At 46.3% G+C, this 141,844-nt stretch overlaps 3 protein-coding genes, 1 long non-coding RNA gene and 10 other non-coding genes across 16 annotated transcripts in view; 8 read left to right on the top strand and 6 right to left on the bottom strand.

Annotated features, from left to right (window-relative positions):
- Positions 1–9,530, bottom strand: part of LOC129549543 (NBPF family member NBPF4-like) — a 119,123-nt gene extending 109,593 nt beyond the window's left edge. Inside the window, exons 1-2 of the mRNA XM_088835654.1 lie at positions 9,491–9,530; positions 2,548–2,684 (exon numbers count right to left, since the gene is read on the bottom strand). The gene's annotated coding sequence lies outside the window, so the exon portion shown is untranslated. The remainder of the gene's footprint in view (positions 1–2,547; positions 2,685–9,490) is intronic.
- Positions 9,531–26,416: 16,886 nt separating this feature from the next.
- Positions 26,417–26,580, top strand: LOC148778113 (U1 spliceosomal RNA). Its single transcript, XR_016037356.1, has one exon. It is a non-coding gene; the product is annotated as a U1 spliceosomal RNA (small nuclear RNA).
- A 3,686-nt stretch (positions 26,581–30,266) lies between these two features.
- LOC148778110 (uncharacterized) lies at positions 30,267–37,261 on the bottom strand. Its single transcript, XR_016037282.1, has 2 exons — positions 37,171–37,261; positions 30,267–31,397 (listed from the first exon to the last, which is right to left on the bottom strand). It is a non-coding gene; the product is annotated as an uncharacterized LOC148778110 (long non-coding RNA).
- Positions 35,295–36,213, bottom strand: LOC148778112 (NBPF family member NBPF6-like). Its single transcript, XM_088836011.1, has 3 exons — positions 36,153–36,213; positions 35,976–36,085; positions 35,295–35,378 (listed from the first exon to the last, which is right to left on the bottom strand). Exons 1-3 carry the CDS (start codon positions 36,211–36,213, stop codon positions 35,295–35,297), a joined length of 255 nt encoding a protein of 84 aa, XP_088692137.1.
- LOC148778111 (U1 spliceosomal RNA) lies at positions 36,889–37,052 on the bottom strand. The gene has a single exon (XR_016037359.1). It is a non-coding gene; the product is annotated as a U1 spliceosomal RNA (small nuclear RNA).
- Positions 37,262–43,825: 6,564 nt separating the features above from the next.
- Positions 43,826–70,813, top strand: LOC129537458 (uncharacterized). Of its 3 annotated transcripts, XM_088835650.1 has the most exons (6): positions 43,826–44,110; positions 45,725–45,788; positions 46,316–46,514; positions 46,744–50,806; positions 64,742–65,797; positions 69,682–70,813. In XM_088835650.1, the coding sequence occupies exons 2-4, from the start codon at positions 45,756–45,758 to the stop codon at positions 47,205–47,207; spliced, it is 696 nt and encodes a 231-aa protein (XP_088691776.1). In that variant the 5' UTR covers positions 43,826–44,110; positions 45,725–45,755; the 3' UTR covers positions 47,208–50,806; positions 64,742–65,797; positions 69,682–70,813. The 3 variants fall into 3 exon arrangements, 2 of the variants coding, with proteins under 2 accessions (XP_088691776.1, XP_088691775.1); XM_088835649.1 differs by lacking the exon at positions 43,826–44,110 and having other exon boundaries at positions 44,118–45,788; XR_008682026.2 differs by lacking the exons at positions 43,826–44,110; positions 45,725–45,788; positions 46,316–46,514; positions 46,744–50,806 and adding an exon at positions 63,659–63,901.
- LOC129537462 (U1 spliceosomal RNA) lies at positions 44,187–44,350 on the top strand. The gene has a single exon (XR_008682028.1). It is a non-coding gene; the product is annotated as a U1 spliceosomal RNA (small nuclear RNA).
- On the bottom strand, positions 47,719–47,790 carry TRNAQ-CUG (transfer RNA glutamine (anticodon CUG)). Its single transcript has one exon. It is a non-coding gene; the product is annotated as a tRNA-Gln (tRNA).
- TRNAN-GUU (transfer RNA asparagine (anticodon GUU)) lies at positions 51,206–51,279 on the top strand. The gene has a single exon. It is a non-coding gene; the product is annotated as a tRNA-Asn (tRNA).
- TRNAV-CAC (transfer RNA valine (anticodon CAC)) lies at positions 51,888–51,960 on the top strand. The gene has a single exon. It is a non-coding gene; the product is annotated as a tRNA-Val (tRNA).
- On the top strand, positions 52,902–52,973 carry TRNAE-UUC (transfer RNA glutamic acid (anticodon UUC)). The gene has a single exon. It is a non-coding gene; the product is annotated as a tRNA-Glu (tRNA).
- Positions 53,971–54,044, top strand: TRNAN-GUU (transfer RNA asparagine (anticodon GUU)). The gene has a single exon. It is a non-coding gene; the product is annotated as a tRNA-Asn (tRNA).
- On the top strand, positions 64,020–64,183 carry LOC129541909 (U1 spliceosomal RNA). The gene has a single exon (XR_016037349.1). It is a non-coding gene; the product is annotated as a U1 spliceosomal RNA (small nuclear RNA).
- A 3,685-nt stretch (positions 70,814–74,498) lies between the features above and the next one.
- LOC148778104 (U1 spliceosomal RNA) lies at positions 74,499–74,662 on the bottom strand. Its single transcript, XR_016037353.1, has one exon. It is a non-coding gene; the product is annotated as a U1 spliceosomal RNA (small nuclear RNA).
- Between the last annotated feature and the right edge of the window lie 67,182 nt (positions 74,663–141,844).

Genomic DNA, 141,844 nt, shown 5'->3' with positions numbered 1-141,844 from the left:
TCACCAGGATGACTGAACTCTAAGAACTGTCATCACCAAGCATGAGGGCACAACAGCACAAACTCGCCTGCACTCCTGGTAAAAACGCAAAAACGGGAGACTGGGGAAAGTGCTGGCAACTTCTTAGAAGGTCACACATCCATTTGCCATGCGATCCAACCGTGCAATTCACACATAGGAATCCACTCAAGAGAAATGAAAACATCTGTCCGTAAAGAGGCTTGAACAAGAATACTCTTAGTAGTTTCATTCACGGTAGCCCCAAACCGAACAATTCAGCTGTCCAGCAACTCAAGAATGAATAAACAAGCTGTGTAATATTCATACAACAACTGCTTCTTCTTAAAAAAGAGTGAACTACTTACCGACGCACAGAGCAACATGGGTGAACTCTGACAACGTCACTGAATCAAATGCAAACACAGTATATACTGTACGGCCCATGCATGTAAATTTCAAGACCTGGCAAAACTAACCTAACATGACAGAAATCAGAACACTGGATACCAACAGGAGGGGCTGACTGAAAGCGGGCAGGAGGGAACTTTCTAGAGTGTTTTATATCTTGCTTTGGGTTGGGGTTTGCACGGCTTTACATATCTGCAAAAACGCAATGCATTTTATGACTTAAAAATCTATGGATTTTACAATATTATGCAATTTTTGCCTTGGTTTTGTAAATAAAAGTGTTAATTCTGAGGATTCAGAGATAATCTTTATGCTATTCTAGTTCTGAACTCTCCCTCCCTCGAAATTAACCACATGTAACAGACCCCTTGGAGAAGGAAACGGTAACCCACTCCAGTATTCTTGCCTGGAGAATCCCATGGACGGAAAAGCCTGGTAGGCTACAGTCCACGGGGTCGCAAAGAGTCGGACACAACTGAGCAACGGAACGGAACGGAACAGACCCCTGCTTTGCCCCACCCCCCCACACACACACACCAATCGCCTCCATGCAGAAGCCTTAACTTCAGCCAGCACCCAAGCACCTCCATGCTCCAGCCTGGCGTGGCCAGTGAGGTAAGGCAGGAGCCAGGGCTGCTCTGGAACAGGAGGGCCTGCCCTCCTCTCCCGCCTCTGCTCGGGAGCGGGCTGTGGCACCTCGCACCCAGAGCCCAGCCTGCAGATGCTCAGGGGAAAGCTAGGGGCCGGACTCCAGGGACCAGCCTCCAGCAGACCCAGCTGACTGCCCACCTCCCATGCTTCTCCCCCGAGAAATGGGCCACATCTCACTAAGCCCTTCTGGAGGAGCTTGCTTTCTGCAGCCCAGCCTAATCCTGACTCGATGCAGCAAGCACAGAGGGCAGAAGCAGAGCTAGGCCGCGTCCTCCCCCTGCTCTCACACTTCGGAATGGGCACTTAGGGCACTTGAAGAGGGGCTTTTCCTCCTACCTATCTCCCCCAAATTCACTGTGTCTTTAAAAAAAAAAAAAAAGAACTCAACACATAATTTCTGTGATTTACTATGCAACTGAACACGCTAAAAGACAAAATGACATTTTCTCTACAAAGTATTTGGTGCCTGTGATTTTCTGAGCACTACAGCCAGGTGGTTCTCATAGAAATAGAGAAGAGTGTATTCATATAGTTCAAAGCTTTGCTTACTTTTGGTCTTAAAAAAAGACTACTGATTGTAACATGCAACTCTACAGGAAAGATCTGGACAGAGGCAGCAAAAACTGGTATTTATTACTGCACTTGTGCTCATTATGGCCGTCTCTGACAGGGGTCCATTAAAATCAATTTTTATGTTTCTTATGTATTTTCTTTATCTAACGTTCCTGGCACTGTGTTTATTAGCCAGTTAAGACAAACACAGCGCAGGGGAGTGGGTGCTTTTCCCCCCTCTTCTGTCAGAAATAACAAGAACTGCAATTTTAATACAACTGCTATTCACAATCAGTGAATGAAGGAAATGGAATGTTACATTTCAGAAGGAAACATTAAAAAGTGCTTTATGTTTTTACAATTAGAGAAAATACCAGAGATCCTTCAAAAAAAGGGAGAAGTGAGTTCCATCAGAAACAGTAACATGGCAAACTTCCTCTGAATAGGGGATTTCCACCCTTCCCCTCAGCCACACACAGGCCAACGTCAGACACTGTTTCCAGGAGGCCCAGTGGGGCTCCCGATTAAGTGATTCCAGGATTCTGGAGTAAAACTCACCTGGCAAGCTGATGAACAGTGAAGGCTGGTCCTGATTTAAAAATCAAGACTCGGCAAGCAGCTCCCTGTCACCAAATTTCCAGAGGGATCCCCACAGCCCAGGGTACCTCTGTAAGCATATACATTAACACGTCTTGGGCTCCTGATTACAAGTTATGCTGCTATGGTTACTCAGAGGTGGAAGGTTCCTGGGCAACAAACACAGGGGCTGAAAATGAACAATCATGGCCCTACCCTTTCCAGCGAGATGCTGGTTTCTGTGATTTGCAGCGTGTGGCTCGTGTTACCCTGAGGTCAGCGGCGAACAAGCAATAACCATGTTCTCACTGTTGCTCTAAACACACCAGGTAGTGGCTGTCACACAGGACGTTCACTCACCCAGTGTCTGGGGTCTTCCCGCCACGTGGCTTTATCCCATGCAGACCCTGCTCACAACCAGAGATCTCCACCTTCCCCAGAGGGCTGTCCATCACTTTGTATTTCATTTCACAGGTCTCGTCCATTCTCCCAAGGACCTAAAGAGAACAATTACTACAGTTAAGCCTATGTGAAAGAGTTCGGTCACTTCGAAAGCATAACAGAAGCCCCAGTCACATAAGACACAAAACATCTTCTGAAGCTTTTTTCCCCATTGTTTGAATTTAATCATAATGTGTCATTTTTATAACACAGTTACTTTGGAGACAGAAAATTCCTGTAATTACACAGAACAGCAGTACATTCTCCTTTCATTTCCTTAAATTACTATCTCCCTTTCTTCTCATTTATCTCTAACCAATGCATAGTCAAAGATGAAATTAAAGCTCTTAAATAGTCCCTAAAACTATTTAAAACAGCAATTACCAACAACTTTTTCAATGACAACTGAAAACAAACCATTTGATATTTTGAATAAAGTACATTTAACAACAGAGCATTATGGAGTAAATTTATAGAAACGGTGCAATTCAACTCCGCTCTTAACACAATGGCCCCTGTGCTAACAGATGACCGGCCAGGTAGATGCAAGCTGGAACACAACTCTTTCACTCTGGAAAGCACACAAATTTACGTACAAAGTGTTCAAAGCTATCCTAGGATGTATCATCCATGTGAATTTTGAGGGATGTTAACTGTGGTCAACTCAGCAAAGGTTTACAAGAAAGAAAAGCTGTACTAAGAGCAGCGAGAAGCCAGAACCAAGGTCCAGGCCAACTGTATTTAAAAAGAAAAAAAAAACCAAAAAACTCTCTCGACTCCAGAGGCAAGGGCTGAGGGAAGCCCACCTAGCCCGGAGGGGTGCAGGGCCACTTCCTCCCCGCAGGGACTCCTGCCCTGCCTCCACTAACATGCCTCTCTCCACAACTCCAACCTCAGCCACAGCGGCCTAGGGTACACGGAACCCCGGGGCAAGGCCTCCCTCTGAGCTCGCCTGCTTACCTGCTCTCTCAACCTCTGTGTCCCGCAAACACTCCACATGAACTTGACCAAAACTGTAACCTTGCACCAATTCTCCTGTACACAGCACCCTGCCCTCACCCAAACCCAGATTTACCCCGGACGATGCATTCTGCACCTCCACAGGCACTCATCTCTCACTGTCAGCTCTTTCATTTCCACCGCATCCTCCAGGACTCCCCCACCAACTCTCACCTCCCTGAGGAAGGGCTCCTGGCCCTCATTACACTTGGCTCTTCCCACACCAACCACCCTTCAGCTAAAACACTAATGACGTGAAGGGGCCACAGCAGGGCCAGCAAACTGCAGCTCATGGGCCAAACCCAGCCCAGCACCTAAATAAAGCTTTATTGGGATACACCCATGCTCGCCATGTGCAGGCTGCTGGCCGTGGCTGCCTTCACGCTCCAGGGGCCGAGCCAACTGGCTGTCCTGCAGCCTTAAGCCACAGGCACTCCTCACACGCATCGAGGGCTCCAGTCTCCGGGCGTGGACACCAGAGACTGCCCGCTCCCTGGCCGTCCAGCCTGCACCACGCGGCCTGCTGTCTGCTTTACGTGAAATTCAACACACCTCCACCACTCTCGCCCCAAGGTCTCCTCCCTTCTCTGTGCTCCCACCTGCTCCCAATGTGTCTTCCTGTATCTCACTGTTTGCTGAACGCGGGGTAGGCCAGACGAGAGCAAGGAAACTGGAAGAAAACTTGAAGAGCCGCAGGAGCTGCAGACATGGTTACTCTCTGCAGACTGGCACAGCGGCCGCAGCGGCAGCAGACATGCCGGAGCCTCTCCTCCCGAGGCTGCCCCAGCAGCCGAAGCGGAAGCAGACATGCGGGAGCATCTCCCCTCGAGGCTGCCCCAACAGCTGCAGCGGCAGCAGAAACGTTGGAGCCTTTCCTCCCAAGGCCGCCCAGCAGCCACAGCGGGAGCAGACACGCTGGAGCCTCTCCTCTCGAGGCCGCCCCAGCAGCCGCACCCATAACGCAGCCGCGAGAGCATCTTGGGTGGTGCTTACACAAGGTGCTGAGCGTGCGCAGGGCTGAAAGTGACCTCAGCTGTTACATAACCACGTGCTCACAAAACGTGGGGCAGGAGCCACCGGCCACGGGGCGAGAGAGAGCCTGACCACTGCCACCTGGCCAGCTGTTCTTTCCCTATGTAAGGCCACGCTGATCGCCGCCTCTGCCTCCCAAGAGCCCAGGACACAAGAACGAGCCATGCCTTGAAGAGGTCAAGTGGCGTTCCCCAAGCCCCACAGGGCGCCAGCATCACTCCCAAGGCTCAAGGGCGCGTTAGCGGGATAAGAAGAAAGCAGCTTTGTTTCTCTACCAAGTAAGGACTCGCCAATTGTTCCCTGCCCCCTGCCCCCTACCCAGTCTCGCTCAGAAGCACTGGCCTCCGTCAGGCTGTTCTGCAGGCAGGACTCCTGCTTACAGGCATGAGAAACCGGCACTGGCTAATTTAAGCACAAAAGCAACTTACTGAAAGACTCACGGACGTTCAGGGAAGAAGCTCAAAAAACTGTAGGAATCAAGACTGGCCACCGTCCAACCACAGACAGTCCAAGCCTCAGGACACACCTGCGGGAGCGCCCGGGACTGCAGGCACGCGGCAGGCCCCGCCGCCCCCTGGGAACAGGATGCTGCAGCCACTGTCGGTGCCTGACTGCCTGGGCTCCCCCGCACGTGTCCCGGGACTCAAGGCCCAAGCAGGAGCTCAGAGCTGGCACGGGGCCCAGGCCCGTGGGCACCTGTGTTGAGTGTCCAGGAAGAAGGACAGCTGCCAGGAGGGCTTTGTCAGTGTTGCCCCCCTCAAGGACACGGACCACCACTGCCACAGAAAGCAAGACTGGCACACAGCCCACCAAGAGAAAGGGTGAATGGCAGAGTCCACTCCTCTTCCAGGCCTCACTCTGCTCAACGATAACACAGGACTAGTAACACGGTTTTCACCAGCCTCCCTGGGCTAGTCTGTGGGCCCAGCTGGAGAAGATGGGAAAAGCCATGAATGGGGTGGGCCAGGTACTCCTGCATTTGGAAAGGACCACGGTCCTGCTCGGTACACATCCAACCCTCACCCTTACTCCAAGGAAAGGTTGGAGAGATACATCCAGGTGTGCAAGGCAAGCCAGGGCAGGACAATGAAGGTGACTCTGGGCGCAGGGGCACGAGGGATTCCCCCACTTGCGAGGATGAGCAAGCTCAGGCCCCTCGCTCCTCTGGGAGAAGGGCCTTGCATGTAACCAAGTCATGCCAGGTTCTTGAGCACAGCCCAGACTGGCTGCACGTCAGAGGCCACTGGCCTGGAATGCAGGGAAAGGGCAGCCAGCCAGCTTCCTGAGCTGGAAGGGCTGCCTCTGGACCGAGTAACAGCCACACACTCCAGCTCCTCCACCGCTGAGGGACCACGAGGACTCCGAAGCTCGGCCTGAAGCCACTGTGCTCCCTGGTGATCAGAAGCAGCGCACACCTGGCAACACAGCACTGGCCCCGGACACCACCTGGGGCTCGGCTCACAGCACGCAGGCGGCTGCCTCAGCACTCTCAGAACCAGCTCCACCGGCCTGCACAGAGCGTGGGGGCCAACCACAAACCATGCCAAGGATCGACAAAGGGCAGTTCGTTCCTAACAGGAATAAAATGGCAAGCTCAAAATCTCAGTTCTGAACAAGTGGCACCTTTGTCCTTGCTACTCAAGATCAGCCCACCTAACAATCAGGTGTGAGGGGTTATTTTAACTAGGAAAAACACATGTGTCAAACCCCTAGAAGAGAAAATACTCCTACCGATCACCTCTTAATAAACCTGGCCAAAGAGGGTGGAAAAGAAAGTGGACAGGATTGGTCCCCACCAGGTGTGTGAGTCAAGAAGGAAAACACCAGGGAAAAACCCAGGTCAGTGGCTAAGACCCAGCTCACAGTGCCACCAGGCCGGGGTCTCCATCGTGGAATTTCACCAGGTCACTTTCCACCAAAAGAGTCAAAATACGGCTCAGTCAATTATGCCCTAACAACCAAGAAGGCTTCAATTTGGCTGAAATGATTTTACCAAACAAAATACTGGCACTGCTACCTGGTTCATCAAATTTAGAACAGATCCAAAAGCTGTGCAAAAACATCACTTCACGTCTATACAAAAGCCTGCAAAATGGATGTTTATGGCCACTTTATTCACAATGCTAAAACTAGGAAGCAATCAACACGTTCTTCGCTTAGTGAGCGGCTGAAGTGCTGCACAAGACAATGGACTATTAGTCACTGCTAAAAAGAAATGTGGCACCAAGCCGTGAAGACACACGGAAGAAACTTAAATAAATATTACTATGTGAAAGAAGACTGAAAAGGCTTCTGAAAAGACTATGTACTCTGTGATTCCAATTATGTGGAGATACTAAAAAAAAAAAAAAAAAAAAAACAGTGTTTGCAGGGTAGGGGGGAGAGAGGGAGGAACAGTAGAACACAGAAGATCTTCGGGGTGGGGAAGCCGTTCTGGAGGCTGTGGTAGTGGTGGAAGCAGGACAGCATACTGAACACAGCTGTCAAAACCCGTGGAGAGCACAAGACCAAGAGTAAACCCTGACGTAAACAACGAACAAATGTATGAGTGTGTTTGTGGAGAGTGATGGTGGGGAGGGGATGGGGGTGCATGGGAGCTCCCTGTACCTTTTGCGCAACCTTGCTGTGAACCTAAAACTGCTCTACAAAGTAAAGTTTATCTTCATAATTAAAAATAATAATAATCACCACAAAGCCTTCTGCTGTGGCCCTGACATGTCAGGTTCTGCATTAGAGAGACACGGCTAGGCTTTCAAATGAAACCTGCTGGTGTGGGGGGGTCCCATAAATACTGTGCTCTGCCTGCTCCCAGCTTATACAGACTTTCAGAACATGCGATCCGTGCTTTTTTTCATTCTCACCACTGGAGCCGGCCCTGCACGGCAAAGCACCGTCCTGATTAACCACACTTTGGTCTTGAAGAATACTTGTCACAAGAAGGGTTGGGGAGTCAGGACCAGGGCGGAGCTCAGCTCTGCAGCATCACATACACGTGCGTCTTGTTAAATAAGCGTTCACCAGTCATCTAAACAACCCGCTACAAGCAGCATGTTATAAAAACAGCTGAGAAAATGCCTGCCTGTCAGAGCTGCCGTGTTAGAGCAACATTTAGGAAATTTGTTTACTGGTCTTTAAAACCACCATTTCTAGAAAAAAAAGAGGCACCATCTACATTTTAAAACTATACTTAAAACTCAGTTTTCCTTTCTAAAGTTTTCATTTTTGTTCTCGTTAGCAAACTAAGGTATACGTCATGCAGGAAGGTAACTGCTTTTCTGTTCTGTAGCTCAAAGGCTGCTGTGAATTTGTGCAAAAACACAGGAATTAGGAAGCAGTTGGAATACAAACTCGTGTGTGTGTGAGTAAAAGAAACAGACCACAGAGAAAGTGCATAAAACTAACACATGAGCAGCTTAACAAACTACCCCAGAAATTTCTTGGAGCTTCAAGCATTCTTGAAAACTATTTCCAGGTACAATACCAAAGTGACAACTACTGCACACATATCCATTCTAACAGTTTCGCTAAAATACCTCTGCCTCTTGCCAAAAATTGGTACATGATACCAGAACAATCTACAGTGAGACCAATAAAGGTCTTTTTAGAAGTGCATTAGTGACGACATCAAAAATGTTCCCTACAAAGCTTTCTGACTAACCAAAGCACTGCAGACCAGACTCAAATCGACACAGACTTGCAGTGAAGTCAGAGGCTGGGGTCACAGCATGCTCACAGCTGAGTGTACACACGCTCAGGGTACACAGGGGAGCCTACGCACACGAAACTACAAGTGAAACACTGTACACCTGCCTAGCTGATTAATTTCAGGGAAGAAAAATTTAACACCAAAATGAGAATGATACACGAAAACCACATTTTTATTAACATGGAAAAGGAGACTTCAAAGATGTTTCCCACTTGCTGGGTTCCCAGACCCGGGAAGCACCAGCCACTGCCCCCAGGCCCCCTCCTCTCAGGGCACTTTGGGAGAAAGATGCGAGAAGCTCCATTCCAAGGCGTTAGTTTGAGCAGGTTATGCTGCTTACCCCTCTTCTGAAAATTCACAGAACGTCTGACTATTTGGTGAAGGAAGAGCTATTCTTTAACAACCAACGTACCAGGGGTCAGAAGGCCAGATGCACCAATGATCAGAGAAAGCAGGTTACAAAGAGTAAGGAGGCCCAGACCTCCCGCGAGGAGCCCAGAGTCAGAGGCAAGATGAGAACTCTGCATCCACAGCCACCGGAGCAGGATTTGGAAAAGCAGCCAGGAAGTCTTAATTCTGCAGGATGACCCCTCCTTCCAGCTCCTCTGCTCTAACAGGCCCGGGGCCTCTGGGCTCGGCTGGGCGGACACAACGCGCCAGCAGGGCAGCACACGCACCGCAGGTCTCCTCCGCCCTGCCGAGCCTGCCGCCTGGTCCTCCGGGTCCCAGGCGTCCTAAAAGAGTCTGGCCAGCTCGGCACCCGGGCCAGGGCCCAGGCCCCAAGAAGGGGGAGGGAGGCTGTGGGTGACCCTGAGCGGCCGCTCACGCCCGGCTCCAGGTCCCCTCGCCACTCCGGAAGCGGCATGACACCCCTGGGGGCTCCTGAGGTGGGAGCAACGGCCATGGCGGGGAGGCCCCCCGGGGCTGTGGGCCGCACAGGAGCCGGCTCCCCGCGCAGCATTGCAGGCACACTGCGCTGCTGACCGCAGCCGACCCAGGGGAGGCGCGCGCGCACAGCGGACACTGCCGCCCAACACCCCCTCCACAGCTCCTTGCACTCAAGACTGACTGGCCTCTCCCGCCCCTTGAAACTAGAAGGCGCCCCTCGGGCTTCCACCCACTCACCTCCGGGAGAGCAGCCGACTCCACAACGCCGCGAACCCTGAGTCTGGCGGGAACCCCAGTCTCGTGAGAACCCCAATTCTCACGGGAACCTGAGTCCCGTGGGAACTCCACATCTCGCGTGAACTCTGCGTCCCCCGGGACCCAGAATCTCGCGCGAACTCTAAGTCCCACGGGAACCCTGAGTCCCAAAGGAATCCCGGGTCCCCTGTGTAACCCGAAATCTGACGGGAAGCCTGAGTCCTGGGGAAACCCCCAACTCTCACAGGTACCTCAAGTCCCCGTGAGGACTCAAGAGACTCATGTGAACCCCGAGTCCCACGAGGACCCGGAGTCATGGTGCCCTGTGCTCAGAATGTGACCCCGTGAGCAGGGATCCACATCATCCACAGGATCCCAGCAACAGGCCGACACCTGAGCCCCTGACTCCCCAACTCTCACAGCGTCCCCACGGCAGTCGTGGCATCCTGAACATCAGTAAAGACAGGGAATGAGCTGCTTATAATCTACTCTGAAGAAAAAAAATGAAAAAATGCCGCCTTTTCCCTACCTTTTAACTACCCTTCGGACTGCTTGTGTGAACATCCGCGAGGAAAGTAGTCGTGTGGAGGTCTGGCGGCGGGGGCTCTGGCCCGGGTCACCCCTGGGGGTTTGGGGGCCTCCCATGGGTCCTCAGCCCACCCTGCCGACAGCTCCCGCCTCACAACCTGAAGACGTTCCACGACTTGAGGCACCAACTCAGTCCCGGGCTCTACAGTGACAGTCTGTCACAGAGCAGGAGAGAGGGTGGCAGGCTGGTGCTCACAATGAAGTGTCAGGTCTTGAAAGAACTGTGATGTCTTGGGAAGCTTCAGCTTAAATATGTCATGGCAGAAAATAACCTCATTCTTTATCCACCCCTACAGCTGGGCAAAGTTTAACTGACTTAAGAGAATAAGAAACACGTGAGAACAGGCGGGAAGATCGCAGAGAAACACTTTTCAATCTGGCAAAGCAGCCAAACCCAAGAGATGCCTGCTGCAGAGTGAGACAGGACAGGCCACTGGCTGCAGCCACCGCGGAGCTGGGCCAGCAGGGCTGGTGGGGAAGTGCAAAGCTCTCACACTTGTCTTCCTGACAGCAAGATGTGATTCAGAATCGTCCTCACCCCCAAAGAGCCCCAGAGTAGCAAAGTATCAGAGGTTTGTCTGCAGTCAAGCCAGGAGAAAGACGTTCTAGTCAATAAAGTTTCCCACCTGTGTGTGGCTAGAACCTCTATGTTATAAACACGTGCTTTTTGTGTCGCCGATGTAATTAGCCTCCTCAGGGGACTCACTATAATCTGTCCCCTGGTTCAATAACCCAATCCCTGTTTGCACTGATTCATACAGCGCGGTGAGTACAGTTAGATAAAGACTCCATAACAGGCGCCGCCGAAATCCTCAAGAGATGGCTCCAGCAAACAGCCAGGAAGCACATCCCCACAGCTGGAAGGTGAATCAACGGTGACTTTTGGGGAGGCCTATAGAAATATCCCCGCCCAAAGCGAGGGTCCCTGCTAGAACCCACTGACCAGATGCAGACAATTACTCCCCAACTCCACCCTCCAACTCCTGTGATTCAACCCCAGAAGGAAAGCAGGCAGATGAAGAAGAGACACACCTGAATCAGTGCGTTGAGAGTAACAGATACCAACCCCGCGATTCAAGAAGCTCAGCAAACTCCAAACAGGGTTCAGTATGAAGACAACTCACAACTAACCACACAGTTAACTAGTTTCAAACCACAAAGAAACAGAGAGAAAAATCTTAAAAGCAACCAAAGTAAAAAGTTCCCACTACCGTCAAAGGGGCAACAACAAGGCTGACAGCTGACGTCTCCACAGAAGCCTCAGAAACCAGAAGAAAATGAAATGAAATGTTTAAACTGATGAAACAAAATCCTGAGCAACTGAGTGCGCGCATTGCTCGGGGCTGGGGAAGGAGAGGAGGGCCCAGACAAACACCACTTGGTGCAGAGGTGACAGGGGTCCTGTTCGTGACTTTCCCTCCATGGCTTACACGTGCGTCTCATACACTCCTCAGTGGGCTTCAAACAACGCAAAATTTTAGAAAGTAAAAAAGGGGAGGACCAAAGAGGGAAGGAAAGAAAGAAGGAAAGAAAACATCTGCATCAGAAGAACAGGAAAGATCAAATTAATCTACCAAAGAACCCTGAAGTCAAAATTCCACAAAATGGAAAACTGACAACCCTGGAAATGTGTACCTGGTGATGGGAAAGAGCAAGGAATACTTTTTCCAGAAGCTGAATATTATGCTGAGAAACTTCCAAAACTCAATCATCTGAGACTGAAAACAAAAACAGATCAGTCTCCCGCTGGAAAACAGCACACTATGGATATCTGTATGTGCAGACTAAAATTTATACGTAACTGCAAACTTCGTGAGTGAACGCACTTCGACTTTAGTTCCGCAGGAACTGCAGACACGCGGCGTCACTGGGGTGCTGTGAGCACTCACACGCGACAGGAGGCACTGGCCAGCGGGGGACGCCCCGGGCAGCGTCAGCACAGTCTCGGCCACGCGCTCCGTATGCTCGTGTGACACACGTGCGGGCGCGGGCACACCCCCGACGAAACCCCCACGTCCGCACACGCTTGAACACAGTTAAGCGGGAGCGCAGCTGATAGACAGTGCCGTACTGGGTCCAAGCGCACAGCACAGGGACACGCTCGCGTTTGCTGACCTTCCCAGGTGTGTACACTGCCCGGAGACAAGCCCAGCAGAGACAGCCCGGCCCGCTGCGCCACGTGAGAGCGGCTCACACGCGCCCCCAGACAGCGGTTCAGCTCTCATGTGCAGAGCTCTCTGCATGGCTGGACAGATGGCAACATGGCGGGTAATGCAGTCTTCAGCTCTGTTAAACATCAGAGACGAAGGTCCAGGCTGGCCGGACATACACCTGCAGTGGCTGTACATTCAGCTGGGAGAAATGCACTCTTCCACAGTCTGGTCTCCTCTTTGACAGCATGAAACACCAACGTCAGAGCCCTCAGCAAACTACCTTTCTGTTGACGCCACACATTTAAAACCACAGCGGTGACAAGAACTGAAAATGGCCTTAATTTCCTCTGACTTCCCAATTCTGTCCTTTCCATATGGAGCTGGCTAGAATCATCCTCCTTTGGAGGTGGTGGTGGTTTAGTCACTAAGTTCAGTTCAGTTTAGTCGCTCAGTCGTGTCTGACTCTCTGCGACCCCATGAATCACAGCACGCCAGGCCTCCCTGTCCATCACCAACTCCCGGAGTTCACCCAAACTCATGTTCACCCAAACTCATGTCCACAGAGTCGGTGATGCCATCCAGCCATCTCATTCTCTGTCGTCCCCTTCTCCTCCCGCCCGCAACCTTTCCTAGCATCAGAGTCTTTTCCAGTGAGTCAACTCGTCCCATGAGGTGGCCAAAGTATTGCAGTTTCAGCTTTAGCATCAGTCCTCCCAATGAACACCCAGGATTGATCTCCTTTAGAATGGACTGGTTGGATCTCCTTGCAGTACAAGGGACTCTCAAGTCTTCTCCAACACCACAGTTCAAAAGCATCCATTCTTTGGCGATCAGCTTTCTTCGCAGTCCAACTCTCACATCCATACATGACCACGGGAAAAACCATAGCCTTGACTAGACGGACCTTTGTTGGCAAAGTAATGTCTCTGCTTTTTAATATACTATCAAGGTTGGTCATAACTTTCCTTCCAAGGAGTAAGCGTCTTTTAATTTCATGGCTGCAATCAGCATCTGCAGTGATTTTGGAGCCCAAAAAAATAAAGTCTGACACTGTTTCCACTGTTTATCCATCTATTTCCCATGAAGTGATGGGACCAGATGCCATGATCTTTGTTTTCTGAATGTTGAGCTTCAAGCCAACCTTCTCACTCTCCTCTTTCACTTTCATCAAGAGGCTTTTGAGTTCCTCTTCACTTTCTGCCAAGTCATTAAACAGATTTAAATTTACCACAGGTTAAGCCGTGTGTCCCCTGGAACACTACATATAATGGAAGCCTGATATAGGATGACTAGATTATAACACAGTGTTCATCTGTCTCCTGGTTTTATTGTTGGGTCAGCGTGAAGGTGGGGAGAGCCACAGCTACTTAGTGGGACTTAGAAAAGCCTCTTGGTGTTTCCTATACTTTATGAAGCTGCTTTTGTCCTTGTCTGGGTGTGTGGCAGTGTCTTTGTTGAGTTTTCCCCCTTTGAGCTTTCCTACTGTCTTCTTTGTTTTAGTTTTCCTGGAGAATGAGTTTGTGCTCTCATGTTTTTCCATGCTTATTATGTGCCCCACGCTGCCCTGAGCCCTCAACGTGAATTATGTGATTTATCTTTCATAAAAACCTCAAGGGGGAGTTATTTTTGTCCCCACCCAGTAGCCCAGGAACCTGAAGCTCAGACACACTCGGACACTTTCCCAGAGTCGCACGGCCAGTAGACTGCAGAGCCAGGACTCCAGCAAACAGAAGCATCCTCCGTGCCTGGCTCCTGCGGTCTTAAATGTTGTCAGAATCTCTGTTTACATCACGAATATGTCTTAAGATTTTAATGAGACACAGATCTTTAATGAGATCACAGAAATCTTCCTTTGGAAGTTCTGTTTAGGTTTGGGTATATAAGTCCTTATGTTTTCTAATTATACAAAAAGCACTTTATCATCAAGACCCTCTCTTGAGTCCATAAACATTTATTGAGCATCTACTGTGGAACCTTCATTAGCTGCCAAAATGAAGATGCTCTAACCCCAATGGGCAAAGACAAGGATGGAGAGACCACCAATGGAAGACAAGAATGTTTACATCTGTGAAGGGATTTCTTGAAGGGTTTCAGAGGAGGGCAACAATCTAATTCCCCAGAGGGCTGGGGGAAGCCAGATCTGGCTGACACTTTATGAATAAGGAAAAAGTCTTGCTCTCACGAGCTGGGTTTTCATTAGCCAATGTTAATAACAGAGCTGGAACTTGAAGCCAAAGGCAGGGGCGAGGTCGTGTAGGGAGAGAGAACAAGGTGAGGGTGGAGTGGGTCTTGAGAGACTTTGATATTTAAGAGAGAAAAAGGAGAGACCGAGTTGGGTGAAAAGCCAGGGAGGTAGGCAGAAAATCAGGAAGCGTGGAGTCACAGGAGGAAGGAGAGGAAGGGGAAGGGAGCTTGGTAGCTGGATGCAGCCAAGGGGTCTCGGAGGCGGAGGCTCGGCAGAGCGCATCTGACATGGCAGTGGGCGGTCGTCAGCCTTCATTCAGAGAGGTGGGGGGAGACCAGGCAGAGGGCACGGGAGGCTGGGAGGTCGAGACGGTCCAGGAGGGTGACTCGGGGAGGAGTTTGGTTCTAAGGTGAAGGGCATGATTGGGAGGCACCTGGAAGGGGTGTGGGGTCCAGGGGAGTTTTTGGTTGGGGGTTTTTGAAGACTCGTGGAAGGAAGAGTCTAGTAGGGATGTTAAAGATGCAGGGGGAAGAAGGAAGAATGTCTGTGTAGGGCTTTTAAGAGTCTCATGTTCTACTGGCTGAGATAGCTGGGCACTTTGCACAGGGATTTGTAAAAAAAAATAATAATTGGAGGATAATTGCTTTACGACGCTGTGGTGGTTTAGCACATCAGTGTGCATCGGCCGCGGGCCTACGTGTGTCCCCACCCTGCACCCCCTCCCCACCCTATCCCTCCAGATTGTCCCAGAGCACTGGCTTTGGTTGCCCTGCTTCATACACCAAATTCCCCGACTCTCTATTTGCATATGGGGATGTATGTTTCAGTGCTGTTCTCTCAAATCATCCCACCCTCTCCTTCTCCCACTGAGTCCGCGAGTCTGTTCTTTTTGTCTGCACCTCCTTCGCTGCCCCATGCAGGGCTTTTAAAGGCAGGGAGGCTTGAACATCCTGATGGATGACTCAACTTAGAAAATTTCAGTTTAATATTTTGAAGCCTTGTCCCTTGCCCAGAGTTTGGCCTGTCGTTAAAATACAGAGCCATTATGGACGAGGCTGTCTTCCTCTGCAAAAATCAGTGATCACAAAGCATTATGTGTCTGTGTAAGCGGATCCGCAAAGCTAGATCGAGTCTCTGCCAAGATCTTGTGCCAGACTGTGGTGTGGAGTGAGTGGAGCCAGGGCATTGACCCCTTTGGATTGGGAAATACAGCAGGGAGGCTGCTCACAGTGCACGACTCTCCACCATGATTGTCAGCAACCCAGGATGTGCTTCTGATGAGTAGAGTCTAGACTTCTCAGGAGGCAAGGGGGCTGGGCCACTCCTTGCAGGACCCCGGGACTGGGATGCCCAAGTTGTGACTTGACCTGCTCACTCCAGGGCCGGGGTCTACCCTTGTGGACCTTCTCTTTGCGGATCCCTCCCAGGGGCCCAGGGCCCGACCTGATTCTTTTCTTTCCCATCCTACCGAGTTATGTGTAGATCCTTCTTGCAGCTTTGGTTTTCAGGAGTTATGCTAGTTTCCAGTTCGTTTCCATTAAGAAGTGTCCCACATGTGAATTTATTTTTGATGTGTTAGTGGGGGTGGGGATCTCCATACCAGCTACTACAGCATCTTGATTCTGCTTCAGATGCTGAGCTTTTTAGTGACAGTTTGTCTTTCCTATTCTTACACACTCACCCTGCAGGCTGGTATAGAAATTGGAAACTAAGCAGGCAAAGAAAACTAATTTTTTAATACATACTGATCCTTGTCTCCTGTACAATGCCATGAACCTCCATCCATAGTCCATCAGGCACTCTATCAGATCATTTTTAAGTGACGTGCAAGAGGCCCCCAGTTGTGCTTGTGCTGAAGCCTAGTCTGTGTCTTCACAAAAGTGCTTTCGAAAGTGTGTATGTGTGTATAAATGTATGATATCTATTTATGTATCTTGCCAGAGTGACATGTGGAAGGCTAACATAACTGGTGGACAGGGTCAGTGAGAGGAAATGACACCGTCTTTTTGGTGGCTGTTAAAGCAAAGTATTGAACCATTGCTTCTCTTCTTTTCACAGCAATTTATAATACCTCCTCAGACCATTTTGCTTTCTTTGCATTTCTTTTTCTCGGGGATAGTATTTTGCGGATATTCTGCCCTGGTAAGTGGTCAGAGATGTGTCTTATCAACCTGTCCCCCTGCAAAGCTCCATCAGCTTCAACAAAGGCTGTTTCTCAGCATCTTCACTTGTGCCCCTGGGGAGCATCTGTAAGAATCCAAAGCTCGGTCCTCCAGCAGCGGCCCGCCTCCCTCTCCAGGCACTTGCTACATTATGTGATAGTTCTGTTTTCATATTGGCCAGCTTTTCCTGGAAAGGGTCAGACGGTAAATCCTTTTGTCTTTGCAGGCAAAGGAAAAATGTCCTGAAGCTCCAGACCACCCTTTGCCTCAGTGAAGAAAAATCAATTTACATTCTACATCTCAGCAGACCACACAAAGTAAGACATTATTTAAAAAAAAAAAATCAATAGAACTCATTGTGGACAAGTTCTTTATATTTAGCCAAGGTGTCTGTACTGTATCAAAGCAACAGAAAACAAGATTAAACATATCAAACTTAAGGAGTCCTCAGTCCATCATGAGAAATCTTTAAAGACGAACTCTGATCATCAAGAATTGACAGGAAGCTATGAATTATGTACATCTAGTCATCACTGAATATATGTGATTGTAGATTTAAACCACTGTGTCCTGGGCCCTGCTCTGGGGGCAGCCTAGGAACACCCTCAAACTTCTGCAGGGAGGCTGCTAGTACTCCCAGAGTAGGACAGCCATCCTGTGCCACCAGGGGGTCGAAAGGACCCAGTGGGCCCTCCTCCAGCTCCTACCTCTACCCTACCAATTAGTACATTAACAAAAAAAGGTAGGAAAAATATAGTATATAAAGGGTATACATTTGATTGGGTTGAAATAATACAATAAGATAATAATACTATAAGGTAGGTAAAGACAGAAGAAAAAGTAGGGAGAAGAGAAAAGCAAAGGAGAAAAGGAAAGATACACCCATTTGAATGCACTGAGACAATTAACTGATATGCTGAGGTTTGTGGGAGTTAACAGGCCAACCCAGGATTCAGAGAAGTTTTGATTTGCCGTGTTCCTTCTCCCTCATTTGGAGGGACATCACCAGATGGTCGACACCACTGTAAATAATCATCAGAGCTGGTGCAGGATTTACCATCTCTGTATTTCACATGAGAAAATATAGGCATTTCCTCAGGACACCTTCTGCTTGAAACTGGGCAAACATTTGAATTGTCTTTTCTTCCTTATATCACTTCACATTGTCCACCTTCCATCTCCACTCCCGCAAATGTATCGTCCATCCTGCCACAAATTCCGCCAAAGACACAGCCTCTATAAACCTTCTCAGGTCTCACAAGATGCCCTCCTTTCTCTAAGCAGAACAACCACGTCCCACATCCCTCCATCTGGGAACATCCTGGCTCTTCAAGGGGGCTTTTGTGTATTCTCTGGGAAAGTCTCTCCATGGAAAGTGAGTGCTCCAGTTTAAATCATTTTCCCAGCACCAAGTCCAACTCCATCAAGTACCTAACCAAAGTGAACAGTTTTCATTTTTCTGCAGTATATTTGTAAATATTCCCAAATTTAATCATTATAGCTACCATCAACAGATTATTCATCCATTTTACAGATGAGAAAACAGTTACTAACATAAGAAAAATCAATCATTCTCACATAGTTAAACACACAGCACTCAGCCTGGAACCTGGGACGTCCAAGCTTCGTCTAGGGCTCTGTTCACTCTAACAAACTGCCTCCTGTCAACTCCTCCTTTCTGGGCTTTAATGCTGGCTGGATGTTGCCTCCTGCCCCAGTGGCCATGGTCCATCAGGGAGGAAGCAGACCATTGGGATACAGTGACCTCCACCCTGTGCGTTTCTCCTCTGTCCTCTTAGACAATCCTGCTCCTACATAGCCCCACATAGGACATGAAACAGGAAAGCTGATAAACATTCCTAATGGAGGTGTTCATCTTACCTACTGGGGACCTAGGAGAGGATCAGTGCTATCAGGGCCTGTGGCCCCCTCACCTGGACTGAACTTGCAGGCAAGGTGCTCTGCCAGTCGGTATCCCTCAGATAGGCTCTCTCGGAAGTCCTGCCCCTGGTGGTTGTGACTCAGGTCATTGTGGGTGAGGAGATTCTTGAGGTGCTCTTTTTTGCCTAGGCCTCTCTAGAGCTAGCCACAGATTCCTCACCAGCACCCAAACCCTGGTCTGTGGCTCTGGAGAGTCCAAACCACAGAAATCTCCCAAGAGACGAGGAAATGCAGGCCACATGGGCTCATGGGGTCCCTCTGCAAAAATCTCAATCCGGCTGCTCAAGACATGCCAGGTTGATATTTGGGAAGATGTAAAAACTGTTTACCCCCCCCCCAAAAATCCAACTCCTTTGTGCAGGTTATTGTTACACGGAATAATTTACACTATAACATCCTAAACCAGGTGATCAATTCTCATTCTAAAGTCACAGATAAGCCTTAACAAGAGAAAGCAGGCTGTGAGTACTAATTACAGGAAATGAACAAAACTGGGGCAGATCCCACAAAGGCCCAGGTAGGAGAAGATGCTTAGGCCAATGGCTAAGTAACCTCCTATATTAGTCAGCTCAGGCAAGCCATACAAAATCACCATAGATTGGGAGGCTTAACCATCAGTCTGTTTTCACACATTCTGGAGGCTGATTGTCCAAGATAAAGATAGTTAAACATAGTTTTCTTTACCCATGTCTAACTAGAATAAAATAATTATAGAGGACTTGTGAAAAAAATGAAGTGCTGTATAATTGGTGCTTATAATTATGACAGATCTATGAAATTAGTTTTAGAAACATAGAACAAGAGATATTCAAGAAAGATCCATAATGTTTATTGAGAACTTGCTAGATGTTATGCACTGCACTGGGCATTTAAATTAGCACTCATACTTACAGCTCTGCAGAGCAGGTTAATGTTGGCCCTACTTTATAGAAGGAAAAGCTGAAACACTGTTTTAAAAGGTGAAGGAGGGGAATTGTTATGTGACTATAAAATACGAAAGCTACGATTTAAGCTCAGGTCTTCTGTGACTCAGCATGCTTCCTCAGAAGTCCTTTCCTGGAGCAGATAATGTTTCCCATCCATATGCTCTATTTCTAGTGACAGTTTTCATCATTTTCTTAGATGAGGCCTCTCAGCCTTACAGAATCCCTTCCCCTTCTGCCTCCCTATACAACTAGTTGTTTGTCCAACTTAGATGCAGAGAGAGGAAGCTTTCGGACCACAGTATAGGGTTACAGGCTAAAACAAAAAACCTTTATGTCACCATCGCCTCTACTTTGGAAGATCAGGGTCATGGGTTCCTAAACTGAGTTTCGTTGGCCAGTCCATATAGCGCTCCTCAGTTTTTGTTCCACCTCTTTCCCATAGTTAGATCTATAATGTAAAACCTGTGTTTATATCTGTGAGGAAATTATCTTATTGGATTTCTTTTCATTACCACATCTCTCCTTACAAACAGAATCATGTTATATGACTCAAGTTTTGAGGATGTGAAATTGTGTGGCATTTTAAAAATACAAGTTTAAAAAAAATCCCCTCGTTTACCTCCTTTGCTAAAATTTCGGTTCTACCCTAGCCATTATGTTGTTCCTGTTTCTCTCACATATACTCAATTAAGACTAATGTTACTGGACTTCCCTGAGATCCCACATGCCATGCAGTACAGCCAAAAAGAAATCAAAAAAACAAACCAATTTGGTATGTTTTGTATTGCTCACAAAAAGTAGAGGACATCATTAAAACCACATTACAACTTCCTATGAAACAGCCTTTGATATCACACGGTGTGGTTTATGGATCTGATCCAGTAGCTCACTGTTCATGTTCTAGTTTTTATTTGCACTACTGGTTGATAATAATATGATATGGAAAAGCACCTGCTTCAGTGTCAGAATGTAACCATGACACCCACTGTTTCCTCTGCCCACTGACTTCAGGATTTCTTTCTCCGCAGATGGAACTCTCTGCGCTCCAGTCCATGGTGGCTGTGCGGGAGCAAGAGCTGCAGGGTCAGGCTGCCGACATGGAGTCCCTGATCAGGACCACACAGATTAAGGAAGACCTCATAAAGGTCGTTCAAAGCTTCTGAAACACTCTTGGAAATGATTACAGCTCGGAATACCTTCACCTCCAAACAGCACCTGGATTCACGGAGTCCCTCTGCCCATGCCTGTCTTCCAGATGCTCTGCTCGTTTGAGCCTCTTAGTGTCGCCATAATCTCTCTGATATCAGAGGTGCTCAGATTTCATGAAGAAGCTATTGTTACTATCATGGCTTGTTAATATCCCATGTAATGCATAGTAGATGATTTCAAGAGCATTTGTTCCTCTGCTGAATAGCATTTTTTGTTCATTGCTATTTTTATTACTAGTTTTTTGACTTTTAGGACCTGCAGATGCAGCTGGTTGATCCTGAAGACATCCCAGCTATGGAATACCTGACCCAGGAAGTCTTACTTCTTTGGGAAAAAGTTGCTTCGGTAGAATCACAAGGACAGGAAACGTCTGGAAACCGAAGACAACAAGTAAGCTACTGAAATACAGGCCTTATTTTTACTGCAAAATAAACAGTCAACAAGATGTCAGTTACTTATGATGGTGGCTGTTACTGGAATTTCATCGAGAATCTGTGCTCCCAAGTTCCCCACCGTGGCCAGTAGCAGCCACAGGTGCTGTTTTCTAGCCTGTGTGGTTCCGTTGTAACTGCTGCCCCAGATCTGACCTTTCTTGAATGCCAAACTTGTTATTAATCAGAAGACCGGTTTACCTGTACTCCTCCGTGTCTCTGTTACCATGTCTCTAGAAACTAACTACTCATCTCACTCGAAACTGGCTTTAACTCTACCAGTTCCCTTAAACAGATTTCCAGTCATGCATTATCATAGGTCATCTTCTTTAGAGCGCTTTACTATAGCTCGCAGTGACACCTGTCTGTGACTGATGGATGTCTTCCCCAACTCGATAGTAAGTTTATCCTCAGAACCTGGCACAGAGAAGGGCCCAGTCAATAGTTCCTCAGTGAATGAAGAGCACTTGTGAGTCCTGCTGTCTGCGTCCCTCTTGCTCTATCCTTGCTTTGTCTCCCACTCCTCCCTCTTAGCTTGTCTCCTGTGTTTCTGGCTTTGTTTATTTCTCTCTTCTTCCTGCCATACTTGAATTCTGCCTTATAGAGTTTTAAAGATAAAAAACTTTATGACAAACATGACATTGACTTGAAAGCTGTAGCGTACTATATAGAAAGGTTAAGTCAGTAATGAGATAGTGAGCTGTTTGAGTCACAGTCCATGCTGATACGTTCTTTTGATCTCTTTCTCAGAATTAACGTGTCTTCATGTTTCTGTTTGAGTGTTGCTTCACTTCTTTTTCCCCTCAGTTGCTGCTGATGCTCGAAGGACTGGTAGATGAGCGGAGTCGGCTCAAGGAGGCCTTACAGGCAGAGAGACAGCTCTGTAGCAGCCTGGTGAAGTTCCATGCCCATCCAGAGAGGTGAGAGGGTGACCGCACTGTCTTTCCTTTTCTTCCTCATTACGTGAAGATGCCTACAGCTTACAAAGTGGGAAGAAAAAGAAAGTGGACCATTACTGGGGTCCAATTTGTCATTTGTTTTATGGAGTCCTCTGAGCCTCAGTGTCTAAATTAAGTCAGGAATACTGCCTGTTTCATGTAGTTATTGCAAAGATCAAATGAGAATACATGTCAGGTGTCTCAATTAGTACCTTGCAAGTAGTAAGAACTTGTATATTTCTTTCATTTGTCTGCTCCTTGTCCTATTAAAGGCAGCTTCATTATGTTATAATAATAAGAGTAAGACTATAAAGGCCCTTATATTCACTGACTGTCACTGAAGAAAATATATTTGTTGTTATGGCTACTATTACTGCAGGATTATACTTTGGCCACCTCATGCGACGAGTTGACTCCCTGGAAAAGACTCTGATGCTGGGAAAGGTTGGGGGCGCGAGGAGAAGGGGACGACCGAGAATGAGATGGCTGGATGGCATCACCGACTCAATGGACATGAGTTTGGGTGAACTCCGGGAGTTGGCGATGGACAGGGAGGCCTGGCGTGCTGTGATTCATGGGGCTGCGGAGAGTCGGACACGACTGAGCGACTGAATTGAACTGAACTGAACTGCAGGATTACCAATAGCCATCATGATGAATATGTTTTCCTGTACCTCTTAATTTTTGGTCATATATATTATTATCTTTCTGGTACATTTTCTGTTCCCTTGATTTTTTTTCTTGTTTTGCCTTCCCTCCTAGCCCCTTTCTTTCTTTCCTAATTTTTATTTTTGTTGCTATTCAGCTTTCTCTAATTTTTTGCTGAGTTAAATTTGTTTTCTTTCTCTTTCAAGAAAATGAAGGCAGAGGATGGGAATGATAGGACCACTTGTGTTACTTGTTAAAGAATCTCTGGCTCTTTGCTGGATTCCTTCTCAGAGTACTGTAAAGTTTGGTTAACAAATGACAAAACATATACCTTCAGTAGCAACCAACCCTACTTGGCTCACTATCAATTCAATTTACAGTTAGTTTTTCCTGGGTTTTGGTTTTTCAGAAACTAACGCGTTTAGTTAGAAAATAAAATGTCTCCTAGTAACCTTAGAGTGGTGTTAGCTAAATATTAGGAACTATAATTTTATGTCAGATTGGCCCAGTATCTCGGATAAAGGGACAAACTTTACAGAAAGCAGACCTTGCTAGTCTACCAGCAGTGAACACAGGGGCCACAACAAAGACCACATTCATTGACTGTGTTCTAGAGACACGAGAAAATGTGTCTCCTAGAGTCTCATGGCTCAGAGTGGCACCGTTGGCTCTTTGGAAGCGTCTGTGGACTCATTATGGGCTTCCTTGGTAGCTCAGTGGTAAAGAATCTGCCTACAATGCAGGGGACACAGGTTCGATCCCTGGGTCCGGAAGATCCCCTGGAGGAGGAAATGGCAACCCACTCCAGTATCCTTCCCTGGAAAATCCCACGGACAGACGAGCCTGGGGGGCTAGAGTCTATGCGGTCGCAAAAGAGTCGGACACGACTTAGCAGCCAAACAACAACAACGGTGGACTCATTACATTGATGGCTAATTCATTTTCCTTCCACGTGTGGCATGTTGAATCAGCTCTGAGAGAGGCCGACCTCTGCAGGTGGAACTAGAAGGGGCCCAGGTGATACGCAATCGGCTAGAAGAAGTTCTTGGAAGAAGCCTGGAGCGCTTAAGCAGGCTGGAGACCCTGGCCGCCATTGGAGGTGGGGAACTGGAAAGTGTGCGAGCTCATCACGAGCATGGCTTCTGAGCACTGGCGGGTCAGACTGCAGCCCAGGATGGAGACCCTTGTGTGCGCTAACCAGAGAGCCCTGTCTGAACTAAACGGTGACTTACTAATGATAGAAGTGGTACAAGTAGCATCGCCTGCAAAGTGAAACTCACTTTCAGTTCAGTTCAGTTCAGTCGCTCAGTCGTGTCCGACTCTTTGCGACCCCATGAATCACAGCACGCCAGGCCTCCCTGTCCGACACCAACTCCCGGAGTTCACTCAAACTCATGTCCATCAAGTCGGTGATGCCATCCCGTCATCTCATTCTCTGTCGTCCCCTTCTCCTCCCGCCCCCAATCTTTCCCAGCATCAGAGTCTTTTCCAGGGAGTCAACTCGTCGCATGAGGTGGCCAGAGTATTGGAGTTTCAGCTTTAGCATCACTCTTTCCAATGAACACCCAGGATTGATCTCCTCTAGAATGGACTGGTTGGATCTCCTTGCAGTCCAAGGGACTCTCAAGAGTCTTCTCCAGCACCACAGTTCAAAAGCATCAATTCTTCGGCAATCAGCTTTCTTCACAGTCCAACTCTCACATCCATATATGACCCTTTTAGTCTACCTCTATTTCACGGTTCGTAACTCTCTAAGTTGAATGGTGGAGGTTACAAGGTATATTTGCACACTATAAATCATGCCACTTTAGTTTCCTCACCCCCCCTTCCTTCTTTTCCCTCATCCCTTCTATGGGCCAATAAAGTTTATTCCTCCCCCACTTTCACAATCCATTTCATATATTCCATATCATGTCATAAATGCATGTGTGTGTATTTTTTTTTTGCCATTCGATCAACTTCTGCTCTTTGAGTGAGAACGATTTTTTAATCAAAGGTTCAAGATGAGAGAGAGAGAAAATGAGAGTCTGTAAGAATGACTGCAGAAATGGCATAATCCTTAGAAGGTAGTCAAAGCTAAGACTTGCAGTGGTAGACTGAAAGTATTGGGAAGGCCAAGTTAAAGAGCAGAGGCAAAGACTGTTTAGAGCAAAGACTGTTACCATTTAGAGTAAACCTTTACCTCTAATATTGTTTCAGAGTTGATTATTGAATGACAGGGAAAAGAGATTAGATGCAGATTAAAGTACATTAATTTTTTTTTGTTTAAACCAAGCATATACTATTTAGTCAGAACATAACTTTAAGAAAGCTCCCAGGTCTTTCGGGGTCAGAATTCTCCACATAAAAGGATAATTTCAAATGTAGTGTCCCCTTTCAAGTTCAGTATTTCACCAAATAACTCATTATGGTCAGAATAGCCTACTTCTTGTATGTTTTTCATTTGGTAGTGGCACTAGTTGGAGTGCTATAGTTTTCACTTTTTAGTGCTTTTGCATTTCTCCATATTAAAACAACTCATAGGCTTCTGGCTTTGATGTGTTTGAATAGTTTAGAAAGAAATGTCACACATCTTTCTAGGTTTTGGTCATTGTCTCAATGTTTTGTTATCACAACATGATGGAGGTAAGAAAGGGGGCCCTTCAGATTATACTTCTGGGATCTTAAATATCAATGTAATTGATATCTTAAATATCAATAAAAAATAACAGTAACCAAGGTTACTCTGGAACTTTGCAAGCTCATGAGATTTGTTATTTCTGCTGGGTATAATTTTCCTAGCTTAGAAGCTGAGGTTTCAGATTTTAAACATGGAATTTGGAAGTAGGGATTGGGGCTCCTTAGCACCATAAATGTAACTGAGTACCTTTTCTAAGCTAGGCGGAGCACAATGGTTTGTCTTTTTTCCCTCCCGTTTGTTTACATGACATTTTACTTCTTTCACATTCATCAGCTGACATGGCTTGTTTACATTCTAAATTCTGGCCAAGTTTCTGTAACCTCAGCAACACCTGTAACAGAGCATCAGTCACTCTAACATGGACAGGGAAGAAAATATGAGAAACACCCTGGAATTCTCTAATGAAGTAATTTGCAAAAGGTTGGTAGCCATAAGCTTCCTCTTAAGTGGAAATGCTTTCCAGTTTTAATGGGCTTGCTTTGAGGGGAAAAGGCATCATTTCATAAAGGAGATAGGAAGTATAAGCCAAATCTTCCATTTTTTCTTAGTCTTCCAATTTTTAGTGACCCTTTCCTACACAAAGCTTTTTGTAACATTCTAGAAGTAAAGAAACAGATAATCAAGCTGTAGAAATATCAACCCCCACAAAGACTAGCCTGTCATATGATTACAAGGCATTTAGGAAATGTTTTTTCTTATTTTTACTAATAGACTAGTGGTGCTAAGTTTCCTGGTAAGATTCAACCATGGGTGATATTTGGCTTCTAATGGCTCATAGTGATTACAGTAGTTTAGGTAAGCTACCACATCTGTTTCTGTCATCCTACAAGAGTAGGACTTTCCCTTGTCATCTTGAACAGTGGCGAAATGTTAGAAATGTTAAGGTAGTGGAATGAATAATGAGAAACCCAACTTCCTACCAAAAAATTAACAAAATATGTAGATTAGGGGGAGAAAGTAAGTGAACTCTAGTCCTGATTTGGATCCTGAAAAGATGGAGTAGCTTGTGCTGTAGTTACTTACCTTTGATATTGGGCCTTAGGAAACATACTTACCTGGCAGGGGAGATACCGTGATCACGAAGGGGGTTCTCTCAAGGCGAGGCTCATCTGTTGCGCTGCGGGTGTGTTGACCTCTGCGATGTCCCCAAGTGCGGGAAACTCGACTGCATAATTTGTGGTAGTCGGGAGCTGCGTGCGTGCTTTCCCCTGGTAACTATAATCTCAATGATAGAACTACCACAGTGTGGAGGTTCTCTGACGGCTCAGGCTATATGATTTCCTGGAGAAAGAAATAGCAGCCCACTGCGGTACTCGTTACGCTACAGCACTGCTGTATATTCTACCACCAAAAAGGAAGTATGAAGGACAGAAACACTATTAAAGTACCCCCTAGTATACAGTTTAGACTGTGGGAATGCTACCGAAAAACCAACTCAGTTTCTCCAACAAGTAAATGATTTAAAGGGAAAAAGAAGGACAGCAATAGACCAAGAGAGATGGAGAGCGAGGGAGAGAGAAAGCAAGGAAGGAAGGAAGAAATTGAAGGCAAGCATGCATGTAAGAGATTTAAAGGTAGTATCTTAGTGATTACAGTTCGTGGATTCTATTTGCATCCAAAAGAGAATACTAACTTAGAAACGATAATGGCGGAGGGGAGGGGGCTTCCCTGGTTAGGAATTTGCCTAGCAATGCAGAGGACACAGGTTTGATCCCTGGTCCAGGAAGGTCCCACGTGCTGTGCGGCAACTAAGCCCACAGGCCGCAACCACTGAGTACATGGGCAGCAACTACTGACGCCGAGAAACCAGCAGACCACAGGAGAGGAGCTCCCGGTCTCCACAACTGGAGAAGCCCCGTGCGAAGCTGCGAAGGCCCAGGGCAGCCATCAATCAGTCAATCAATTAAAAAAAAAAAACCCTATGTGATCAAATAAGCTGAAAAAAATGCTGCATTTTTAAAAATGGAAAATTTGAATAGTCTTTTATGATATTAAAGATTTTGAATTAATTTATGATTATAATGCTGTGATGATAATATTTTCAAAAAGAGTTCTCATTGAGGGGAAACATGCTGACATAATTAGAAATGAAACATGATGTCTGAGATTTCATTTAAAAAAAATAGGAAAAGGTAAGTGCATGGATTGTAGTAAGACAAGTTCAACCATAAGCTGGTAATTGTAGACCATGCCTGACAAGATGGGAGTGTTCTGTTATGTCTACTTTTGTGTACTATTGAAATCTCGGATTTGAAAAAAAATGATAGGAGAACACAGGTCCACCTAGAATAAGAGCAGCTGAACCTCTCATACAATTCTGAGGGCTAGGAGAACAGAGAGAGTCAAGGACACCATTCAAAACCCAAACAACCAGGGACCCGAGAACACTGTGGACATGACTTGGTTTGTATTCAGTTAGGTCTGGGAGCCACACAGCAGCAGAGGGATCAACAAAGGCCCTGCATATAGAGGAGCGCACAGCAGGGAGGGAGTACTCCAGACAGAACTCAGGTAGAATAACTCACGGAAAGAGCGTGTGGATAAACTCAGAGGATGTCTGAGACATGGTTGGCTCTAGCTCTGGTGACTGGGGAATTGACAGGAAGGGGATCAGTGCAGAGCACCGAGGGGGACAATCTTGAGGAGGCATTTACTGGGATCAGCTGAGACCGAGCTGAAGGGAGCATCCTTTGGACACTTGTGGTGATGAAAAAGAATGGTGCAACTGGCAGAAATTAAAGGTCCTACTGGAAGAAAGAGAATCCCCAACTCAAGAGACACACCATGCCTTTCTCCCAAGTCTTAGCTCGGCTAGAGTAATTGCACAAGACAGACCTAGAATAAAGAAATCAACTAAGCCACTCAAAGCACGAATCCCTTCTGACCTAGAACAACTGACTCTCATTCAGGTAAACCTAGTCATGTGAAAATGAAAACTATATAGCAGACATTTCTTCCAAGGTGACAGAAGAAAAAAGTGTAAATTGAGAGTCAACAATTTCAACAAATGAAAAGACTGCCTCAAAATTAATCAAAAAACATTGGGGAATGTAAAATGGCATCCATATTTTGAATTGTTCTGAACAAAGCATTTGTAGATACATACACATGGAAAAAACTTCAATATTTTACATAAGAAATACACAACACGAGACAGAAGTAGACAGGAAAGAAGAAATGAGAAATTGGAATTGACAGAGATAAAAAAAAAAATTGAGGGTAAAGAAAATTCTCTGGAAAAGAAAATGCTAAATGACAAGGTACATAGAGAACATATTTATCCAAACTTATAAGGGACGCTGCATTAAAAATGAAAGCATCAAACAGAATAGAAATGAACAAAAGATAGTGAGAAAAGATCAGAAAGTCATAGAGACCTAGGGGAAGTAGACGTGGAATGGTCAGCTCTAAGACCTATTCAAGTCGAGCCGAAAGCCTTATTTTAAAAAAGAAAAAATGTCCTGAAGCTCCAGACCACCCTTTGCCTCAGTGAAGAAAAATCAATTTACATTCTACATCTCAGCAGAACACACAAAGTAAGACATTATTAAAAAAAAAAAAAATCAATAGAACTCATTGTGGACAAGTTCTTTATATTTAGCCAAGGTGTCTGTACTGTATCAAAGCAACAGAAAACAAGATTAAATATATCAAACTTAAGGAGTCCTCAGTCCATCATGAGAAATCTTTAAAGACGAACTCTGCTCAAGAATTGACAGGAAACTATGAGTTATATACATCTGGTCATCACTGAATATATGTGATTGTAGATTTAAACCACTGTGTCGTAGGCCCTGCTCTGGGGGCGGCCTAGGAACACCCTCAAACTTCTGCAGGGAGGCTGCTAGTACTCCCAGAGTGGGACAGCCATCCTGTGCCACCAGGGGGTCGAAAGGACCCAGTGGGCCCCTCCTCCAGCTCTTACCTCTACCCTCCAACTAGCACATTAACAAAAAAAGGTAGGAAAAATATAGTATATAAAGGGTATACATTTGATTGGATTGAAATAATACTATAAGGTAGGTAAAGACAGAAGAAAAAGCAGAATAATGTCCTTCAGCATCACAGTAGTAAAAAGTTGAAGTTGATAGATAACATTTGAAACATACACTTCAAATATTAGAAATGTGACAAAATACTAAAGGACTAAACGTGTCAAAAATTCTAGTGCACTAACTAGCTATCCAGGCCTTCCAAAATACCAAGCAAAAGACACACAGACACAAATACGCATACACAAAGAAAATAAAATAACAGAGAAAGAAACCCAGAAGATACAACCTCTGCAAATGGGAAACATAGATGAAAAGATGTGAGAGGAGTTTAAGATACAAACTGAACAGGAGAAACAAAGGGGCTTCCCTGGTAGCTCCGCTGGTAAAGAATCTGCCCGCGATTCAGGAGATACCGGATCGATTCCTGGTTTTGTAGGATTCCCCGGAGAAGGGATCGGATACCCACTCCAGTATTCTTGGGCTTCCCTGGTGGAATCCCCCTGCAATGGTGACACCTGGGTTGGAAAGATCCCCTGAAGTAGAGAATGGCAACCCACGCCAGTATTCTTGCCTGGAGAATCCCCATGGACACAGGAGCCTGCTGGGCTGCAGTCCATGGGGTTGCAAAGAGTCGGACACAACTGGCAACTAAGCACAGCACGGCACATGAGAAACAAGAGTATTTAGGTTATAAAAAATCATGTTAATAATGGATTGTGGATGGGGGAGGGGTGGGAAGGAGGTTCAAGAAGGAGGGGACATAGTTACACTTATGGTTTGATTCCCATTGTGGTGTGGCAGAAACCAGCACTACACTGGAAAACAGTTATCCTCCAATTAAAAATAAATGCAAGAAAATCATGGATTATAACACTGAATTTTAAAAAAGCACGAGTCCGCAGTGAAACACAAAAATATTTTTAATCATATGTTAGGGGTATGGATTGTCTTTTCCACAGCACAAAGCTGGCAATACCACAGATGTGATAATTGACACACATCAGGGATCAATAAAGGGTGGTAAAATTTTTACAGAAAGAGCACCATAGAATACAGTATTGATACACCCTCAAAATACCACTAATCAAATTGCTCATTACACACACAAAAGCCTGTCTTTTCAAGAACAGATCTTATAAGCCTCTGCATAACAGTGTTCAAAGCTGAAATAATAATAGTGGGGACAGGTGAAGTGGACACTCTTAGCCTCCAACCAGGCTGCACTCGGAAGCACACAGCATGCACTAGATGGTGTTCTTGGCAAAAAGGGTTCACCGGAATTTAATCATGAGGCAGTGATCAGACAGCTGCAAAATGGAGACCTTTCAGTAGACAACTGACCTGTCCTCTGCAAAGAAGTCAATGTCACGACCGTCAAAGACAACTACAAGAAGGTGAGGAGATGTTTGAGGTTCTGAAGGACTAAAGAGATAAAGCAACACGATCTTTTTAGTCCTTTGGGACCTAAAACTTCTCTTCTCCTTTTGTTGTCTTTTTGGTGCAAACATCGACCGTTTGAAGAAAGACAGGCCAGCTGTCTAGTTCAAAGGTCTCAATTCGGCAGTTATCTGATATCTACCTCAGTATTAAACACAGGATAAACACTTTCAGCAAGAACAATGCGCAGTAAATGCTGTCTGCTTTGAGCACAGTCCATCTGGTGGCAAAGAATGACCGGGTTGATATGTTGTCTTCTTCCAATTGTTCCCATGCTGGTGTGTGGAGGACGACTATTTAGAGGAGCAGCATTAAGGTCTTTCCAAACTGTGTGTCCATCAAAGCACTGATCACCTTACTGAGGATTACATTCGGAGGCCGAGGACTGGGATTACTCGCATCAATTCTGTCCCTTGGAGTGTGGACAGTGGTTGTTGGTTGGGATGTTCATTCTCAGGAAAGGATCCCTCCAGTGTTGCTGAGGTTGAAATCGAGTTGCTGTTGTAGATTCTTTTTCATCAAATGGAAAAGGTAATTTTATAGTGTGGTTTCTCAAATCAACAATATCTTGTCTTAGTTCCTAAAGTAATTGATATCTGTGAAAGACAGAGAGAGAGAGAAGAAACGTGAGTCTTCGTTAGGCCCTGCTGAGCCTGAAGGGATGGCCACATGGTGACTGGGGCCAGGGGCAGACAGAGCTCCTGTTGACAGGACGAGCTGAAGGGAGAGCCACAGGCTGGCTGGAGAGGGAAGTGAGATCCATGATTGAGAAGGAATACCTCCTTAAACTTTCATCTAGCCTGTGGTGCAGCATCTAAGGAACCCTGTCCTCACCCCACCTGTGCTTGGTGATATCTCAGCTCAGAGCTGCTTCAGAGTCTTAACTGGATCCCCGCCACTCAATCCTCAACAGTCATTGGACTCTTGAATCCCCTCCATCTGTATGCTTTCCCACACGTTCAGGGATGGACGTGCTGAGCATCCCTCATACACACTTAGAAACAGACAGCTATGGGAGCAGAGGATCCTCAACTGAGAAAGACACCCTCTTCTACCTCTTCATCCCTGCCTTCTCAGGAGAAGCAGGGTCCTGGAAAGTCCTGGATGTGAGCACCAATAGGGACCTCAGAATGTATCCAAGTCTACTTCCATAATTTACAGAGGAGCTATGGTTTCAAGGGTCCAAGGACTATCCAAAACCACATGACTTGTTACTGACAGCTCAGGCCATAGGCCCTTCCTATATATTTGCGGGAAGGGAGAGGAGGAGAGGAAAGCTCCAATCTGGAGGAGTCAACAGTTAACAGAGGCTGTTTGGTCATCCTCCTGGACAGGAGTAAGGCGTTCCAGGGAAATCCTGCTCCAAAGAGACAGGGATGAATGCAAAGAGGGGAAACTCAAAATAAAATTCACAAAAAGAGAGCAGGGAGTGTAACTTTGTGTCAAGCCATTTGCATCCCATGGACACCAAAATGTTAGGAAGGTGGTTTCATGCTGGATCTACCTTAAAGCATTTCTAGGAATATCCTTGACATCTACACAAATAAAACTCTGAAGTGAAGGAGGATTCAGTTTAGTCATACTAAATTCTCATCACCTTTTTCTCAAACTTTTCAAAGAAAGATTCTCTACTAGTAATTTATGCTACTGTATAGAAAAAAATCCAGAAGAACAAATACTTCTGCTTTCTTGACTAGGCCAAAACTTTGACTGTGTGGATCACAACAAACTATGGAAAATTCTTAAAGAGATGGAAATAACAGACCACCTTACCTGCCTCATGAAAAACCTGTATGCAAATCAAGAAGCAGCCTTAGAACCGGACATGGAACACGGACTGGTTCCAAATTGAGAAAGGAGTATGTCAAGGCTTTATATCGTCACCTTGACTCTTGAACTTTTATCCACAGTACATGATGCGAAATGCTGGGCTGGATGAAGCACAGCTGGAATCAAGATTGTCAGGAGAAATATCAATAACCTGAGATATGCAGATGACACCACCCTTACAGCAGAAAGCAAAGAGGAACTAATGAGCCTCTTGATGAAAGTGAAGGAAGACGGAAAAGGGTGGTTTAAAACTAGGCATTCAAAAGAACGAAGATCATGGCCTCCGGTCCCATCACTTCATGGCAAAGAGATGGGGAAACAGTGGCTGACTTTATTTTTCTGGGCTCCAGAATCACTGCAGATGGTGACAGCAGCCATGAAATTAAAAGACGCTTACTCCTTGGAAGAAAAGTTATGATAAACTGAGACAGCATATTAAAAAGCAGAGACGTGACTTGCCAACAAAGGTCCATCTAGTCAAAGTTATGGTTTTTCCAGTAGTCATGTATGGATGTGAGAGTTGGACCATAAAGAAAGCCGAGTGACAAAGAATTGATGCTTTTGGACTGTGGGATTGGAGAAGACTCTTGAGTCCCTTGGGATGCAAGGAGATCCAACCAGTCCATCCGAAAGGAAATCAGTCTTGAATTTTCATTGGAAGGACTGATGCTGAAGCTGAAACTCCAATACTTTGGCCACCTGATGCGAAGAACTGACTACTTAGAAAAGATTCTGATGCTGGGAAAGATTGAAGGCAGGAGGAGAAGGGGACAAAAGAGGATGAGGTGGTTGGATGGCATCACCGACTCGATGGACATGAATGAGAGCAAGCTCTGGGAGTTGGTGATGAACAGAGAAGCCCGGCGTGCTGCAGTCCATGGGGTCACAAAGATTTGGACCCAACCGAGCAACCTAACTGAACTGATAGAAGGGTATGTAAAAGGAAAAATATGGCAGGATAAGGCCTAACATTCATTATGGGGTTTTGGCATAAAGGCTATATTCGATGAAAAAAAAATTGTTGCATCTGCTGTTCTGAGCCAGTTAGTAGGCTGTGAACATATTTAGTGAATAGCTAACTGCAAGTTGCATGTTAACAGTAGAAAAGGAAATACTGAATTTTATTCTTGTGGCAAGGGGAGGCTCGATTTTATACGTTGGGGTCTATGTAATTTTGTTTGTTTGTTTTATTGTATCTTGGACTATGAAAATTGTGAGACACTGAATCCAGAGGGATTATGTATCTAACTTAGCTATCTATGTCTCTCTTTTTTTCTCTTTCCTCTTCTCCAGGCTGTACAAAATATTTCCGTTGAGAGAAGAATGTAAATTCCCTTACTTGTTGATATTCAGCTTTTTTAGGAAGCAGCCACTCATAGGCCACGCCATATTGGTTACTTATATCCTATCAGATCCACAGTCCTTCTAATCCTTGATGCATATTAGCAGAGCTTTGAAAGATACTGATATCCAAACCTCATCCCCAGAACTTTAAAATCAGAATTTCCTTGGATTGGGATAAGGCAAGCATGTCACCTCAACACTCAACCTGTGTTCATTTTACAGTAGCACGATTTAGAACTACTCACTAGGCCTGCACTATTTCACATCTCTCTTTTTATTTTCTCCTTCTAGTCCAATATGGACTTCTCTCCACTGGCCCCAAAGATCTTTTGGTCTTTCTCTGTTACTCTCCTATGAATAATTGGCCTTCTCAATTGGATGGGCTGAAGCAATGATTATCTTGTATTCTTGTGTATCTCTCTGGGTCTTCATAAATGTGGCCCAAAGTTAATCCAGTCCAATGCTGTCCTACATGCCCTGGCCTCAGATTTCAACTCAGTTCATTTTTCTGGGCTTTTACTAATATGGGGAAGGAATAATGTGAGTAAAACTGGAGAGGTCTGAATGCCTGTCCATCTCATGCTCTCTGTATTTTGAAATCCTGGCTTCTGTATCTCCTTTTCCCCAATGTCCCTAATTTAGGGAGCCATTTACTGTCCTCCACCTAATGCCAGCTCCAGGGAGTTCCTGGAAGCCCCCTGCACATTAGCAAAGTTCTGCCTATCAGAGGCTGAAGGGAATCATGACTCAGGCCAGTCCAGACTCCCACCTATGACCCGGGTTCTTATTTTATTTTAGTAATCAAGGCTTTTTCCTTCAGTCTGGGATTTCTTATTCGGGTGGATAAGCTGAGGGGTAAGGGCTGTCCTAGGTTCATTTCTCCAGAAGCCAACGCACGTGCCAGTGATTCCTTAAGACGTGATCCTGAAAGAAAGAGGCAGTGGACTTGGAGGCAGGGGCAGGGAAAGTAAGGGGAAGAAGCCAAGAATGTGTGTGATTTAAGGCCAATGTTTTCAGTGGCTTAAATGCTGCTATTCTGATGAGGAGGACCATGGATCTGGGCTTCCTGTGGCTAATAGGAAAGGTCAGAGGGCATATGAGGACGGTAGTAGTGGGAAAACAAAGTGGTCAGAGTCTAAACAGGAGACTGAGACGGAGGGCACTGCAGGGTGGCCGCCCCCATGGAAAAGAGAGGAAAGACCACGCAGAGGCAGTGTCAGCTGCTGAGTGAGCACATGAGGAAGAGAAACGTTAGTGGGGGATTCAGCCACAGCAGACAAAGAGCACAAGGAAGGAGCGCACGGGGTTACCTCCGGACCCTAAGCCTGAAGGCCAGGGAATCTGCACGCTAGTCTCCACTTGCCAAACAGCAGTTTTCTTCTGATAATCTTCTGTTTCAAACTCTTAAGCCGGGCTCCAAAATCACTTCAGATGCTGATTGCAGCCAGGAAATTAAAAGACGCTTACTCCTTGGAAGGAAAGTTATGACCAACCTAGATAGCACATTAAAAAGCAGAGACATTACTTTGCCAACAGAGGTCCGTCTAGTCAAGGCTATGGTTTTTCCCGTGGTCATGTATGGATGTGAGAGTTGGACCGTGAAGAAAGCTGATCGCCGAAGAATGGATGCTTTTGAACTGCGGTGCTGGAGAAGACTCTTGAGAGTCCCCTGGACTGCAAGGAGATCCAACCAGTCCACTCTAAAGGAGATCAGTCCTGGGTGTTCATTGGAAGGACTGATGCTAAAGCTGAAACTCCGATACTTTGGCCACCTCCTGCGTCGAGTTGACTCACTGGAAAAGAGGCTGATGCTAGGAAGGATTGTGGGTGGGAGGAGACGGGGACGACAGAGAATGAGATGGCTGGATGGCATCACCGACTCTGTGGACATGAGTTTGAGTGAACTCCGGGAGTTGGTGATGGATAGGGAGGCCTGGCGTGCTGCGATTCATGGGGTCGCAAAGAGTCAGACACGACTGAGCGACTGAAATGAACTGAACTGAACTGAAGTCTTTAATCTTGTTACAGACTGGACGCTCATGTGTGCTTGCTCTGGAGCCCTCACCTTCCAGCTTGGGAGGGTTCTTCACTCTGATGGAAGCATCCAGCTCTGAAGATAAAACCACAGCCAACAGGATCCATTGTTATTCATGATTTACAAAGACTCACTCCTTCACCCAAGAAGGACATCAGGTACAGAAAGTGTCCAGGAACAAGAAAGGCCATCTGAAAGCCCATGGGTAGGTGAAGACAATGGAGATATTTTTCTATTTTCTTTTTGGCTGATCTTCCTTATACTTCCCAGTATTGTTAAGTGTGCCACAGAGCAAACATGTTTCCAAATGCCATAAGTGAGCTAGAAAAATAAAATGGATGACAAAAAATTCCTAGGTAGAAAAGACAAAGGCAAGAAACTCCTACAGGATGCAGTTTGTACTGTTGGGAGGAAAGAGATGAGGCAAAGTCAAAGCTGAAGGAAAACCTCAACAAAGAAACGGGGAAGTCTAAGTTGGAAAATACATATTCATATGTATGTAAACACTACATATGATATTTATACATAATTCAAATAAGGCATAGACGATATGATACAAATTGGAAGAAACCTCACGAGTGTTTGTGATGGAATAAACGGAAGAAGGATTCGAGCCAGTGAACGGATCACTCATATTGGCTTCCTGATGAGTTGAATTTGGACAAGAAAATAGAAAAATAGGAGAGAAGCTCTTTGAGTGACAGGAACTCGGAAACATGGATGGGGGTGGGGGGAGGCCCAGTGCTATGCAGCATAAACACACAGTCTCGCAACACGCGCAAAAACAGCTTAAAATACTAACCTACTGATACAGTGACAGAGAACAGCTTTGCTTAAACAGCCACAAAAGATTCGACCTGATTTTTCACAAGCAAAACCAGGGGAAAGCGCGAACGCAGTCCCCCACTACCACAAATTATGCAGTCGAGTTTCCCACATTTGGGGAAATCGCAGGGGTCAGCACATCCGGAGTGCAATGGATAAGCCTCGCCCTGGGAAAACCACCTTCGTGATCATGGTATCTCCCCTGCCAGGTAAGTATGTCTTGCCCCCCTGCCGCCCCGCCTCAACTTCATACGCCCCGCACTGTACACACACGCTCACTTTACTCCCCGCACCCCCGAGCCTTCTAGGACCCTCCACACGGCGGATCCACGCACGTTCAAGCAAAAAGTCCTGCATTCTCTCCCACGCCACGGGAGACCGTATCGTGTTTCAGCACCAGACGACGGACCAGCAGCCCCCGCGCCCGTATATCTCCATACGACACGCCCCGCCCGTGACGTCACCGGGAGTCCGCGCGCGCTTCCCTCCAGCCCACGCCCCGCCCTAGTCCCCGCCTCCCTCCTGCCACGCCGTCCGGCCCGGCCAAGCGGCCGGCGGGCGCCCTCTGGGGAAAGTGACGTCCGCCTCCAGCTCCCGTTCTCCCGCCCACCCTCTGCGGCTGCCTGCCTAGCGTTTGTCCTGCCCGGCACCGGTCTGGCGGTCGGCTGAAGCCTGTGCCCCTACCTTTTTTCAACTAACGGCGTTCAGTGGGGAGAACGGAACATCTAGCAGTCCGGGGGAAACCGCTTCCTTTCAAATCCCGTTGTCTTTGTGATGTAGTGTTGTGTGTATGTCTAGTAAAACGCATTAAGCGTGGCGACTGGCCGTGAACGTCTTCAGAATTCAATTTCACTCATTGAGAATTTCACTTATGTTCCGTTCAAACATTTTTCATTAGTATTCCTAAATACCTGTGTTTATTTAGTCATTGATGTCTCAGTATCTTATTTTTTTGAAACTACCTAGTTAATTTACTTCCATCAGTTAAGTCAGCACAACTCTAGGACTTTCCCAAATATCTGGAAAGATCATTTGAAGTAGACATCTCTAAAATATAATTTTTTAAAAGCGCTTAGCCAAAGCTCTTATCTCATTTACATTTACTTAAAGCTTTCATCCTATCGAGTTATTTTCCTTGCAAAAGATATAATAAGGTCTTATTTATTAAACCTAGGAACAATAAAATTCAAAACTGGGAAAGGAGTATGTCAAGGCTGTAAAATATTGTCGCCCTGCTTATTTAACTTATATGCAGAGCACATCATGCAAAGCGCCAGGCTGGATGCCTCACAAGATGGAGTCAAGATTGCCCAGAGAAACATCAACTACCTCAGATATGCAGATGATACCACTCTGATGGCAGAAAGCAAAGAGGAACTAAAGAGCCTCTTGATGAGGACGAAAGAGGATGGTGACAAACCTGGCTTAAAACTCAACATTCAAAAACCGAAGATCGTGGCATCTGGTCCCATCACTTCATGGCAAATAGGTGGGGAAAAAGTGGAAACCCTGGCAGATTTTATTTTCTTGGGCTCCCAAATCACTGCGGACTGTGACTGAGAGCCAGAAGAATCGACGGTTTCGATTTGTGGGTGCTGGGTAAGATTCTTGAGAGTCCTTTGGACAGCAAGGAAATCCAACCAGTCAATCCTAAAGGAAATCAACCCTGAGATTAACAAAACTATGCAGATGACAGCACCCTTATGGCAGAAGGCGAAGAAGAACTGAAGAGCCGCTTGATGAACGTGAGAGAGGAGAGTGAAAAAGTTGGCTTAATCACTGCAGATGGTGACTGCAGCCATGAAATTAAAAGACGCTTGCTCCTTGGAAGAAAAGCTATGAGCAACCTAGACAGCTTGTTAAAAAGTGGAGACATTACTTTGCCAACAATGGTCCATCTAGTCAAGGCTATGGTTTTTTCAGTAGTCGTGTATGGATGTGAGAGTTGGACCATCAAGAAAGCTGAGCGCCGAAGAAATGATGCTTTTGAACTGTGGTGCTGGAGGAGACTCTTGAGAGTCCCTTGGACTGCAGGGAGATCCAACCAGTCCATCCTAAAGGAGCTCAGTCCTGGGTGTTCACTGGAAGAACTGATGCTGAGGCTGAAACTCCAATACTTTGGCCACCTGATGAGAAGAGTTGACTCATTGGAAAAGACTCTGATGCTGGGAGGGATTGGGGGGCAGGAGGAGAAGGGGAAGACAGAGAATGAGATGGCTGGATGGCATCACCGACTCAAGGGAAATGAGTTTCAGTAAACTCCCGTGGTTGGCGATAGACAGGGAGGCCTGGCATGCTGCAGTCCAACTCATGCTGCAAAGAGTTGGACACGACTGAGTGACTGAACTGAACTGAATATTTGTTCACATTGTTCAGAGGACAAGTATCCCACGTATTTTAATTCTTTAGGATCCATGGGACAGTCACCAAACCCAACTTCTTGTTCCCTTTGTTCCCAACAGATGGGGCAGGGATGATAGGTTGACCTTTCTCTGGGGTCATCCAAAATTATTCATCCCATATGTGGTAAAATTCTTCCAATTACCTGATGGATTGGCCCTTCTTACTGGCCATTGAGTTCTCGTTCTTTATATTTTTTTAACTAAAAGGTATAGGCTTGGGTTACTTTTGTAGGGTTTGCACTTACCTCAAATGGTACCCCACGGCCTTGATCAATTTGGTTAAAGTCCAGGTTACACCAAGTAAGAAGCAACAGGTTGTGAGTTACCAAGGAAGCAAAGGCCTCTTGTTGCTGTCTCAAAAATGAGCAAAGGGAGCTAAAGTCCCCTTTGCATAGGGGAGGCACCCACCAAGGAAGTCCGTCGATTACTGACAAAGGCATGGCCCCAGAAACCTAACAGTTAGAAGTATATGGAAGTTTGTATATGAGTGGGCCCAGGACAGGAACACATTATCCTGAGTTTGCAGTCCCGGTAGGGTCATCGTGCCAATCAAGAACAGCAGAATTATTCACAGCAGCTCCATCCTGAATCTGTTGTCGCTGAAAATGAAACGGGTCTTCAATGATTACTTCAGGTCAGGAAGGAAGGTCTTTTCCTCTGCTGCTGTCTTGAGCCGGGTGTGGTGAATCTATGGAGTAATACCTGCAACTCGAACTGCAGTGGGAGTGATTAGTACGATAGTGTATGGCCCTTTCCAGGTGGGGGATAATGTCTGCCATTTCCCATCCTTTACCCATACTGAATCTCCTGGTGAGTATGGGTGTACAGTAGGACCTAAAGAAAAGGGAATTCTTTCTTTTTGAACATAAGGGGTGATGTCATGGATTACCTTCCCCAACTGTTCCAGTTGCCGTTAACACCTCCATCCCTCCTCTTTGTGATGAATTTCCCTTTACTTCCTGAATAGGTAGGGGAGCCCTCCGGAACTTTATCTCATGGTAGGGGGGCGGAGGCGGTCATGCCGATAACACTAATGGCAACAAGTCCATCCAGGGGGATGCCAGTTTCTTGCACCCATTTTGCCAAGGTCACCTTGATGGTCCAGTTCATTCTCTCAACCATTCTTGAGCTTTGTGGTCTATAAGCTGTATATAGCTTCCATTTAATATTTATTGCTTTGCAGACCAGTTGGAGTAATTCAGCCACAAATGCAGGCTCATTATCTTATTCTATACTCAGAGGAAACCCAAACCTAGAAATAATGCCTCTCAGCAAGAATCAGGCCACTTCGTTCGCTTTTTCAGTCTTGGTGGGGTAAGCTTCTACCCATCCCAAAAAAGTACATACCATCATCAGCAAATATCTGTATCCTCAGCATGGATTTATGTCAGTGAAGACTACTTCTAGATGTTTAAATGGAGTGGTCCCCTATAATTGTATTCTGGGAGGCGCAGTCTCCTTGGGAGATGGGTAATTCTTGGCACATTGGTAGCTTGTATCTGCACACAAGGCTATTAGGATTTGCCTTTGCTCATGGAAGTGTTAAGCCATCCTTACAACAAGCCCCAGTAAATTTCCCGTATTTACATGCAGGATGGGCAAGTTCTGTGATGATTAAAATAAAAGCTGTAACTAACGCCACGAAACAGGCCCTCCTGGACAACGCAAAGGCAATCCAAGCTTTAAATGAAGAATGAATGCAAATGAGAAAGGCAGTGATTCAAAATCGGATGGCTTTAGACATACAGCCGCCCAAGTAGGGACACCTGCTATAATTAAAATTGAATGCCATATATCCCTGATTTATCTGGCAATGTATCAGCCATTCTAGACGACATGAAAAACCAGGTAAAAGCTATGTCTAATGATGATACTCCTTTTTAGACGTCGGTATTTTCTTGGATCAAAGTTGACTGGTGTAAAATCTTTTCATAATTATTTTGTTAATCATTGTATTGTTAATTTGGGGGCCTTGTATTCTCCAGTGTATAACTCGATGTGTAACATCCAGACTGACAGTCCTGCCGCAGTTACATAGTCCCCGTGTGCAATACTTACCCATGCCTGATGCCCATCATTAAAGATAAGAGGAGCATCAAGAGGGAGGAATGTTGGGGCCAGTGTGAGGAAAGCAGGAGAGACTTCATCTTGAAGCCTGTCGTCCATCTTAAAGACTGGACGTGAACTGTGCCTGAACCCTGCCCGAAAGAGTGAGGAAACCATTGCTAGTGAAAAGCAGGTCTCCTGGAGACTTCCCTCCCTACTGATGACAAACGGAGACTGTAGTGGAGGTCAGGCTGCCCCTGTTAGATAAACCATGGAGACATCCCCCCCCATCCCCGCCTTGATGTATAACCATTGTTCCCCCCCTTTGACCTTAGCTGTTTGTTCTCCTAACACCTACTTCTTGTAAAACTCAATCATATACAACAAAGAGGTTGCTAACATGTAACCAGTCACATAGTGGGGGTATAAAACTGGGCCTCTCAGAAACATCAGGGTCCTTGTGGGGAACTGATTCCCCTTGGCCCCACTGGCATAATAAACTGTACTCGACTGTCCTGAGTGTCCCCTGAGGTGTGTTTTGCGACTCCGGATTCCACAACAGTGTTAAACAAGGGCTGAGAAGGAGAACAATAATAACCGTTATCGGGCCTAGACAGGGAAGGAACCAGGTGAACTTCGGAAAGGCTTCCTTAACAGTTGACCTGACAGGGGAGAAGAGGTTGCCCCTGCAAAGAAGCAGAAATAATCGAGCCTATAGTTTTGTTAATGTCAGCATTAAAGTTCATTCTACTTGACTGTGTATATTATTGTTTGTTCAGTTCAGTTGCTCAGCCGTGTTTGACTCTTTGCGACCCCATGAATCGCAGCACGCCAAACCTCCCCGTCCAACACCCGCTCCCGGAGTTCACCTAAGCTCATGTGCACAGAGTCAGTGATGCCATCCAGCCATCTCATTCTCTGTCTTCCCCTTCTCCTCCTGCCCCCCAATCCCTCCCAGCATCAGAGTCTTTTCCAATGAGTCAACTCTTCTCATCAGGTGGCCAAAGTATTGGAGTTTCAGCCTCAGCATCAGTTCTTCCAGTGAACACCCAGGACTGAGCTCCTTTAGGATGGACTGGTTGGATCTCCCTGCAGTCCAAGGGACTCTCAAGAGTCTCCTCCAGCACCACAGTTCAAAAGCATCATTTCTTCGGCGCTCAGCTTTCTTGATGGTCCAACTCTCACATCCATACACGACTACTGAAAAAACCATAGCCTTGACTAGATGGACCATTGTTGGCAAAGTAATGTCTCCACTTTTTAACAAGCTGTCTAGGTTGCTCATAGCTTTTCTTCCAAGGAGCAAGCGTCTTTTAATTTCATGGCTGCAGTCACCATCTGCAGTGATTAAGCCAACTTTTTCACTCTCCTCTCTCACGTTCATCAAGCGGCTCTTCAGTTCTTCGCCTTCTGCCATAAGGGTGCTGTCATCTGCATAGTTTTGTTAATCTCAGGGTTGATTTCCTTTAGGATTGACTGGTTGGATTTCCTTGCTGTCCAAAGGACTCTCAAGAATCTTACCCAGCACCCACAAATCGAAACCGTCGATTCTTCTGGCTCTCAGTCACCGTCCGCAGTGATTTGGGAGCCCAAGAAAATAAAATCTGCCAGGGTTTCCACTTTTTCCCCACCTATTTGCCATGAAGTGATGGGACCAGATGCCACGATCTTCGGTTTTTGAATGTTGAGTTTTAAGCCAGGTTTGTCACCATCCTCTTTCGTCCTCATCAAGAGGCTCTTTAGTTCCTCTTTGCTTTCTGCCATCAGAGTGGTATCATCTGCATATCTGAGGTAGTTGATGTTTCTCTGGGCAATCTTGACTCCATCTTGTGAGGCATCCAGCCTGGCGCTTTGCATGATGTGCTCTGCATATAAGTTAAATAAGCAGGGCGACAATATTTTACAGCCTTGACATACTCCTTTCCCAGTTTTGAATTTTATTGTTCCTAGGTTTAATAAATAAGACCTTATTATATCTTTTGCAAGGAAAATAACTCGATAGGATGAAAGCTTTAAGTAAATGTAAATGAGATAAGAGCTTTGGCTAAGCGCTTTTAAAAAATTATATTTTAGAGATGTCTACTTCAAATGATCTTTCCAGATATTTGGGAAAGTCCTAGAGTTGTGCTGACTTAACTGATGGAAGTAAATTAACTAGGTAGTTTCAAAAAAATAAGATACTGAGACATCAATGACTAAATAAACACAGGTATTTAGGAATACTAATGAAAAATGTTTGAACGGAACATAAGTGAAATTCTCAATGAGTGAAATTGAATTCTGAAGACGTTCACGGCCAGTCGCCACGCTTAATGCGTTTTACTAGACATACACACAACACTACATCACAAAGACAACGGGATTTGAAAGGAAGCGGTTTCCCCCGGACTGCTAGATGTTCCGTTCTCCCCACTGAACGCCGTTAGTTGAAAAAAGGTAGGGGCACAGGCTTCAGCCGACCGCCAGACCGGTGCCGGGCAGGACAAACGTTAGGCAGGCAGCCGCAGAGGGTGGGCGGGAGAACGGGAGCGGGAGGCGGACGTCACTTCCCCCAGAGGGCGCCCGCCGGCCGCTTGGCCGGGCCGGACGGCGTGGCAGGAGGGAGGCGGGGACTAGGGCGGGGCGTGGGCTGGAGGGAAGCGCGCGCGGACTCCCGGTGACGTCACGGGCGGGGCGTGTCGTATGGAGATATGCGGGCGCGGGGGCTGCTGGTCCGTCGTCTGGTGCTGAAACACGATACGGTCTCCCGTGGCGTGGGAGAGAATGCAGGACTTTTTGCTTGAACGTGCGTGGATCCGCCGTGTGGAAGGTCCCAGAAGGCTCGGGGGTGCGGGGAGTAAAGTGAGCGTGTGTGTACAGTGCGGGACGTATGAGGTTGAGGCGGGGCGGCAGGCGAGCAAGTCATACTTACCTGGCAGGGGAGATACCATGATCACGAAGGTGGTTTTCCCAGGGCGAGGCTTATCCATTGCACTCCGGATGTGCTGACCCCTGCGATTTCCCCAAATGTGGGAAACTCGACTGCATAATTTGTGGTAGTGGGGGACTGCGTTCGCGCTTTCCCCTGGTCTTTCTGTGTGAAACAGTAGATAAAGGGGCCTAGGGATAGAGATTCGCTGGCCGTGACCAGCTCGACTCCTTAGAGGAGAATGTCGAGTGTTGCGAGAAAACGGTGAGCTCGAGTTCTATCAAACTAACCGGAGTTAGTGATTGGAGTTGTTGGTGCTCGTCCGTGACAGTCATCTTAAGTTTCGGGCACGACTGCGGGACTGAATTTGAGAGCTCTGCTCCCGAGTGCAGTCGGCGCTTGAGCAAGAGTACTGACGGTGGCCCTTTCACGCGCTGAGAAGCGCGGCCTGTTTGCGGCTTGTAGCAACGGGAGCTCGCCAGGAGTAGCGTGGGTGCGGATTTCTGACGTACCTTCACTGCCGAGTTCGTGGCAGGCTCGCTCTCTCCAGCTCTTGGTAAGAAGTTTGTGTGCGAGGGCAAGGAAGTCGGGTGAGAAGTCAGGAGGCGTCACGTGACGAGCTTCTCGTCTGCCTGTCTTGTGAGAGGCTGCAACTAGCCATTTCCCCACCAGTGTCCTGCTTTCAGAGGCTTCATTTCCTGCTGGAGAGACTGCTGAGATACCATCCCACTCACCCTTTCCCACCCCGAGCGGCCTCTTCGTATTTCCGGATCCAGTTCTCTCTTCACCCCCGCCTTTTCTCTCTAGGCCTTCTCTTGTTACCTCCCCAGTCAGAAAACAGTACCTCTGCTTCAGCCTCCAAGGTGCCCCTGACATGCTTCGGTAGTCTGGCAAACTAGGAAACCTCCTTAACATCCCTTCTCCTTAAATGGCAGTAGAAATCGTACCTAACCTGTTTTTTTTGTTTGTTTGTTTGTTTTCCTTTCGGTCAAAGGTAGTTTTCCTTTCCTTACTATCTGAAAACATTGAACTACAAGTTTAGAAGAAAACCCCGGGCCGAGTGGTCGGCAGTTTCGTGGGCTATTTGCCAACCCCTTTCTCAGGATGTGTTGTGCTCGCTTCTGATTCACAGAGTCCTGCTGGAAAATAGACACCAGTGGGCCAAACAGAAAAGGCAGGACCGTGGCGGGAAGGACTGTCCTCCTCCTCGTGGCTGCCTCGGGAACGGCACTCGTAGGTCCTCCCAGCCCCAAGAAGCCTCTGAGATCGGAGGAGGTGCTGGGAGTGGGCGTGGGACTAGGGTGATGCTTAACGGTAGGTCCAAAGAAAACTAACCAAAAAGCACACCCGATGCGGATCGAGGATCTAGATCATTGAAAGTGAAAGTAGGCCATCCTACTCTGTCTCCCCAACAGAGGGAGATTTCCTTGCTCAAATATGAAGTATCTGCACCAAGACCAAGGTTAGTTTTTAGTGGCTTACTGGTGAGAAAACCGGGTTTGGGAGTTTTTAACAGATTTCCTCGCCCTCAAGGTTGTCCACGCTGTTAGGCTCTGGACCCCTGATGGAGGAGTTTCTGCCCCAAAAAAGCCGATCAGTAAGTAATACCGTGACCAGGACCGGCTTGGATATTGGTTTCCAGGCCTGTCAGACACACCGAGGTTATTAGGAAGACACTGGGGGTGGGTCTGGTGTTGGAGAAGACTCTTGAGAGTCCCTTATACTGCAAGGAGATCCAACCAGTCCACTCTAAAGGAGATCAATCCTGGGTGTTCATTGGAGGGACTGATGCTAAAGCTGAAACTACAATACTTTGGCCACCTCATGCGGCGAGTTGACTCACTGGAAAAGACTCTGATGCTGGGAAAGGTTGGGGGCGGGAGGAGAAGGGGACGACGGAGAATGAGATGGCTGGATGGCATCACCGACTCTGTGGACATGAGTTTGAGTGAACTCCGGGAGTTGGTGATGGACAGGGAGGCCTGGCGTGCTGTGATTCGTGGGGTCGCGGAGAGTCGGACACGACTGAGCGACTGACCTGACCTGACCTGAACTGAACTGAACCAACTGTTTGGCTAGTTATCTCCTTATCTCTAAATCAATATTGACGCTCCGATTTTCCAGTTTCGCACCCCAGGCCTTGCAGACAGGCCTGCAAAGGGGAAAAGTGGAGTGTTTGCATTTCCCTGCCCGCCAGTCATCCCCAAGGCAGCCGCCAGGACTTCCACTCGCCTGCAGACTCTCGCAGCCCACCTCACCCCTTGGCTCGGAACCCGCGAAGGAAACTTGGCCAGGACAAATGCCAGGGCAGCAGCTTTGCGATGTAGGGTGAACCGGGTTCCAGGACACGTCAGTAAAGGGTGGGAACTGCTCCAGAGTGCAGTTGGTCTGGTTGGTCGCCCCAGCTCAGCGACCGTCCCCGCCGCGGTACCCGCCCGCTCCTCTGCCTTCCAGTCCCTTGCTCCCTCCTGGCTCATCCTGTTCTCTCCTGCCCTTGCCCTTCCTCGGCTCTTTTCGCCGGCCTCACACCTTTCTTTTCCCGTCCTCCACAGACAGCTGCGTCATCCAGTCCTTTGTAACCGCTGAAAGTTCCAAAACACAAGCGTCAGAGAGACGCTCCTTAGCACCGCGAAGGGAGCACTTTAGCTTTTCAAGGCCATCACGGCCCTCATCCATATGTTTCTCCCGAGCAGTAGAGGACACAAGTGGGGTGTCCACCCCACGCTCACGTCGTGGGTGTCTTCTCGGTGGAGCAGAGTCTCGGCAGGAGGAAGGGGGCCCGGCCGGGGCTGCGGACGCCGAGCGGCGCGTCTCCCCTTCGGCCCCGGAGCAGCCCGGCCGGGCGGCCGGGGGTCAGGGCCCCGGGGTCTCCTCCGACGCCGGGATCCGCGCGCAGCGCTCCTCTTTCGGGCTGAGCTTGGGACCAAAGGACGCGATTTCCAGGAGTGAAGGTTCCAATCTTGGCCGAACAGCGGCTTTGCGTGCCCAGCGGAGACTTAGGAGCGCGGAACTCTGAATCAAATCATAATAAACTGGGACAAGATCAATTAATATTCGGAATAAGAGGGAAGCTGAATAAAACACAGTTCATCCCAGTCAGGTCTGGAAGCTTCCACACGAAAGCTGCCATCCTGGCTGATCAGCGACATCGCAGCCCCTCCCCGCCACCATTTACGCACCGGGACAACCGTGCAGTTACAAGGCGTGCGGTGCGAAGCCCCCTCGCGGGGCAGGACTCGGTGGGCGCAGCCTCTGCCTTTTACCCCGGAGCCCCAGGGGACCCGACGAGGGGGCGGCACAGTGGGCCGCTGCGCCCCTGGCCGGGGGGTGAAAGGCACGGGAGGTGCCGGCCCTCCGACGGCCAGGGATGGGCAGAGCCTCCCGGGCCCAGCGAGGACGCCCCCGCTCCCGGTGGGTCCCACACCTGCCCGCAGGGTCCGCGTGAGCCACTCCGCTGGGGGTCACAGGAGCCGGAAAGCAGGTCCTATGCGGGGAGTAAAACGTGTCCTCCTTGTCATTAAACAGAAAGGTCCCACCGAGATTTGAACTCGGATCGCTGGATTCAGAGTCCAGAGTGCTCACCATTACACCATGGAACCCCTTTGAAAGCCAGCTTCTTTCCATCGCCAGAGAAGGGCACCTGCTTCTTTAGGCTCCACACGTCCCACCCGTAATCTCAGGGCAGTTCTTCTGAGGACCCGACAAGATCTGAATACGGATGACCCGCTTTGGTGTGCATCCCTCTTTGGTTTCTCTCTGCTCCTCTCCTTTGACTGACATCTCTCAGTTCACTGGCACCTCAGAAAATGAAGTGAACTTTCCACTCTGGGTTTCCGGGCAGGGAAGGGCCCCTTAAGTCACCATCATCGACCGCATAGTCTGCCTCGGTTTGCCAGACTGTCCCATGTTGAGAGGTAAAATTTCTGCAAATAAGCACTCTTCACCCTTTCCCCAGAGCCCAGAGAGGGCAGATGATCATCAGGGCAGGAGGTGGGATCTCCTGGGTCCCTTGGCTTTCTCGTAGCACCGATTACACTCCAAAGCCACCACCTTTATGTGTCACACCTCTTATGTGTAACATATAAAGTGTGTGGAGTGGAAATGGAGGCAGGAGAACTCTCCTTTTCTTCTCCATACAGTTCTGATTCGGGGGGTAAGTTTCTCTCCCCAGATACGTCAGGTTTACAGTATAAGGAAAGATGAACATTTATACAAAACCCTCAGACAAACCAGGCCGAAAGCACCCGGGGTGGCTCAAAATCAGCCACATGTCGTGGAGCCCACCAGGCAGGGCTCTGACACCTGGGCAGTCACAGACTCTTGTCAGAGCTTGGTCATGTCAGTTTCATTCCAATTTCTTAACATAGCCAGAAATTGCACGGTTTAAAAAAGAAGAATGTACACATATTTAGAAAGTATGTATCCAAGTTGCCATACAGTATTTATGTACACAAAATACCACCACACTAAATATTTACCTGTATAATAAGTATAAATCCACATGATGTCTCAAAGTAATCATCTTTACTTCTTCATTCTATCCCAAAGCCATTTCTTCCCTCATCCAGTACACAGAACAGAAAGCAAATAAATAAATAACCCCAGCATCTGAAGAAGAGAGCTGCAGCCCAAAGAAAGGAGTTGGAAAGGTGGCCGGTGTAGCCTGGAGACACGTATTTTGTTCCCAGAGACTGGACAGAGGTTGACACAGGAGGAAGGAGACAAAGGGGAGGCTCCTCTTAGGAGGAGGAAGTTCACAGCTCCAGGATGAAAAGATGAAAATCAAGAAGCTTAGGGGCCACGAACAACAGAAAGTGCTCCTCCAGGAGCCCCTGAAGATTGGTCAAAGTTTATTAGTGCAAGGACCGGTAATGGTCTCTGGCTGATATAGGAAGAGAAGAAACGCCCGGGAAGTATGTTGACAGATCACGGAAAGGCCGAGAAACTTAGAGAACCAGGCTCTCACAAGGGGCAGGGAGAAAAATCAGATGAGGCTAGAACTGCGATGGCTGGAGAGGCAGTCTTTGAGGGACGAAAGCCTGGGTGTTGGATCTGAGAGCTGAGGAGCTGCTGGGGATGTATGCGGTGGGAGTCGCCTGTGCTGGGGGCCCGCGAACAGCACTACCCTGGGGCCGCAACTCCTCCTCCTCCCGCTCCTCCACTGCCGCTTCCCTCTCGCCGGTCCTCCCACTCTCTCCGCCTCCCTCTGCACGGCTCCACCTCGCTCTCATCTCCGCTTCTTCCTCGCTCTCTTTCTCCTCATCCCCCCTTTGCAGCCCCTTCCCCTCCCAGTCCACCCTGTCTTTCTGGACCTCCTTCTTCTGTCGCTAGCGCTCCTCCACCACCTCCGGTTTCCACAGTTAGGAGGAAGATGCGGGAATATTTCCCACCACCCCAGGAAGCAGGAATACCTTGCTCTCTGGGCAGGACTCTCTGAGGCTCTCTGGGAGACCGAGTAAGGAGGCCCTCAAGTTGTTCTCGGCGAGGGGACACAAGAGCGACCGCCACGAGTTCCCTGCCCTCCTGGAGCTCCCTTGAAACCAAAAGAAGGCAGCGGGAGGACCCCAGCGGTCCCAGAGGCCTCTCCAAAGGCTGCGCAAATGCTCATTTTCCCCACCGCTCTGTGCGCTTCCCATTTCCTCCAACCTGCCCATGGGTCCCCGTCTAGCAAGCAGAGAACTGGCGATGAAGGGGGTGGTCTGGCCTCAGCGGAGCAAACCGCAAGAGCAATCAGTTTACAGACATTTCCAGAGGCAGAAAGCTACTTTCAGGCGACGTAAATAAGGATAGTGGTTGTCAAAAGATTCAGAGGATTATGATAATAGTATTTATGAGTTTGCTGCCTATAGCATTATTGATCCAGCAGTTTCTAAACCGAGGCACATCTGACAACAGCAGAATGGAGAAGAATGCTCTTATTGCTCCCATTTTGCACAAGAAAGTAGGGAGATACCCAGAGCTCTCCGTATTTGTCCAAGGCCACACAGGGCAGAACCATTTTCACAACCCGGAGCTTGTGCTCCCGAGCACGGATTCGTTGGGTCTTTCTTCTCAGATGTGGCTGTGTCAACATTTCTCAGCTGGAGGGATGGGAAGAAGAGCAAGAAGAGAGAAGGCGCGAGAAGGCGCAGGGACCGCTGGAAGCACAGATTGCTTGATTCGCCCCTCCCTGGCCTTCCCCTCTCACCTTTCCCCTCCCCGCCTTGCCTCGCCGCCTGCTTTCCTGCCGGCGCCGGCTCTTTCCCTCCTTCCCCACTCTGTTACCGGACTGGGACAACGCTCCTCTCTCGGGATCCCTGCCCAGGATCCTGGCAGGTCTCAATGCCTTCCTCCCAAACCCACCTTGCCCGCTTGGCTTTCACTTCCCGCCCTTCCCCGCTCCCACGGGGACCCCACAAAACGCAGCCTACCCAGCTGGGCACAGCCGGAGCACCCGAGACCTTGCCGTGGCCCGCCTCACGGGATGCTGCGAAATCTAACCACCGGCATAAAGGCCTTTAAAAAGAACTTTTCGCTCTTCGAAAACTTTGGCGTACTTCCTTCCATTCTCGGGGGTCTTAATGGGAGGAAGGGCTAAAGACGACAATGTACTCATCCAAGTCCTAGAGCGTCCCGGTGAGTGCCAGACCCTGTCCTGGGCGTGCGGACACAGGGCGCCCATCCCCGCGACCTCTGTCCTGGTGGAAATCGCCGGGGTGGGGGACACAGGAAACCTAAGCACAACCTCGGCCCCGGAGGCCTTGGCCAGGGTGGGCAAAGTCTCATTCATTGAGTGTAGGCGAGGATACGGGAAGAGCCATCATGGGAGCCCACTGGGTGTTTAGCTGTCCTTGGATCTCATTCGGTTCAGGCCCGGAGGGTCCGAGCCCTGGATCCCGGTATCTCTGAGGGCGCTGGCATCTGCGGCGGGTAGGGGGCAAGGACGTGGCACCGTATTCCCCGGGGACAGGGGACTTACCCCGGGAATGAGTAAGTGTCTACCCCGTACAGAGTCCAGAAAAGGCCCGTAGTGCTGTCTCTGTGGCGCAATCGGTTAGCGCGTTCGGCTGTTAACCGAAAGGTTGGTGGTTCGAGCCCACCCAGGGACGGTGGGGTGAGATTTTAGAGAACACCAAAGAAAGAGAGACTCCCTTTTGCCAAGAGGACACCGGAGAAGTGCTGCGGCGAGCCGGCTTGCGGAGAAAGGGCACAGGAGTCAGGGGCAAAGGAGCAGCGTGGAGGGCGGGTCCCGGGTGGACGGGAAGCGGCGGTCATTCCGGAGAGCCCAGAGCGCGGACCGCCGGCGCCGAGAAAAGGGCCCCCGAGGCGCGGGTCCGCGGCCCGGGAGGGGCGGCGTCCACACCGCTGGGCTGCGGGGTCTCCTGGGCCTCCGGCGCACCGCGCCCCCGCCCGCCGCGGCTTCCTGCGGGGGCTGGGGAGTCGGCGGGAGGCGATCCCTGCGATCGGGTGCGGAGCTGAGGGTCTGATGACTCTGCGTTGGGTGCGGGACCCCGAAGGAAGCCTGTGGGGGCCCGAGGGTCCTCACCAGGGGAGAGGAAGGACCCTAAAGCAGGGCCCCCGGGAGCCGCCGTCTCCGTGCCCGAGAGAGCTTGAGGCTTCAAGGTTCCTGTTTGAGTACTTGAAATTGGTTGCGTAGATACTGATGGCGGGACCTCGGCTTTTCATGGATGCAGTGTTAGGCAGGTCCGGCTGTCCCGTTTCCCTAGTGTAGCGGTTATCACGTTCGCCTCACACGCGAAAGGTCCCGGGTTCGAAACCGGGCGGAAACAGAGCGCTTATTTTCTTCCCTGCACTCCAACCCCTCCCCCCTCCCCCCGCCGTGGTTGGCATTTTGATTGGCAAAACCAAAAGGTTCCAAAGACTCGGGGGTGAAGCAGAGGACGCAGGTGTAGGAGGAGTTGGTGACCACCTGCAAGTCTACTCAGCACTAGAAAGCAGCCCTCCTCTCTTTCTCTGCTCCGAGTCCCTGTGAGTCCAGGCCCGGTTCATCCCGGGGTGGGGGGGGGCTTGGGGGGGGGAAGGTCAAGACTGACTTCGAGTCACCTTTACGTCCGGAAACTCCCTTGGTTCCCTGTCGGGCGCCTGGGTCTCTTCCAGGTGCTCACAGATTGTCTCTGAAAACCATGGAGTTCATTCCCGTGACGCTCACTTGCTTTCCCCCACCTCGGAACACCTGAGGAGCAGTTTCATCTCCCTGGTAGAAGAAAAGAGACCGCAACCAGGTCTCACCGTGGGCTCCAGCCAAAGACACGGATGTGAAGAATTCAAGGCTCCACGAACTGAGCCGGTCGCGGAGGGAAAGGAACCGGTACCCGTGCGGCCGTCAGGAGAGGCCCCGAGGCCAGGTCAGAGATCTGGAGGCAGACGGATCCGCTCATCGCCCGCTGAAAGCCAAGTCGGCGCCTGACTGGAGGGAAAACCGAGGTTCACAAAGAGAGCGTGACCTGGCCTCGGCAGCACACAGCGCTGGAGCTGGACCAGGAGGGACCCAACCCGATAGTTTGTGACCTGGTCTCCGAACGAGCAGCGGGTTTTGAAGCAGCGGGGATTTGAAGGGCGATGAGCAGCGGGTCAAGGGCTGGGAGCCTTGCACAGCTGCAGACAGCCATGGGGGCGCTGGGACATTTCCTTTCCTGTTCTCTGCATCTCTGGTTTCATCTTTCCACTGTCAATTTTCACCTGGACAGCCACCGCGGTGGTTCCCTACGGTTCCCTGGTGGTCTAGTGGCTAGGATTCGGCGCTTTCACCGCCGCGGCCCGGGTTCGATTCCCGGTCAGGGAAAGAAGACTCTTTTCTTCTCCATTCCTCGGAGTCTGCCTGCCCAGATCAGAATTGTCTTCTGTTTCAAGGTCCAATGCACGAGAGCGTCTGCACGGAGTCCCGAATGCCACTGAGTCCCGGCCTCAGGGTCTTTGACATCGGGCAGCCCGGAGGAGACTCCCCGGATGCAGTGAACAGCCTGGGCTGCCCAGCTCTCCTCTCCACTCTTTTCTCCCTGCTTGTTAGAAACCCAGAGTCTTCCTTATAGAGTTTTCATCCAAAGAGAATCAGGGACTCGAGTTCCAAAGAGTCATTCAAAAACCAAACCCCAAACCCCCCAAAAGGTACATCCAAGTTACAAGAATAGTAACATCGTGTATTCTGTACTCAACTGCACAGTTCACATTTTCCCACGCTTGCTTTCTCACTCTCTCCATGGAAACCTGAAATCCATTCTCTTTAGGATGCAGAGAAGCTTCAGGGGGAGTTCGGTTCGGTTCTCCAGGAAGTGCAGGCCAGGCACGCTCTGCGCTTGTAGGAATCCCCGACTCCCCACCCCCAGGACCGTCTGCTATCCGGACTCCTCCGGGTCGTCTTGGTGGACAGTGGGGTCTTGGGTCAGCCTGAGCGCTAGAACCGCCTACCTCGGGAAGACCCATGGGGAAGTGCAGCTGCCCCCTTGGCTCGTGCCCGGCTCTCTGTGCCCAGAACTCAGAGGGGAAGCCTTCTTTCCTGCCGTGGGAGGATGAGTGGACCAGGCGGGAAATGCACCAAAGGGAGGGGGAGTATTCTCAAGAGCTTTTCGGACCTGTCTGCTGGGGTGGCTGTCCTAGGCTAATGGTGTTTTGTGTCGTCTTCTCCTGGCCTTGACCCAGTCTCAGGTCCAGTGTGATTCCCCGTTCTCATCTTCCCGCTTTTCCGAGGCTTCGCAACTGGCACCGTTTCTCTGCGGAGCGGGAGACGCGTCCTGGGAATTCTTGTCTCCAGCACAAAGAGTCGAGGGGCCCGGTGCGTTGCTGTCTCTGTGGCGCAATCGGTTAGCGCGGTCGGCTGTTAACCGGAAGGTTGGTGGTTCGAGCCCACCCAGGGACGGGCGGTGGCGGTTTTATGAACCCACTCGAGCTTTTCCTTGAATGCTGACGACCATTCAAGCGGTTCCACGCCGATTATTACCTGGACATTCCACTCGTCCTAGTCACCTCCGGACTGCCACTCACCTTTCCAGCCCTATACTCTCTGCAAGTGCACGTGTGTTCCTATTCACTCATACTTGCCTAACTCAGGACCTCCTGAGCGAGATCAAGGAATCCCGTTTCCGGTGGGGTCAAGTCTTTATTCTGCCAAGTACATAGACTTAGACAAGTAAGTGCTTCCTTATGTGCCCCAGGTTTTTCGCCTGTAGAAGGAGGCCAGCACTTAGCAATTGTTCTGTCAATAACGTTATCAGTGAACCCACCATCATCATTAGCCTCTGCATTATTTTTCAGAAAGGCATGTCCTACACGGTTCATGTATTGTTTGGTTTCCTGCTTTTGTGATGACTGATATGCTGCAACCATCATTAGTGTACTCAGGCTTCTGACCACCTGTGCAACTTCCCTGGTAGCTGGGACGGTAAAGCGCCTGCCTACAATGCGGAAGAGCTGGGTTCGATCCCTGGGTCGGGAAGACCCCCTGGCGAAGGAAATGGCAACCCACTCCAGTATTCATGCCTAGAAAATCCCATGGACCGAGGAGCCCGGTGGGCTACAGTCCATGGACTCGCAAAGAGTCGGACACGACTGAGCGACTTCTCTTCTTTATTTCCACAGTGTAGAAACCTGGAAGTGCAATTCCTACCTCTAGTGTTTATATGCTTCTTAAGTTGGTAAATCCTGCAAATGTGCCTTCCACAGAAGTGGGACACTGAATCGTATTTCAAATTAGTTTCCAGTCGTTCAGTGTCCCTTTCTTCAATTACTTTGGCAACACAACGATCTTTCTATACATCTCTCTATGATTCTCTTAACTCACAAAGGGAGCAGTGGCCTCCTGACCCAACTAAGGGGAGAGACAATAGAGGGACGCCGTGGCATTACACAGAGATACGCTATTGCTCATGGTGGAGAGTTAGTCACTGAACACTTTTAAAGTCCTCCAGTAACTGTCCATTGTTTTGTCTGGTGACCTGGTCAACCGGCTCCAGAGAAGACGGCCGCGATGACCTCTTTCTGCCGAGCAACTTATCCAAAGAGAAAAATCTCACTGATCCCAGAGGCTTTTTCCTTCTCCCCTTTCTTCTTTTATTTACAAACTTTGGTTACACTTTTAACTTGAGGGGGAAAAAAAATTCTGATGCCTGTCCCTCCTCCTCTAAAGCGGGGTGTTACCATGAAATACCCCGTTTACTTTATTCCTTGGCAGTCTTTTGGTTTGGTTATTTTTTGGAAGAGTCGGGCACGACTGTGCGACTGAACTGAACTGATAAAAATTAGCCCATCCAAGACATGTCGTGAGAGCCCGCGGAATCCTGCCCCTCACAGGTTCCTGCTTCAGACCTGGCCCCTTAGAGCTATTGGCTCCTGTTTGCTCTGTTCTTCTATTAAATCTTATGTGCAGAGACTGTGCGTTTTGACGTTTTTGTACTGTGTGGTTTGGGGACAAACGTGTTCTCTCTCTGATTTGTTCATCACTGATAAGGTGGCGCTAGTGGTAAAGAACCTGCCTTGCCATTGCGGAAGACGTAAGTTACATGGTGTTCTGATCCCTGGCTCAGGAAGATCCCCTGGAGTAGGGCACGGCAACCCACTCCAGTATTCTTGCCTGGAGAATCCCATCCGACAGAGGAGCCTGGCAGGATACCGTCCATAGGGTTGCACGGAGTCGGACAGGACTGAAGCGATTCAGCGCGCCTACCCGCAATTTCTCCTCTCAGTGTGGGAATCTGGTCTCACTTTCGGAAGTGACCTTCTGGGGATAATCCACATTGAGTGGTGGTTGACAGGGGCCCGTTCCCTGTGAGGTAGAAGATGACAGTTACTCTGGACCGTGAGGCTTTTTTCATTGCTGCTTGTCTTGATGATTCTGGGATTTCCTGGGATGCGACACAGCCGCAGTGAGAAGTTGTCCATTTCTCCTCTTTCCACCGTTTGGTAAAATCCACGTGGGCCCAGTCTACACCAGTCGAGCACTGCACAAGTGTCCTATCCACAGTAAGGATGATCTTACGATGCAATAGTTCCCTCATGAGAAACTCAAGATTAGTAAAAGAGATTAACCCAGGAAGGATACTGAATTTTCGGCACGGAACAGACAGTTTCTTTCACTGGTATATGAAAGTTTCTAAATAGCTGAAAACATTCAACAAGTGAGGTAAGGATTGTTGAAACCAGACTACAGAATGCAGAGGAAAAGACATTTATATCTTTGAAAAGAAGCAGTGAAGTCAGCAACGTGAGCACTTCTGACAACCCTGCAAATCAAGATTGAATACTCCCAGAACTGTCAGCAAGTTCAGCCCTCAAGAGAAAGGAATGACTAGGAATGACTTCACGGAGAAAGCAATGGCACCCCACTCCAGTACTCTTGCCTGGAAAATCCCATGGACCGAGGAGCCTGGTGGGCTGCAGTCCGCGGGGTCGCTAGGAGTCGGACACGACTGAGTGACTTCACTTTCCCTTCTCACTTGCGTGCACTGAAGAAGGAAATGGTGACCCACTCCGGTGTTCTTGCCGGGAGAATCCCTGGGACCGGGGAGCCTGGTGGGCTGCCGTCTATGGGGTCGCATAGAGTCGGACACGACTGAAGTGACTTAGCAGCAGCAGCAGCAGGAGGAGGAATGACTTCAAGCACAATTTTATACACTGGGGCCTCATCAGTGTATTACAGAATTCCTATTTTCCTCAGTGAGATTCCTCCAATGTTGCTTAATTATATTTCATTTTGTTTCCCACACTGGCAAGCAAGTGTTGTTAATAAACATCATTGACTCTGCTTTCACCTTAAATAAGGCTCGCTAATTTGTTTTAAAATGTATTTATTTTATTTATTTTTGGCTGCCCCGTATTAGTTAGTTGCTTTGTGTGGGTTCTCTCGAGTTGGAGTGTGCAGGCTTCTTGTTGCCGTGGCTTCTCCTGTTTCAGAGCACAGAGTCCAGGCGCATGGGCTTCAGCAGCGGCGGCCCCAGGGCTCGGTTGCTGTGTGGCATGTGGAATCTTCCCAGACCAGGGATCGGACCTGTTTCCCCTCCATTGGCAGGCAGATTCCTACCCATTGCACCCCCAGGGAAGTCAAGCAAGGCCCACTGCTTCGATGTATCTTTTCCCCCCGTTTAAACATATTTTCTCAGAAACAAGTCAATACACTTTCTCTCACTCTGGGGAGAACAGACAAGTTAGGCCTCTCAAAATTTAAAGGTGTCACTTCTCTTAAGGAAAGTGATAATCAGTTCCATAAATGTAAAATTAAAAAATGAAGAATTTCTGGGGAAAATACTCTACTGTGTATGCTTCCATGTAGTATTTCCATAAGGAAACTTTTGTTGCTAAATTTGTGTCAAGGGAAAAAAAAAAGATTTCGCTGTAGATTGAGTAAATGGTCTTGATTACTTGGAACAGCAACCATGAAGGAATGAAACTGATAACAGATGATTCTTAATACTTTTAAACAACTTAAATAATTTACATAAGGGCCTTCAAAATGTTTATTCATGTTTCCTTTTTTCGTGCAAGTGACTCAGAAAAATTACCTTGTTTTCCTCATTTTGATCTAACACCAACTCTTTATGTATTTTCAGATTATCTTACAAGGGTGTAGAAAATAATGGTGGTATAATATTTTAGTATTTACATCTTGGGCTTATTTAGGTTGAAAATCTGAATTACATTGGACTTCCTAAGTTTCCTATGCTGGTTGTGCTGCTCAGATAAGCCAACAGAGCCGATGAGTATTTCAGCGTCTAAACGTTTAAATGTATGTCTTGAAGTATATTGAATATGCTAATATCTTTACAGGGGAATGAATAGTTACAATTCTAGATACCAGCGGACTCAATCATTCCCCCTACAATATGTGGCATATATTTGTAGGTGTCCTGTAATATATGATTCCATATATACCAATATATGATTCCAACATTCTCGTGTTCCAACATGTGTCTGCTTAAATGACAGATTCATGATCTATAGTTAACTTTAATCCTTTGACTATATTAAATTGATTTAATGAATGAATCATCTTTCGTTGCCTGCAAGTTTGTCCTCTCTCTGTCCTTCCCGTTTGCCCTAATTTTCTGGTAGATTGGCTGATGGCAGAAATACCGCTTTGGTTGGGGAAGGCTGTTGTTGTTTACAAATATTTCTATCTCCTGTTCGTTTATGGCTGATGCTGGGCGTATTACCACGTGTTCCCTTGAGGAAAGTTCGGTACAGTGGCTTGTTGTTTTCAGTGCTCTGACATTTTGGAATCATAACCTTCATGTTGTGTGCTGCACAGCTTCTCAAGCTTTTTCGAAGCGTCGCTTTATTTCTTATTCAGCATCCATTTATTTTTTGCATGGCACTTGCTTTCTATCTTAGCAACTACCAAAATCCAGTTTTGCAGAGATACGATATCACAGTAAAGAGTGTAAAATAGTCTAATGTTGGCAAATTTTACTATGTAGATTACACCTCCATAAACTTAAGAAAGAAAAGTGAAAAGGCAAACAATACCAAAATTTCACAGGACGGTGAGCACTGGAAATTCTTTTTCGTTTCTAAAAGGAGTGTTAGTAAGGTCAACAAAGTTGGAGAGCGATTTGGCAGCATCAGCTAAGGGTCCTGCATACACTGTCGTGTGCTGTGGCCCAGAAATCGTACTTTCATCTCTGCTATGTATTTGACCTCTGCTGTCCAGTGTGACAGGCACAAGCCACGGGTAACGACTGAACACTTGGAGTGTTTCTAGTGTCACATGTGGTGATGATGAGATTCTTTTTTAATGCAGTAAATCTCACAAACGTTTTAAACAGATTATAATGGAAAACTAAATTCCAGGTGACTGGTGTAATGCTAATAAAGGGAAACCTCACTAAAATTGAGTCAGGAGACCAGAAGGGGGAGCTCTCATGGATTACCACTCAAGTTCAAATACAGGAAGAATCGTCAATCCTAGACCTAAACAGAAGAATCATCAATAGGAAAGAACTATCAGCGATAGGCCCGGACAGAAAAAGACGTACCTTGTATCAGCAACTCGGCCAATGAGCAACTGCCACCACCCTGATCTTTCCCTTTTCTCGGGTGTCCTATGGTTCAAAACAAGTCCTCTCGGCTTCTCTCTCTCAAAGAATGTTCCTTCTTCTCTTTGGGTGCAATCTGCCTATGCTTTGGCCATGGTTTACTTGTCCTGCTTTGTGATTCCCCCGCTATTTCTGAATCGACCCACATTGTTGGGGAGAAAATCCTTTTATTTTAAAGGTCATTATTTTATTGGAATGGGCTACCCTAGGGAAATGTGTATGTCCTTGAAAAGTCATAAAAGAATGTTCGTATGGTACCATTTCAGAATATCCTCAACTGGAAACAGCTCAGATGTTCCACAGTAGATGAGTTTACTGAGATACATCCTTTCAAGGAACACACACGGAGACAAAGAACTACCCGAAAACTATGGTTAAATCTCATAGACGTTCCGCTGAGTGAAAGAAGTCAGGCCCATACCCCTCCTTCCCAAAAAAGCAAACCCAGTTCTTCGGAGGGGTGTGTGTGTATGTGATCGCTCTGAGCTCTGTCACGGAAGTCACGAGGAAGCCTTTCACGGTCTGGTGGTTTATCGTACCTTAGATCTTTGGTAAAGCTTCACTGGTTATTCAGGTTGGTGTACATCGGTAATCGTTTTGGAAGTGCATACTCTTTGAACTTGACACGTGTTATTTATTCCTCCTTTTGTCAAACGTTTAAAACCACTTGGGTATGGCTAATGTGATGTTGATACTTATTCTTTTCTTTTGGCCTGGGCTAGGAGGCAAAGTAAACTCGAAATATTTGTTGGGCTATTTTTGCTGTCCTCAGACTTTTGGCTTTCCTTCACTCTCAGATTACTTATTTATATGTTGCTCACAATCATTATCTTAAGTTGACCTTCAACTGTGAATACTGTGTCAAAGAGAAAATGAAGTGTTATTTTAAGAATAATTAATTATAATAATTATATTTAAGAATCTGCCGACCAATGCAGGGACACAGGTTTCATCTCTTGCAAGGAGGGAATGTTCCATGTGTTGCGTGCCACACCTTACTGAGCCCGCTAGCCTAGAGCCTATGTTCTGCAGCAAGAGAAGTTACCGCAAAGAAAAGCCGGGGCATTGCAACTACAGAGTAGCCCCTGCTTGCCACAAGTAGAGAAACGCCTAGGCGCAGCAGCGAGACCCAGCAGTCAAGAATAACATAAATAAATTACATAATTATGGAAGAAAAAAAATAATTATGAGGCAAGGAAAAGGGTGGTATATGAACCTGAGAAATCCTGATGAGGAATGTAGTTCAATTAGGTTTAGCTATCTCAGAGGTGTCAAAGGGAGGACTCTGGCAGGTACGACACACGGAAATGTGCCCCATGTATTTCACTACCAAACTTTCAAGAAGTTTTGGAGCAGCCACACATAGCCAAAAATATTTACCTGATTAATCATCTACACCAGATGGACCAGTCCAGACTAGCTGTTTGATGGCTTTCAGCTTATGTATTTATCAAGGGTTCTTAGGAGACCCGGGTTCGATTCCTGGGTGGGGAAGATCCCCCGGAGAAGGAAATGGCAAGCCACTCGAGGAGTCTTGCCTGGAGAATCCCATGGACGGAGGAGCCTGGCAGGCTCCAGTCCATGGGGTCACAAGAGTCCGACACAACTTAGTGACTAAACCACCACCTTCGGTTCAGTTCAGTTCAGTCGCTCAGTCGTGTCCGACTCTCCGCGACCCCATGAATCACAGCGCCAGGCCTCCCTGTCCATCGCCAACTCCCGGAGTTCACTCAAACTCATGTCCACAGAGTCGGTGATGCCATCCAGCCATCTCATTCTCTGTCATCCCCTTCTCCTCCCGCCCCCAACCTTTCCCAGCATCAGAGTCTTTTCCAGTGAGTCAACTCGTCGCCTGAGGTGGCCAAAGTATTGGAGTTTCGGCTTTAGCATCAGTCCTTCCAATGAACACCCAGGATTGATCTCCTTTAGAATGGACTGGTTGGATCTCTTTGCAGCATAAGGGCACCCTGGTGGCTCAGAGGTTAAAGCGTCTGCCTCCAATGTGGGAGATCCGGGTTTGATCCCTGGGTCCGGAAGATCCCCTGGAGAAGGAAATGGTAACCCACTCCAGTATTCTTGCCTGGAGAATCCCATGGACGGAGAAGCCTAGTAGGCTACAGTCCACGGGGTCGCAAAGAGTCGGACACGACTGAGCGATGGAACGGAACGAACGGAGCCGACCTGGGGAATTCCTCATTCAGTATCCTATCATTTTGCCCTTTGATACTGTTCATGGGGTTCTCAAGGCAAGTATACTGAAGTGGTTTGCCATTCCCTTCTCCAGTGGACCACATTCGGCTGTGGTCCATGTGATCAGATCGACTAGTTTCCTGTGATTATGATTTCAGTGTGTCTGCCCTCTGATGCCCCCTTGCAATACCTACCGTCTTATTTGGGTTTCAATCGATAGAAACTGATAAGAGGACAGACTAGAAACTCAGGTAAGGCTTTATTGGGATCCCTGCTGCAGCAAAACAAGTAACACGTTCCCCTGTTTGCCCTGGGGGGAGGGGTGGTGTGCTGGTTCCTTCCACGGGGTGAGGCTAGGGACGGGTGGAGGGGTCAGGCTATAGGACTGGCTCAGGCGGTTTGCCTGTGTGTTTCCTGGTGTTGTGTGTGTGCAGGGGGAATGCGCAGTACCCTGCTTTTGCTCCGGGCACCCTGTTTTTGGCACCAGCTCTTCAGAGATGACAGCTGGGATTTCGGTCTTTTTGTATCTTGTCGTCCACAATTTCCACCAACGGGCATACATGCAGTTATTTTTTTGTCCCCTATTGTTTCTTTGTATTTTGTTGCTGGAGAAGACGTTTGGATCTCAAGGACACAGCAGTGACTGGTGGCCTGAAGCAAGATCTTTGTTGCCTGTCCAAGAATTGGTTTCCTGTGTGAAAACCGGAGTCCTAGCCACCGGTCCGTCAAGAGCTAGGGCTAGAAGCAAAGTTGGCCTGACTAGTGCCTTCACTGAAAACGGAATTTCTTAAAGCGACAAAAGCTGTAAAGACAGGTACAAAGTTTATTATTAGAGCCACAGCACAAGTTGGAGAGCTCACAGATACACACACAGTTTATTTAAGACAGAAGCAGGGCGGAGATACACTCAGAGAGAAAGGGTGTGTGTGTCCTCGTTAAAGAGAAGGAGTGCATCAGAGAGGTGACTCAAATCACTCATATAGGACATTTCTTCCGGGTCTTTGTTTACCTTTGGATGAGTATCTCATTTCTTTTTCCACACGGGATCTGTCCTTGGGCTCTTCCTGACATGCATGTGCATCTTTTTGCCAAGAAGGATCGTAGCACAGAGGCCTGCTGCTGCTGCTAAGTCACTTCAGTGGGGTCCGACTCTGTGCGACCCCATAGACGGCAGTCCACCAGGCTCCCCCGTCCCTGGGGTTCTCCGGGCAAGAACACTGGAGTGGGTCGCCATTTCCTTCTCCAATGCACGAAAGTGAAAAGGGAAAGTGAAGTCGCTCAGTCGTGTCCGACTCTTCGCGGCCCCATGGACCGCAGCCTACCAGGCCCCTCCATCCATGGGATTTTCCAGGCAAGAGTACTGGAGTGGGGTGTCATTGCCTCTCCAGCGCAGAGGCCTAGGGGGAGGTTGACACCACCTATTAAGGGGTGGCTCCGTCTACCTCCTTTTTGACCCAGGAAAAACTTTGTAAGCATGGATAGTCTGCAACGATCTCCTTGACCTCAAAAATACGAAATATGTGGTCTCCTTATTTTCTATCCAAGCGGGACTCAGCTCTTCCTTGCTCCTCCTAATATCCTTATCTTAAAGAAGCGTAAAAAAAATTATTAGGTACATGGGATATATTTAGTTGCAGCATGAAAACACTTAGTTGTCCCAGATGGGATCTAGTTCCTTGACCAGGGATCCAACTCCGGCCCCAGGCATTGGGAAGTGTGGAATCTTAGCCAGTGGACCACTAGGGAAGCCCCTGTCCTTAGTCTGGAATATCTGTCCATAGGAGACAGATTCCAGCTGCTCAGCGTGGGGCGCATGGAATTCCTGCCTCACTGTGTCCAGGTGCAAACACCGCAGCAAAGGGTCCCAGGTCCCAGCCTGTCTCAATAAGACAGAGGATACAGACAGGTGTTAAAATCTGGTCAAAGTCAAAACCACACCTGAAGCTGGAAACAAAATGAGTGACATTTTTGATGAATGTCACAATTTCACGAATGGAACTGAGTTCACGGCCAGCCGTGACGCCTAATGTGTTTTACTAGACACACACACAACACTACACCACAAAGACAACGGGATTTGAAAGGAAGCGGTTTCCCCCGGACTGCTAGATGTTCCGTTCTCCCCACTGAACGCCGTTAGTTGAATAAAAGGTAGGTGCACAGGCTTCAGCCGACCGCCAGACCGGTGCCGGGCAGGACAAACGTTAGGCAGGCAGCCGCAGAGGGTGGGCGGGAGAACGGGAGCGGGAGGCGGACGTCACTTTCCCCAGAGGGCGCCCGCCGGCCGCTGGGCCGGGCCGGACGGCGTGGCAGGAGGGAGGCGGGGACTAGGGCGGGGCGTGGGCTGGAGGGAAGCGCGCGCGGACTCCCGGTGACGTCACGGGCGGGGCGTGTCGTATGGAGATATGTGGGCGCGGGGGCTGCTGGTCCGTCGTCTGGTGCTGAAACACGATACGGTCTCCCGTGGCGTGGGAGAGAATGCAGGACTTTTTGCTTGAACGTACGTGGATCCGCCGTGTGGAGGGTCCCAGAAGGCTCGGGGGTGCGGGGAGCAAAGTGAGCGTGTGTGTACAGTGCGGGGCGTATGAAGTTGAGGCGGGGCGGCAGCGGGGCAAGACATACTTACCTGGCAGGGGAGATACCATGATCACGAAGGTGGTTTTCCCAGGGCGAGGCTTATCCATTGCACTCCGGATGTGCTGACCCCTGCGATTTCCCCAAATGTAGGAAACTCGACTGTATAATTTGTGGTAGTGGGGGACTGCGTTCGCGCTTTCCGCTGGTTTTGTTTGTGAAAAATCAGGTCGAATCTTTTGTAGCTGTTTAAGCTAAAGCTGTTCTCTTTCACTGTATCAGTAGGTTAGTATTTTAAGCTGTTTTTGCGCGTGTTGCGAGACTGTGTGTTTATGCTGCGTAGCACTGGGCCTCTCCCCACCCCCATCCATGTTTCCTAGTTCCTGTCACTCAAAGAGCTTCTCTCCTATTTTTCTATTTTCTTGTCCAAATTCAACTCATCAGGAAGCCAATATGAGTGATCCGTTCACTGGCTCGAATCCTTCTTCCGTTTATTCCATCACAAACACTCGTGAGGTTTCTTCCAATTTGTATCATATCGTCTATGCCTTATTTGAATTATGTATAAATATCATATGTAGTGTTTACATACATATGAATATGTATTTTCCAACTTAGACTTCCCCGTTTCTTTGTTGAGGTTTTCCTTCAGCTTTGACTTTGCCTCATCTCTTTCCTCCCAACAGTACAAACTGCATCCTATAGGAGTTTCTTGCCTTTGTCTTTTCTACCTAGGAATTTTTTGTCATCCATTTTATTTTTCTAGCTCACTTATGGCATTTGGAAACATGTTTGCTCTGTGGCACACTTAACAATACTGGGAAGTATAAGGAAGATCAGCCAAAAAGAAAATAGAAAAATATCTCCATTGTCTTCACCTACCCATGGGCTTTCAGATGGCCTTTCTTGTTCCTGGACACTTTCTGTACCTGATGTCCTTCTTGGGTGAAGGAGTGAGTCTTTGTAAATCATGAATAACAATGGATCCTGTTGGCTGTGGTTTTATCTTCAGAGCTGGATGCTTCCATCAGAGTGAAGAACCCTCCCAAGCTGGAAGGTGAGGGCTCCAGAGCAAGCACACATGAGCGTCCAGTCTGTAACAAGATTAAAGACTTCAGTTCAGTTCAGTTCAGTTCAGTTCATTTCAGTCGCTCAGTTGTGTCTGACTCTTTGCGACCCCATGAATCGCAGCACGCCAGGCCTCCCTATCCATCACCAACTCCCGGAGTTCACTCAAACTCATGTCCACAGAGTCGGTGATGCCATCCAGCCATCTCATTCTCTGTCGTCCCCGTCTCCTCCCACCCACAATCCTTCCTAGCATCAGCCTCTTTTCCAGTGAGTCAACTCGACGCAGGAGGTGGCCAAAGTATCGGAGTTTCAGCTTTAGCATCAGTCCTTCCAATGAACACCCAGGACTGATCTCCTTTAGAGTGGACTGGTTGGATCTCCTTGCAGTCCAGGGGACTCTCAAGAGTCTTCTCCAGCACCGCAGTTCAAAAGCATCCATTCTTCGGCGATCAGCTTTCTTCACAGTCCAACTCTCACATCCATACATGACCACGGGAAAAACCATAGCCTTGACTAGACGGACCTCTGTTGGCAAAGTAATGTCTCTGCTTTTTAATATGCTATCTAGGTTGGTCATAACTTTCCTTCCAAGGAGTAAGCGTCTTTTAATTTCCTGGCTGCAATCAGCATCTGAAGTGATTTTGGAGCCCGGCTTAAGAGTTTGAAACAGAAGATTATCAGAAGAAAACTGCTGTTTGGCAAGTGGCGACTAGCGTGCAGATTCCCTGGCCTTCAGGCTTAGGGTCCGGAGGTAACCCCGTGCGCTCCTTCCTTGTGCTCTTTGTCTGCTGTGGCTGAATCCCCCACTAACGTTTCTCTTCCTCATGTGCTCACTCAGCAGCTGACACTGCCTCTGCGTGGTCTTTCCTCTCTTTTCCATGGGGGCGGCCACCCTGCAGTGCCCTCCGTCTCAGTCTCCTGTTTAGACTCTGACCACTTTGTTTTCCCACTGCTACCGTCCTCATATGCCCTCTGACCTTTCCTATTAGCCACAGGAAGCCCAGATCCATGGTCCTCCTCATCAGAATAGCAGCATTTAAGCCACTGAAAACATTGGCCTTAAATCACACACATTCTTGGCTTCTTCCCCTTACTTTCCCTGCCCCTGCCTCCAAGTCCACTGCCTCTTTCTTTCAGGATCACGTCTTAAGGAATCACTGGCACGTGCGTTGGCTTCTGGAGAAATGAACCTAGGACAGCCCTTACCCCTCAGCTTATCCACCCGAATAAGAAATCCCAGACTGAAGGAAAAAGCCTTGATTACTAAAATAAAATAAGAACCCGGGTCATAGGTGGGAGTCTGGACTGGCCTGAGTCATGATTCCCTTCAGCCTCTGATAGGCAGAACTTTGCTAATGTGCAGGGGGCTTCCAGGAACTCACTGGAGCTGGCATTAGGTGGAGGACAGTAAATGGTTCCCTAAATTAGGGACATTGGGGAAAAGGAGATACAGAAGCCAGGATTTCAAAATACAGAGAGCATGAGATGGACAGGCATTCAGACCTCTCCAGTTTTACTCACATTATTCCTTCCCCATATTAGTAAAAGCCCAGAAAAATGAACTGAGTTGAAATCTGAGGCCAGGGCATGTAGGACAGCATTGGACTGGATTAACTTTGGGCCACATTTATGAAGACCCAGGGAGATACACAAGAATACAAGATAATCATTGCTTCAGACCATCCAATTGAGAAGGCCAATTATTCATAGGAGAGTAACAGAGAAAGACCAAAAGATCTTTAGGGCCAATGGAGAGAAGTCCATATTGGACTAGAAGGAGAAAATAAAAAGAGAGATGTGAAATAGTGCAGGCCTGGTGAGTAGTTCTAAATTGTGCTACTGTAAAATGAACACAGGTTGAGTGTTGAGGTGACATGCTTGCCTTATCCCAATCCAAGGAAATTCTGATTTTAAAGTTCTGGGGATGAGGTTTGGATATCAGTATCTTTCAAAGCTCTGCTAATATGCATCAAGGATTAGAAGGACTGTGGATCTGATAGGATATAAGTAACCAATATGGCGTGGCCTATGAGTGGCTGCTTCCTAAAAAAGCTGAATATCAACAAGGAAATTTACATTCTTCTCTCAACGGAAATATTTTGTACAGCCTGGAGAAGAGGAAAGAGAAAAAAAAAGAGACATAGATAGCTAAGTTAGATACATAATCCCTCTGGATTCAGTGTCTCACAATTTTCATAGTCCAAGATACAATAAAACAAACAAACAAAATTACATAGACCCCAACGTATAAAATCGAGCCTCCCCTTGCCACAAGAATAAAATTCAGTATTTCCTTTTCTACTGTTAACATGCAACTTGCAGTTAGCTATTCACTAAATATGTTCACAGCCTACTAACTGGCTCAGAACAGCAGATGCAACAATTTTTTTTTCATCGAATATAGCCTTTATGCCAAAACCCCATAATGAATGTTAGGCCTTATCCTGCCATATTTTTCCTTTTACATACCCTTCTATCAGTTCAGTTAGGTTGCTCGGTTGGGTCCAAATCTTTGTGACCCCATGGACTGCAGCACGCCGGGCTTCTCTGTTCATCACCAACTCCCAGAGCTTGCTCTCATTCATGTCCATCGAGTCGGTGATGCCATCCAACCACCTCATCCTCTTTTGTCCCCTTCTCCTCCTGCCTTCAATCTTTCCCAGCATCAGAATCTTTTCTAAGTAGTCAGTTCTTCGCATCAGGTGGCCAAAGTATTGGAGTTTCAGCTTCAGCATCAGTCCTTCCAATGAAAATTCAAGACTGATTTCCTTTCGGATGGACTGGTTGGATCTCCTTGCATCCCAAGGGACTCAAGAGTCTTCTCCAATCCCACAGTCCAAAAGCATCAATTCTTTGGCACTCGGCTTTCTTTATGGTCCAACTCTCACATCCATACATGACTACTGGAAAAACCATAACTTTGACTAGATGGACCTTTGTTGGCAAGTCACGTCTCTGCTTTTTAATATGCTGTCTCAGTTTATCATAACTTTTCTTCCAAGGAGTAAGCGTCTTTTAATTTCATGGCTGCTGTCACCATCTGCAGTGATTCTGGAGCCCAGAAAAATAAAGTCAGCCACTGTTTCCCCATCTCTTTGCCATGAAGTGATGGGACCGGAGGCCATGATCTTCGTTCTTTTGAATGCCTAGTTTTAAACCACCCTTTTCCGTCTTCCTTCACTTTCATCAAGAGGCTCATTAGTTCCTCTTTGCTTTCTGCTGTAAGGGTGGTGTCATCTGCATATCTCAGGTTATTGATATTTCTCCTGGCAATCTTGATTCCAGCTGTGCTTCATCCAGCCCAGCATTTCGCATCATGTACTGTGGATAAAAGTTCAAGAGTCAAGGTGACGATATAAAGCCTTGACATACTCCTTTCTCAATTTGGAACCAGTCCGTGTTCCATGTCCGGTTCTAAGGCTGCTTCTTGATTTGCATACAGGTTTTTCATGAGGCAGGTAAGGTGGTCTGTTATTTCCATCTCTTTAAGAATTTTCCATAGTTTGTTGTGATCCACACAGTCAAAGTTTTGGCCTAGTCAAGAAAGCAGAAGTATTTGTTCTTCTGGATTTTTTTCTATACAGTAGCATAAATTACTAGTAGAGAATCTTTCTTTGCAAAGTTTGAGAAAAAGGTGATGAGAATTTAGTATGACTAAACTGAATCCTCCTTCACTTCAGAGTTTTATTTGTGTAGATGTCAAGGATATTCCTAGAAATGCTTTAAGGTAGATCCAGCATGAAACCACCTTCCTAACATTTTGGTGTCCATGGGATGCAAATGGCTTGACACAAAGTTACACTCCCTGCTCTCTTTTTGTGAATTTTATTTTGAGTTTCCCCTCTTTGCATTCATCCCTGTCTCTTTGGAGCAGGATTTCCCTGGAACGCCTTACTCCTGTCCAGGAGGATGACCAAACAGCCTCTGTTAACTGTTGACTCCTCCAGATTGGAGCTTTCCTCTCCTCCTCTCCCTTCCCGCAAATATATAGGAAGGGCCTATGGCCTGAGCTGTCAGTAACAAGTCATGTGGTTTTGGATAGTCCTTGGACCCTTGAAACCATAGCTCCTCTGTAAATTATGGAAGTAGACTTGGATACATTCTGAGGTCCCTATTGGTGCTCACATCCAGGACTTTCCAGGACCCTGCTTCTCCTGAGAAGGCAGGGATGAAGAGGTAGAAGAGGGTGTCTTTCTCAGTTGAGGATCCTCTGCTCCCATAGCTGTCTGTTTCTAAGTGTGTATGAGGGATGCTCAGCACGTCCATCCCTGAACGTGTGGGAAAGCATACAGATGGAGGGGATTCAAGAGTCCAATGACTGTTGAGGATTGAGTGGCGGGGATCCAGTTAAGACTCTGAAGCAGCTCTGAGCTGAGATATCACCAAGCACAGGTGGGGTGAGGACAGGGTTCCTTAGATGCTGCACCACAGGCTAGATGAAAGTTTAAGGAGGTATTCCTTCTCAATCATGGATCTCACTTCCCTCTCCAGCCAGCCTGTGGCTCTCCCTTCAGCTCGTCCTGTCAACAGGAGCTCTGTCTGCCCCTGGCCCCAGTCACCATGTGGCCATCCCTTCAGGCTCAGCAGGGCCTAACGAAGACTCACGTTTCTTCTCTCTCTCTCTGTCTTTCACAGATATCAATTACTTTAGGAACTAAGACAAGATATTGTTGATTTGAGAAACCACACTATAAAATTACCTTTTCCATTTGATGAAAAAGAATCTACAACAGCAACTCGATTTCAACCTCAGCAACACTGGAGGGATCCTTTCCTGAGAATGAACATCCCAACCAACAACCACTGTCCACACTCCAAGGGACAGAATTGATGCGAGTAATCCCAGTCCTCGGCCTCCGAATGTAATCCTCAGTAAGGTGATCAATGCTTTGATGGACACACAGTTTGGAAAGACCTTAATACTGCTCCTCTAAATAGTCGTCCTCCACACACCAGCATGGGAACAATTGGAAGAAGACAACATATCAACCCGGTCATTCTTTTGCCACCAGATGGACTGTGCTCAAAGCAGACAGCATTTACTGCGCATTGTTCTTGCTGAAAGTGTTTATCCTGTGTTTAATACTGAGGTAGATATCAGATAACTGCCGAATTGAGACCTTTGAACTAGACAACTGGCCTGTCTTTCTTCAAACGGTCGATGTTTGCACCAAAAAGACAACAAAAGGAGAAGAGAAGTTTTAGGTCCCAAAGGACTAAAAAGATCGTGTTGCTTTATCTCTTTAGTCCTTCAGAACCTCAAACATCTCCTCACCTTCTTGTAGTTGTCTTTGACGGTCGTGACATTGACTTCTTTGCAGAGGACAGGTCAGTTGTCTACTGAAAGGTCTCCATTTTGCAGCTGTCTGATCACTGCCTCATGATTAAATTCCGGTGAACCCTTTTTGCCAAGAACACCATCTAGTGCATGCTGTGTGCTTCCGAGTGCAGCCTGTTTGGAGGCTAAGAGTGTCCACTTCACCTGTCCCCACTATTATTATTTCAGCTTTGAACACTGTTATGCAGAGGCTTATAAGATCTGTTCTTGAAAAGACAGGCTTTTGTGTGTGTAATGAGCAATTTGATTAGTGGTATTTTGAGGGTGTATCAATACTGTATTCTATGGTGCTCTTTCTGTAAAAATTTTACCACCCTTTATTGATCCCTGATGTGTGTCAATTATCACATCTGTGGTATTGCCAGCTTTGTGCTGTGGAAAAGACAATCCATACCCCTAACATATGATTAAAAATATTTTTGTGTTTCACTGCGGACTTGTGCTTTTTTAAAATTCAGTGTTATAATCCATGATTTTCTTGCATTTATTTTTAATTGGAGGATAACTGTTTTCCAGTGTAGTGCTGGTTTCTGCCACACCACAATGGGAATCAAACCATAAGTGTAACTATGTCCCCTCCTTCTTGAACCTCCTTCCCACCCCTCCCCCATCCACAATCCATTATTAACATGATTTTTTATAACCTAAATACTCTTGTTTCTCATGTGCCGTGCTGTGCTTAGTTGCCAGTTGTGTCCGACTCTTTGCAACCCCATGGACTGCAGCCCAGCAGGCTCCTGTGTCCATGGGGATTCTCCAGGCAAGAATACTGGCGTGGCTTGCCATTCTCTACTTCAGGGGATCTTTCCAACCCAGGTGTCACCATTGCAGGGGGATTCCACCAGGGAAGCCCAAGAATACTGGAGTGGGTATCCGATCCCTTCTCCGGGGAATCCTACAAAACCAGGAATCGATCCGGTATCTCTTGAATCGCGGGCAGATTCTTTACCAGCGGAGCTACCAGGGAAGCCCCTTTGTTTCTCCTGTTCAGTTTGTATCTTAAACTCCTCTCACATCTTTTCATCTATGTTTCCCATTTGCAGTAGGTTGTATCTTCTGGGTTTCTTTCTCTGTTATTTTATTTTCTTTGTGTATGCGTATTTGTGTCTGTGTGTCTTTTGCTTGGTATTTTGGAAGGCCTGGATAGCTAGTTAGTGCACTAGAATTTTTGACACGTTTAGTCCTTTAGTATTTTGTCACATTTCTAATATTTGAAGTGTATGTTTCAAATGTTATCTATCAACTTCAACTTTTTACTACTGTGATGCTGAAGGACATTATTCTGCTTTTTCTTCTGTCTTTACCTACCTTATAGTATTATTTCAATCCAATCAAATGTATACCCTTTATATACTATATTTTTCCTACCTTTTTTTGTTAATGTGCTAGTTGGAGGGTAGAGGTAAGAGCTGGAGGAGGGGCCCACTGGGTCCTTTCGACCCCCTGGTGGCACAGGATGGCTGTCCCACTCTGGGAGTACTAGCAGCCTCCCTGCAGAAGTTTGAGGGTGTTCCTAGGCCGCCCCCAGAGCAGGGCCTACGACACAGTGGTTTAAATCTACAATCACATATATTCAGTGATGACCAGATGTATATAACTCATAGTTTCCTGTCAATTCTTGAGCAGAGTTCGTCTTTAAAGATTTCTCATGATGGACTGAGGACTCCTTAAGTTTGATATATTTAATCCTGTTTTCTGTTGCTTTGATACAGTACAGACACCTTGGCTAAATATAAAGAACTTGTCCACAATGAGTTCTATTGATTTTTTTTTTTTTAATAATGTCTTACTTTGTGTGTTCTGCTGAGATGTAGAATGTAAATTGATTTTTCTTCACTGAGGCAAAGGGTGGTCTGGAGCTTCAGGACATTTTTTCTTTTTTAAAATAAGGCTTTCGGCTCGACTTGAATAGGTCTTAGAGCTGACCATTCCACGTCTACTTCCCCTAGGTCTCTATGACTTTCTGATCTTTTCTCACTATCTTTTGTTCATTTCTATTCTGTTTGATGCTTTCATTTTTAATGCAGCGTCCCTTATAAGTTTGGATAAATATGTTCTCTATGTACCTTGTCATTTAGCATTTTCTTTTCCAGAGAATTTTCTTTACCCTCAATTTTTTTTTTATCTCTGTCAATTCCAATTTCTCATTTCTTCTTTCCTGTCTACTTCTGTCTCGTGTTGTGTATTTCTTATGTAAAATATTGAAGTTTTTTCCATGTGTATGTATCTACAAATGCTTTGTTCAGAACAATTCAAAATATGGATGCCATTTTACATTCCCCAATGTTTTTTGATTAATTTTGAGGCAGTCTTTTCATTTGTTGAAATTGTTGACTCTCAATTTACACTTTTTTCTTCTGTCACCTTGGAAGAAATGTCTGCTATATAGTTTTCATTTTCACATGACTAGGTTTACCTGAATGAGAGTCAGTTGTTCCAGGTCAGAAGGGATTCGTGCTTTGAGTGGCTTAGTTGATTTCTTTATTCTAGGTCTGTCTTGTGCAATTACTCTAGCCGAGCTAAGACTTGGGAGAAAGGCATGGTGTGTCTCTTGAGTTGGGGATTCTATTTCTTCCAATAGGACCTTTAATTTCTGCCAGTTGCACCATTCTTTTTCATCACCACAAGTGTCCAAAGGATGCTCCCTTCAGCTCGGTCTCAGCTGATCCCAGTAAATGCCTCCTCAAGATTGTCCCCCTCGGTGCTCTGCACTGATCCCCTTCCTGTCAATTCCCCAGTCACCAGAGCTAGAGCCAACCATGTCTCAGACATCCTCTGAGTTTATCCACACGCTCTTTCCGTGAGTTATTCTACCTGAGTTCTGTCTGGAGTACTCCCTCCCTGCTGTGCGCTCCTCTATATGCAGGGCCTTTGTTGATCCCTCTGCTGCCGTGTGGCTCCCAGACCTAACTGAATACAAACCAAGTCATGTCCACAGTGTTCTCGGGTCCCTGGTTGTTTGGGTTTTGAATGGTGTCCTTGACTCTCTCTGTTCTCCTAGCCCTCAGAATTGTATGAGAGGTTCAGCTGCTCTTATTCTAGGTGGACCTGTGTTCTCCTATCATTTTTTTTCAAATCCGAGATTTCAATAGTACACAAAAGTAGACATAACAGAACACTCCCATCTTGTCAGGCATGGTCTACAATTACCAGCTTATGGTTGAACTTGTCTTACTACAATCCATGCACTTACCTTTTCCTATTTTTTTTAAATGAAATCTCAGACATCATGTTTCATTTCTAATTATGTCAGCATGTTTCCCCTCAATGAGAACTCTTTTTGAAAGTATTATCATCACAGCATTATAATCATAAATTAATTCAAAATCTTTAATATCATAAAAGACTATTCAAATTTTCCATTTTTAAAAATGCAGCATTTTTTTCAGCTTATTTGATCACATAGGGTTTTTTTTTTTTAATTGATTGACTGATTGATGGCGGCCCTGGGCCTTCGCAGCTTCGCACGGGGCTTCTCCAGTTGTGGAGACCGGGAGCTCCTCTCCTGTGGTTTGCTGGTTTCTCGGCGTCAGTAGTTGCTGCCCATGCACTCAGTGGTTGCGGCTTGTGGGCTTAGTTGCCCCTCAGCATGTGGGACCTTCCTGGACCAGGGATCAAACCTGTGTCCTCTGCATTGCTAGGCAAATTCCTAACCAGGGAAGCCCCCTCCCCTCCGCCATTATCGTTTCTAAGTTAGTATTCTCTTTTGGATGCAAATAGAATCCACGAACTGTAATCACTAAGATACTACCTTTAAATCTCTTACATGCATGCTTGCCTTCAATTTCTTCCTTCCTTCCTTGCTTTCTCTCTCCCTCGCTCTCCATCTCTCTTGGTCTATTGCTGTCCTTCTTTTTCCCTTTAAATCATTTACTTGTTGGAGAAACTGAGTTGGTTTTTCGGTAGCATTCCCACAGTCTAAACTGTATACTAGGGGGTACTTTAATAGTGTTTCTGTCCTTCATACTTCCTTTTTGGTGGTAGAATATACAGCAGTGCTGTAGCGTAACGAGTACCGCAGTGGGCTGCTATTTCTTTCTCCAGGAAATCATATAGCCTGAGCCGTCAGAGAACCTCCACACTGTGGTAGTTCTATCATTGAGATTATAGTTACCAGGGGAAAGCACGCACGCAGCTCCCGACTACCACAAATTATGCAGTCGAGTTTCCCGCACTTGGGGACATCGCAGAGGTCAACACACCCGCAGCGCAACAGATGAGCCTCGCCTTGAGAGAACCCCCTTCGTGATCACGGTATCTCCCCTGCCAGGTAAGTATGTTTCCTAAGGCCCAATATCAAAGGTAAGTAACTACAGCACAAGCTACTCCATCTTTTCAGGATCCAAATCAGGACTAGAGTTCACTTACTTTCTCCCCCTAATCTACATATTTTGTTAATTTTTTGGTAGGAAGTTGGGTTTCTCATTATTCATTCCACTACCTTAACATTTCTAACATTTCGCCACTGTTCAAGATGACAAGGGAAAGTCCTACTCTTGTAGGATGACAGAAACAGATGTGGTAGCTTACCTAAACTACTGTAATCACTATGAGCCATTAGAAGCCAAATATCACCCATGGTTGAATCTTACCAGGAAACTTAGCACCACTAGTCTATTAGTAAAAATAAGAAAAAACATTTCCTAAATGCCTTGTAATCATATGACAGGCTAGTCTTTGTGGGGGTTGATATTTCTACAGCTTGATTATCTGTTTCTTTACTTCTAGAATGTTACAAAAAGCTTTGTGTAGGAAAGGGTCACTAAAAATTGGAAGACTAAGAAAAAATGGAAGATTTGGCTTATACTTCCTATCTCCTTTATGAAATGATGCCTTTTCCCCTCAAAGCAAGCCCATTAAAACTGGAAAGCATTTCCACTTAAGAGGAAGCTTATGGCTACCAACCTTTTGCAAATTACTTCATTAGAGAATTCCAGGGTGTTTCTCATATTTTCTTCCCTGTCCATGTTAGAGTGACTGATGCTCTGTTACAGGTGTTGCTGAGGTTACAGAAACTTGGCCAGAATTTAGAATGTAAACAAGCCATGTCAGCTGATGAATGTGAAAGAAGTAAAATGTCATGTAAACAAACGGGAGGGAAAAAAGACAAACCATTGTGCTCCGCCTAGCTTAGAAAAGGTACTCAGTTACATTTATGGTGCTAAGGAGCCCCAATCCCTACTTCCAAATTCCATGTTTAAAATCTGAAACCTCAGCTTCTAAGCTAGGAAAATTATACCCAGCAGAAATAACAAATCTCATGAGCTTGCAAAGTTCCAGAGTAACCTTGGTTACTGTTATTTTTTATTGATATTTAAGATATCAATTACATTGATATTTAAGATCCCAGAAGTATAATCTGAAGGGCCCCCTTTCTTACCTCCATCATGTTGTGATAACAAAACATTGAGACAATGACCAAAACCTAGAAAGATGTGTGACATTTCTTTCTAAACTATTCAAACACATCAAAGCCAGAAGCCTATGAGTTGTTTTAATATGGAGAAATGCAAAAGCACTAAAAAGTGAAAACTATAGCACTCCAACTAGTGCCACTACCAAATGAAAAACATACAAGAAGTAGGCTATTCTGACCATAATGAGTTATTTGGTGAAATACTGAACTTGAAAGGGGACACTACATTTGAAATTATCCTTTTATGTGGAGAATTCTGACCCCGAAAGACCTGGGAGCTTTCTTAAAGTTATGTTCTGACTAAATAGTATATGCTTGGTTTAAACAAAAAAAAATTAATGTACTTTAATCTGCATCTAATCTCTTTTCCCTGTCATTCAATAATCAACTCTGAAACAATATTAGAGGTAAAGGTTTACTCTAAATGGTAACAGTCTTTGCTCTAAACAGTCTTTGCCTCTGCTCTTTAACTTGGCCTTCCCAATACTTTCAGTCTACCACTGCAAGTCTTAGCTTTGACTACCTTCTAAGGATTATGCCATTTCTGCAGTCATTCTTACAGATTCTCATTTTCTCTCTCTCTCATCTTGAACCTTTGATTAAAAAATCGTTCTCACTCAAAGAGCAGAAGTTGATCGAATGGCAAAAAAAAAATACACACACATGCATTTATGACATGATATGGAATATATGAAATGGATTGTGAAAGTGGGGGAGGAATAAACTTTATTGGCCCATAGAAGGGATGAGGGAAAAGAAGGAAGGGGGGGTGAGGAAACTAAAGTGGCATGATTTATAGTGTGCAAATATACCTTGTAACCTCCACCATTCAACTTAGAGAGTTACGAACCGTGAAATAGAGGTAGACTAAAAGGGTCATATATGGATGTGAGAGTTGGACTGTGAAGAAAGCTGATTGCCGAAGAATTGATGCTTTTGAACTGTGGTGCTGGAGAAGACTCTTGAGAGTCCCTTGGACTGCAAGGAGATCCAACCAGTCCATTCTAGAGGAGATCAATCCTGGGTGTTCATTGGAAAGAGTGATGCTAAAGCTGAAACTCCAATACTCTGGCCACCTCATGCGACGAGTTGACTCCCTGGAAAAGACTCTGATGCTGGGAAAGATTGGGGGCGGGAGGAGAAGGGGACGACAGAGAATGAGATGACGGGATGGCATCACCGACTTGATGGACATGAGTTTGAGTGAACTCCGGGAGTTGGTGTCGGACAGGGAGGCCTGGCGTGCTGTGATTCATGGGGTCGCAAAGAGTCGGACACGACTGAGCGACTGAACTGAACTGAACTGAAAGTGAGTTTCACTTTTCAGGCGATGCTACTTGTACCACTTCTATCATTAGTAAGTCACCGTTTAGTTCAGACAGGGCTCTCTGGTTAGCGCACACAAGGGTCTCCATCCTGGGCTGCAGTCTGACCCGCCAGTGCTCAGAAGCCATGCTCGTGATGAGCTCGCACACTTTCCAGTTCCCCACCTCCAATGGCGGCCAGGGTCTCCAGCCTGCTTAAGCGCTCCAGGCTTCTTCCAAGAACTTCTTCTAGCCGATTGCGTATCACCTGGGCCCCTTCTAGTTCCACCTGCAGAGGTCGGCCTCTCTCAGAGCTGATTCAACATGCCACACGTGGAAGGAAAATGAATTAGCCATCAATGAATGTAATGAGTCCACCGTTGTTGTTGTTTGGCTGCTAAGTCGTGTCCGACTCTTTTGCGACCGCATAGACTCTAGCCCCCCAGGCTCGTCTGTCCGTGGGATTTTCCAGGGAAGGATACTGGAGTGGGTTGCCATTTCCTCCTCCAGGGGATCTTCCGGACCCAGGGATCGAACCTGTGTCCCCTGCATTGTAGGCAGATTCTTTACCACTGAGCTACCAAGGAAGCCCATAATGAGTCCACAGATGCTTCCAAAGAGCCAACGGTGCCACTCTGAGCCATGAGACTCTAGGAGACACATTTTCTCGTGTCTCTAGAACACAGTCAATGAATGTGGTCTTTGTTGTGGCCCCTGTGTTCACTGCTGGTAGACTAGCAAGGTCTGCTTTCTGTAAAGTTTGTCCCTTTATCCGAGATACTGGGCCAATCTGACATAAAATTATAGTTCCTAATATTTAGCTAACACCACTCTAAGGTTTCTAGGAGACATTTTATTTTCTAACTAAACGCGTTAGTTTCTGAAAAACCAAAACCCAGGAAAAACTAACTGTAAATTGAATTGATAGTGAGCCAAGTAGGGTTGGTTGCTACTGAAGGTATATGTTTTGTCATTTGTTAACCAAACTTTACAGTACTCTGAGAAGGAATCCAGCAAAGAGCCAGAGATTCTTTAACAAGTAACACAAGTGGTCCTATCATTCCCATCCTCTGCCTTCATTTTCTTGAAAGAGAAAGAAAACAAATTTAACTCAGCAAAAAATTAGAGAAAGCTGAATAGCAACAAAAATAAAAATTAGGAAAGAAAGAAAGGGGCTAGGAGAGAAGGCAAAACAAGAAAAAAAATCAAGGGAACAGAAAATGTACCAGAAAGATAATAATATATATGACCAAAAATTAAGAGGTACAGGAAAACATATTCATCATGATGGCTATTGGTAATCCTGCAGTTCAGTTCAGTTCAATTCAGTCGCTCAGTCGTGTCCGACTCTCCGCAGCCCCATGAATCACAGCACGCCAGGCCTCCCTGTCCATCGCCAACTCCCGGAGTTCACCCAAACTCATGTCCATTGAGTCGGTGATGCCATCCAGCCATCTCATTCTCGGTCGTCCCCTTCTCCTCGCGCCCCCAACCTTTCCCAGCATCAGAGTCTTTTCCAGGGAGTCAACTTGTCGCATGAGGTGGCCAAAGTATAATCCTGCAGTAATAGTAGCCATAACAACAAATATATTTTCTTCAGTGACAGTCAGTGAATATAAGGGCCTTTATAGTCTTACTCTTATTATTATAACATAATGAAGCTGCCTTTAATAGGACAAGGAGCAGACAAATGAAAGAAATATACAAGTTCTTACTACTTGCAAGGTACTAATTGAGACACCTGACATGTATTCTCATTTGATCTTTGCAATAACTACATGAAACAGGCAGTATTCCTGACTTAATTTAGACACTGAGGCTCAGAGGACTCCATAAAACAAATGACAAATTGGACCCCAGTAATGGTCCACTTTCTTTTTCTTCCCACTTTGTAAGCTGTAGGCATCTTCACGTAATGAGGAAGAAAAGGAAAGACAGTGCGGTCACCCTCTCACCTCTCTGGATGGGCATGGAACTTCACCAGGCTGCTACAGAGCTGTCTCTCTGCCTGTAAGGCCTCCTTGAGCCGACTCCGCTCATCTACCAGTCCTTCGAGCATCAGCAGCAACTGAGGGGAAAAAGAAGTGAAGCAACACTCAAACAGAAACATGAAGACACGTTAATTCTGAGAAAGAGATCAAAAGAACGTATCAGCATGGACTGTGACTCAAACAGCTCACTATCTCATTACTGACTTAACCTTTCTATATAGTACGCTACAGCTTTCAAGTCAATGTCATGTTTGTCATAAAGTTTTTTATCTTTAAAACTCTATAAGGCAGAATTCAAGTATGGCAGGAAGAAGAGAGAAATAAACAAAGCCAGAAACACAGGAGACAAGCTAAGAGGGAGGAGTGGGAGACAAAGCAAGGATAGAGCAAGAGGGACGCAGACAGCAGGACTCACAAGTGCTCTTCATTCACTGAGGAACTATTGACTGGGCCCTTCTCTGTGCCAGGTTCTGAGGATAAACTTACTATCGAGTTGGGGAAGACATCCATCAGTCACAGACAGGTGTCACTGCGAGCTATAGTAAAGCGCTCTAAAGAAGATGACCTATGATAATGCATGACTGTAAATCTGTTTAAGGGAACTGGTAGAGTTAAAGCCAGTTTCGAGTGAGATGAGTAGTTAGTTTCTAGAGACATGGTAACAGAGACACGGAGGAGTACAGGTAAACCGGTCTTCTGATTAATAACAAGTTTGGCATTCAAGAAAGGTCAGATCTGGGGCAGCAGTTACAACGGAACCACACAGGCTAGAAAACAGCACCTGTGGCTGCTACTGGCCACGGTGGGGAACTTGGGAGCACAGATTCTCGATGAAATTCCAGTAACAGCCACCATCATAAGTAACTGACATCTTGTTGACTGTTTATTTTGCAGTAAAAATAAGGCCTGTATTTCAGTAGCTTACTTGTTGTCTTCGGTTTCCAGACGTTTCCTGTCCTTGTGATTCTACCGAAGCAACTTTTTCCCAAAGAAGTAAGACTTCCTGGGTCAGGCATTCCATAGCTGGGATGTCTTCAGGATCAACCAGCTGCATCTGCAGGTCCTAAAAGTCAAAAAACTAGTAATAAAAATAGCAATGAACAAAAAATGCTATTCAGCAGAGGAACAAATGCTCTTGAAATCATCTACTATGCATTACATGGGATATTAACAAGCCATGATAGTAACAATAGCTTCTTCATGAAATCTGAGCACCTCTGATATCAGAGAGATTATGGTGACACTAAGAGGCTCAAACGAGCAGAGCATCTGGAAGACAGGCATGGGCAGAGGGACTCCGTGAATCCAGGTGCTGTTTGGAGGTGAAGGTATTCTGAGCTGTAATCATTTCCAAGAGTGTTTCAGAAGCTTTGAACGACCTTTATGAGGTCTTCCTTAATCTGTGTGGTCCTGATCAGGGACTCCATGTCGGCAGCTTGACCCTGCAGCTCTTGCTCCCGCACAGCCACCATGGACTGGAGCGCAGAGAGTTCCATCTGCGGAGAAAGAAATCCTGAAGTCAGTGGGCAGAGGAAACAGTGGGTGTCATGGTTACATTCTGACACTGAAGCAGGTGCTTTTCCATATCATATTATTATCAACCAGTAGTGCAAATAAAAACTAGAACATGAACAGTGAGCTACTGGATCAGATCCATAAACCACACCGTGTGATATCAAAGGCTGTTTCATAGGAAGTTGTAATGTGGTTTTAATGATGTCCTCTACTTTTTGTGAGCAATACAAAACATACCAAATTGGTTTGTTTTTTTGATTTCTTTTTGGCTGTACTGCATGGCATGTGGGATCTCAGGGAAGTCCAGTAACATTAGTCTTAACTGAGTATATGTGAGAGAAACAGGAACAACATAATGGCTAGGGTAGAACCGAAATTTTAGCAAAGGAGGGAAACGAGGGGATTTTTTTTAAACTTGTATTTTTAAAATGCCACACAATTTCACATCCTCAAAACTTGAGTCATATAACATGATTCTGTTTGTAAGGAGAGATATGGTAATGAAAAGAAATCCAATAAGAGAATTTCCTCACAGATATAAACACAGGTTTTACATTATAGATCTAACTATGGGAAAGAGGTGGAACAAAAACTGAGGAGCGCTATATGGACTGGCCAACGAAACTCAGTTTAGGAACCCATGACCCTGATCTTCCAAAGTAGAGGCGATGGTGACATAAAGGTTTTTTGTTTTAGCCTGTAACCCTATACTGTGGTCCGAAAGCTTCCTCTCTCTGCATCTAAGTTGGACAAACAACTAGTTGTATAGGGAGGCAGAAGGGGAAGGGATTCTGTAAGGCTGAGAGGCCTCATACGGATGGGAAACATTATCTGCTCCAGGAAAGGACTTCTGAGGAAGCATGCTGAGTCACAGAAGACCTGAGCTTAAATCGTAGCTTTCGTATTTTATAGTCACATAACAATTCCCCTCCTTCACCTTTTAAAACAGTGTTTCAGCTTTTCCTTCTATAAAGTAGGGCCAACATTAACCTGCTCTGCAGAGCTGTAAGTATGAGTGCTAATTTAAATGCCCAGTGCAGTGCATAACATCTAGCAAGTTCTCAATAAACATTATGGATCTTTCTTGAATATCTCTTGTTCTATGTTTCTAAAACTAATTTCATAGATCTGTCATAATTATAAGCACCAATTATACAGCACTTCATTTTTTTCACAAGTCCTCTATAATTATTTTATTCTAGTTAGACATGGGTAAAGAAAACTATGTTTAACTATCTTTATCTTGGACAATCAGCCTCCAGAATGTGTGAAAACAGACTGATGGTTAAGCCTCCCAATCTATGGTGATTTTGTATGGCTTGCCTGAGCTGACTAATATAGGAGGTTACTTAGCCATTGGCCTAAGCATCTTCTCCTACCTGGGCCTTTGTGGGATCTGCCCCAGTTTTGTTCATTTCCTGTCATTAGTACTCACAGCCTGCTTTCTCTTGTTAAGGCTTATCTGTGACTTTAGAATGAGAATTGATCACCTGGTTTAGGATGTTATAGTGTAAATTATTCCGTGTAACAATAACCTGCACAAAGGAGTTGGATTTTTGGGGGGGGGGGTAAACAGTTTTTACATCTTCCCAAATATCAACCTGGCATGTCTTGAGCAGCCGGATTGAGATTTTTGCAGAGGGACCCCATGAGCCCATGTGGCCTGCATTTCCTCGTCTCTTGGGAGATTTCTGTGGTTTGGACTCTCCAGAGCCACAGACCAGGGTTTGGGTGCTGGTGAGGAATCTGTGGCTAGCTCTAGAGAGGCCTAGGCAAAAAAGAGCACCTCAAGAATCTCCTCACCCACAATGACCTGAGTCACAACCACCAGGGGCAGGACTTCCGAGAGAGCCTATCTGAGGGATACCGACTGGCAGAGCACCTTGCCTGCAAGTTCAGTCCAGGTGAGGGGGCCACAGGCCCTGATAGCACTGATCCTCTCCTAGGTCCCCAGTAGGTAAGATGAACACCTCCATTAGGAATGTTTATCAGCTTTCCTGTTTCATGTCCTATGTGGGGCTATGTAGGAGCAGGATTGTCTAAGAGGACAGAGGAGAAACGCACAGGGTGGAGGTCACTGTATCCCAATGGTCTGCTTCCTCCCTGATGGACCATGGCCACTGGGGCAGGAGGCAACATCCAGCCAGCATTAAAGCCCAGAAAGGAGGAGTTGACAGGAGGCAGTTTGTTAGAGTGAACAGAGCCCTAGACGAAGCTTGGACGTCCCAGGTTCCAGGCTGAGTGCTGTGTGTTTAACTATGTGAGAATGATTGATTTTTCTTATGTTAGTAACTGTTTTCTCATCTGTAAAATGGATGAATAATCTGTTGATGGTAGCTATAATGATTAAATTTGGGAATATTTACAAATATACTGCAGAAAAATGAAAACTGTTCACTTTGGTTAGGTACTTGATGGAGTTGGACTTGGTGCTGGGAAAATGATTTAAACTGGAGCACTCACTTTCCATGGAGAGACATTCCCAGAGAATACACAAAAGCCCCCTTGAAGAGCCAGGATGTTCCCAGATGGAGGGATGTGGGACGTGGTTGTTCTGCTTAGAGAAAGGAGGGCATCTTGTGAGACCTGAGAAGGTTTATAGAGGCTGTGTCTTTGGCGGAATTTGTGGCAGGATGGACGATACATTTGCGGGAGTGGAGATGGAAGGTGGACAATGTGAAGTGATATAAGGAAGAAAAGACAATTCAAATGTTTGCCCAGTTTCAAGCAGAAGGTGTCCTGAGGAAATGCCTATATTTTCTCATGTGAAATACAGAGATGGTAAATCCTGCACCAGCTCTGATGATTATTTACAGTGGTGTCGACCATCTGGTGATGTCCCTCCAAATGAGGGAGAAGGAACACGGCAAATCAAAACTTCTCTGAATCCTGGGTTGGCCTGTTAACTCCCACAAACCTCAGCATATCAGTTAATTGTCTCAGTGCATTCAAATGGGTGTATCTTTCCTTTTCTCCTTTGCTTTTCTCTTCTCCCTACTTTTTCTTCTGTCTTTACCTACCTTATAGTATTATTATCTTATTGTATTATTTCAACCCAATCAAATGTATACCCTTTATATACTATATTTTTCCTACCTTTTTTTGTTAATGTACTAATTGGTAGGGTAGAGGTAGGAGCTGGAGGAGGGCCCACTGGGTCCTTTCGACCCCCTGGTGGCACAGGATGGCTGTCCTACTCTGGGAGTACTAGCAGCCTCCCTGCAGAAGTTTGAGGGTGTTCCTAGGCTGCCCCCAGAGCAGGGCCCAGGACACAGTGGTTTAAATCTACAATCACATATATTCAGTGATGACTAGATGTACATAATTCATAGCTTCCTGTCAATTCTTGATGATCAGAGTTCGTCTTTAAAGATTTCTCATGATGGACTGAGGACTCCTTAAGTTTGATATGTTTAATCTTGTTTTCTGTTGCTTTGATACAGTACAGACACCTTGGCTAAATATAAAGAACTTGTCCACAATGAGTTCTATTGATTTTTTTTTTTTTTAAATAATGTCTTACTTTGTGTGGTCTGCTGAGATGTAGAATGTAAATTGATTTTTCTTCACTGAGGCAAAGGGTGGTCTGGAGCTTCAGGACATTTTTCCTTTGCCTGCAAAGACAAAAGGATTTACCGTCTGACCCTTTCCAGGAAAAGCTGGCCAATATGAAAACAGAACTATCACATAATGTAGCAAGTGCCTGGAGAGGGAGGCGGGCCGCTGCTGGAGGACCGAGCTTTGGATTCTTACAGATGCTCCCCAGGGGCACAAGTGAAGATGCTGAGAAACAGCCTTTGTTGAAGCTGATGGAGCTTTGCAGGGGGACAGGTTGATAAGACACATCTCTGACCACTTACCAGGGCAGAATATCCGCAAAATACTATCCCCGAGAAAAAGAAATGCAAAGAAAGCAAAATGGTCTGAGGAGGTATTATAAATTGCTGTGAAAAGAAGAGAAGCAATGGTTCAATACTTTGCTTTAACAGCCACCAAAAAGACGGTGTCATTTCCTCTCACTGACCCTGTCCACCAGTTATGTTAGCCTTCCACATGTCACTCTGGCAAGATACATAAATAGATATCATACATTTATACACACATACACACTTTCGAAAGCACTTTTGTGAAGACACAGACTAGGCTTCAGCACAAGCACAACTGGGGGCCTCTTGCACGTCACTTAAAAATGATCTGATAGAGTGCCTGATGGACTATGGATGGAGGTTCATGGCATTGTACAGGAGACAAGGATCAGTATGTATTAAAAAATTAGTTTTCTTTGCCTGCTTAGTTTCCAATTTCTATACCAGCCTGCAGGGTGAGTGTGTAAGAATAGGAAAGACAAACTGTCACTAAAAAGCTCAGCATCTGAAGCAGAATCAAGATGCTGTAGTAGCTGGTATGGAGATCCCCACCCCCACTAACACATCAAAAATAAATTCACATGTGGGACACTTCTTAATGGAAACGAACTGGAAACTAGCATAACTCCTGAAAACCAAAGCTGCAAGAAGGATCTACACATAACTCGGTAGGATGGGAAAGAAAAGAATCAGGTCGGGCCCTGGGCCCCTGGGAGGGATCCGCAAAGAGAAGGTCCACAAGGGTAGACCCCGGCCCTGGAGTGAGCAGGTCAAGTCACAACTTGGGCATCCCAGTCCCGGGGTCCTGCAAGGAGTGGCCCAGCCCCCTTGCCTCCTGAGAAGTCTAGACTCTACTCATCAGAAGCACATCCTGGGTTGCTGACAATCATGGTGGAGAGTCGTGCACTGTGAGCAGCCTCCCTGCTGTATTTCCCAATCCAAAGGGGTCAATGCCCTGGCTCCACTCACTCCACACCACAGTCTGGCACAAGATCTTGGCAGAGACTCGATCTAGCTTTGCGGATCCGCTTACACAGACACATAATGCTTTGTGATCACTGATTTTTGCAGAGGAAGACAGCCTCGTCCATAATGGCTCTGTATTTTAACGACAGGCCAAACTCTGGGCAAGGGACAAGGCTTCAAAATATTAAACTGAAATTTTCTAAGTTGAGTCATCCATCAGGATGTTCAAGCCTCCCTGCCTTTAAAAGCCCTGCATGGGGCAGCGAAGGAGGTGCAGACAAAAAGAACAGACTCGCGGACTCAGTGGGAGAAGGAGAGGGTGGGATGATTTGAGAGAACAGCACTGAAACATACATCCCCATATGCAAATAGAGAGTCGGGGAATTTGGTGTATGAAGCAGGGCAACCAAAGCCAGTGCTCTGGGACAATCTGGAGGGATAGGGTGGGGAGGGGGTGCAGGGTGGGGACACACGTAGGCCCGCGGCCGATGCACACTGATGTGCTAAACCACCACAGCGTCGTAAAGCAATTATCCTCCAATTATTATTTTTTTTTACAAATCCCTGTGCAAAGTGCCCAGCTATCTCAGCCAGTAGAACATGAGACTCTTAAAAGCCCTACACAGACATTCTTCCTTCTTCCCCCTGCATCTTTAACATCCCTACTAGACTCTTCCTTCCACGAGTCTTCAAAAACCCCCAACCAAAAACTCCCCTGGACCCCACACCCCTTCCAGGTGCCTCCCAATCATGCCCTTCACCTTAGAACCAAACTCCTCCCCGAGTCACCCTCCTGGACCGTCTCGACCTCCCAGCCTCCCGTGCCCTCTGCCTGGTCTCCCCCCACCTCTCTGAATGAAGGCTGACGACCGCCCACTGCCATGTCAGATGCGCTCTGCCGAGCCTCCGCCTCCGAGACCCCTTGGCTGCATCCAGCTACCAAGCTCCCTTCCCCTTCCTCTCCTTCCTCCTGTGACTCCACGCTTCCTGATTTTCTGCCTACCTCCCTGGCTTTTCACCCAACTCGGTCTCTCCTTTTTCTCTCTTAAATATCAAAGTCTCTCAAGACCCACTCCACCCTCACCTTGTTCTCTCTCCCTACACGACCTCGCCCCTGCCTTTGGCTTCAAGTTCCAGCTCTGTTATTAACATTGGCTAATGAAAACCCAGCTCGTGAGAGCAAGACTTTTTCCTTATTCATAAAGTGTCAGCCAGATCTGGCTTCCCCCAGCCCTCTGGGGAATTAGATTGTTGCCCTCCTCTGAAACCCTTCAAGAAATCCCTTCACAGATGTAAACATTCTTGTCTTCCATTGGTGGTCTCTCCATCCTTGTCTTTGCCCATTGGGGTTAGAGCATCTTCATTTTGGCAGCTAATGAAGGTTCCACAGTAGATGCTCAATAAATGTTTATGGACTCAAGAGAGGGTCTTGATGATAAAGTGCTTTTTGTATAATTAGAAAACATAAGGACTTATATACCCAAACCTAAACAGAACTTCCAAAGGAAGATTTCTGTGATCTCATTAAAGATCTGTGTCTCATTAAAATCTTAAGACATATTCGTGATGTAAACAGAGATTCTGACAACATTTAAGACCGCAGGAGCCAGGCACGGAGGATGCTTCTGTTTGCTGGAGTCCTGGCTCTGCAGTCTACTGGCCGTGCGACTCTGGGAAAGTGTCCGAGTGTGTCTGAGCTTCAGGTTCCTGGGCTACTGGGTGGGGACAAAAATAACTCCCCCTTGAGGTTTTTATGAAAGATAAATCACATAATTCACGTTGAGGGCTCAGGGCAGCGTGGGGCACATAATAAGCATGGAAAAACATGAGAGCACAAACTCATTCTCCAGGAAAACTAAAACAAAGAAGACAGTAGGAAAGCTCAAAGGGGGAAAACTCAACAAAGACACTGCCACACACCCAGACAAGGACAAAAGCAGCTTCATAAAGTATAGGAAACACCAAGAGGCTTTTCTAAGTCCCACTAAGTAGCTGTGGCTCTCCCCACCTTCACGCTGACCCAACAATAAAACCAGGAGACAGATGAACACTGTGTTATAATCTAGTCATCCTATATCAGGCTTCCATTATATGTAGTGTTCCAGGGGACACACGGCTTAACCTGTGGTAAATTTAAATCTGTTTAATGACTTGGCAGAAAGTGAAGAGGAACTCAAAAGCCTCTTGATGAAAGTGAAAGAGGAGAGTGAGAAGGTTGGCTTGAAGCTCAACATTCAGAAAACAAAGATCATGGCATCTGGTCCCATCACTTCATGGGAAATAGATGGATAAACAGTGGAAACAGTGTCAGACTTTATTTTTTTGGGCTCCAAAATCACTGCAGATGCTGATTGCAGCCATGAAATTAAAAGACGCTTACTCCTTGGAAGGAAAGTTATGACCAACCTTGATAGTATATTAAAAAGCAGAGACATTACTTTGCCAACAAAGGTCCGTCTAGTCAAGGCTATGGTTTTTCCCGTGGTCATGTATGGATGTGAGAGTTGGACTGCGAAGAAAGCTGATCGCCAAAGAATGGATGCTTTTGAACTGTGGTGTTGGAGAAGACTTGAGAGTCCCTTGTACTGCAAGGAGATCCAACCAGTCCATTCTAAAGGAGATCAATCCTGGGTGTTCATTGGGAGGACTGATGCTAAAGCTGAAACTGCAATACTTTGGCCACCTCATGGGACGAGTTGACTCACTGGAAAAGACTCTGATGCTAGGAAAGGTTGCGGGCGGGAGGAGAAGGGGACGACAGAGAATGAGATGGCTGGATGGCATCACCGACTCTGTGGACATGAGTTTGGGTGAACATGAGTTTGGGTGAACTCCGGGAGTTGGTGATGGACAGGGAGGCCTGGCGTGCTGTGATTCATGGGGTCGCAGAGAGTCAGACACGACTGAGCGACTAAACTGAACTGAACTTAGTGACTAAACCACCACCACCTCCAAAGGAGGATGATTCTAGCCAGCTCCATATGGAAAGGACAGAATTGGGAAGTCAGAGGAAATTAAGGCCATTTTCAGTTCTTGTCACCGCTGTGGTTTTAAATGTGTGGCGTCAACAGAAAGGTAGTTTGCTGAGGGCTCTGACGTTGGTGTTTCATGCTGTCAAAGAGGAGACCAGACTGTGGAAGAGTGCATTTCTCCCAGCTGAATGTACAGCCACTGCAGGTGTATGTCCGGCCAGCCTGGACCTTCGTCTCTGATGTTTAACAGAGCTGAAGACTGCATTACCCGCCATGTTGCCATCTGTCCAGCCATGCAGAGAGCTCTGCACATGAGAGCTGAACCGCTGTCTGGGGGCGCGTGTGAGCCGCTCTCACGTGGCGCAGCGGGCCGGGCTGTCTCTGCTGGGCTTGTCTCCGGGCAGTGTACACACCTGGGAAGGTCAGCAAACGCGAGCGTGTCCCTGTGCTGTGCGCTTGGACCCAGTACGGCACTGTCTATCAGCTGCGCTCCCGCTTAACTGTGTTCAAGCGTGTGCGGACGTGGGGGTTTCGTCGGGGGTGTGCCCGCGCCCGCACGTGTGTCACACGAGCATACGGAGCGCGTGGCCGAGACTGTGCTGACGCTGCCCGGGGCGTCCCCCGCTGGCCAGTGCCTCCTGTCGCGTGTGAGTGCTCACAGCACCCCAGTGACGCCGCGTGTCTGCAGTTCCTGCGGAACTAAAGTCGAAGTGCGTTCACTCACGAAGTTTGCAGTTACGTATAAATTTTAGTCTGCACATACAGATATCCATAGTGTGCTGTTTTCCAGCGGGAGACTGATCTGTTTTTGTTTTCAGTCTCAGATGATTGAGTTTTGGAAGTTTCTCAGCATAATATTCAGCTTCTGGAAAAAGTATTCCTTGCTCTTTCCCATCACCAGGTACACATTTCCAGGGTTGTCAGTTTTCCATTTTGTGGAATTTTGACTTCAGGGTTCTTTGGTAGATTAATTTGATCTTTCCTGTTCTTCTGATGCAGATGTTTTCTTTCCTTCTTTCTTTCCTTCCCTCTTTGGTCCTCCCCTTTTTTACTTTCTAAAATTTTGCGTTGTTTGAAGCCCACTGAGGAGTGTATGAGACGCACGTGTAAGCCATGGAGGGAAAGTCACGAACAGGACCCCTGTCACCTCTGCACCAAGTGGTGTTTGTCTGGGCCCTCCTCTCCTTCCCCAGCCCCGAGCAATGCGCGCACTCAGTTGCTCAGGATTTTGTTTCATCAGTTTAAACATTTCATTTCATTTTCTTCTGGTTTCTGAGGCTTCTGTGGAGACGTCAGCTGTCAGCCTTGTTGTTGCCCCTTTGACGGTAGTGGGAACTTTTTACTTTGGTTGCTTTTAAGATTTTTCTCTCTGTTTCTTTGTGGTTTGAAACTAGTTAACTGTGTGGTTAGTTGTGAGTTGTCTTCATACTGAACCCTGTTTGGAGTTTGCTGAGCTTCTTGAATCGCGGGGTTGGTATCTGTTACTCTCAACGCACTGATTCAGGTGTGTCTCTTCTTCATCTGCCTGCTTTCCTTCTGGGGTTGAATCACAGGAGTTGGAGGGTGGAGTTGGGGAGTAATTGTCTGCATCTGGTCAGTGGGTTCTAGCAGGGACCCTCGCTTTGGGCGGGGATATTTCTATAGGCCTCCCCAAAAGTCACCGTTGATTCACCTTCCAGCTGTGGGGATGTGCTTCCTGGCTGTTTGCTGGAGCCATCTCTTGAGGATTTCGGCGGCGCCTGTTATGGAGTCTTTATCTAACTGTACTCACCGCGCTGTATGAATCAGTGCAAACAGGGATTGGGTTATTGAACCAGGGGACAGATTATAGTGAGTCCCCTGAGGAGGCTAATTACATCGGCGACACAAAAAGCACGTGTTTATAACATAGAGGTTCTAGCCACACACAGGTGGGAAACTTTATTGACTAGAACGTCTTTCTCCTGGCTTGACTGCAGACAAACCTCTGATACTTTGCTACTCTGGGGCTCTTTGGGGGTGAGGACGATTCTGAATCACATCTTGCTGTCAGGAAGACAAGTGTGAGAGCTTTGCACTTCCCCACCAGCCCTGCTGGCCCAGCTCCGCGGTGGCTGCAGCCAGTGGCCTGTCCTGTCTCACTCTGCAGCAGGCATCTCTTGGGTTTGGCTGCTTTGCCAGATTGAAAAGTGTTTCTCTGCGATCTTCCCGCCTGTTCTCACGTGTTTCTTATTCTCTTAAGTCAGTTAAACTTTGCCCAGCTGTAGGGGTGGATAAAGAATGAGGTTATTTTCTGCCATGACATATTTAAGCTGAAGCTTCCCAAGACATCACAGTTCTTTCAAGACCTGACACTTCATTGTGAGCACCAGCCTGCCACCCTCTCTCCTGCTCTGTGACAGACTGTCACTGTAGAGCCCGGGACTGAGTTGGTGCCTCAAGTCGTGGAACGTCTTCAGGTTGTGAGGCGGGAGCTGTCGGCAGGGTGGGCTGAGGACCCATGGGAGGCCCCCAAACCCCCAGGGGTGACCCGGGCCAGAGCCCCCGCCGCCAGACCTCCACACGACTACTTTCCTCGCGGATGTTCACACAAGCAGTCCGAAGGGTAGTTAAAAGGTAGGGAAAAGGCGGCATTTTTTCATTTTTTTTCTTCAGAGTAGATTATAAGCAGCTCATTCCCTGTCTTTACTGATGTTCAGGATGCCACGACTGCCGTGGGGACGCTGTGAGAGTTGGGGAGTCAGGGGCTCAGGTGTCGGCCTGTTGCTGGGATCCTGTGGATGATGTGGATCCCTGCTCACGGGGTCACATTCTGAGCACAGGGCACCATGACTCCGGGTCCTCGTGGGACTCGGGGTTCACATGAGTCTCTTGAGTCCTCACGGGGACTTGAGGTACCTGTGAGAGTTGGGGGTTTCCCCAGGACTCAGGCTTCCCGTCAGATTTCGGGTTACACAGGGGACCCGGGATTCCTTTGGGACTCAGGGTTCCCGTGGGACTTAGAGTTCGCGCGAGATTCTGGGTCCCGGGGGACGCAGAGTTCACGCGAGATGTGGAGTTCCCACGGGACTCAGGTTCCCGTGAGAATTGGGGTTCTCACGAGACTGGGGTTCCCGCCAGACTCAGGGTTCGCGGCGTTGTGGAGTCGGCTGCTCTCCCGGAGGTGAGTGGGTGGAAGCCCGAGGGGCGCCTTCTAGTTTCAAGGGGCGGGAGAGGCCAGTCAGTCTTGAGTGCAAGGAGCTGTGGAGGGGGTGTTGGGCGGCAGTGTCCGCTGTGCGCGCGCGCCTCCCCTGGGTCGGCTGCGGTCAGCAGCGCAGTGTGCCTGCAATGCTGCGCGGGGAGCCGGCTCCTGTGCGGCCCACAGCCCCGGGGGGCCTCCCCGCCATGGCCGTTGCTCCCACCTCAGGAGCCCCCAGGGGTGTCATGCCGCTTCCGGAGTGGCGAGGGGACCTGGAGCCGGGCGTGAGCGGCCGCTCAGGGTCACCCACAGCCTCCCTCCCCCTTCTTGGGGCCTGGGCCCTGGCCCGGGTGCCGAGCTGGCCAGACTCTTTTAGGACGCCTGGGACCCGGAGGACCAGGCGGCAGGCTCGGCAGGGCGGAGGAGACCTGCGGTGCGTGTGCTGCCCTGCTGGCGCGTTGTGTCCGCCCAGCCGAGCCCAGAGGCCCCGGGCCTGTTAGAGCAGAGGAGCTGGAAGGAGGGGTCATCCTGCAGAATTAAGACTTCCTGGCTGCTTTTCCAAATCCTGCTCCGGTGGCTGTGGATGCAGAGTTCTCATCTTGCCTCTGACTCTGGGCTCCTCGCGGGAGGTCTGGGCCTCCTTACTCTTTGTAACCTGCTTTCTCTGATCATTGGTGCATCTGGCCTTCTGACCCCTGGTACGTTGGTTATTAAAGAATAGCTCTTCCTTCACCAAATAGTCAGACGTTCTGTGAATTTTCAGAAGAGGGGTAAGCAGCATAACCTGCTCAAACTAACGCCTTGGAATGGAGCTTCTCGCATCTTTCTCCCAAAGTGCCCTGAGAGGAGGGGGCCTGGGGGCAGTGGCTGGTGCTTCCCGGGTCTGGGAACCCAGCAAGTGGGAAACATCTTTGAAGTCTCCTTTTCCATGTTAATAAAAATGTGGTTTTCGTGTATCATTCTCATTTTGGTGTTAAGTTTTTCTTCCCTGAAATTAATCAGCTAGGCAGGTGTACAGTGTTTCACTTGTAGTTTCGTGTGCGTAGGCTCCCCTGTGTACCCTGAGCGTGTGTACACTCAGCTGTGAGCATGCTGTGACCCCAGCCTCTGACTTCACTGCAAGTCTGTGTCGATTTGAGTCTGGTCTGCAGTGCTTTGGTTAGTCAGAAAGCTTTGTAGGGAACATTTTTGATGTCGTCACTAATGCACTTCTAAAAAGACCTTTATTGGTCTCACTGTAGATTGTTCTGGTATCATGTACCAATTTTTGGCAAGAGGCAGAGGTATTTTAGTGAAACTGTTAGAATGGATATGTGTGCAGTAGTTGTCACTTTGGTATTGTACCTGGAAATAGTTTTCAAGAATGCTTGAAGCTCCAAGAAATTTCTGGGGTAGTTTGTTAAGCTGCTCATGTGTTAGTTTTATGCACTTTCTCTGTAGTCTGTTTCTTTTACTCACACACACACGAGTTTGTATTCCAACTGCTTCCTAATTCCTGTGTTTTTGCACAAATTCACAGCAGCCTTTGAGCTACAGAACAGAAAAGCAGTTACCTTCCTGCATGACGTATACCTTAGTTTGCTAACGAGAACAAAAATGAAAACTTTAGAAAGGAAAACTGAGTTTTAAGTATAGTTTTAAAATGTAGATGGTGCGTCTTTTTTTTCTAGAAATGGTGGTTTTAAAGACCAGTAAACAAATTTCCTAAATGTTGCTCTAACACGGCAGCTCTGACAGGCAGGCATTTTCTCAGCTGTTTTTATAACATGCTGCTTGTAGCGGGTTGTTTAGATGACTGGTGAACGCTTATTTAACAAGACGCACGTGTATGTGATGCTGCAGAGCTGAGCTCCGCCCTGGTCCTGACTCCCCAACCCTTCTTGTGACAAGTATTCTTCAAGACCAAAGTGTGGTTAATCAGGACGGTGCTTTGCCGTGCAGGGCCGGCTCCAGTGGTGAGAATGAAAAAAAGCACGGATCGCATGTTCTGAAAGTCTGTATAAGCTGGGAGCAGGCAGAGCACAGTATTTATGGGACCCCCCCACACCAGCAGGTTTCATTTGAAAGCCTAGCCGTGTCTCTCTAATGCAGAACCTGACATGTCAGGGCCACAGCAGAAGGCTTTGTGGTGATTATTATTATTTTTAATTATGAAGATAAACTTTACTTTGTAGAGCAGTTTTAGGTTCACAGCAAGGTTGCGCAAAAGGTACAGGGAGCTCCCATGCACCCCCATCCCCTCCCCACCATCACTCTCCACAAACACACTCATACATTTGTTCGTTGTTTACGTCAGGGTTTACTCTTGGTCTTGTGCTCTCCACGGGTTTTGACAGCTGTGTTCAGTATGCTGTCCTGCTTCCACCACTACCACAGCCTCCAGAACGGCTTCCCCACCCCGAAGATCTTCTGTGTTCTACTGTTCCTCCCTCTCTCCCCCCTACCCTGCAAACACTGTTTTTTTTTTTTTTTTTTTTTTAGTATCTCCACATAATTGGAATCACAGAGTACATAGTCTTTTCAGAAGCCTTTTCAGTCTTCTTTCACATAGTAATATTTATTTAAGTTTCTTCCGTGTGTCTTCACGGCTTGGTGCCACATTTCTTTTTAGCAGTGACTAATAGTCCATTGTCTTGTGCAGCACTTCAGCCGCTCACTAAGCGAAGAACGTGTTGATTGCTTCCTAGTTTTAGCATTGTGAATAAAGTGGCCATAAACATCCATTTGCAGGCTTTTGTATAGACGTGAAGTGATGTTTTTGCACAGCTTTTGGATCTGTTCTAAATTTGATGAACCAGGTAGCAGTGCCAGTATTTTGTTTGGTAAAATCATTTCAGCCAAATTGAAGCCTTCTTGGTTGTTAGGGCATAATTGACTGAGCCGTATTTTGACTCTTTTGGTGGAAAGTGACCTGGTGAAATTCCACGATGGAGACCCCGGCCTGGTGGCACTGTGAGCTGGGTCTTAGCCACTGACCTGGGTTTTTCCCTGGTGTTTTCCTTCTTGACTCACACACCTGGTGGGGACCAATCCTGTCCACTTTCTTTTCCACCCTCTTTGGCCAGGTTTATTAAGAGGTGATCGGTAGGAGTATTTTCTCTTCTAGGGGTTTGACACATGTGTTTTTCCTAGTTAAAATAACCCCTCACACCTGATTGTTAGGTGGGCTGATCTTGAGTAGCAAGGACAAAGGTGCCACTTGTTCAGAACTGAGATTTTGAGCTTGCCATTTTATTCCTGTTAGGAACGAACTGCCCTTTGTCGATCCTTGGCATGGTTTGTGGTTGGCCCCCACGCTCTGTGCAGGCCGGTGGAGCTGGTTCTGAGAGTGCTGAGGCAGCCGCCTGCGTGCTGTGAGCCGAGCCCCAGGTGGTGTCCGGGGCCAGTGCTGTGTTGCCAGGTGTGCGCTGCTTCTGATCACCAGGGAGCACAGTGGCTTCAGGCCGAGCTTCGGAGTCCTCGTGGTCCCTCAGCGGTGGAGGAGCTGGAGTGTGTGGCTGTTACTCGGTCCAGAGGCAGCCCTTCCAGCTCAGGAAGCTGGCTGGCTGCCCTTTCCCTGCATTCCAGGCCAGTGGCCTCTGACGTGCAGCCAGTCTGGGCTGTGCTCAAGAACCTGGCATGACTTGGTTACATGCAAGGCCCTTCTCCCAGAGGAGCGAGGGGCCTGAGCTTGCTCATCCTCGCAAGTGGGGGAATCCCTCGTGCCCCTGCGCCCAGAGTCACCTTCATTGTCCTGCCCTGGCTTGCCTTGCACACCTGGATGTATCTCTCCAACCTTTCCTTGGAGTAAGGGTGAGGGTTGGATGTGTACCGAGCAGGACCGTGGTCCTTTCCAAATGCAGGAGTACCTGGCCCACCCCATTCATGGCTTTTCCCATCTTCTCCAGCTGGGCCCACAGACTAGCCCAGGGAGGCTGGTGAAAACCGTGTTACTAGTCCTGTGTTATCGTTGAGCAGAGTGAGGCCTGGAAGAGGAGTGGACTCTGCCATTCGCCCTTTCTCTTGGTGGGCTGTGTGCCAGTCTTGCTTTCTGTGGCAGTGGTGGTCCGTGTCCTTGAGGGGGGCAACACTGACAAAGCCCTCCTGGCAGCTGTCCTTCTTCCTGGACACTCAACACAGGTGCCCACGGGCCTGGGCCCCGTGCCAGCTCTGAGCTCCTGCTTGGGCCTTGAGTCCCGGGACACGTGCGGGGGAGCCCAGGCAGTCAGGCACCGACAGTGGCTGCAGCATCCTGTTCCCAGGGGGCGGCGGGGCCTGCCGCGTGCCTGCAGTCCCGGGCGCTCCCGCAGGTGTGTCCTGAGGCTTGGACTGTCTGTGGTTGGACGGTGGCCAGTCTTGATTCCTACAGTTTTTTGAGCTTCTTCCCTGAACGTCCGTGAGTCTTTCAGTAAGTTGCTTTTGTGCTTAAATTAGCCAGTGCCGGTTTCTCATGCCTGTAAGCAGGAGTCCTGCCTGCAGAACAGCCTGACGGAGGCCAGTGCTTCTGAGCGAGACTGGGTAGGGGGCAGGGGGCAGGGAACAATTGGCGAGTCCTTACTTGGTAGAGAAACAAAGCTGCTTTCTTCTTATCCCGCTAACGCGCCCTTGAGCCTTGGGAGTGATGCTGGCGCCCTGTGGGGCTTGGGGAACGCCACTTGACCTCTTCAAGGCATGGCTCGTTCTTGTGTCCTGGGCTCTTGGGAGGCAGAGGCGGCGATCAGCGTGGCCTTACATAGGGAAAGAACAGCTGGCCAGGTGGCAGTGGTCAGGCTCTCTCTCGCCCCGTGGCCGGTGGCTCCTGCCCCACGTTTTGTGAGCACGTGGTTATGTAACAGCTGAGGTCACTTTCAGCCCTGCGCACGCTCAGCACCTTGTGTAAGCACCACCCAAGATGCTCTCGCGGCTGCGTTATGGGTGCGGCTGCTGGGGCGGCCTCGAGAGGAGAGGCTCCAGCGTGTCTGCTCCCGCTGTGGCTGCTGGGCGGCCTTGGGAGGAAAGGCTCCAACGTTTCTGCTGCCGCTGCAGCTGTTGGGGCAGCCTCGAGGGGAGATGCTCCCGCATGTCTGCTTCCGCTTCGGCTGCTGGGGCAGCCTCGGGAGGAGAGGCTCCGGCATGTCTGCTGCCGCTGCGGCCGCTGTGCCAGTCTGCAGAGAGTAACCATGTCTGCAGCTCCTGCGGCTCTTCAAGTTTTCTTCCAGTTTCCTTGCTCTCGTCTGGCCTACCCCGCGTTCAGCAAACAGTGAGATACAGGAAGACACATTGGGAGCAGGTGGGAGCACAGAGAAGGGAGGAGACCTTGGGGCGAGAGTGGTGGAGGTGTGTTGAATTTCACGTAAAGCAGACAGCAGGCCGCGTGGTGCAGGCTGGACGGCCAGGGAGCGGGCAGTCTCTGGTGTCCACGCCCGGAGACTGGAGCCCTCGATGCGTGTGAGGAGTGCCTGTGGCTTAAGGCTGCAGGACAGCCAGTTGGCTCGGCCCCTGGAGCGTGAAGGCAGCCACGGCCAGCAGCCTGCACATGGCGAGCATGGGTGTATCCCAATAAAGCTTTATTTAGGTGCTGGGCTGGGTTTGGCCCATGAGCTGCAGTTTGCTGGCCCTGCTGTGGCCCCTTCACGTCATTAGTGTTTTAGCTGAAGGGTGGTTGGTGTGGGAAGAGCCAAGTGTAATGAGGGCCAGGAGCCCTTCCTCAGGGAGGTGAGAGTTGGTGGGGGAGTCCTGGAGGATGCGGTGGAAATGAAAGAGCTGACAGTGAGAGATGAGTGCCTGTGGAGGTGCAGAATGCATCGTCCGGGGTAAATCTGGGTTTGGGTGAGGGCAGGGTGCTGTGTACAGGAGAATTGGTGCAAGGTTACAGTTTTGGTCAAGTTCATGTGGAGTGTTTGCGGGACACAGAGGTTGAGAGAGCAGGTAAGCAGGCGAGCTCAGAGGGAGGCCTTGCCCCGGGGTTCCGTGTACCCTAGGCCGCTGTGGCTGAGGTTGGAGTTGTGGAGAGAGGCATGTTAGTGGAGGCAGGGCAGGAGTCCCTGCGGGGAGGAAGTGGCCCTGCACCCCTCCGGGCTAGGTGGGCTTCCCTCAGCCCTCGCCTCTGGAGTCGAGAGAGTTTTTTGGTTTTTTTTTTCTTTTTAAATACAGTTGGCCTGGACCTTGGTTCTGGCTTCTCGCTGCTCTTAGTACAGCTTTTCTTTCTTGTAAACCTTTGCTGAGTTGACCACAGTTAACATCCCTCAAAATTCACATGGATGATACATCCTAGGATAGCTTTGAACACTTTGTACGTAAATTTGTGTGCTTTCCAGAGTGAAAGAGTTGTGTTCCAGCTTGCATCTACCTGGCCGGTCATCTGTTAGCACAGGGGCCATTGTGTTAAGAGCGGAGTTGAATTGCACCGTTTCTATAAATTTACTCCATAATGCTCTGTTGTTAAATGTACTTTATTCAAAATATCAAATGGTTTGTTTTCAGTTGTCATTGAAAAAGTTGTTGGTAATTGCTGTTTTAAATAGTTTTAGGGACTATTTAAGAGCTTTAATTTCATCTTTGACTATGCATTGGTTAGAGATAAATGAGAAGAAAGGGAGATAGTAATTTAAGGAAATGAAAGGAGAATGTACTGCTGTTCTGTGTAATTACAGGAATTTTCTGTCTCCAAAGTAACTGTGTTATAAAAATGACACATTATGATTAAATTCAAACAATGGGGAAAAAAGCTTCAGAAGATGTTTTGTGTCTTATGTGACTGGGGCTTCTGTTATGCTTTCGAAGTGACCGAACTCTTTCACATAGGCTTAACTGTAGTAATTGTTCTCTTTAGGTCCTTGGGAGAATGGACGAGACCTGTGAAATGAAATACAAAGTGATGGACAGCCCTCTGGGGAAGGTGGAGATCTCTGGTTGTGAGCAGGGTCTGCATGGGATAAAGCCACGTGGCGGGAAGACCCCAGACACTGGGTGAGTGAACGTCCTGTGTGACAGCCACTACCTGGTGTGTTTAGAGCAACAGTGAGAACATGGTTATTGCTTGTTCGCCGCTGACTACAGGGTAACACGAGCCACACGCTGCAAATCACAGAAACCAGCATCTCGCTGGAAAGGGTAGGGCCATGATTGTTCATTTTCAGCCCCTGTGTTTGTTGCCCAGGAACCTTCCACCTCTGAGTAACCATAGCAGCATAACTTGTAATCAGGAGCCCAAGACGTGTTAATGTATATGCTTACAGAGGTACCCTGGGCTGTGGGGATCCCTCTGGAAATTTGGTGACAGGGAGCTGCTTGCCGAGTCTTGATTTTTAAATCAGGACCAGCCTTCACTGTTCATCAGCTTGCCAGGTGAGTTTTACTCCAGAATCCTGGAATCACTTAATCGGGAGCCCCACTGGGCCTCCTGGAAACAGTGTCTGACGTTGGCCTGTGTGTGGCTGAGGGGAAGGGTGGAAATCCCCTATTCAGAGGAAGTTTGCCATGTTACTGTTTCTGATGGAACTCACTTCTCCCTTTTTTTGAAGGATCTCTGGTATTTTCTCTAATTGTAAAAACATAAAGCACTTTTTAATGTTTCCTTCTGAAATGTAACATTCCATTTCCTTCATTCACTGATTGTGAATAGCAGTTGTATTAAAATTGCAGTTCTTGTTATTTCTGACAGAAGAGGGGGGAAAAGCACCCACTCCCCTGCGCTGTGTTTGTCTTAACTGGCTAATAAACACAGTGCCAGGAACGTTAGATAAAGAAAATACATAAGAAACATAAAAATTGATTTTAATGGACCCCTGTCAGAGACGGCCATAATGAGCACAAGTGCAGTAATAAATACCAGTTTTTGCTGCCTCTGTCCAGATCTTTCCTGTAGAGTTGCATGTTACAATCAGTAGTCTTTTTTTAAGACCAAAAGTAAGCAAAGCTTTGAACTATATGAATACACTCTTCTCTATTTCTATGAGAACCACCTGGCTGTAGTGCTCAGAAAATCACAGGCACCAAATACTTTGTAGAGAAAATGTCATTTTGTCTTTTAGCGTGTTCAGTTGCATAGTAAATCACAGAAATTATGTGTTGAGTTCTTTTTTTTTTTTTTTTTAAAGACACAGTGAATCTGGGGGAGATAGGTAGGAGGAAAAGCCCCTCTTCAAGTGCCCTAAGTGCCCATTCCGAAGTGTGAGAGCAGGGGGAGGACGCGGCCTAGCTCTGCTTCTGCCCTCTGTGCTTGCTGCATCGAGTCAGGATTAGGCTGGGCTGCAGAAAGCAAGCTCCTCCAGAAGGGCTTAGTGAGATGTGGCCCATTTCTCGGGGGAGAAGCATGGGAGGTGGGCAGTCAGCTGGGTCTGCTGGAGGCTGGTCCCTGGAGTCCGGCCCCTAGCTTTCCCCTGAGCATCTGCAGGCTGGGCTCTGGGTGCGAGGTGCCACAGCCCGCTCCCGAGCAGAGGCGGGAGAGGAGGGCAGGCCCTCCTGTTCCAGAGCAGCCCTGGCTCCTGCCTTACCTCACTGGCCACGCCAGGCTGGAGCATGGAGGTGCTTGGGTGCTGGCTGAAGTTAAGGCTTCTGCATGGAGGCGATTGGTGTGTGTGTGTGGGGGGGTGGGGCAAAGCAGGGGTCTGTTCCGTTCCGTTCCGTTGCTCAGTTGTGTCCGACTCTTTGCGACCCCGTGGACTGTAGCCTACCAGGCTTTTCCGTCCATGGGATTCTCCAGGCAAGAATACTGGAGTGGGTTACCGTTTCCTTCTCCAAGGGGTCTGTTACATGTGGTTAATTTCGAGGGAGGGAGAGTTCAGAACTAGAATAGCATAAAGATTATCTCTGAATCCTCAGAATTAACACTTTTATTTACAAAACCAAGGCAAAAATTGCATAATATTGTAAAATCCATAGATTTTTAAGTCATAAAATGCATTGCGTTTTTGCAGATATGTAAAGCCGTGCAAACCCCAACCCAAAGCAAGATATAAAACACTCTAGAAAGTTCCCTCCTGCCCGCTTTCAGTCAGCCCCTCCTGTTGGTATCCAGTGTTCTGATTTCTGTCATGTTAGGTTAGTTTTGCCAGGTCTTGAAATTTACATGCATGGGCCGTACAGTATATACTGTGTTTGCATTTGATTCAGTGACGTTGTCAGAGTTCACCCATGTTGCTCTGTGCGTCGGTAAGTAGTTCACTCTTTTTTAAGAAGAAGCAGTTGTTGTATGAATATTACACAGCTTGTTTATTCATTCTTGAGTTGCTGGACAGCTGAATTGTTCGGTTTGGGGCTACCGTGAATGAAACTACTAAGAGTATTCTTGTTCAAGCCTCTTTACGGACAGATGTTTTCATTTCTCTTGAGTGGATTCCTATGTGTGAATTGCACGGTTGGATCGCATGGCAAATGGATGTGTGACCTTCTAAGAAGTTGCCAGCACTTTCCCCAGTCTCCCGTTTTTGCGTTTTTACCAGGAGTGCAGGCGAGTTTGTGCTGTTGTGCCCTCATGCTTGGTGATGACAGTTCTTAGAGTTCAGTCATCCTGGTGAGTATGAGGTATTCTCTTTGTGGTGACCTGCCCTGTCCTGTTGACTGATCTTTGAATACTTCCTGTTTCCAGCAAGTATTCATTGTGAGGCAGGTCTCTTGTGTGTTTTTTAATTGGTGTTTTCGATTTGTAGTTCTGTTTACAATTTGGTGATCAGGTATTTCTACTGAGCATTTTCTCACTTTTGAGGACTTACGTTTTTATTTTTCTAATAATGTCTTTAATGAATAGAAGTTTTTAATTTTGAGAAAGAGCGACTATTTTTCCCTTCTGTTCAGCATATTTTGTGTCTCTAAGAAATATTTGCCTACTCTGATTTCACATTCTCAATTCTTTGATAAACATAATTTTAGCTTTTCCTGTTTAGATAGGTATTCCATCATCTCAAATTAACTTGTGAGCATCTCAGTTTTTTCCAAGTTACTTAGTTGTGTCAGCATCATTTGCTGAGGGAGGGGAGTGGGGAACCATTTCCTTTCTCCAGGGAATTGTCTGGGTGCTTTTGTTGAAAATCAGTCGCGTGGCCGTGCGTGTGTGGGTCTGTGTGTCTGGACAGCGTTTTGTTCAGCTGGTCTTTTCGTCTGTTCTGTGCCAGTGTTGCACTGACTTGATGCATCTTTGTGATAAGTCTTTGCGTCTTCCAGCCCTTTTTTTTTTTTTTGAAAGATTGTCTTGGTTTCTCGGTTTCAATTTCCCATATGACTTTTAGAATCAAGGTGTCAGTTTCTCCAAAAATACGTACTGGGATTTTGATTGGAGTTCTTTGAATCTATGTATCAATTTTGGGAGGGTTGACGTCTTAAATTGAATTTTCCAGTTCATGATTGTGGTTTGTCTCTGCATTTGTTTAGATTCTATTTAATTTTTCTCAGTACTGTTTGGTAGTTTCCAGCTTGAAGATCTTGTGTGTATTTTGTAAAACTTATTTCTAAATACTTTGTTTTTGATGATACTCTAAATCCACTTAATTTTTGATTTTTATTTTTTTTTGCTTTTAAACTACTGCTGCTGGTGAAAGTGAAGTGAAGTCACTCAGTCGTGTCCGACTCTTTGCGACCCCATGGACGGTAGCCTACCAGGTTCCGTGGTCCATGGGATTTTCCAGGCAAGAGTACCGGAGTGGACTGCCATTTCCTTCTCCAGGGGATCTTCCCCACCCAGGGATCGAACGCGGGTCTCCTGCATTTCAGACAGACGCTTTACCGCTTTACCGTCTGAGCCAGTAGGGAAGCCCAGCTGCTGCTGGTGCCTGACCCTAAACTCACCTCTTAGCTCCAGGAGTTCTTTTGCCGCTTCCTGAGGCTTCTCTCTGGGGAGAAGAGAGAAGTTCTGGTGCCTGTGGGTGCAGACGCTGCGCTGCTTCCTTTCTGACCTTTCTGCCTTCTGTCACTGTCGTTGCGTTGACTGGACCCTCCAGTGTGACCGGGCGTGAACAGCATCCCAGTGCGCTCCTTACGCGTCCCAGCCGTGGGGGAACAGCAGGGTGGCTGCTGCCTCTGTTGGCCTTCATAGGTGACCCTGCTCACTCTGAAAATGCTTCCTCAGTTTTCTGAGTTTTGTTAAACAGTTTTTGTGGATTTGACAACATATCATGTTTTTCTTGTTTATTCTTTAAATGTGCAATAAGTTAATTTTAGGAGCCTAAATCAACCTTGAAACTTTGTACCGCATCATTTAATTCATGGTATAATCTTTTTCTTCCCTTATGTATTACTTTGGGACTTCCCTGGTGGTCCAGTGGTTAAGAATCTGTGGGCCAACTCAGGGGAGACCGGTTCTGTGGTCCAGGAAGATCCCATATGCTGTGGAGCAACTAAGCCCGTGGGCCACAACTACTGAAGCACATGCGCCTGAGCCTCAACGAGACAGGCCCCTCAGTGAGAAGCCCACGTGCCCAACTAGAGAAGAGCCTGCATGTAGCAACAGAAAGCCAGTGCAGCCAAGAATAAATAATTGAAAGATAAATCTGCTGTTTAGGATTTGTTGTTTTACGTTCGTGAGGGGTGTTGTGTGTAACTTTTTTGGTGATGTCTTTGTGAGGTTTGGGCATTTGGGTTTTTCTGTCTACATGAAGTGAGTTTGGAAGTGGCCCCTCCTCTACTTTCCAGAAGCGTCCCGTCGTGGAGCCTTTTCCTCAAGGTTGGTGCCCTCTGGGTCTGGAAGGAAGACTTCTGGTGAGAACTGCTGAGAGAAGGGGGTGCTGCCCTCGCCTACCTCCAGGGGGCTCTCCCACCACGTGGCTTTTTGCAGGTGGAGCCATTTGCACCCTCCAGGGCTGTGTCCTCCAGCTACTGTGGTGGGGCTGGCCAAGGGTGTGTTGAGCAGGGTGTCCTCAGGATGGTGCGCCCCCGTTCTCACCCTCCATCCTGAGTGCTTGTGAGTCCAGCATCGGTTTCCTCTGAGGCCTCACTGCGTTCTTCGGTAGGTTAGTTAGAAGTTGGCCCCTGACATCTGTCTGTTGTGGAATTCCTTCCACCCTTCTGTACAAAGTAGGATTCCTGCTTCCTGTATTAGTCCATTTACTTGTACATATGGCTTCATGCAGCGGTCATTGATTTCACTGTTGCGTAAGATCCATTACTCACCTTTCCTAAGGATGTGAATGAGGACTAGCAGTTTGGAAAGTGGTGTAATAGTCCCACTGCTGTAGCTTCCTGCCAGTGTCAAGTTCCCATTAACAACTGTCTCATTTAGGCTTTTTGCAAGAGCTTGACTGATTTTCCCCCACACCGTCTTCCTGTGGCAGCAAATCTTTGGCCTCATCATTATTCGCCGCAATGTCTAAAATCTAAAATAAGGGCGGGAGGATATATTTGTATTTCTCAGGTTATTTTGGGCTTGTTTTGTTTTCCATAAAGTTGATCATAGTATTTGATTACTTAAAAATGGACTGTACAACCCTGGGTTATACTTAACGTTATGGAAATAGTAGTAGGACTTTTGGATCTGGGAGGCTAGAGAGAATTAATTGCATGTACTTTCGCATCTGTCAAAGCCTTATCTTCATTTTTCATTTTTTCATTTGTTCTGTATAAAACAAATTTTGAGAAAAATACCAAATGCAAGTGAGAAAATTATAGTCCAGCCAAAGTAAACCATTGTAAAGCTTTCTGTGTTGAAAAATTTAAAAGCACGTGCAGGCTGTTTTCTGCTTGATAAGAATATATGGTTCGGGTTGGTGTTGTCATTCCTGCCTCCTGGCGTCTGGCCCCGCCACCTCTGGTGTTGAGGATTGGGAGGAGCATGGAAGTTAGGCATTGCCTCCTCTGAGGACTTAGGTGGCTGGCCAGCCAGCCGAGAGGGACACACCAGAACCCCCTGGGGTCTGAGAGAGTGTCATGGCAGGGCCTCTGTGTTCCTCCTGGGAGGAGGTTGACCCTGGGGTGAACTGCCAGGCTTTCACCTTGGAAGGTGCTAACGCCCTCACTCCCCTGAAGGAAGGAAGATGCCTTTGATGCCTTCATGAAGGGAAGTTGGACTCAAAGTCTGATTGAGTTCATTGGTTTGAACGGACAGTGACGGATGGTTTCCGTATTCATTTGCTGCTTTCCTGTTCATCTTTAAATATTTAAGGGGACCGTCAAGAGAAAGTGAGGCTGTCGGGGCTCTGTCTGGGGTTGTTGACCCGGCTTAACCTGGGCCTGCTGCGTGCTCTCCGCGTGGGACCTCGGTGCCCTTTGGTCTGCTGGTTCTAGGTCAGGATAGATCCTGAGAGTCTGCACAGCATGAAAACCTTCCCAGGATGCTGGTGAGCTAATTCTTCCCAACAGATTGGGTAATTTTAATACAGACATAGCACTTGCTTTATTGTAATTGGTCTTTCAGGAAGAGAAGAGTATTCTTAAGGATAAAGACCTGAAGAAGTGCTCCCAGGAAAGGGACACTGGAACATGCGCTGCAGGAATTCTACCTGCAGCCAGTTTTGATGTCTCAGGGCTTTTCTTCAGGAGCTTGAAATAATGATGTGTGTTGTGTGTGCTTAAAAATATAATTATTTTATTTTACAGAATGTTTCTTAAGGAAGTCTCTGGAGTCAAATAAGCTTGTCTCTGAGAGCAGAACTTGCCAGGCTCAGTGGCTTCACACAAATAGTCTGTTTTTAGAGCAAGCGCTTGGATGCCCTGGTGAGCCTGCGGCCTGGAGGTGTCGAGGGGCCTCCCTCTGTGCGGTCTCTGGCTCAGGGCTGAGTTATCGGGAGCGTGTGGGGAGGCCCTCTCCTGACTTAGGTCGTCGGCAGCCCAGGTCAGATCATGCATGCGCTTCAGTCGCAGGGTCCTGGACAAGCGGGACACTGGCGTCTTCAGGAGGATGGCTGACGCGGTGAGGGGGAGCGGTGGGGGAGCGTCTCTAGAGGAGCCCCTGTCCCCAGACGGGCCGTCCGGGGCGGCTGTGTGGCAGCATCTTGGGGCCGCTTCGTGAGGCACAGGCGCGCGTGCACAGTGTGCCTTCAGGTGACTGCAGGGCCGCATGATGGGTGGCCGGCCCTCCACTTGGGGCCTCTGGGACCTCCTCCTGGGTCGGCTCTGCAGCTTGTACCGCAGAGAAGGTGGTTACAGGCCCCCGCACCACAGGCCAGTCTGCATGACCACAGAAAGGTGTGATGCCGCGTGTTACTCTGCGGTTTCTGACCCAGAAGAGAACAAACAGGCTGCGCGCGGCTTTGCTGGCTTTCCCCCTCTTCCCTTTCTTTTCCCCTCCCCCCAAGTGTTTTAGCCTGTTGCACAGGCTCACTGTTTACTGGGCAGGGCGAAAGGTGGGAGCAGGGTGACTGGGCATTTTTAAGCAAGTGTCACTGAGATTTAGAACTTTCCAGATCCATGTGAGAGAAAAGAGCAGTGTAAGAGTTTTATTCTGTCGGTCTTACTGCTGTGTTTCAGGGTGACAGAAATGACAAGACTCCCATGCCTGTGTCTGTGGGTTTGTTCATTTAATTTTCAGTGCCAGGGTCCTCTTAGAAGGAAGAAATGAACACTTGAATAACAGCTACAAATATATGAGTTCTAAATATGAACTTCAAACTGTCAGAATGAGTTTGTTTGTTTTTAACAAGTTTCCAACATTTGAAGTGTGGGAGCACTTTAGAGGACAGGAGGTGTGTTGGCTGACGTCACGCAGAGGGAGTGGGTGCTTTCCTCTGTGGCTTGTGGGAAGTCCTGAAATCCTCTCGGTGTTGAACCGCCCCTCTGTCCACGCCTGCTTTAGAAGGCTGGCGCTGCAGTTTTCCCAAAGAAGCAGGTCTCCTGTGGCCTCGATACAGCTGCGAGAAACCTCAACTCTGCTGCAAGGCCTGCCCTTGTCCCTTGAGGAGGAGACGCGGGCTGAGCGGTGTGTGCTCCCTGGAGGACATTCCTGGCAGTACCCTCACTGTGCAGGACTCAGTCATGACCGTGTCTGGCTCCCCTCACCGTGAGGGGAGTCGTGGCCTGGTAGCAGCTGTGGCTTCCCCGCATGCGGCGCGTCACACGGTATTCCTCCTCCTCTCTGACTGACTCCACTCAGTATGACGGTCTCAGTCCACCTATGTTGCTGCAGATGGCATTATGGCGAAACCAAGAAGAAAAGACACAAATGAACTGACAAGATGGAAGGAAACTTAGAGGCTTAGAGAAGGAACTTAGAGTTGCCTGTTGTTTAGTTTCTAAGTTGTGTCCAGCTCTTTGCAACCCCATGGACTGTAGCCCGCCAGGCTCCTCTGTCCATGGGACTTTCCAGAGAAGACTACTGAACAGGTAGCCATTCCCTTCTCCAGGGGGCTCTTCCCAACCCAGGGATCAAACCCGCATCGCCTGCATTGGCAGGCAGATTCTTTACCACTGAGCCACCAGGGAAACCCATATTTAAAATGAATAACCTACAGGGACCTACTGTGTAGCACATGGAACTGCTCAGTGTTATGAGGCAGCCTGGATGGGAGGAATTTAGTGGGGAATGGACACGTGTGTATGTACGACTGAGTCCTTTTGCTGTTCTCCTGAAACTTATCAGAACGTTGTTATTCATGTATACCCCAATACAAGATAAAAAGTTTCTAAAAATGTCAGGGGGCTCTTCCACATTTTCTCCAAGCAGCAACTTTCACCCTAAGGAAAGGGTGTGTGATGGGTTGGCCTCACCCTGAGGCTCACAGGGCCTAGACCGTGTGTTCTCGTGGGGTCCCCCTTGGGACCTGTGGTCTCTCAGGGCCTGTTTTGGTAGAATTGGCCAAGTCAGCAGTGCCGCCGTGGCCCCTGGGAGGCATCCCTGCAATGCGGTGGATGGACCTAGACGTAGCAGGGCCCTCCCGCTGCCTCCCGGCTCATCTGCCTTTGTGCCACCGCCCACCCCGACCCCACCCCTGTGTCACTGTGCCTGCTGGCCAGTCCCCTCTGGCCAGCCTCTTGGCAGTCTGTGCCCTGACATGTTCTAATTAGCTGTGATCGGGAAAGTTGGTTAAAAGGCTTGTTCAGATTGTGAGAGAATGGAGGTTAAACTCCAAGAGAAGCAGTGGAGTTTATGACCATGTTGTCACACCTTGGAGGCCATTTCCATTTTCTTCTAGAGCCCTTTTCCAGAGGGGTCGGCTTGCCAGGGGTCAGGTGTCAGGGCTCTGCTCGGAATGGCCGGGCCTCATGCGAGGAGCTGAGTGCCATCTGCTGCGTGTAGCCCCCGGGCAGCTCAGCGGCCCCACACAAGGGCCCCTTTGTCAGCAGAGGAGTGAGGGGGGCAAGGGGTCTGCTCCTGGAGTCCTGGGGGAAGGCTGTGGGGAGAAGAGGTGGTCTCTCTACTTACTCTGGTTTTCGGCACTGACTCCATGACAGAGCTGACCTTTCCTTTCTTGGTGCTGCTGCTTAACGTGAGTGGTGGAGCAGGGCCTGGAGACAGGCCTGGTCAACGTTTAGCAGTGAGAATTGGGGTCACGTTTGTGCTGGGTGCCTGAATGTGGGGGCTTCCCTGGGGGCTCAGCTGGTAAAGAATCTTCCTACAGTGCAGGAGACCCCGCTTCGATTCCTGGGTCGGGAAGATACCCTGGAGAAGGGATTGGCTACTCACTCCCGTATTCTTGGGCTTCCCTGCCTGGATGTGAATGTCTTTATTTTTTTTTCCTTTTTAAAAATTTTTATTGGAGTATAGTTGATTTATAGTGTTGTGTTAGTTTCAGGTATATAGCAAAGTGAATCAGTTATACATATATTCCCTCTCTTTTACACATTTTCCCATATAGGTCATTATGGAATATTGAGTAGAATTCCCTGTGTTAAGTCGTATCTGACTCTGTGTGACCCCATGGGCTATAGCCCGTCAGACTCCTCTGTCCATGAGCATTCTCTAGAAAAGAATACTGGAGTGGGTAGCCTTTCCCTCCTCCAGGGAACCTACCCAACCCAGGGATGGAACCCATGCCTCCCGCATTGCAGGCAGATTCCCTACCATCTGAGTCCCCAGGGAAGCCCTAGGGCTCTACAGTATATCCTTATTAGCCACCTATTCTGTATAGAGTAGCGTGTGCATGTCAGTCTCCAGCTCCCAATCCATCCCTCCGCTCTCTTACCACCCCTGGTAACGTAAGTTTGTTTCCTGCACCTGCGATGTCGTTTCTGTTTTGTAAGTTACTTCATTGGTGCCGTTCTGTAGACTCTGTGTGTGAATAGAAAAGAGTTTTCTGAGTGAATGTCTTTAAAATAGAATGTTCATCAGTTCATGTTTCATTTGAAAATTTCGGCTCAGAATTGTTGTCAGAACAAAACGCATACGGTGATGTGTCTCCATGTATCTGCCTTCCTAACCTGTGACGTGTGCGCCACGGACATGCAGGATGTTCATCAGCTTACGAGCTGGTGTTTAAAGCTTATCTGGTGACGCTGTGCCCGTTTCACAGGGGACAGAGCTGACGCCACACAAAGGGCTTGGTGGCTGAAGCTCAGAGCTGCTTCTGCAGACTCTCTGCTCTGTACCTCACGGCGCTCCCACTCCCCTTTGTGAAAATAGAACAGTGTAGGATCTGAGACCATTGATATGTATTTCTGATATTTTGCCTTTGGATTTTATTTCCAGAATGTTTTATTGTTCGTGTATATCTAATATTTTCTGGTATTTAAACCATCTGCGATTAGTGAATAATGTTCAGCTTTTGTTTTCAAAATGTTACAGCCATTTAAGCTGTAAACTCTCAAAATACACTTGGTTTGTTAAATTTATTCTCCTTAAATTGTGTCAGTAATTAGATCAGCTCCTGGATATTAACGTACAGGATAATTCTTGAATGCTAATCAGTTTAGAATTTAAACTGAGTTAAAGATTAAATGAGTTTTAAGTTTTGAGTCGAACTGAAGCATTATCTTGTGTCAGATTCATCCAGAATTGTTATTTTCAGTTGCTGTATCAAGCGACAGAAGTGTGTCTTGCTGTAATGAAAATATTGAATAAATTTAGGATTAAGTTAGAGTCACTTGTTTGTTCACTCACAGCACATGAGTGCCTGCTGTGTGACAGGCCCTGTGCCTTGGGGACACGTGTTGGGCATGGTGCAGTAATGAACGGGACGGCTCCACCTACACGGAGCCCTCGCCCAGCACAGGACAGGCCTGGGTGGGCAGTCAGGTGTGTTCCGTCCTTCCGTGGGGGGGGGGTGTGCGTGTACAGACGTGGAGGCGGCTGCAGGGGCCGGGGTGCGGGCCTGAGCCCAGTGCCTTGACTGTAGAGCCAGACTGTGACGTTGTCTGTGGTCGGCCAGCGGGGCCGGGGGCCACAGGGGCCTGGCTGGGGGAGGTGTGTGCAAGGTCCCAGGCCCTGGCTGTCACCGACTGGGCGATGGTGCCGGCTCTCAGGGGTCGGCTCTGGGGATGCCACAAGGAGGAGAGGACCATCTGGAGGGACAGTTGAGCAGGGAGCTGGTCAAGAAGCAGCGCCAAAGAAAGCCGAAGGAGAGGCGAGACACAGGAGAATGGAGGAGGGTGGAGCTGCGGAGGTTGGGGACGGGCCGGTTGGTGGTCGTGTTGAAATTGCTGTGGGCATCTGCTCCCTTGGTGTCAGACTCGCGGGGGTCTAGTACTGACTTCCACTTTCCTCGAGTCTCTGATCTGGGAAAGCAGCATTTCCCAGCCAGCTAGTTTCAGCTTTGCTGGTGGAAGTCGGGGCAGTGGTGGTGGTTCGCCAGGTGTCTGCAGGGGAAATGGCTCGATCCAGAGTTGAGATGGCCCTGTAGCATGGACGTGCTGTGCGAGGGCCCAGCAGGGAGCTAGACCCACAGTGCCGCCAGGGCCACACCCAGGGTCTGGCGCCCTCTCAGCTCTCGGAGCTTCGTGTCGGGCTGGAGGGCAGGAGCCAGAGAGCATCTCCGCGCTGCCTGGTGTCCGTGCTGCCCTTCTCCTCAGGGTCCCGTTGGGCTGAGCCGCCTCACAGCTGCAGCCCCAGGGAGTCTGCCCAGCGTCTGTGTCCTGGCTTTACCTCCTCTGTGCTGCTTGCTTCCGGAGCTGTTACCTGCTTGTTACAGGTCTTTCCTGGTTTCATTTAGTATGTCCCCTGAGAGCCCCAGTAGGTCTGTTGAGAAGCATTTCCCTGACACCCTCCATGCGATGTACACACATGCATATAGACCCAAACCTTTTGTAAATAAAAGGGCTTTCAGACTATATTCAGTATACCTGCAGATTCTGAGAGGTTCCATGGAAGAACATTGGTCCTCCTGGACTGTCATTTACTTTAAGTTTTGGCATCCATTGGCAGAATGCTTACACGTATTGTGTGTTGGGGGAGTTAGTCTTCTTGCTGTGATGGTGCTTGTGAAGCTGCTGCTCTTGTGCCTTTTTCCAGAAGGCCCACCTCTCTGTCCTCACTGGCCGGCACAGGTGAAAGTGCCCTTGCTCTGCGGCTCCCTCACGGGACAGTGGGCGTGTCCATCACTCCTGAAGGAGCCGCCATGGAAACCTTCAGCTGGGGAAGCAAGCGTTCTGCTGTTTCTATACATGGTTTCACACAGGTCAAGCTGGGCTGAGGGTTCCTGGGCTGAGCACACAGCTTGGGAAGACATTTCCTCTCATCCTGAAGAAGCCATGTCGCTGGGAGCTGTCCCCCTGCAGCTGAATGTCGGGGCAGGGTCATTAGGCAGAGTTTCCATGTGCAAATTCTTCACGTCCCAACCGCAGGTTTCTGCCAGGCTGTTTAGACCAGCTAAAATTGGAATATAAACAGTTGTAGAAGCATGCAATGAAGAGGAGAAGCATTTTTAAGACCTAACCCATTGCCTTGGGCAAATATAAGCCTTAACTGGTTATAGTAAGGATATGATGATACTTTGTTGTTATTGTTCATTTCTCAAATAGATGTTCTTGTGTATAGTATTTGTATGTGAGTGTTATGTGTGCACACAGGCATATATATAAATATATACATTCTAGGCATTTCTTCTTTAATATTGCTTCCACTAAAATACGTACTTTTAAATGTAGGGATAAAAAAAATTGTTCTCAGTTATTAAAACTCCTTCAGAAGTAATTATTAAGGTTCCCCCCATAGTGGTTTTTCCTTTCTAAAACTTCTGGAGAAACACTTAGCTTTCTGATCTTTTTTTTTATCCAGTTTAAGACTGTTAGGAAGAGTTATTGTATAACTGAGCAGTGCTTTTGTTAAAAAGAACTGGGCCGCTTATTTGCTTCAGAGTTTCTGGTGTGTTTACATCTTTTCTAGGTAAACAAAACTTGTATTGATAATAGTTTTGAGACTAACACCTTTGTCACCACCAGTGATGCTGAAAGCCTTCTGCTGTCTGCTGGTCCTATGTGCAGTCTGAGCTCATGTGCAACTCCCGGGTGTCTGTGGGACCATCTGGAGTGCTGGGGGCTGGTCAGTGGGGCTAGACAGAGGGGAGAGAGGTGCTTGCCCCTCTTGGGGCTCTCAGGAGCTGGTGGTGGGGAGATGGGGCCTGACATGGACACAAGTGCAGTGACTGTCAGGAGGCCAGGTCTGTTTTTTAATTGGCTTGTTTGGCTTTTGAATGTTGAATTGTATGTTTATATATGTTGGCTATTAGCCTCTTATCAATCATATCATTTGCAAATATTTTCTCCTGTTCGGTACATTGTCTTTTTGTTTTGTTGTTGGTTTCCTTAAAAGTGGATAGGAAGAATTGAACAGACATTTTTCCAAGGAAATGCATATGACCATTAGGCACATGAAAAAGATGCTGGCCATCATGAATCATTCAGTTCAGTTCAGTCGCTCAGTCGTGTCCGACTCTTTGCCACCCCATGAATCACAGCATGCCAGGCCTCCCTGTCCATCACGAACTCCCAGAGTTCACTCAGACTCAACGTCCATGGAGTCGGTGATGCCATCCAGCCATCTCGTTCTCTGTCGTCCCCTTCTCCTCCTGCCCTCAGTCTTTCCCAGCATCAGGGTCTTTTCAGATGAGTCAGCTCTTTGCATCAGGTGGCCAAAGTTTTGGAGTTTCAGCTTCAACAACAGTCCTTCCAATAAACTCCCAGGACTGATCTCCTTTAGGACGGACTGGTTGGATATCCTTGTAGTCCAGGGGACTCTCAAGAGTCTTCTCCAACACCACAGTTCAAAAGCATCAATTCTTCAGCGCTCAGCTTTCTTTATAGTCCAACTCTCATGTCCATACATGACCACAGGAAAAACCATAGCCTTGACTAGACAGACCTTTGTTGGCAAAGTAATGTCTCTGCTTTTTAATATGCTGTCTAGGTTGGTCATAACTTTCCTCCCAAGGAGTAAGTGTCTTTTAATTTCATGGCTGCAATCACCATCTTCAATGATTTTGGAGCCCAGAAAAATAGTCAGCCACTGTTTCCCCATCTATTTCCCATGAAGTGATGGGACCAGATGCCGTGATCTTAGTTTTCTGAATGTTGAGCTTCAAACCAACTTTTTCACTCTCCTCTTTCACTTTCATCAAAAGGCTCTTTAGTTCTTCACTTTCTGCCATAAGGGTGGTTTCATCTACATATCTGAGGTTATTGATATTTCTCCCTCCAGTCTTGATCCAGCTTGTGTTTCCTCCAGCCCAGCATTTCTCATGATGTGCTCTGCATAGAAGTTAAATAAGCAGGGTGACCATATACAGCCTTGCCGTACTCCTGTCCCGGTTTGGAACCAGTCTGTTGTTCCATGTCCAGTTCTAACTGTTGCTTCCTGTCCTGCATGCAGGTTTCTCAGGTGGTCTGGTATTCCCATCTCTTTCAGAATTTTCCACAGTTTATTGTGATCCACACAGTCAAAGGCTTTGGCGTAGTCAATAAAGCAGAAATAGATGTTTTTCTGGAACTCTCTTGCTTTTTCGATGATCCACTGGATGTTGGCAATTTATCTCTGGTTCCTCTGCCTTTTCTAAAACCAACTTGAACATCTGGAAGTTCATGGTTCACGTATTGCTGAAGCCTGGCTTGGAGAATTTTGAGCATGACTTTACTAGCGTGTGAGATGAGTGCAATTGTGAGGTAGTTTGAGCATTCTTTGGCATTGCCTTCCTTTGGGATTGGAATGAAAACGGACCTTTTCCAGTCCCGTGGCCACTACTGAGTTTTCCAAATTTGCTGGCATATTGAGTGCAGCACTTTCACAGCATCATCTTTCAGGATTTGAAATAGCTCAAATGGAATTCCATCACCTCCACTAGCTTTGTTCATAGTGATGCTTCCTAAGGCCCACTTGACTTTACATTCCAAGATGTCTGGCTCTGGGTGAGTGATCACACCATCGTGATTATCTTGGTCGTGAAGATCTTTTTTGTACAGTTCTTCTATGTATTCTTGCCACCTCTTCTTAATATCTTCTGCTTCTGTTAGGTCCATACCCATTTCTGTCCTTTATGGAGCCCATCTTTGCGTGAAGTGTTCCCTTGGTATCTCTGATTTTCTTGAGGCGATCTCTTTCCCATTCTGTTGTTTTCCTCTATTTCTTTGCATTGAACGCTGAGGAAGGCTTTCTTATCTCTCCTTGGTATTCTTTGGAACTCTGCATTCAGATGCTTGTATCTTTCCTTTTCTCCTTTGTGTTTCACATCCCTTCTTTTCACAGCTATTTGTCAGGCCTCCTCAGATGGCCATTTTGCTTTTTTTGCATTTCTTTTTTTGCATTAACTTACAAAAGAAAGTAGTTTCAGAATTTATGACCGTAGCACTGTTTGAACACTTAACTAGACTTCAATATTTGTGAACACTTAAAAATATCACCTTCATTGACTTTACAATTTACACAAAATGCCCATGTTAGGGACACAGTTTAATGAATTCTGACAGATGAGTCCACTCCTGTCCACCAGTCCACAAGGCTCCTTTGTGTGCTGCCCTGGTCGTAGCGTGTGTCCCTGGCTTCAGCATATCCAATGAATATTCAGGACTGATTTCCTTTAGGATTGACTGGTTGGATCTTCTTTCAGTCCAAGGGACTCTGAAAAGCCTTCTCCAACATAACTGTTCAAAAATATCAAATTTTGACTAGACAGACCTTTGTTGGCAAAGTAATATGTCTGCTTTTTGATAAGCTGTCTAGGTTTGTCGTAGTTTTGCTTCCAAGGAGCAAGCGTCTTTTAATTTCATGGCTGCAGTCACCATCTGCAGTGATTTTGGAGCCTGAAAAAATGAAGTCTGTTTCCATTGTTTCCCCATCTATTTGCCTTGAAGTGATGGGACCGGATGCCATGATCTACGTTTTTTGAATGTTGAGTTTTAAGCCAGGTTTTTCACTCTCCTCTTTTCACTTTCATCAAGAGACTCTTTAGTTCCTCTTTACTTTCTGCATAAGAGGGGTGTCATCTGCCTATCCGAGGTTATTGATGTTTCTCTCGGCAATCTTGACTCCCCCTTGTGCTCCATCCAGCCTGGCGTTTCGCATGATGTACTCTGCATAGAAGTTAAATAAGCGGGGTGACAGTATGCAGCCTTGATGTACTCCTTTCCCAATTTGGAATCAGTCCTTTGTTCCATGTCCAATTCTAACTGTTGCTTCTTGACTTGCATACGGATTTCTTGGGAGGCAGGTAAGGTGGTCTGGTCCTATCTCTTTAAGAATTTCCCACAATTTGTTGTGATCCATACAGTCAGCCATGAAATTAAAAGACTCTTGCTCCTTGGAAGAAAAAAGCTATGACCAACTGAGACAGCATATTAAAAAGCAGAGCCATTACTTTGCCGACAAAGGTCCGTTTAGTCAAAGCTGTGGTTTTTCCAGTGGTCACGTATGGATGTGAGAGTTGGGCCATAGAAAAGCTGAGTGCCGAGGAACTGATGCTTTTGAACTATGGTGTTGGAGAAGACTCTTGAGAGTCCCTTGGACTGCAAGGAGATCCAACCAGTCCATCGTAAAGGAAATCAGTCCTGAATATTCACTGGAAGGACTGATGCTGAAGCTGCAATATTTTGGCCACCTGATGCGAAGAACTGACTCTTTGGAAAAGACCCTGGTGCTGGGCAAGATTGAAGGCAGAAGAAGGGGTCGACAGATGATGAGATGTTTGATGGCATTGTTGAATTGATGGACCTGAGTTTGAGCAAGCTCTGGGAGTTGGTGATGGACAGGGAAGCCTGGCGTGCTGCAGTCAGTGAGGTTGCAAAGAGTCAGACATGACTGAGTGAGTGAACTAAACATAGTGAAAGGCTTTAGCATAGTCAGTGAAGCAGATGTTCTTCTGGAACTCTCTTGCTTTTTCTGTGATCCAATGGATGTCAGCAATTTGATTTCTGGTTCCTCTGCCTTTTCTAAATGCAGCTTGAACATCTGGATGTTCTCTGTTCACATCCTGTTGAAGCCTCGCTTGGAGAATTTTGAGCATGACTTAGCTAGCATGTGAGATGAGTGCAATTGTGCGATAGTTTGAACATTCCTTGTCATTGCCTTTCTTTGGGATTGGAATGAAAACTGACCTTTTCTAGTCCTGTGGCCACTGCTGAGTTTTCCAAATTTGCTGGCATACTGAGTACAGCACTTTCACAGCATCATCTTTTAGGATTTGAAATAGCTCAGCTGGAATTCCATCACCTCCACTAGCTTTGTTCGTAGTGATGCTTCCTAAGGCCCACTTGACTTCACATTCCAGGATGTCTGGCTCTAGGTGAGTGATCACACCTTCGTGGTTATCTGGGTCATGAAGATCTTTTTTGTACAGTTCTTCTGTGTATTCTTGCCACCTCTTCTTAATATCTTCTGATTCTCTCAGGTGCATACCATTTCTATCCTTTATTGAACCCATCTTTGCATGCAATGTTCCCTTGATATCTCTAATTTTCTTGAAGAGATCTCTAGTCTTTCCCATTCTATTGTTTTCCTCTATTTCTTTGCACTGATCACTTAAGACAGCTTTCTTGTCTCTCCTTGCTGTTCGTTGGAACTCTGCATTCAGATGGCTGTATCTTTCCTTTTCTCCTTTTCCTTTCACTTCTCTTCTTTTCACAGCTAATTGTAAGCCCTCCTTGACAACGATTTTGCCTTTTTGCATTTCTTTTTGTTTGGGATGGTTTTGATCATGGCCTCCTATACAGTGGCAGGAACCTCCATTCATAGTTATCATCAGGCACTCTGTCTATCAGATCTAATCCCTTGAATCTGTTTGTCACTTCCACTGTATAATGGTAAGGGATTTGATTTAGGTCATACACTAATGGTCTTGTTTTCCCTACTTTCTTCAACTGAAGTGTGAATTTTGCAGTGAGGAGTTCCTGATCTGAGCCATGGTCAGCTCCAAGTCTTGTTTTTGCTGACTGTGTAGAGCTTCTCCATCTCCCGCTGCAAAGATATAATCAATCTGATTTTGGTGTTGACCATCTGGTATTGTCCATGTGTAGAGTCATCTCTCGTGTTGTTGGAAGAAGGTGGTTGTTATGACCAGTGCATTCTCTTGGCAACACTCTGTTAGCCTTTGCCCTGCTTCAATTTGTACTTCAAGGCCAAACTTGCCTGTTACTCCAGGTATCTCTTGACTTCCTACTTTGGCATTCTTGTCACCTATGATGAAAAGGACATATGTTTTTGTTGTTAGTTCTAGAAGGTCTTGTAGGTCTTCAGAGAACCATTCAACTTCAGTCTCTTCGGCATTAATGGTTGGGGCATAGACTTGGATTACTATAATATTGAATGGTTTGCTTTGCCCTATCCTCATCCATCAGAGGGCAGACAGAATGAAAGCCACAACCATAGAAAACTGACCAGTCTGATCACATGGACCACAGCCTTGTCTAACTCAGTGAAACTATGAGCCATGCTGTGTAGAGCCACTCGAGACGGATGGGTCATGGCGGAGAGTTCTGACAAAACGTGGTCCACTGGAGAAGGGAATGGCAAACCACTTCAGTATTCTTGCCTTGAGAATCCCTTGAACAGTTTGAAAAGGCAAAAAGATATGACACTGAAAGACGAACTCCCCAGGACCATATGTGCCCAATATGCTACAGAAGATCAGTGGAGAATAACTCCAGAAAGAATGAAGAGACGGAACCAAAGCATAAACAACATCCAGGTGTGGATGGGACTGGTGATGGAAGTAAAGTTCGATGCTGTAAAGAGCAATATTGCGTAGGAACCTGGAATGTTAGGTCCATGAATCAAGGCAAATTGGAAGTGATCAAACAGGAGATGGCAAGAGTGAACATTGACATTTTAGGAATCAGTGAACTAAAATGGACTGGAATGGGTGAATTTAATTCAGATGACCATTATATCTATTACTGTTGGCAAGAATCCCTTAGAAGAAATGGAGTATCCATCATAGTCAACAAAAGAGTCCAAAATGCAGTACTTGGGAGCAGTCTCAAAAAGGGCAGAATGATTTTTGTTCATTTCCGAGGCAAACCATTCTTTCTTCTTAGGATATAATTTTAGCTCTTCGTTTTAGAAATTAAAAACTAGGTCATTGGTGTGGACTTTCGTCTGTAATACATGATCAAAGTTGTAAATTTTCCTCTGGACGATATTTTGGCTCTATTCCACAGATTTCCACGTGGTTTGTTTTTATTACTCAACTTGAGATGTTCTATAGTTTCCATTATGTTTCCTCCTTTGACTCACGGACTATTTAGAAATGTGTTGATTTCCATACTTGGTCCATGTTGACAAGTGTTCCCTGTGCATTTGAAAAGAGCGTGTTCTGTTGTGTGCAGTCTTCTCCAAGTGTGCGTTGGGTCAGTTTGTTTGATGGTGTTGGTCAGGTCTTCCATCTCGTCCCTGTTTTTCTGTCTCCTTATTCTGTAACAGAAAGGAGTGTGAAAAATCTCTAGTTATAGGTTTGTCTGTTTCTCCTTTTAGTTCTGTCAATTTTTGCTTCATGTATTTTGAAACTTTATTCCTAGGTACTCAGTTATTTAGAATTGTAATGATCCTTTTATCAATTGACTCCTTAACATTATGAACATCCATCTTTATCCCTGTTAGTTTTTCTTCTTCTGAAGTTAACCCTGATTTTATAGTGCCAGATTTACCATAATCAGTCTTTGTGTGCTATAGAGATACAGTTCACTTTATTGTCTTTATTGCCGTTTTTTTTTTTTTTTTTTTTTTTTACAAATTGGTTTTGTGGCCACCCTACATTGTCAGGTTGTGTTAGCATTTCTTGGCAATAAATTATTTTTTAATTAAGGTATGTCCATTGTCTTTTTAGACATCATGCTATTTCATGGTTACTGGGCTACTTGGAAACATAACTTTTATATGTATTGGAAAACCAAAACATTTCTGTGGCTGGCATTATTGTGATACTCTTTCTGCTGTGGTAGTCTGAAACTGAACTCGCAGTATCTCTGAGATGTGCTTGCGTACCTTTCCATCCTTTGGTTTTAGCCTGTTTTTTAAAAGTGTGTTTCTTGAAGACAGTGTATGGTTACCCAGTATGCCAGTCTCTACCATTTATTTGGAATGTTGCAGTTAATGTACGCATCAGTGTAGCTGCGTCTGTTCTACCATTTTGCTGATTGTTTTCCATTTTTCCATTTGTTTTTTTCCCTACTTTTCTACCCTAACTGAGTATTTTGTTTGTCTAGCAGCACCATGAAATAGAACTTCTAGCAGTGATGAACTGTGCAGTGTCCACGCTGTTTGGGCTGGTAGTCACTAGCCACGTGTGATTATTACACATTTGCCCTGTGGCGAGTAGAAGGAAGAGAAAGGAACATTGAGTTACATTTCACTTGAAAAAATTTAAGTATAAATAGCCACTTGTGGTAGTTGCTGCCACTTTGGACAGTGTGGCTATAGGGTTTACAGTATGCATCTTTAACTTCCCATGATCTACTTTGAAATGGTATTCGCTGACCTCACATATAATGTAAGAATTGCACAACAGTTGCTCCTTACTGTTCTTTGCATATTTATTGTTAGAGATTTTACTTCTGTTATAAACTCTAAGCCATTGTTTTTGCTTTAAGCAGTCCTTTAGAAATATTTGTTTAAAATAGAAATCAAAATAAAATGCTCTTACTTTACCTATTTTGATATTCTAAGTATGCTGAAAGTCCACTGGAGGGTTTTAAGTGACTTCTTCAGGTAGGCAGCTGCCTTGGTGGTAGTAATTTGGGAGAGGAGGGACAGAAGCTTGGGAGCAGAAGCACGGTCATCTAGGCAATGATCTAGGTGATGTTGAGATGGAACAGGCGAAAGGAAGGTGCTAATAAGGGGTCAGATTCGGGATCTTTCTGGAAGTTGGACACACTAGTTATTATATAAATGTGTCTTGGTTGTTTGAATGGCATTCTCCCACATTCTTGCCCTGTTTCCTATCCTCTTTGCTTTTCAAAAATAGTTGCAGAGGTTAAAACAGCTGTACCCATGGGTAGTTTTAATTAGAAAGTGTTAATTCACTGAATTTTGTGAATCATTTGCTGTAAATAGAGCTCCCCTCCTAACTCTGAGGATTCATAATGCTTTAATTGGACAAGTTAATACAGTATAAAGATACTTTTTATGTGTTGTATTTATTCCTTTTTTATTTAAAGAGGAGTAATTGTACCATGTGGTACAGGTGATTTGTTGTACTGCAGTTGATTAAGAGCAGTGGTTTATGGCATAGACTTGTTTAATTTCCTCTGCTTCATCCTGTTGAGGGGGTATCTGTGGGTTTTGCAACTTAAAAGTGGTAAGTTTTCTGGTGTGCTCATTAGTTGTGTGTGTGTGTATTTATGAAGAGTGTTTAAGTGTGTTGAGAAAGGAGGGGTTTTGGCTGCAGGACCCTCTAGCTAAGCAGGGAACACCTGCTTCCCAGGATGAGATGCGATTGGTGTCATGTCACGCAGGCGATTCTTGTCACCTTGCCCCAGATTCATTTCCCCGCTGTGTTAAATATTTTCTCATCTTTGCATCACATTTTTGCTATATTTTGGCTTTTAAGCAGAGGTATGGTTCCACTTTGAAAGCTCTGGAAATAATTCTCAGATTGTGTATGTTTACCTCAATTTTGATATCCATTGTTTGCCTTGAAATTAAATGATGATACTGTAAACTGTCAGTGGACTAATCAATTGTGGGACCTGATGCTAAAGCTGAAACTCCAATACTTTGGCCACCTCATGCGACGAGTTGACTCACTGGGAAAGTCTGATGCTAGGAGGGATTGGGGGTGGGAGGAGACGGGGACGACAGAGAATGAGATGGCTGGATGGCATCACCGACTCAATGGACATGAGTTTGAGTGAACTCCGGGAGTTGGTGATGGACAGGGAGGCCTGGCGTGCTGTGATTCATGGGGTCGCAAAGAGTCGGAGACAACTGAGCGACTGAACTGAATGCTGTCTAGTTTACATCGTCTTGAGTAATATAAATATCTAATGCAATGGTACTTCCTTGATTGAATTCCATATGATTTCACATAGATGAAGTTAGTATTGAGTGTGGACAGAGCTATGGTAATGGCTATCCATTCAGTTCAGCCGCTCAGTCGTGTTTGACTCTTTGCGACCCCATGGACTGCAGCACGCCAGGCCTCCCTGTCCATCACCATCTCCCGGAGTTTACCCAGACTCATGTCCATTGAGTCGGTGATGCCATCCAACCACCTCATCCTCTGTCTTCCCCTTCTCCCTCCTGCCCTCAATCTTTGCTAGCATCAGGGTCTTTTCAAATGAGTCAGCTCTTTGCATCAGGTGGCCAAAGTATTGGAGTTTCAGCTTCAACATCAGTCCTTCCAGTGAACACTTAGGACTGATTTCCTTTCGGATGGACTGGTTGGATCTCCTTGCAGTCCAAGGGACTCTCAAGAGTCTTCTCCAGCACCACAGTTCAAAAGCATCAATTCTTTGGCGCTCAGCTTTCTTTATACTCCAACTCTCACATCCATACATGACTACTGGAAAAACCATATAGCCTTGACTAGACGGACCTTTGTTGTCAAAGTAACGTCTCTGCTTTTTAATATACTGTCTAGGTTGGTCATAAGTTTCCTTCCAAGGAGCACGTGTTTTAATTTCATGGCTGCAGTCACCATCTGCAGGGATTTTGGAGCCCACCAAAATTAAGTGTGCCACTGTTTCCACTGTTTCCCCATCTATTTGCCATGAAGTGATGAGACCAGATGCCATGATCTTAGTTTTCTGAATGTTGAGCTTTAAGCCAACTTTTTCACTCTCCTCTTTCACTTTCATCAAGCGGCTCTTTAATTCTTCTTCACTTTCTGCCATAAGGGTGGTGTCACCTGCATATCTGAGGTTATTGATATTTCTCCTGGCAGTCTTGATTCCAGCTCGTGCTTCATCCAGTCCAGCGTTTCTCATGATGTGCTCTGCATATAAGTTAAACAAGCAGGGTGACCATATACAGCCTTGATGTACTCCTTTACCTATTTGGAACCAGTCTGTTGTTCCATGTCCAGTTCTAACTGTTGCTTCCCGACCTGCATATAGATTTCTCACGATGCAGGTCAGGTGGTCTGGTAGTCCCATCTCTTGAAGAATTTTCCACACTTTGTGGTAATCCACACAAAGGCTTTGGCATAGTTAATAAAGCAGAAATAGATGTTTTTCTGGAACAATCTTGCTTTTTTGATGATCCAGCAGATGTTGGCATTTTGAACTCTGGTTCCTCTGCCTTTTCTAAAACCAGCTTGAACATCTGGAAGTTCATGGTTCTCATATTGTTGAAGCTTGGCTTGGAGAATTTTGAGCATGGCTTTACTAGTGTGTGAGATGAGTGCAAATGCTTACAAGTTGCAAGATGCTTACAGTTAGCATTTTCGTAGCTACTAACCCATGAAAGCCAAAATTGTTTTGTAACCTTGATTTTAGAACTTGTGTAAAATGGCAAGCCACTCCAGTACTCTTGCCTAGAAAATCCCATGGATGGAGGAGCCTGGTGGGCTGCAGTCCGTGGGGTCTCTAAGGGTCGGACACGACTGAGCGACTTCACTTTCACTTTTCACTTTGACACATTGGAGAAGGAAATGGCAACCCACTCCTGTGTTCTTTCCTGGAGAGTCCCAGGGATGGGGGAGCCTGGTGGGCTTCCGTCTATGGGGTCACACAGAGTCGGACACGACTGAAGTGACTTAGCAGCAGCAAAGCAAATTATAGAGAGTGCTTTCTGTCTGGCTAGACAGTAGCTTCTACAGGCTGAGAAACGCTGTTAGGTTCAGGGAGCAGCAGAGACGCTGGCAGAGGGTGTGGTCGATGCTGCCTGTGTCCAAGGGGACGCCCCCAGAGCCCCTCGCACCGAATGGTGCCCCACGGGTGACCAGGCTCAGGAATTCAGAGGAACACCGGTGGCTCTGGGGTCTGTCTGGAAAGCTTGGAGAAGAACAGCGCCCTCTCGGACCTGTACCTCCCGTGTTTATTCTTCAGTTTTAGTGTAATTAGACCCTCAGCTCGAGAAATCAGAGGAGGACTGCATGTGCCCAGGAAGTGCATGTGTTGGGGGCTGTGGGAGGGGGTTGAAGAGCTTCCAGTCACTATTTTTAACACGTGGATCCGTCTAACACATGTGACTTCGTTAATTGGAGATGGTGACAGGTTAAACTAAGCTGGGATTCCCCAGGGACAGACTAGAATTTCTAATGAAAAAAAAAAAAAACTGAAGAAAATGGAATATACCTTTCTCATCCCTGCCCAATTCCCCACCCAAATCAAATAAAGCAGCTTTCACAAAGAATCAGTTTTCATCCCAGTTTTATGATGCAGTGACTCTCTGTGTTCCTGATGTGGGACTGTTGGATTTTTTCTTTTCTTAATGTCTTTATCTGGCGCTTGGCCGTGGACCTCAGGCCCAGGGAAGAAACCTGTGCTCCTGGGTCCCCACCAGAGGCCCCCTTCTACAGCCGTGGGATTTCATCAGAAGAGGCCTCTCGTTTACAATGCTGTATAAATACCATTCATATAAATACCTGCTGCATTTCAGCTGGGAGTTATCACTGTTATATATTTTAGACACTTGACTGTCATCTAAGTGGTTTATTTTATTCCCAAAGCTAGAAGGAAAGTAGAGAAAGAATTCCGTAGTATGGATGTCATTGTGGGCCAAGAGTTACATTGTGAAAAGGAACGAAGAGTAAATTGTATTCCTGCTTTATCGTGTTTGCGTCCACTTTCTCGTTTTGTTCAGAGTCTTTTTTGTTCAAAGTCATTAAGTGGAGATGGCATTAGAATGACTACTTTGGAGGCATCTGATGTTTCTGTTTTAATTCTGACTGCTAATAAAAATATTTTGATTCTGTTAATGAGGAGTTTTGGCATTTAGGCAAAATACATCTGTAAAGCAGTTTCAGATACTTTGGGGCATTTTCTATATAAGATACTTTTGTAGAAATAAGACTTTACTCTTCATTTTTCCTACTGGTCTGTTCATCAAACCCGTAACTTTATAGAATTTGCTTCTGAGAAATGAATTTAAATTTTTCTCAAAAAACAAAACTTTATGAATTTACCACATATGTTTTGGAACACAGAAATAAAATGGAGCATAATTTGCAGTGAGCGGACATTTTCCCTTAACGTGCGTTTCGCGTGTAACTGCTCTGCAGCGGGCAGCTGTGGGTGCTGATCCTGGTGTGTCCCCAGCGTGCCAGCCCTGGGCTCCCCGCTGCGCCTGTGGCCTTGCCTGCTGCTGCTTCGAGGCTCTTTGCCAGCCAGCTGTCCTGGGGCAGCGGCTCTCATGGAGCCAGGCTTCAGCCCTGCGTCAGGTCATTTCCCAGAGCATCGCAGAGCCAAGCAGTGGACTTGGTGTGGAAAGCAGCTCGTGACATCCGCGTTTGTGCTGTGAGCCAGGAGGGCACCAGGCTCGTGCTTGAGTCCACTTTGAAGTGTAGGTTCTGAGGGTAGAACAGCTCCACCTGTTAGGAATCCCAACTGGAATAAGGATGAAACTTGTTGGAGTGTTAAAATTGTTGAAGAAACTTGATTCGAAGTAAAATTTAACTGGCTTCACATATCTTCCTTTTCTTCTGGTTTGAAAGGAAGATGGAGAAATTTGTCATCTCCAGGAGACAGAATCTAGTCTTTCCTTACAGGAAGCCTGAGCAGCCATTTAGAAGGCCTAAATCCAAACTCCACCACTGCTCCGCAGGGCTCCCTTGCCACCCTTGGAAGCCGGCGACTTAGAGCAGCTCCCAGCAGAGCCGCGGGGGCGCAGCGTGCCCAGTCTGGACTGTTCTGCTGCCTGCTGACGTGGCCGCGTGTCCTGGGCCCCACCTGACAGAAGGGGTCCACACCCCATTTCACCTCCCTGATCCCGGGACATAAGGCATGTAGGATTTCCCTTTATTTATTTATTTACTTTCTCATTCCCTTGTATTAATTTTATTTTTTATTTTTTCAAAAATAACTTTAGGAATCTTTACTTAAAAACAACCTTATCTTAAAATGGAGTAACTTTGGTTTTATGAGCAGCAAGCAAAGTACAGAAGCAAAAGTGCATTACAGGAGCATTAAGTTCTACATTAGGTCACAGCGTCTAATCTGAAATCACACCCATAATATCATTTTTCAGGACATCTTGGAAATAGTTATTTCCCAGGATGTCTGAACCATAGCTACTCTATTTTGACTTTTAATTGTGGATTTCCCTTTTAAGTGGCTCAGATTTCCTGAAAGAACTCTGAACAATTTGGGGTTTCGTGGAGCAGTTGCTTTCTTCTCTGTTTAATATGCCAAGTACGCAGATGCTTAAAGCTGTGTGTTCTCTATGAAAACACCTTTGTGAGTATTGGTTTTGAGGGGACACAGGTAGGTGTCACTGTGCTAGTCAAGTTAGTACCATCTCTATCCCCCCCCGCCACACACACACACACACACACATGATGCGCTGTGTGAGTATATAATAGGATGTTTTATGTTCTTTGATGGAATATATTCACGTTGTAGGCTTTCTATGGCTAGTTATAGGACTTTAGAATATTAGACTTTTCTTTCAAGTCCTTTTATGATGAAGCATGAGGTTTTAACTCCATTTCCAGAAACAGGATGGTGAGGCAGCCTAAATGCAGTGACTTAGTCGCCGGCACTGTTTGTGTGAGCGAGGTCACCTTCCAGCTCTTCACGAAGGCTGTGCCTTCACATGGGTGGTCTTCAGGGAGAAGTTAAGTCGGTCTGCGTTTCTGCTGGGGCTCACAGATAAAGCACATTCATGGTCTCGGCTGAGTCCCAAGTGGATGTTTCCCCATAGCTCAGAACCACAGTGCAGGCTTTCACGGTGAGAGGCCTGCCAGTGGGACTTGAAAGGGAAAGTGTGGCAAGCTCGGTGGAGGCGTGTTTCTGGGCTCACTGGATGTGTCTCTACCATCTCTCCTTGTGAGCAGGAAATTATCCAGTAGTCAAGAAGGAAAATGCAGTTTAGGCACAAGTATGTCAAGTGATTTGTTCTTTCAGGGAGGCACTAAATGATGAGTCAGAGAGCTGCTTGTGCCCTCAGATGCACATATCTGACCCTGGAACAGCGGACCCTTGCTACAAACAATTGTGCGAACATGGGCAGTTGCTTTGCAGCTGGATTCTTTGTCTGTAACATAGTGTGTCTCCGCCTCTGGCCAGCTGGCTGCGTCCACCTTCTGCATGCACCAGGTCCTCAGTGCACTTAGTTCATATGTGATTCTCTCAACATCGTGCCCCCTGAGGAGCAACAGGTGCCGGCACGGGTGTTGTCTGTCTACATGAAAGGGCCTGGCCACTGTGATTTCTTTTCTCTTTGATCTCCCTGTAGAAGGTCGGCTTGTCTGCCTAGAGATTCCTCTGAAGGGCAATTTAAAAGTTGGATTTGAGCAACATCAAGTGAAACGTCTTCCCATCTCATGCCGTGAGGGGCTCTTTGGTGTAGTTCACGGCTGGATGCAAGGAAAGATATTAACCCTTCCTTTGAAATCAACTGTCTTGCAAGCTGAGATTTCTCTTTCTCTTTTGCTTTTAGGAAAAATAACCAAAACACTTTTGTGCACATACAGCTCCCAAGCCTTAGAAGATGGACACATTGTGCTGCTTCAGACCCATCTTGAGGCTCAGTTACCTTTACTTTGTTAGTACACATGAGGTGGAATGCACTTGGATGGATGAGACACTTAGAACTGACAGAAAAAGAAGACAGAAGGAAGATTTTCATGGGCAGAGCTGAGACGCTTTTCTCAAGGTGTTGTGATCAATAAAATAATCCATTTTTAATGGTGTGCTGGCAAGGGCTACTAATACCAATTCCTGGGTAAAGTGCTATCAGAGGGTGAAGTCATTTTGTGAATTATTGCATTGCACTAACATGCTCATCCTGGGGTGGCGGGGGGTGGGGTGGTGGAAAGGCCAGGTTGCTTCTGATTGTTTAAAAAAAAAGACTCACTGTAAAATAGTTGCCTTATTTTGTAAATAATTTAGACAAGGGTATTGCTATCCAGAAATACAGATTTACACTTGTTTTGTTTTTTTAATGAAGATGGGAGGAGAAAATACCTTGAAATTTCAAACCTCATCAGTATCAGTATGATCATAAAGCAAAGCCAGAGAAAGTAGCTTGTGGCTTGTATTTCCCATCCATGTCCCAGTTTGTAGATTTTGCTTCTGGACTTTTTCTGTTAGAACCAGTATGACTTTATAACCAGTGAATATCCCCACTTCTTAGGAATTTGTAGCTCTACTGTGACAAGATGGCCCGAGATTTATATGGTCCTATTTAAGAGTAGACAAGGATTTTGAAAGACAAGGATAAGAGTGAAGCTCTCTGTTCTCATAAACTGTGCTGAAGAGCCAAGTGATAGTTTGTTGACTGAATATGTCATCCATCCTGCCACGTGTGGTTCAGGTAGTGAGAGAGAAGAATGAAAGATTCAGGGCGGGGACAGTTCTGACAGCTGCGGGCTGCTCAGACGCTTTCCTGTTTGGGGTTATTTATGTTTACAGTAGTGATGACTTACGTGTGCACGTGGCTTTGTAATTTTCTGAGGTTATGAAAGGTATACATGTTTTGTGCCCCCAAAAGGGGATACAGTCATTCATATCCCATCACAGATATTGCTGGTGTGTGTATGTTCGCAGTCATGCCGGTTTCTTTTTCATGCATCCAATAAACAAGCTTTAATACAGTGTGGAACACATTGCATTTCACGTGATATGCCTTTTTATACAACATATGTATTATTCCATATCATTCCATATTATTTTTATTGGATATGTAGTCGCCTGTCTTACAGGTGTTGTCACCATTTATTTAACATAAGTTAATACCCTGTGATTACTTATTTAGGTTATCTTCAACTTTAACTTGTGCCCAGTTTTACTGCTGGGCCGTCCTCGAAGTTAATCGCATGTGGGTTGCTTTAGAGTTGGTAAAGCACTCTCTAACGGCATGTCTCATTTGATTGGCATAGTGACCCCGTGACGCAGGGAGGCCACTGTGTCACAGACAAAGAGGCTGCGGCTCAAAGGATCAAAGTGAGTGTTTTTAAGATGTGACCCCTCAGTGCAAGACGAGAATCACTGCCAGGGATTTGGGCGCTGATCCGATTGAAGGCCAGATGTTCCTTAACACCAGCGTCAGTGGTGCCTTCATGTTTTCAACAAACATCTAAGTGCTGAGTGTGCGTCAGGCTTAGTGAATGAGACAGACCTATATATACAGTTACATGAGGAAACCAGGTTGCTTCTTGGGTAATTTGGGGAATATTCATGCTTATTTTAGTGGTCACAGGAAAGGGACTGTTCACCCAACCAGGTGAGAGCACGTTCAAAGTACTGTCTTTGTTCTGGGGGGTGACTGGGTGCTTTGAGAGTCAAGTTAAGGATATGCTCCTTCCATAGTGACTGGTCCCATGTCTCATGCTGCTGAGAGAACTGGATATGTTACTGAGCAGTGTTTTGGTATAATAAGTGAAGTCAGGATCAGTTGAGTTCAGTCACTCATTCGTGTCCTACTCTTTGCGACCCCATGGACTGCAGCATGTCAGGCGTCCCTGTCCATCACCAGCTCCCAGAGTTTACTCAAACTCATGTCCATGGAGTCGGTGATGCCATCCAACCATCTCATCCTTTGTCATCCACTTCTCCTCCTGCCTTCAATCTTTCCCAGCATCAGGGTCTTTTCAGATGAGTCAGCTCTTTGCATTGGGTGGACAAAGTATTGGAGTTTCAGCTTCAACATCAGTCCTTCCAGTGAATATTCAGGACTGATTTCCTTTAGGATGGACTGGTTAGATCTCCTTGCAGTCAAATGGGTATATCTTTTCTTTTCTCCTTTTCTTTTCTCTTATTTTCATAGCTATTTCTAAGGCCTCCTCAGACAGCCATTTTATATTTTGCATTTCTTTTTCTTGCGGATGGCCTTGATCCCTGTCTCCTGTACAATGTCACAGACCTCCATCCATCGTTCTTCAGGCAGTCTGTCTATCAGATCTAATCCATTGAATCTATTTTTCACTTCCACTGTATAATTATAAGGGATTTGATTTAGGTCATATGTGAATGGTCTAGTGGGTTTCCCTACTTTCTTCAATTGAAGTCTGAATTTGGCAATACGGAGTTCATGATCTGAGCCACAGCAGCTCCCAGTCTTGTTTTTGCTGACTGTGTAGAGCTTCTCCATCTTTGGCTACAAAGAATACAATCAGTCTGCTTTTGGTATTGACCATCTGGTGATGTCTACGTGTAGAGTCTTCTCTTGTGTTGTTAGAAGAGGGTGTTTGCTATGACAAGTACGTTCTCTTGGCAAAACTGTCTTAGCCTTTGCCCTGCTTCATTCTGTACTTCAAGGCCAAATTTGCCTGTTACTCCAGGTGTTTCCCAGGTGGTTCAGATGGTAAAGTGTCTGCCTGCAATGTGGGAGACCCGGGTTCGATCCCTGGGTTGGGAAGATTCCCTGGAGAAAGAAATGGCTACCCACTCTATTACTCTTGCCTGGAAAATTCCATGGATGGAGGAGCCTGGTAAGCTACAGTCCCTGGGGTCGCAAAGAGTCAGACAGGACTAAGCGACTTCACTTCACTTTTCACTTCACTTCCAGGTGTTTCGTGACTTCCTACTTTTGCGTTCCAGTCCCCTGTAATGAAAAGGACATCTTTTGGGGGTATTAATTTTAGAAGTTCTTGTCGGTCTTCGTAGAACCGTTCAACTTCAGCTTCTTCAGCATTACTGGTCGGGGCATAGAGTTGGATTACTGTGATATTGAATTCAGGATAGAACATCATTTAAATATAGCCCTTTGAAAATCACTGCTAATCTCATGTCTGAAAATATTTTCTGAATATAATGTTATATGAATTAAGACAAAATGCCTTTTTTTCCACAAGTTGGAAAAAATGCAAATAAAAATGTTGAGTTATTCAAGGATGGCCTGAAACTGGTATATTTTCATATGATGCTGCCAATACTGTGAATTTCTCTCAATCTTGTAACGGGATGCATACAGACACATTAAAATGTCTGTAAAGGGGACATTAAAATGTAAAAAGCCTTTAAAATGTCAGTAAAAGGGAAAGGCTACCCACTCCAGTATTCTGGCCTAGAGAATTCCATGGACTGTATAGTCTGTGGGGTTGAAAATAATCGGACATGACTGAGTGATTTTCACTTCACTCCTGACTTGACTCATTAAAATGTTTAAATTTTTTGATTCGGGAATCTCACTCTGAAAATGCATTTTCTAGGGATAACAGAAAATAAAGAAAAAGCTATCAATATATACATTGGCAGTGTCACTTATCATGGTGAAAAATAGAAACAAATCTAAATGTGTAATAGTGAAATAGTGTAGAAAACAACACCACATCTTTCTCACCAGACTCGGTCAGCATCCAAATACCTGTGAAACTGTCAGCATAGTAAACTAAATAAAGAAGCAAATTAAGACACTGAATGGTGTGTATATACATTATAGCTGCAAGCATGTAACAGAAAAACGCTTGAGAAAATATGCTGAAGTGGCAATAAGGTTGTCTTATAGGGTGGGGAGGATCAAGGAAGTTCCTGTTTTCATTGTCTGTGTTTAAAATTTTATGTAATACAGTTATATTACTTTTTTTTTTTTTAAATTTCTCTTTGCTTTATTGAATTAGTAGATGCACAAAATGTATTTAACCTTGTTAAGAGGGAACAACATTCTTATATAGATGTGCTAATAGAGTATCAAGTAGATTCATAGATATATGAAGTCTGTCACTTTTGTTCATGTTAGAAAGTTTATTGATCTAACATCTCCAGTATTACTCTTTCTTTTTAGTTTTTTTTTTTTTTTTTTTAGCTTTCAAATTCAGTTATTTTAGAACAATTTGATCAGGAGTTAGGCTCAATAAAGTGAAAGTGAATGTCACTCAGTCATGTCCTACTGTTTCTGACCCCATGGACTATAGTCCACCAGGCTCCTGTGTCCCTGGAGTTCTCCAGGCAGGAGCACTGGATCCCTTCTCCAGGGGTTCTTCCCGACCCAGGAATCGAACCCGGGTCTCCTGCATTGCAGGCAGACTCTTTACCATCTAAGCCACCAGGAAAGCCCCTAAAAATACTTTCTCTTAGAAACAGTCTATCTTCTATATCAGAACCTCTAAAACTGTACCATGTAACATACCTTATTAATATGTATAATCTAGATCTTTGTCCAAAAAGAAAAATATTAAAAATAAGAACATCTACATATTGACTTAGAACATCTGGCATTAATGATGGAGTGAGAAATTCTGAGGTCTATACACTTTCAAAAGCATGTTTTAAAGTTAACTTGATTATCTTCAGAATATCATAAGTTATGCTTATTTGATCTGAGTTTTTCTAGAAATCTACTCCTATCTTAAAGCTTATTATTATATCTGGCTGCCTAAATAGCCAGAGTGTGTTAACTGAGGGGCAAAGAACTTCCACTACACAAACATTTTCAAAGCCAACAATAGCTAAGGGGATTTTTTTTTAACCAGTGAATCTTCTTCAGAAATCTCTTTGGAACCACAGTAAACACAATTCTATTCTCTTGTCTATTGTTAATGTTATTGCTAGTTGACTTAATTTTGGCTAAGCCCTAAGGATAAAAGGTTGAGAAATGTACAGTTAGAATTATTGATGGAATTTATAAAATCAAATCGGTCATTAGAGTGCAATCTACTCTGATCCCTTTGGAAGAATTCCATTTTCCATTATCTCTTGTTCTATTTTTCAGGCTTCAGAGATCCTACTGTGATTGTTACCTCTTAAAATGCTTTACCTACCAATGTTATTTTTTCCCTTTCTTATGGTGTTATTTTTTTTACTTTGTTTTTCTTCCTAAGCATTTTCCACTGGGAATTTCAAGGATTAAAAAATGGTATAGCTGGAAGATTATTATATTTTTGTAAATGCTACTACTTTAGTGTTATAATTTTCATAGTTTTGCTGTAGCACATATTATTTATATAACATGTGAAATTTCTTGAAGAGATGAATTTCAATTTACAGCAAGAAAGTGTCCATATATACTAACTTTAAGTCTAAACTTGCCATATTCACCTACTTTCATTTATAAATGTGTTGTATGAAAACTGATTTATTATTTTCCCAGAAATATTATTTCAAATTTCTCTTTTTACCAAATCATTTCCTTTTCACTAGAGAAAGATAAAGACATCTTTATGCTCATCTTTTCTTTAAACTCTTCCTTGAACACCCCAATCCTCAGTTTTTTTCAATTTCATCAATTGATAATCTCTTTTAAGCATTTTAGTGTAGATTGTAAACTGCTAGTAGTATTACTACTAGTAGTAATAGTAACAATAGATGTAGTGATAAGTAATTAACATTTATTGGAGGCTTAATATGTTAGACATTGTCCAAAATGCACACATTCTCATTTAATGTTCTTAATAACCTAGTATATTGAGGTCTTTTAAGAAAAATTTAGAAACAAAGAATTTGAACAAATAACATAAAGTTACACAGTCAATCATATTAGAATAAAGATTCAAACCCAGTTTTTCCAATGCAAGACCTAACACTCTAAATTAAACCATCAAACTATATACAGAATTTTTAATCTATATTTTTTAAAATTCTTATCTTCCTAATTATATTAAAAGTTCTTTGAGAGAAATGACAATGTCTTATATATTTCTTGTTCCATTGTAGAACCTAATTTCATGTACACCGAAAGCTTTCAATGAATATGAAGTCATTAATTGAACAATTGATACAGTGAATTGTAAAATATGCTGTTTAACAAAAAATAAATATTAAGAGTAATAATATAGCAACCAATAGTTCAGTTAAGTTCAGGTCAGTCACTCAATTGTGTTTGACTCTTTGTGACCCCATGGAATGCAGCATGCCAGGCTTTCTTGTCCTTCACCATCTCCTAGAGTTTGCTCAAAGTCATGTCCATTGAGTCAGTGATGCAATCAAGCCATATCATCTGTCAACCCCTTCTCCTCCTGTCTTTAGTCTTTCCCAGCATCAGGGTCTTTTCCACTGAGTCAGCTCTTTGCACCAGGTGGCCAAAGTATTGGAGCTCCAGCTTCAACATCAGTCCTTCCAAGAATATTCACAGTTGATTTCCATTTAGATTGACTGGTTTGATCTCCTTGCAACCTAAGGGACTATCAAGAGTCTTCTCCAACACTGCAGTTTGAAAGCATCAATTTTTTGATGCTCAGCCTTCTTTAAGATCCAACTTTCACATCCACACATGACTACTGGGAAAACAATAGTTTTGACTTTATTGACCTTTGTCGGCAAAGTATTGTCTCTGCTTTTTAGTGCACTGTCTAGGTTTGCCATAGCTCTTCTTCCAAGGAGCAAGTGCCTTTTTCAGTGAAAACCTGAAGCAGGTACATGAAAACAGGACATACTCAGTCGTGTCTGGCTCTTTGCGACTCCACGGACTGTATGTAGCCCACCAGGTTCCTCTGTCCATGGGGTTGTCTGGGCAAGAATACTGGAGTGGGTAGCCATCTCCTCCTCCAGGGGATGTCCCCTACCCAAGGGTCAAACCGCCGTCTCTTATGTCTGGCAGAGGGGATCTTCACCGCTGGTACCACCTTGGAAGGCCAACTTTCACATCCATACATGACTATTGGATAAACCATAGCTTTGACTAGATGGACCTTGTTGGCAAAGTAACATCTCTGTTTTTTAATATGCTGTCTAGGTTGGTCCAGTTATATTACTTTTTAAAGACATTAGTTAATGGCTTTGTTTTATTAAAATGGCATATGAGTGAGTGAAAGTCACTCAGTCATGTCCAGCTCTTTGTGACCCTGTGGAATAGTCCATCAAATTCTGCAGGCCAGAATACTGGAGTGGGTGGCTATTCCTTCTCCAGGGGATCTTCCCAACCCAGGGATCAAACCCAGGTCTCCCACATTGCAGGCAGATTCTTTATCAGCTGAGCCACCAGGGAAGCCCAAGAACACTAGAGTGGGTATCCTGTCCCTTCTCCAGAATATCTTCCTGACCCAGGAATCGAACCAGGGTCTTCTGCATTGCAAGGAGATTCTTTACCAGCTGAGCCGCCAGCAAAGCCTAAAATGACATATTCTTCTTTTTAAAGTGTATGCAATACAAGAAAGCAAAATATAAAATGACAAATCACCTCCTATCCCCATCTCCAAAACTAGTCTGACATCGGGTAAACATCCTTTTAGAAGTCACTTTTTCCATATATCAGTATTGTTTTAGAAAGGTAGTTTCAGGTACACAGATACTAAAGAGCAAATAGTTTTACATTAAAATGGGTTTGTCTGATAGAGCCTAAGTAAATATCGCCTATAAGGAGCTCCTGTTTTGGGCTTTGCCATCTGTAATCTGTCTCAGCTACTTGCCTCTGCCCTTCAAGTAGTGAGAGTGGCTGTGTCCCAATAAAGCTTTCTCTTCATTCTGTGTTTGGATCTGTGTTTCCACCTCGCATCATTTCCTTCTGCCTGGAATTTCTGGAAACATTTCTCATAGTGGTGGACTGCTGGTCATGAATTCTTAGAACTTTCACATGTCCAAAAAGTCTTCATTGCTCCCTGATATTGAAAGAGATTTTCACTGGGCAGAGAATTCTAGACTGCTGGGTTTTTTTCCTGTCTGCTTTATAAGTTTAGCTCCACTGTCTCTTTGTTTGCATTGTTTTCAACAGGAATTCTGCTGTCATTCTTTCTTTGTTGTTCTTTCTGTGTAAATGTCTTTTTTTCTCTGACTGCTTATAAACCTCTCTCAGAGTTTTTGAGAAATTTAGTTATGATGAGTCTTGGTGTAGTTTTCTTCATGTTTCTTGAGCGTGGTTTCATTGGCCATCTTCAGTCTGTGCATTCATAGTTTGCATTGAATGTGGAAATGTTTTGGCAGGTTTTTTCTTCATGGGTGTTTTTTCTTCCCTCTCAGAAGCTCCTGTTCTGCCTTATAATGTTTCTTGGAGTTGTCCCCAAGCCCACTAGTGTCCTTCTTCTCTTCCTTCCATTTTGGATGTTTTCTCCCTCTGTCCATTTTGGATAGTTTGTGTAAGCATTCAAGTTCACTTATCCTTTCTTCTGGAGTGTCTATAATCTGTTACTGCCACCCAGAGTAGTTTTCATCTTGGATTTTGTAATTTTCATTCCTAGAAATTCTGTCTTTATTTCCATATCCTACAATTCTTACTAACCTTTTGAACATCTGAAATAGTTACAGTAACTGCTCTTTGTGTTCTTACCTAACTCTAACATCTGAGTTAGTTCTAGGTTGTTTTCAAGTAGTTCTTTCTTCTTATAAGGAGTCCTATTTTCCTGATATTTTCTTGCCTGGCAATCAATTGGATATCTGGAATGTGAATTTTAACTTGTTGGGAGTAGGATATTTTTGCATTCTAATAAATATTCTTAGGTTTCATTCTGAAATGCAGTTAAATTTGTCAAAATAATTTGATTCTTTGGGGTCTTCTTTTAAAATTTGTTAGGAAAAATCAGAGCAGTGTTCATCCTAGTGCTAATTATTTCTGCCGAAGCAAGACCTGAGTGCTCTCCCTAATGCTGCATGAATTATGAGGTTTTCCAGTGTACCTGCTGGGAATCGGGTGTGTGCACAGCCCTGTCAGAACGTCTTCACTGTTCCCTCGTTTTTCCTCAGTGTGGTGTATTCCTCACATGGATGTGTTGGCAGTCCTCGGGGGATGCTTGAGCTGGGCCAGCAGTGTCTGTTCTGTTCTGTGTCTACTTCTGTCCTGCCAACTCTGCTTGCTCTGGTCTCCTGGGTCCACAGCTGCGTTTATTCTGTGAGGGCAGCATTCTCTGCCTGTATACTCATTCAGTGCCGTGACCTTGAAATGCTGAAGACAGTAAGCTGGGGCCATCGTGACATTCACCACACTCATTTCCCATTTTTCACAGACCTCTCTACTTGACTACCCAGTATTTTAAACTGTTGTTTCATATGTGTTGTTTATTTTTTTCTCTCTTGTTTGCTTTTGGTGGGGAAATAAATCTTGTTCCTATTACTTATTGTCTTGCCTAGAAACACACATGTTTAGGCGATGGTGTTTTAAAATTATTTTTAAGTGAATAATTTAAAGTTGAGATATGACAGTATTAAGAGATGGGTTTCCCCTACACTGCCTGATTATTATTAAACTTTTCTTCATTTCCAAATGTTACTCATATTGTAAACTAGAGCATACATGAAAAGAAGGTACATGAAAACAAGACCCACACCCCTCAGAGAAAAGAATATAAAAAAGTTTCTCACAAATGGGTCACGAAGAAACCCTGCCCTATGTATGGCACCACAGTGTGTATGGAGAGAGGATTTGCATTCCCTGTGTGAGATGCACTGTGAAGAAGTAAATTTGGTTCTGAGTTATTCTTTTATCATCTTTTCTTTAAACACAGGGCTAGAGTTTGTATGGTCTTAGTTCTAGGAAATCCATCTGTGAAGTAAAATTTTATCATCACCACATTTTGCTCCGTGGTTGAAATTTCTGCAGTAGAGAAGCCCCAGAAGTTCACATCGTCTTCATGCGTTGGGTCACTGTCTTACTTTCCCTGGATAGAAGCACTCTCAGGATTGTTGAAGATGAGGTGCGTGACCACCTCGCCAGCACAGTGCCCAACAGGCTTCTGGTGACCGACGGCTTTGGGGAACTGAGCCTGCTCATGTTGCTGAGAATGGGCCTCTCTGTCAGTCAGCTTGCAGCCCAGCTCGGAGTGAACCCTCCCCGTGCAGGATCTCCAGGCAGCCTTTGCCTGAAAGCAGGCCTCAAGGCTAGTATTCCTTCATTTTTAAATTATACTTCATTTATTTTTCTTGGCTTCTCTGGCTGAGGTCTCCTCATTTTGAACAGAAGTTGTGATGATAGGCATTCTTGTCTTGTTTTTAAATTTAAAGAAAAAGCATTGTCTTCTACTAATGATTGTCTGTGAGTTCTACAGATTGTTTTGTGGATGCCCATTTCCCTCCAGAATGTAAGTCCTTTTCGGTACTGCATTTTGTCTTCAATGAGGCCATGCTGACATTTGCGTTTGTAAGGTGAATGAATGAGGTGTTATACAATTGAAAAATGGCCATAGTTGACATATGCAAGTTATTAGTTAGGTTTTAAACTCACTAAGTGAAGCTGAAAGTTATGCTTTCTAATTATAGAGTCGAGTTTAAATTGACAGGAGCAAGCACACTTGGCTTGTCTAACGCTGAGGGTGTGTAAATCTGTAAGGCTCTCCAGGAGCTGCTCCTCTTGAAGACAGCGTTTTTGTTTCTCGCACGTGTCAACGCTTTCAGCGACCGGCACGCCTGTCCCTCAGTGTGCTGTGATAGGCAGCATGTTTCTCTGCAAACTTCGCTGGGCATATGTGGAGTTCTCGCCTCTTAATCAACACCTTGAACGGTGTTCTTGTCTTTGTCCCTTGATAGAACACTGCTGAGAGGTGGACGGGAATGTGTCTTACAAGCTTGCGGTGCAGGTGGGCTTGCAGTGCCCTCTGACTGCAGAGCCCTTGACAAAGTGGAGTGCCTTGTGCAGCTGGCTCTGTCTCTTTTCTGGAATTTATACAACCTTGGTAACCGAGGGACCTTGAGATCATGGTTCCTCATATGGTCTTTCCTAATGTCCATGTACATGCTCAATACAGGCTGGCTCCCTTCTTCCTTTCTGGCTGAATCAACTGGACTGGGACTGTGAGAGGCCAGAGACCAGCCTGGGAGCAACACGTAAGGAGGCTCTCACTCTCAGATTGTACAAGCGTTTTGGACTGAATTGTGTCCCCCAGAATTCATATTTTGGGGCTCTAGCCATTAGTCCCTGAGAGTACAGACTATATTTGGAGATAGAGCCTATTAAGAGGTGATAAAAGTAATATGAGACTCACAGGGTGGGCTTTGGTCCATTCTGACTGGTATCTTGTAAGAACAGAAGATGAGAACACAGAGATGCCAGAGGTGCTTGTGAATACAGGAGAATGACAGCAAGTAGGTGGCCATCTGCCAGCCGAGGAGAGAGGCCTCAGAATGAAGGAGGCCCTGCTGACTCCATTTACTTGCACATCCAGCCTCCAGACCTGTGAGGGGAAAAACAAAAAGTTTCTGTTGGTGAGTTTCTGTGTTTCTGTTGAAGCTGCCTGGCCTGTGGTGCTTCCGTACGGCAACCCTGACAAGCCGGTAACAGGTGCCGCGCTGCCCTGTACGGCTCTGGAGTGAGCGCCTGCTCAGACCTGTGCTCAGGATGGCTCCCAGCTCAGCCACAACTCTGGAGTGAGCACCTGCTCAGACCTGTCCTAAGCATGGCTCCCGGCTCGCCCCAGGCTCCAGTCTGCAGGCAACACAAGTTTCTTAAGTCAGTCAAAAGGTGATGGGCGGTTGTTGAAGGAGCACGTGAGCCCAGTAATCTCTCCTTCACATCTTTGCAGAAGGAAATGTGTTCCTGCTTCCACTAAGTGCATGTGAATCTCTGAGACACCGCAGTGTTTGCTGGGTGTAGACTGAAGCCGTGGCTCAGCCTCTTCCCTGAAGAGAGTGGCTGCTTCTCCATGAGAGTCCCTTGAGGGCTAAAGAAGAGTTGTTAGAAACAATTGTTAATATCCCAATTGTGTAATCTCCCATCACACATTGCTTCCAGGATGAAATGCTTGAAGATGTAATGGCTGTAAATTTCGTGGAATTAAGAAAAGATGAAAGGCTTCAGAAAAAGGTCCAAGAGAAAACCAAAGAGCCAAGAGAATGGGAAATGGACATCTAGGAATATCACAGTGCAATTTAAGAACATCAGAAAGAAAGTTCTAAAATACTGTGGAAGGACAAAAGGAGAGCATGTGTAAAGAAGCAGCGATTATACTGACTTCAAAGTTTTCAGCAGTAGCTCCAGAAATAGAGATGATGGAGGAGTGTTCCAGTCTTAAAGGAAAGCAACGTAGAGAGCACAGAATGTCATACCCAACGTAAAGAGGGCTCGATGAAAGCATGCTCTTACATACAGGCCTCAACGTAATGATCGCAATAAACGTGAATGAGCTAAACTCATTAGTGAAAAAGACAAAGATTGGTAGATTGAATAGAATTCTGTATACCACTCATGAAGGATATACAAACAGTCAGACTTTAAAAGTGAATGGGTGGAATGAGCATGCTGGGAGAATACTAACCAAAAGAAAACTGGAATAGTCATATACATATATAAAATACGTATGATGCAGAGAAATTATATTGTTGTGATTGAAGGGTTACTACATAGTTAATGAAACAAATAAAATGTATTTGTATTTTCTTAATAGAAACAAATTTATACTCATTTTTAATATAAACAAAAGAAGCATGCAATTGAGAGTTAAAATAGAACAGTAATCTTGAATCTTAAGAGCATAAAGTGATGAAGGACCCATTTTAAGAAATTAGTGGGGGAGAACCCTAAAAGTAATGATAAAATTACAATGTGTGTGCGTGCACATATGCGCTCAGTCGCGTCCAGTTCTTTGTGACTTTATGAACTCTGACAGGTGCCTTTGGGATCTTCCAGCAGGAATACCGGAGTGAGTTGCTGTTTCCTCCTCCAGTCGAAATTAGCAAAATACAAAAAAACCAGAAATACAATAAACAAAACCATAAGTTGGTTCTTTAAAAAAAAAAATTGGTTAAAGAAAGGTGAGGCATGTATGAATAATATTATCAAGGAAATGGAAAAGTACAGAAATATTAGATTTAAATGTTAATAAAACATAATGTCTTTGGGTATATATTAAAGTTTTGAAAACCTGGACAAGTTTCTCGTGACTCTACAAATTCATATTCACTTGAATAATTCTATAACTTCAAAAGCAATAAAAACAGTGGTTAAGATCTTCCCACAAAGAAAGCCATCTGACTCAGTTTTAATAGTTGATTTCTTCCATTTCTGAAACACATCCCAATTTCACATTTCTAGAAGATAAAAATGTTGAAGCATACTCACCATCCTGCTCATTCTGTCAGGTCAGCCGAGCTCTGATTTGGAATTCAGATGGACACACTGTGACTATTGCAGGCTGTTTCACTCGTTAAAATAGATGAAAACTGTTCTGAATACAGTAGCAAATTAAATCTGACATAATGTGGGAAAGATAGGCTTATTTCAGGTGTTCAAGAAATGTAATGTTAGAAAATTCATGAATCTCTAGTAACCATATAAAGAGATGTTCAGCAGCACTAGTGATTTAGAAAAATGTCACATCAGTGACATACATGATGCGCACCTTCCATTGACCAAAACCCAGGAGGTCTCACAGTGCCAGCTAGTGGGAGGGAGTGGAGGATCCTCACGTGTTGTCCTCAGGAGTGCAGATATGAGGGACTTGGACAAGAATTTAGCATTGTGCGCCGTTGCTGAACATTCACCAACCAAGAGAAATAATTGCAGAAAGACGAGACTTACTATCAAATGTTTTTGTTTTTTCTTCTGTGCTGTTGACAGTAACAGGAAGCATGGGAACAATTCACATGCCTGTCAGCAGCAGGGACACTGCAACACTGAGCAAGCTGTTCTGGTGAGCAGCAGTGTCATACAGTGGTTCACGCACAAGACCTACAGTGGTGTGTGTCAATGCAGATGAATATCAGCAATGCAGCTGTAGAAAGTAAGCCCAAAGGATTACAGCTTGTACAGTTTTTCTCATGAAATACCGTTGAAATCTAAAATACGTTTTAGCAAGTCATATAGATGGAATAAGGCTGCTTTTAAAAGAGAGCAAGTGAGTAATGTACATAGTCGTAATCAGGAGGAAGATGACCTCAGAAAATGGGTTCGAGCATACAGGGCTTATGTGGATGGGTGGGAGTTTTAGCTTTTGTCTAGGTGATGGGTTCATGGATATTTCATTCATTTTAAAATGCAGCATGGTCCAATGGTGAGTGTGTTAGGGACTAAGGATTGTGATTATAGATACATTTCTGTGCAGTGAACGTTCAAAAACATACATATTGTGGTAGGTTTCTCTAGTATATGATTATCTATGTGTACAAGATACATGTACATATGAGATCTATAGTGTGGTTAACTCTTGGTGAACTATGTGTTTGGATAGATATTAATGGTCTATATCTATTATACAAAGTAGTTTGACTGCCCTAAAAGTCCTTCATGCCCCCCAACCCCCCTCCACCCCCGCTATTTATCCACTCCTATCTCTTAAGCTCTGGAAACCACCGATTTACTGCCTCCATAGTTTTGTTTTGGAAGAAAAGCTGTGACACAGCTAGACAGCATATTGAAAAGCAGAGACATTACTTTGCTGGCAAAGGTCTGTCTAGTCAAAGCTATGGTTTTTCCCCCCAGTAGTCATGTATGGGTGTGAGAGTTGGACCATAAAGACAGCCAAAGAATTGATGCTTTTGAACTGTGGTGTTGGAGAAGACTCTTGAGAGTCCCTTGGACTGCAAGGAGATCCATCCAGTCCGTCCTGAATATTCATTGGTAGGAGCAATGCTGAAGCTGGAACACTTTGGCCACCTGATGCAAAGAACTGACTCACTGTAAAAGACCCTGATGCTGGGAAGGATTGAAGGCAGGAGGAGAAGGGGACGACAGAGGATGAGATGGTTGGATGGCATGACCGTCTCAATGGAAATGAGTTTGAGCAAGCTCTGGGATTGGTGATGGACAGGGAAGCCTGACGTGCTGCAGGCCATAGGGTTGCAGAGTCAGATACAACTGAGCGACTGAACTGATAGTTTTATCTTTCCAGAAAGTCATATAGTGTTGGAATCATATAATATGTAGCCTTTTCAGATTGATTTCTTCACTTAGTGATATGCACTTAATTTTACTCCCATGTCTTCTCATGACAATAATAGCTCATTTCTTTTTAGTGCTGAATAATATTTTGTTCTCTGAGTGTACCAGTTTATTTGGCCATTCTCCTACTGAATAATCTTGGCTGCTTCCAGGTTTCGGCAGTTATGAATAAGGCTGCTATAAGCATATGTGCACAAGTTTTTGTGGGGACATAAATTTTGAACTCCTTTAGGTAAATTCTGAAGAATGTGACTGCTCCTTGTGTGGT

This window comes from Moschus berezovskii, chromosome 4 (assembly GCF_049115385.1).
Source record: "Moschus berezovskii isolate FMDL1 chromosome 4, NW_MosBer_1.0, whole genome shotgun sequence".
NCBI lineage: Eukaryota > Metazoa > Chordata > Mammalia > Artiodactyla > Moschidae > Moschus > Moschus berezovskii.
Note: the sequence above shows the minus strand (reverse complement) of the source record. Positions and strands in the feature narration are given on the sequence as shown.

What these genes read in the sequence shown, in the direction of transcription:
- LOC148778112 (XM_088836011.1), bottom strand. Translation starts at nt 36,213, where the DNA reads ATGGGCTTTCAGATGGCCTTTCTTGTTCCTGGACACTTTCTGTACCTG. An exon ending in GTACCTGATGTCCTTCTTGG is followed by an intron (nt 36,086 to 36,152) that starts GTGAAGGAGTGA and finishes TTTTATCTTCAG; the next exon opens with AGCTGGATGCTTCCATCAGA. An exon ending in AGATTAAAGACTTCAGTTCA is followed by an intron (nt 35,379 to 35,975) that starts GTTCAGTTCATT and finishes GCCCGGCTTAAG; the next exon opens with AGTTTGAAACAGAAGATTAT.
- LOC129537458 (XM_088835650.1), top strand. Translation starts at nt 45,756, where the DNA reads ATGGAGGAGTTTCTGCCCCAAAAAAGCCGATCA. An exon ending in TGCCCCAAAAAAGCCGATCA is followed by an intron (nt 45,789 to 46,315) that starts GTAAGTAATACC and finishes CCGATTTTCCAG; the next exon opens with TTTCGCACCCCAGGCCTTGC. An exon ending in CAGGGCAGCAGCTTTGCGAT is followed by an intron (nt 46,515 to 46,743) that starts GTAGGGTGAACC and finishes CGTCCTCCACAG; the next exon opens with ACAGCTGCGTCATCCAGTCC.